The sequence below is a fragment of the Patella vulgata genome, chromosome 1 (genome assembly GCF_932274485.2).
Source record: "Patella vulgata chromosome 1, xgPatVulg1.2, whole genome shotgun sequence".
NCBI classification, from domain to species: domain Eukaryota; kingdom Metazoa; phylum Mollusca; class Gastropoda; family Patellidae; genus Patella; species Patella vulgata.
Window position 1 is genome coordinate 86471673 of NC_065879.2, and position 144179 is coordinate 86615851.

Genomic DNA, 144179 nt, shown 5'->3' on the forward strand with positions numbered 1-144179 from the left:
CCACGAGGTTGTACAGGCGACCTTACTCCTTGTCACGTACAACCGGGGATTCGAAACCACGCCAGTTGACTCAATGACAGACTTTATGATACAGCGCGCACGTGCTAAACATTAAGCCATCCACCCCCACCCCCCACCCCTGTCTCACAAGGGGGTGGATGGCCGAATGGTTAGCGCGGGCACGCTGTATCATAAGGTCTGTCAGTAGGTCAACTGGCGTGGTTTCGCTTCCCCGTTTTATACGTGACAATGAGTAGGGTTGCCTGTCCAACCTCGTGGGTTTTTTCGGGTCCTCCGATTTCCTCCCACTGCTAAAAATCCATACGCACAAGAGAATTATTAAAATAAAAATGAACCCTATGTTAGTCTCGAGAGAGAGAGAGAGAGAGACAGAGAGACAAAGAGAGGCTAACGTATATGGTTCAATGTTATTTCAAAAATTCGCTTGCGCGTGCGTAGTGGGAGGACGCCGGAGGACCCAGAGAAAACCTACGAGGTTGGACAGGGGACCCTACACCTTGTCACGCACAACCGGGGAATCGAAAAATAGACGAACCAATCAATTCGCAGAATTATAGCGTAAAGTAAAGACGCCGAGTTGCATAAAAAAAAAAGTGAAAGATTGATTAATTATGGTGTGCAGTAAAGAAATATGGATATTAATGGTCTAAAGGTAACTCCCATTACTGACTCAATTTTCTGGTAGTAAACGGGATCTATCAGAGGCTGGATCAATCACTTTATATATCGATCCCATTGATTTTTAATATCTTTAATTATCACTTATTTCATCTATCAGAGGCTGGATTATTCATTCTATACAGTAGAACTTGCTCCGGCGTGCACTCCTAATCAGCGAACACTTGCTTCAACGAGCACCAAAAAATCCCCCCTGAGCGATTTTTAAGTAATTTAACCTCTACTAAACACGCACCTGTTCAACGCGTGCAACGGGCATCACGATTAATTCCCCCCGTAAAAATTCTACTGTTTCAACGGTCACTCCTCTAACGCGGTCAGCGGTCACTATTTTACTAATAAATTCAACAAAACATCGCCAATTCAACGGCCATTGATTTTCAATATCTTTAATTATAACTTATCTCATCTTTTAAACCCAAATTTGCCAGTTACAAAACATATTGGTATACAATGTATGTTCCGTTTAACCCACCTCCTTTGGAATGACCTTAAATTATGGTAGCGATGTTTTGTGCGTAGGATAAAGCACGAGACTGAGGTTATGCTGGTGAAAGAAAGACTGAAAAAAATAACCCGAGAAAAAGAAAAACTGAGACCGGTAGGCCGAAAGTCTTCTGTCGAGGTTTTTTTTTCTGAATGGACAGTGAGCATAGACCCTTTGTTTTATTCCCTCCCCCTTTCTTTATTTCTTATCCATGGCAGTTATATCTATTAACACTTTGAAGATTAAACTAATCCGTACAAGCTATAGATGTAATCAAGCCCGTAACTAGAGGGGGGGGGTGCAAAAGTTTCGAACCAACCCCCCTCTCCTGTGAAAAATTTGTCCACCATTAAGAGAATAGATATACATTGTCCTCGATGTAATATGGCTTGCGAAATGAAATGAAATGAAATGAAATGGGGTTTAACGTCCTACTGTTCTGCTCCTATTGCTGGGCTAATGAAGACGGGCATACGCCATACAGTGTGCTATGAGGGAAATTTTGCCCGGGCAGCGGCACTATCGCCTACTCTTATATCGAATTCCAACTGCCAAGGGATCTTTTACGTGCATTCCAATGTATACACGGGACCTCGGTTTTTCGTCTCTTCCAAGGGACTAGACCGCTGTCCTTGTCAGGCCCTCTGTCCTGCATCACTGACAAGGGGGGAACCACGCCGGAAAATCTGGATGAACTTTCTCGGCCAATGCAGGGATCGAACACCTGAACTCCAGGTTAGCAAGCCAGCGCCTTACCAACTTAGACACCGTGATCCCCAACTCTAATATAAGTAGGGCAGTTATATTGGTATTTCCAAAAATAAACTATTAATATTACATTTGTTATGTATGTATTACTTAAGATAACAGATCCCCCCCTCACACTATATCATGTGATCATTGTAGCTATGTATCTTATTTCTATACCACACGAAGCAGCTTATCAATGAATGTACGTATGCACGACGTTATAATATACATTCGCATATACTAAACGTGTCACTTTACTGTTTCTTGGTACGCGCCATTCGGTTCAACCTGCACAGCATAGTTACGGTCTTTACTAGAGATTAAAGAACTTGATTGTCGAGACTACAATGTAAATAGTTACGGTTAGAACGAAAACGAAACTAGCCCTTGTTTTATTATGAAGTCCAGCAGGGCATATTTTACACGCTTACCGATTTCTTCGACGTACAAATTAATGTCACGCAGGTGTATATGACACTGGGGGTCCGTCTGCTTTAAAATAATCCAATATGAACGGGGGGTCGGGGTGGATGGCCGAGTGGATGGCCGAGTGGTTAGCACGTGCGCGTTGTATCACAAGGCCTGTCATTGAGTCAACTGGTATGGTTTCGAATCCCCGGTTTTACGTGACAAGGAGTAGGGTCCGCCTGTCCAACCTCGTGGGTTTTCTCCGGGTCCTGCGGTTTCCTCCCACTGCTAAAGACCCCTACGCGCAAGCGAATTATTGAAATAAAATTGAACCATGTGTTTCTCCCGAACTGTCGCTCTCGGGGTTAACTTGCTAGAGGTCTAGGGGCTAGATTGTAGAGACTACGCAGTAAATAGTTACGGCGTTGCTACATTACAATGAAAAAAAAAAGTAGCTTAGTCTTATTATGAAATCTATTATTTTCCAATAACTGAATCCACAGTCAATAATGTAGGCCTGCCTTACACCAATTATCTCCTTAAATAATGAGGTAAAAAAAGATATTAAATAATTTTTACAACCATTTACATACAAAATATACTTGGCGATACATATGACATACATGTATATTGCCCTCGAGCTTACGCGTATTTACACTATACACACTGTAGATATTATATAATACTCAGTATAACATTAGTTAATTATCAATTCATTTTACCTGGGCAAAGATCTCGATATTTGTTTTAAACGGCGTCATCAATCAATACTGCTGGATTCCTCTACGTACGTAACTAACGTACGAAAATTAAATGGTTCTTTGCAGGTAGGGTGATCTGTCGTTCAGATTGGATTCATCTATTATCTTGTTCCCGGTATAGTAGCTTGATTTCAATGTAATTTACAAACTGAAAGTAGACATAGCGCATGTCATTATTATAAGCTTGAAATAGAGACAATAGGGCATAAAAAAACATGAGGACCTGTAAAAATTGTACAAGCGGAGAAGTAGAAGATGAAACGCACGTTCTACTTCATTTCCCCGCCCACAATTTTGTAATCTTCGGGAAAAGTTTTTAAGTCACCACATTCAAGCGACTGTCTGTTCCAGGTAATGCTACGACTCGAAAATTGCTTGCCATTTCTTCAAATTTTAATTAAAATGACTAAAACTTCGTGAAATACCTCGAATGGTCACCCCATTGCTTTCTTGTGAGAACTAAGTTCAGGTCAAGTTTTATAGCCTTTCTCCTTTGTAAAATCGGGAGCCACGGTGGCTAGGTGGTTAAGACGCTGGCTCGCTAGCCTGGAGGTCGGGTGTTCGATCCCTGCATTGGCCGAGAAAGTTCATTTGGATTTTCCGACGTGGTTTCCCCTTGTCAGTGGTGCAGAACGGAGGGCCTGACAAGGACAGCTGTCTAGTCCTTCGGATGATACGAATGTATACATTGGAAGCACGTAAAAGATCCCTTGGCAGTTGGAATTCGATATAAGAGTAGGCGATAGTGCCGCTGCCCGGGCAAAATTTCCCTCATAGCACACTGTATGGCGTATGCCCGTCTTCATTAGCCCAGGTTATGAGCAGAACAGTATAGGAGTAGGACGTTAAACCCCATTTCATTTAATCTCTCTCTCTCTCTGTCTCTCTCTCTCTCCTCTCTAATAAGGGGAATTGTTGTGTTTTTCCTTTTTAAACACATGTGACTGTGTTTAACACCTGAGGATCCAAGTATTCGAATATTACATTACCATATTACACTTTCGCTCTCCAACATATCAAAGTGAGTGGCAATACATAAATATAAACAAAATGTCTACAAGAATCTAGATTAAACTGAATTCAAGAAGAATATTGAAATATCAGCTACGTCAATCTGGTATCAGGTGTTTGGAAAATGTTGGGCATACCCTGCTTTGTGCAAAAGACGTACATGCCACGAATTGTAATTATGAGGTCAAATACAGAAAGGAGTTTAAAAGGCCCACCCTGCAAAAGGTTTCGCCCCCACCCCCCTGTGAAAACATTTTCGACCATAAAGAAACAGATATACATTGTCTTTTTAATATAACAGCACGTCAGCATCCCTGAGAACACTTTCCGCCCCCCTTGTTGCTCTGAGCTAATTACGGCCCTGACGACATGAAGAAGAACAGTTCGTTAGTCATTCGGCCATTAAAGAACCTTGTTAATCGGAATTAGAAATCAAAGTGGGACGTAGCGCCGCTGTTCAGGCAAACGTTCACTCATAGCATACTACATAGTGTATGTTGGTCTTCATTATCCATATTGGTGCAGAACAGTTGGCCATTAAAATCCATTTGATTTTTGTTTTCTCTTCATTACAATTGCCACTCCCTTATAGTATTATTTAGGTTTTGTCATATATCTATTTTAGTGAGAAAATTACATATAGATGCTTTGTATCAATTCAAATATGTGTAAGGAATTTAGCCCCAAATCTAATCTGAACTAAAAGTTTACAGATATATTAGTAGAAATACTGTTTCAACGACTTTTGGGGGCTGTATGCAGTGGTGTGCACGTACTTAACTTTCGTCCTGCCAATATTAAACGTCTATTACTTCGGAGGGTATAAAAAAAGGATGTCCACCCGTGTACACATTGGTGTGCACGTAAAAGATCCACTGACAGTCGGAATACGGCGAAGAGTGGTCACAATATATGATTACAACATATTAAATTAGAATACTAATTAAAGGATATATTCGTGTAATTGGTGTATTAGATGACATTTCTTCTCGGATTAAAGGACATCCTCAAGTAAATACACACAGTAATAACATTTCTTACAAGTATTACCAAACCTTATTATATTATCTCTTAAAAGCAAATCGATCTAAAATGTTATCTGGCCATGAACAGGCTCAATATTATTATAAAACTATATGTTCTTAAAGGAGTCGTTCCAGAGATGTATTTTGTTGAATCGAGGGCAAACTCATTAATGGGTCGACAAATTTATAGAAATGCTGCCATGTTTCTTGGCCCTATATAACACAATGTATGGCTTAGCCCGTCTGCATTGGCCCAGTCAGAAAAAAAAAGTAGGACGTTAAATAGCTACGAGAACGTGGCTAAAAACGTTGAGATATACTGATGTGCTTGTTTTTAGCTAAGATTAGGGTCTTTAGTTCCAAGGGGCAAATTCAATGTCTTTATTAATGCATGTAACATCTTAAAAATAAGATAATCTTATACTATTATGTCTAATTAAACTTACAGAGGCCAATGTAGTGGCACAACTATCGCCTAACTCCAAATATTCGCGTTTTTATTAATAAAACATTGTTTTTATGCGACATACGCCGTCATACGTCTAACGTCTAAAAATGGCGTTCCTAGTAACTGCTTAAAGCTTCGATTTTAAATACGATGATTTATACCCGTTTCAGATAGGATTATATGCTTAATTGTAGTTGGATGTGGCAGAAATATTTTAAATAACAATAATCAATCGTTGTCTAGATGAAGAATATTGTCAATTTTGCTTACTGAGGTCCGATGTGATTTGCGTTGGACTATAAAGCACCATCTCTTATCTCGAAACACGGAGGGTTGAGAGATGAGGTTGTTATCTAGTTATGGTAGGGTTCAGTTCCCACAGGATTTAGACCACTGGCGAAAATAAGCCTAGAAACGATTACGATATCCTAATATAAATATGTGTAATTCAGAATAAAATAAAGTTAGAGTTTTGCTCAGCTAAAAAAATATACAATATTTATTTTACCAATCGTCTAAGTGCTGGTGTTGCTTTAACAAATACACCAGAGATAACTTTAATACCCCTGCTTCGCTGGTGCTCTATGCACGTGCTTAGAATGCATATTGGGTAATTCCCGGACTGACCGTACCTTTAAGACCGTGGTAAATGTATTAATGGTGGAGTGCTATCCTAACTGTGTTATATCCACGTTAAATATAACAATGATTAAATAAAGAGAGGAATGTGAACGTAATTCGTGTTGTGTCAAGACCGCTGTTCGCTTTATTGATCAGTTCAATTTTTCAACTTCTTTTTCCAATACCAATTATATTAAAGGGACTGTCTCACAAGAGAGAGAGAGGGGGGGGGGGTATCGTCCACTTGACACAAACCAGGTCATTTCGGAACTAACATATGGTTCAATTGTCACGTACAACCAGGGAATCGAAACCACGCCAGCTGAGTCAATGACAGACTTTATGATACAGCGCGCAAGTGCTAACCATTTAGCCATCCAATCCCCCCCCCGTCTCACAAGGGGGTGGATGGCCGAATGGTTAGCGCGTGCACGTTGTATCATAAGGTCTGTCATTGACTCAGCTGGCGTGGTTTCGATTCCCTGCTTGTATGTGAGAAGGAGTAGGGTTGCCAGTCCAACCTCGTGGGTTTTCTCCGGTTACTTCGGTTTCCTCCCACCACTGCTAAAGACCCCTACGCGCAAGCGAATTATTGAAATAAAATTAAACCATATGTTAGTCCCGAAATGACCTAGTTTGTGTCGAGTGGACGTTAAACCCTCCCCCCTCTCTCTCTCTCTCTCTCTCTCTCTTCCCCTTTCGATATAAGAGTAGGTCGTAGCGCCACTGTCCGGACAAAATTTCCCTCATAGAACACTGCAGAAAAGTAGGACGTAAAAAAAATCCATTTCATTTCATTTACAGATTTGTCTGTCCTATCGACATTTGTCTGTCGTATCAACATTTATCGATATAAATAAGATTGATGGAGAAAGAAATTTGTTATATAAATGGATGAATGAATGGCTGGTTACACACGAGAAAGTTGATAAATTACGGTTGATCAAAGGCATACAATGGTGTAGTCTAGACGATATTTCTCACTAGTCTTAATATTGTAACATGGTGTACGTACTGTCATTCATCACCAATCTGATTAAAACACAGATCCTATTTCGTTTCATTTTGTATAGTTCATAATTTCATTTTACTTGTCTTTACAGATGCTATTTCGTTTCATTTTGTATAGTTCATAATTTTATTTTACTTGTCTATACAGATGCTATTTCGTTTCGTTTTATATAGTTCATAATTTCATTTTACTTGTCTTTACAGATGCTATTTCGTTTCGTTTTTTTTTAGTTGTTATCATAGTTGTTATCACACTGAATAGTGTGAGGTATTGGCCAATGAAGCGGTCTATTACGGTGAGCTTTATGCGTGTTTTGCACGGAACTGTGGATAATCCACTAGTAACACTAATGGTGATTTGTTCATCAAATGTCTGACGTCATAGGGTCAAAAGCCGCTCGTATGACCTCTGACGTGACCTGTCAGATCTTTATGTAGTGTATACCATCGAAAGTATAAAAAATCGAAACGAAATATAGATCTGTATTTTAATCCGATTGATTCATCACATAAACTACCTCGGTAACGATTAGTGCACGTTGAGTCAACTGGCATGGTCAGGCGACCCTACTCCTTGTCACGTACAACCGGGGATTCGAAAGACCTGTCATTGAGTCAACTGGCGTGGTTTCGAATCCCCGGTTGTACGTGACAAGGATTAGGGTCGCCTGACCACGCCAGTTGACTCAATGACAGGTCTTATGATACAGCGCGCACGTGCTAACCATTCGACCCCCCCCCCCCCCCAGAACATAAGAGTGTTGAAGCGGATTGTAAAGGCCAAGAAATGTTATGGATTGATCACTTGTCTCAATCCATTCAACACTTGAAGCTATTTTTAATCAAGTAGAAGCGAACTATATCAACTGGGAACCGAAAATGACGTCATCGCAGCCATCTTGTAATTGTGAAGTTATTTCAAAATTCGACAACAAGTCAATCGATTGTGTATACAGTGTGCTATGAGGGAAATTTTACCCGGGCAGCGGCACTATTGCCTACTCTTATATCGAATTCCAACTGTCAAGGGCCCTTTCATTTCATCTCTCTCCCTCTCTCTCATTGGCGTGCACGTAAAAGATCCCTTGGCAGTTGGAATTCGATAATAGTAGGCCGTAGCGCCCCATAGTACACTATATTGTGTATGCCCGTCTTCATTAGCCCAATCGAAGCAGAACAGTAGGACGTTAAATCCCATATCATCTCCCTCTCTCTCTCTCTCTCCCTCTCTCTCTCTCTGGGTGTGATTTATTGTAAATGGCGGTGTTGTGGGTTAATGATCAAGTCAAATACAATTTATAATACCCTTTAAGCCATGTCTATATTGGAATCGCTTAATTGAACTTGTCTCACTGAATAACGATTAGAAAGAGTCTATGTGTGATTGTCGGCCATTTAATGGACGTAAATTGTCTACAGATAGACTCTGTGGGTTCAAAGGAAAATCTAAAAACGAAGAGCGAGAACCATTATAAAATAAACAGATTCGATCAACCAGAAACGAGCTTTGATTAACCAGCAAATGGCTTTCAAAGATAGTTTTTGTCTTCATAAGATGGCGATAAAATATGTCTAAAAGTGGACATTTGCAATTAAAAAATGTTAAAAGGAAAGAAAATGTTTCGATTAAAGCACTTTTGTTGTCAAGTAGGCTATATAAAGCTTCTAAAGGTCAGGGGCCGATCCAAAATAAGTGGCTGAGTCTGTCAGAATTTTCTATTTCCAGAACTGCCGAGAGAATTTTTATGTGCCAGGACAAGACCCCCCCCCCCCCCACGCCCCACACACACCCGTGCAAGGACATCCATACCAAAGAATCCGTTTCCCACACAGAGATCCAACTACTTCATACTTCGAGAATAAACCTCTGCCCTGAATGACCGCCATATCCAAAACTTAGTATACTGTTTTATAATGCGGTTCTACACCGTTTCACATCTGTCGTACACACAAGACTAAATATACCTTTTCAGAATTATCTAATGGAAGCAGAATAAATACTTAACAAAATGCACGGGGTATATTTAGTGTTTTCGACAAAAACATCGAATTAGGACTTAAAGTAGCCAAGTCTCTAACTCAATATCATCCAAAACCTTCGACAATGAAAACACGAATTATTTGTCAATTTTAATCAACATTAGTGTTGTGATCTTACCGGAAAAAGATGGGCTTCTGATATCCAATATTTAAGACAAAATAAACATTTTACCATTGGTACACGAATCGTGTACCATAATGCGTTTTAGTACAATTTGTAACAAGCTACTCGAAGAACGAGGTTAGACATATTCCACAAGTCATGTCAAACGGGGACCCCATATTCTTATCTGGAGAACATGCGCAATAAATACTATCGGTGTAGACTGGAATAACCAGACGCTAGAGATTGCCATTGGATTGAAACTTCTAGTGTATTTCGCCGAACATAACTGCTTTGAAATTAGAGTAAAAACGGAAACGATTGAACGTAAATCAGTTTATATATATTCCTATTACATTATTATATACGTTGCGACCCATTTGTGTCAATTTGTAGGTCCCAAATATTAGCGATTTGGCTCCTTTAAAATGTCGGTCATTTAGCTTAGTGTCTGTTCTCAAGCGGAACTAATTGTAGGCAGACAGTCTAAGTTTAATATTCATACAGTCCACTGTATGTCTGAATAATTGAAATATGTCAACTCGAATTGAACTATAATACATCGCACTCAGTTCATCGTTTGTGGCATAAATATCGGTCATACCAACTTAAAAATAATGAAATAGATATTTATGGGATCAACGTAGGCTCCATAGGAACCGGAGCGATGTACTGCATGCACCCCATCTCAATTCATCGTTTGTGGCACAAATACCGGTCATACCAACTTAAAAAATAATGGAAAAGACATCCATTTATTCATGGGCCTCTCCATATCATAAGAAAAAAAAGAGCAATTAGTGCAGTGATTCTCAACCAGTGTGCCGAGGCACACAGGTGTGCCGCGAGATCTTCCTAAGTGTGTCGCGAAATTTTGAACAACACACTAAGATTATGCGAAAAACTACGTGATCCCAATTGAGTATTCACTGGTGTCTGCTGATAAGTTCATAGCTGTGTTTTTCTTTATTTAGTTCGAGTCATTCTATGTGTCTATGACTAGCCCCTGTCTACGGGTGTATGCCTTCTTACTTGCTTGCCATGTTTTATTTTGCAAAATTCAAATATTTTTCATACATATTTAGCCAGGTGTGCCGCTATTTTTCCATGTGTTCCAAAGTGTGTCGTTAGCAAAAAAGGTTGATAACCACTGAGTTAGAGAATTGTGCGAAAGTTCCGCGTTTCAATCCTGGAGTATGTCCAAAGGAGAGTTCGGGATTTTTCAAACAATGGTCCTGCCGAGAAGAGGTGATAACTGATGCCTTGGCATTTATGGGACGGTCACGGGGGTTTAATCAAGAACACATTGCGTGCACGTAAAATAATTTAGAATAAAAGTACATTTCTGTTACAGTTTTATGTACTCTGTCCTTCGCTCCATTTTTTCCAACCTCGTGGGTTTCCTTTCACCACTGCTAAAGACCCCTACGCGCAAGCGGATTATTGAAATAAAATTAAACCATATGTTAGTCCCGAAATGACCTACTTTGTGTCGAGTGGACGTTAAACCCCATCTCTCTCTCTCTCGCTCTCTCTCACTCTCTCTCTCTCTCTAGTAAGTAAAAATTCGACCATTGCTGAGAAACTGAAAATAGATAATACTAATAATAATTAAGAATTTCAATTCGGGAATTGATTTTATAGTCCCACATCCTTCTCTTTTCTCGTTGCCTTATTTTCGAAATACAGTGTAAATTGTTCCAGACATCCATGACTCTTATCCTTCGTATATTACAATATAATCATATCCGTGATCATTACCCACACATAAATGTCTTTAATATACACAGTTATTTTGAAAATGTTGATGCAATATCCATGTGCAATATTTCCTATCTGTTTTGCAATGAACGTTATGTTGATCAATGGCGAGTCGGCGACTTGTGGGCGCTGTGTATTTGAGACCATATTGAAAAATAAGGGTTTCTATGGTGATTTGTGGGAAACATTCAATTTCACCAGCTGTCAACTATAAAACCCCGACTAATATAACAAAAAGCTCAAATTTACACGTTTCATATTAAAACATAATAATAAGTCAATTTGTCACTGTTATTGTCTTTACAAGATCCGTCAAGGCTTTTGATAGTGCGCGATCTTAAATATGGTTTATATAAGAGCTATATCTACATTTTCTTGCAGGGGGTGGTGGGGGGGATGGGGTGAAGAGGTTGGGGGTGGCTTTATTATTTTTGTCCGAAAAATGAGCCTATATACATAACTTTACCACAGAGTAACTGTATCAGTACTGTATGTTTGTATATATATTCATATTTTTCTCATTTTTTATCTATTTGTGTATATGCTTGATAACGACTTGTGAAACCTTGTTGAAACGTCGCAGTGAAATAAACCATAGTAATTGTTATCCATAAAAGTGTGTTTTTGATTTTGAGAACTGTATCAGTAAATTCTCGAAAAGTATAGTTAAGTAGCGCCTAGCGAAGCAATATTTCTGGAAGCAATTTTAGTTTGTGAACTAGACACAATCAGAATTTCTTCTTTCTTCTTTGATTGGCATTTAGTAATTGAACATATTAACACAAGGTATAATTTTATGGATACACAATTACTGAGTTTAATACTAAACTTGATGAAGATGAGGGTTTCCTCGTCGAAACGTCGCTTAGTATTAAACTCAGTGATTGTGTATCCATAAAATTGTACCTTGTTACGATCAGAATTGTGTGATTTCCTGAAGCTCTTAACCCCGGTCGAGGATTGCATCGCCCCACCCAACGGTCAGTAAAAAGTTCCGGATTGCGGGCACTTCATTTTGCGGATGGGATAATTTTAACATTTCTCCTTTAATATCCACTAAAATTTATCTTTTTTCGTCATTAAGCCAGTGCCCGAAAAATTTGATAATCGCCCAAAAAATTTATTCCCCCCACCCCCCCGACTCGTACGCCTAGGTAAAATATCTACCTATTGCAGGTCTCCCTTTTGGCTGCAAATGATATATAGAATATTATTTAGACATTTATTCACATGACAAGTCTATAACAAACTCTCTAGACCATCATATGGCCGAGATTTAAATGGATTAGATTGGCCGCGAGATTTTAAAATATAACGATAAAATGGATAATCGACACAAGCTAGGTCATTTCGAGACTAACACATGGTTCAATTTTATTTCAATAATTCGCTTGCACGTAGGGGTTTTTAGCAGTGGGAGGACCCGGAGAAAACACACGAGGTTGGACAGACGACCTTTACTTCTTGTCACGTACAACTGTGAAATCGAAATCACGCCAGTTGACAGCAATGACAGACCTTATGATACAGCGCGCACGTGCTAACCATTCGGCCATCCAACCTCCGTCTTTAATATAACCATTATAGCAAGAACATCCAGCTCTTTATCTAAATCTTAGATAATGCATCTTTAATATAACTATTATAGCAAGAACGTCCAGCTCTTTATCGAATTCTTACATAATGAACCTTTAAGCTCTATATTTAAATTGTATTCTGACTTTCTGTGACTCTAACAGTTCACAGCTCTAATCTCCTTTGTCCAAACCAGACCGTGGAATCCGCGACAATCCGGTTCTTTAATCATCGGAATCGACTTCCATGCAGCTTTAATGCTCTTGCAAAACGACTTGTCTGAATTTTAATTCCTTAGGTTTATTGGCTCTGTGAACGTGCTCGCATAGTTTACAATTCCCAATAAGACTTTCTGCAGAAACTTTATATTCCATTTATCAAATCATGTGAAGTGTATTAGAAAATTTGGTAGGAATTTAGTATCAGATTGGCGAGATTGGCTTCTTCACACATTAAAGTAGGCTACATTTACCGTCAAAGATTTTACAGACAAGTTCAAACATTCAGGGATTATGGAGCTGTTTGGTTTTAACGTCCACTCGACACAAACTAGGTCATTTCGGCACTAACATTGCGCGTAGGTGTCTTTATCAGTGGGAGAAAACCCACGAGGTTGGACAGTTGATCCTACTCCTCGGTCACGTACAAGCAATAAATCGAACCTACAAAACATGATCCAATGACAGGCCCAAACCCCTGTATACCCCCCCCCCACTCCCTCGATGTAAGCCATTGCAAACTAATCTTAGACAACTTTGCATATTTGTTAACCTTTTTGGTCTTGAGGCGACGCTCGTCAGATTCCTGACATTCTTTTTCCATGGACAATTGCGCTTCGATTAACGAACGTTTTTATATGACATCACAGTTCCAATATCTCTGCGATGACGTCATGCTAGGTTCCGAGTTCGGGAGGTTGGATGGCTGAATGGTTAGCGTGCGCGCGCTGTATCATAAAGTCTGTCATTGAGTCGACTGGCGTGGTTTCGAATCCCAGGTTGTACGTGACAAGGAGTAGGGTCGCCTGTCCAACGTCGTGGGTTTTCTCCGGGTCCTCCGGTTTCCTCCCACTGCTAAAGACCTCTACGCGCAAGCGAATTATTGAAATAAAATTAAAACCATATGTTAGTCCCGAAATGACCTAGTTTGTGTCGAGTGGACGTTAAACCCCATTTCTCTCTCTCTCTCTAGGTTCCTAGTTCATGCAGTACACCAACACTTGTCCTTATTCAAGGCGTTTCGATCCCTGCATTGGCCGAAAAAACTTCATCGGGGTTTTTCCGACGCGGTGTCACCTTGTCAGTGGCGCCGGACGGAGTGACTGACAAGTTTAACTGTCTAGTCGTTCTAATGGGACGATAAACCGGGGTCCCGTTTATAAATTGACGTGCTCGTAAAAGATCCCTTGTCAGTTGGAATTTGATATAAGAGTGGGCCATAGTGCAGCTGCTCAGACACGATTTCGTTTATAGCACACTGTATGGCGTATGCCCGTCTTCATTATCCCAGTCGGAGCGGAACAGTAGGACGTTAAACCCCATTTCATCTCTTTTTCGGGCGGTTGGAATGCCGAATGGTTAGCATGTGTGCGTTGTATCATAAGGTCTGTTGATTCCCTGGTTGTACGTGAAAAGGAGTAGGGTCCAACCTCGTGGGTTTTCTCCGGGTCCTCCGGTTTCCTCCCACTGCTAAAGACCTCTACGCGCAAGCGAATTATTGAAATAAAATTAAACGATATGTTAGTTCCGAAATGACCTAGGTTGTGTCGAGTGGACGTTAAACTCTCTCTCTCTCTCTCTCTCTCTCTATCTCTCCTATTTCATGCGGTACACCCGCACTTATCCTTAATCAAAGCATATTTTCACGAGAATATAAACAAATTTTAACCACTTTAGCTATATTTAGAAATATTTCAAGCATTTTTGTTGAATAAAACAAATTATCACGTTGCTTATACAGACAAAATCAGCATTCGATAAACAGACCTTCCGTTTTTTTCCGCTCGATAGTTGACGATATCATCAATCGCAAACGGAAATTGAGATACTCCACAAGAACTCTTTGCATCCAGTTCGACATTAAGCGCTCTGTGATGTACAAAGAAAGAAGTTCGACACTGTCACAATATGTGATAAAAGCTGATGAAACGAGGATTTAGGTTCAAAAGCTTTTAGAGGAGGAGATAACTCTAACTTGAAATGTTCTTAATCCAGCTATAAAAGACAGATTGTATGTTGCAAATGTGAACTATAACGATGTGTCTCGTGGTAGACAACTTAATGATCATTGTCAAGAAGAACAGTTGACGGTTTCCTTCACAAGAGAAATGAGAATTATATGTGGTGGAATGCACTGACTAGAAATAAAAACAAGTAATAAGAGTCGTGAATACTGCCTTTATGGTCAGTGCCGGATATTGATGCAAAGAGGCCCTAGGCTTTTCGGTTAGGTGTTAATATTAAGGCCACCTGCAGATTTCGTCAAGGTCACGTGATGTAATCATGGCTAGCGCTAACCATAGCCCTAACTTTAACCTTAACCCTTCGTTGTTTTAAAGAAAAAAGGGTCATTTTTGCTTATTTGAGTCCCGATGGGATTAGCGTTGGGGGTTTGTCAGTTGAAACTATATAGCACCATCTCTTATCTCGAAACACGGAGGGTTGAGAGAGTAGGTTTCTTATCTAGAGATCCCCTAGATCTTAAGGCACTAGGCGTTAGCCTGCTAAACCTATAGATAAATCCTGCACTTTTTATGGTCGATTATTATTAAAGGAGTAGTTCAAGATTTCACGGGACATCATAAAGTTCGAAAGCGTTCAGAACAACATCGTGGGTTTCCATCCAGTTTGTAGAGACAAGTGTTTCCGGCAACACGACACCCTGTCTGTATTTGCGTGAAACAATCTCCAAGATCTGACGGCAACCTTTGCGATCTAAGAAGACATTCACCAGCTTTACAACGCAGTCGCGTTAGGTCGTACTTTGGGCTGATGGGGGGCTTAAGCCAGCACTGGTTTACCGGCTGGTTTTAGGCTAAGCCTGTTCTCCACTCCCATTCAGAAAACCTGAATAAAATATTGTTTAAAAAACACATCTATTCTTTTAAAGGCATTTAGTAAATGGAACAAATAAAAGACAATTCTAGATAAGTGTTTTATTTGATAGAGTAAAGTGGTTGTCACTATATCGGCGCTTTCAGCCACCATATATCTCCGATCCTTGGCGATAGCAGCTCATTTTTTTTCTTGATTAATGACCAGCCCGCCGTTTAGTTCAGTAGAAGAAGATATTTTTTTCATTTTTCAAGAAAAACCTTTTTGTTCCATTGATTTTGTTTAACGGTAGACACATCTATAAATTTTCTTTAAAAAAGCTCTTATGGAATTAACATTGTTTTTTTGTAACTTTTCGTCTTTACAGCAATTTCCTTTTAAATTGTCATGGTTGGTTATTCATTAGGGTGCTACGAAAAGGTTATATCCAGTAGTACACACATCAACTCAGTTCGACACAGTCGTAATTAGGAGGTCACGGTGTTTTAGGGACTTTCCAGCGGAGGGCCTGGCGTAGTTATATGGATGGCGGGTATTTGTGCTAAAGAACACAATATGTAAAATCATATTATGGTCTTGATTAATTGTTCTCAATTGTCAAAATATTTGCTATGGTATAAGTTTATTTGAAACGCAAATTAAATTGTTTACGAAATATTGTGACAATAACAGGACATGGGAGCTAAAGACTAGGAATGGAGAAATATGATGGCTGAAACAATATCGTTATCTTTACAAATTATTGATTCTACGTTCATATAACCAAAAATATAGAAAGTATGCTGTTATTTAGATACGTTAACGCTGCTATAGTTTAGTAAACGTGTTGGTAATTTGCATTCTTCAAGGATAATTGTTATTGCTTGAAATACACGTGAGTGGAAAATTACTAATTAGCCTACGCCATTTGGCACCTATAAGAGAGAGCGGGGCTAGAATAATTTCTTAGACTCGCATTGGATTCTTTAGAGATCAGTCATGCGTTGGGTTCTTTAGACGACCATTTCATGATGTAGTGGTTTCCTGATTCTAGCCAACTGGTTAGACTTTTACAGGAGTTGGGTTGAGAGAAGGAGATGTTAATTTTAAATATTGTAATGCAGACTATTGTGTAATTGCTGTGACATAAAAATGTATAGAAAAAAATATCGTTGTTCCTGTTACTTATTTGATTTCGGTAAGGTAAGAAAACACAATGGTGAAGTCCTTGAAAAAAGAGATACAACAGTAGCAGCTCAGTCAAACAAACCATTAGACGATTAGAGAGATATGTGGCAGCGGTAGTGCTACACTGGCCGAATTGTTAGCACGTGCGCGCTGTATCATAAGGTCTCTCATTGAGTCAACTGGTGTGGTTTCGATTCCTCGGTTGTACTTGACAGGGAGTAGGGTCGCCTGTTCAACCCCTTGGGTTTTCTGCCGGTCCTCCGGTTTCCTCCCTTTACATTATCTAGTTTTTAACTATTATAGTGAGAACGGCCAGATCTTTATCTAATCTCCCATAATGAATCTTTAAGTTTATACGCAAAGAACATAGAGGTCTTATCGTAATGGCGGAAGAGGATAACAAAACATCTCAAAGATTACGAGTCGCCGTACTATTATCGTTATCAAACAAGAATTAAATGACGTTTTCTCTATAAACCGGTTCTGATAACCATTGATTTTTTTTCCTCCACTTTCAAAACAACTCGTGATTACCGATTGATATTCGGACCCCGTTACGATTAATAGCTAATCAATACAACAGGATTCGGCTTTTATCGTAGATGTGTTTTGTGGTAATGATGATGGCCATAGAATCTGGCTATATCAATTTCTGATCAGTATATCAAGTACCTTAATGTTTTCACGCCCATGTAATCCATTTCCTATAGAGTAATCCGTTATCTAGCCTGTGATCGAATGATTCGGATATCTTCGTTGTTATTAGAGCTCGGTTAGTCTTTGCTAAAGTCGCTTAATCTGACATGAATGCGCTTAGTCATTCTTTATATCCAGTGAAATGAAATGGAATGAAATGAAATGGGGTTTGACGGCCTACTGTTCTGGCTATAAGGGAAATTTTGCCCGGACAGCAACGCTATGGCCTACTCTTATATCGAATTCCAACTGCCAAGGGATCTTTACGTGCACGCCAATGTATACACGGCATCTCGGTTTTTCGTCCCATCCGAACGACTATAAAGCGGTCCTCGCCAGGCCTTCTATCCTGCACCACTGGCGAGGGGAAACCACTTCGGAAATAACCAATGAACTTTCTCGGCTTATATCCAATGAATGTTCCCCGAGTTTCGTTATTCTAAGAGGTGTAGTGGAAATTAAACAATAGCGCTACAGAACCAGAAAATTTCTCTCGTAAATATTGGAGTACCGATATAAACTGCACCCCCTAGTACAGGGATGTTGGGTGGCCAAAATGGTTAACGCCTGCGCGTTAGACCAGAAGGTCTGATATTGAGTCACGTGTCTTGGTTTCGATTCCCCGCTTGTATGTGACAAGGAGTAGGGTCGCATGTCCACCCTCGTGTTGGTTTTCTCAAGGTCTTTCGGTTTCCTCCCATTGTAAAAGACCCCTTTGCGCAAGCGAATTATTGAAATAAAATTGAACCATGTGTTGATCCCGAAATGACCTAGTTTGTGTCGAGTGGACGTTAAACCCAATCTCTCCCCCCCCCCTCTCTCTCTCTCTCTCTCTCTCTAGACTTGGTGAATTTTCTCGCCAGTTCAGCAGCATTCTAGCCCGATTAACAAAAACATTACACATGAAAATTGATTCCAAAGATCGCGAAGATAGTGGGAACATGTCCCAAGTCGATGATATGATTTTTATCTATTCCACGAGTAATGTTCCTGATTTTTGTGGGCACATCTTGATATCAAAAACACAAGATTTATGGATTCCGCCGAAAAAGAATTAGATTTTATTTTCCGATCTATTAAAACCAAAGATTTTATCCGAGTCAATTTTAATGAAATGAAACATTTGAGCCGAATTTTGTTACGATGAGATGGAAACAAAATCGAAATTGAAATTGATAGAAGACATCGACATCATATTGAGCTTAACATCCGCTTTCTCCCAGGGTGTCATCGCAGACAAGTGTTTCCTTGGAAACTTGCGAGAAGAGCCCGTTTAGCGTAGGTTGGTGATAGATGAGCGATTAAGAAATTTTACCGCTTCCATTTCCTCATACTGCACACAGCGATGCATCTACTTCATACTCTCAGGCGGAGCTAACTGTAGACTAGCTACAATTAAATGTATCGTTAAATTGTGTTTAACGCTACAAATGATACAGTCTAAGATTCAATACGCAAGTTCAAATAGGTTCAAACAAATATCATTACAGTTTGTATTGAAATAAGTAATTCTATCACAAATAGTGAAGACTGGACCACTAAAATAGTTACCGAACAGTTTGTTCGTTGTGGTAATGCGTTCTTCATTTTTAAATCCATGTTTCTTATAATTTGAAAGCCGCCATGACACCGGCCAGTTGAAATAAGTTCGGTAGGCGAGAAATACGCGTAGCAGTTGGGTTTCATATCATTATGCGGTAAGGCGTCACCTTAATTTCAATGAGAATTGGTTTATTATTATGTTAAGCTATGTGCAGTACAGTTTTGGGTCAGTTTATGTGTAAATTAAGGGAGCTATAGGCCAGTAACCTTTTTGTAGTCATTTGACTAAAAAACTTACGCAAAGGAACTCCGTAGAACGAGTCACTGCTGTGGCTGGAGTAAGGTGGAAGACATCAGTAGTGGAACCATTTTTAACTGTAGACAGGCAGCCTAAGTTTGGGATGTCATTTCCTTGGTTAAAGGGGGATCACGGTGGCTAAGTGGGTAAGACGCTGGCTCGCTAGCCTGGAGGTCGGGTGTTCGATGCCTGCATTGGCCGAGAAAGTTCATTCAGATGGAGGGCTTGACAAGGACAGCTGTCTAGTCGTTCGGATGGGACGAAAACCGAGGTCCCGTGTACTCATTGGCATGCACGTAAAAGATCCCTTGGCAGTTGGAATTCGATATAAGAGTAGGCCGTAGCGCCGCTGCCCGGGCAAAATTTCCCTCATAGCACACTGTATGGCGTATACCCGTCTTCATTAGCCCAGGTTAGGAGCAGAACAGTAGAACGATAAACCCCATTTCGTTTCATTTTATTTCCTTGTGGATTACAGTAGCCAAGTGTTAAAGGCACAGTCGTACCTTGTGGATTATACAGAACTAGTTACACACGTTGGTGTCACTCATTATCACATATGAGATAGAACTGGTTAAACACGTTCCAAATCTAATTCTAACACAAAGATCATTGCTGCGATAGATGCGTAATGAAGATTTCAAGAAACGGAAGTGACGTAAGCAAAAGAAAAACACGAGTTATCCTTCTATATAACTGACTGAATCGGCGAGTAATAACAGATACTCGGGCGAATTTCTGCACACTAATAATTCCTTATGAAGAGCAAACGTTGTTATATGAGACTATGAGGGGATATCTGACAATTAAAAAAATTACCTGAATGTCACTAGAGAAAACGAGAAAAATGGAAATAGTCCGTACATTCCGTTTCTTGAAATCTTCATTACGCATCTATCGTAGCAATCATCTCTGGAACGTGTTTAACCAGTTCTATCACATAGGTGAAAATGACTGACACCAATATTGTCCTTTAATAACCATTCATAGGCCTCAACCAAAGGCGTTGCACCTGGGTACCGGCAGCATAAGGGTAGCACCTAATCTGGGTCGTTCATGAGATGACGTGTGTGCGATCTATAGAGGGCTGGATTCATGTTGGGGTTTTGTCCGGCTAAGAAGACATTGGACGTCTCTGATCTTTGTATAGTTTAGTCGGCAACAATCAACAGAGCTGCATTTATTCTCATATTTGACATTACTCAATCAATTACCTGTGCTAGGAATAAAATTGTCTTTAAACAGATTCCTTCATCACGTGGTTAGCACACTGGACTACCGATAAGAATGTTCCTGGTTCCGATATTATACGTTAGTCGGCAACCATCAGTTGCTCAGTCAATTGCAGGTGCTCGGAAAAAAATCTCCTTTAAAAAGATTAATAGTTTCCTGTGGTTAATTAGACAAGAATATTCATAACAAAACACAAGGGGGATATAACCACTTCTCTGTTATTTAATAACGACGTTTCGCAATATTCCTGGGAGAGGGGGGGGGGGGTTGGGTTAACGTCCACTCGACATAATCTAGATCATTTCAGGACTAACATATGGTTCAATTCTATTTTAAAAATTCGCTTGCGCGTAGGGTCTTTAGAAGTGGGAGGAAACTAGGGAACCCGGAAAAAACCCTACAAGGTTGGACAGGCAACCCTACTCCTTGTCACGTACAAACAGGGAATCGAAACCATGCCACTTGATTTAATAACAAAACTTATGATGCAACGCGCACGCGTTAACCATTCGGCCACCCACACCCTTGTTGAAAAGGAATCAGTTACATATTATGTTTATCTTTATAAAACCGGGTGCCGGTGAAAGAGAGCCGCGGCCGCTCCCGGTGTTGGTTAGTGAAATGCCCCCCCCCCCCGACTTCCCAGTGTGGTTTCCACGTGTCAGTGATGCAGGACGGAGGGCCTGCCAGGGGCAGCTGTTTAATCATTAGGATGGGACGAAAAACCGAGGTCCCGTGTACATATTAGCATGACAATTTGAATTAGATATAAGAATAGGCCGTAGCGCCGATGTTCGGGCCAAATTTACCTAATAACACACAGAATGGCATATTCCCGTCTTCATTACTATAGTCCAGTCGCTGTATAAAAGTAGGACGTTAAACCCCATTTTATTTCCTTTCTGTGCCGGAGAACCTTTCAGCAATCCAACTGTGTATTACTAGTATACTGATTAGGTCGTGGAATAGGTTAGGTGTAATCACAGCATCAGTATAATTAAAATACAAATCTATATTTCGTTTCGTTTTTTATACTTTCGAAAGCCTACACTACACGTGTAGTAAAGACATGTAAAACGAAATTTTGAACTATAGAAACGAAACGAAATAGGATCTGTGTTTTAATCAGATGGTCACAGCATGTATGGTTGGGAAGAGAGAGAGAGAGAGAGAGAGAGAGAAATGGGGTTTAACGTCCACTCGACACAAACTAGGTCATTTCGGGACTAACATATGGTTTAATTTTATTTCAATAATTCGCTTGCTCGTAGGGGTCTTTAGCAGTGGGAGGAAACCGGAGAACCCGGAGAAAACCCACGAGGTTGGACAGGCGACCCTACTCCTTGTCACGTACAACCGGGGATTCGAAACCACGCCAGTCAACTCAATGACAGACTTTATGATACAGCGCGCGCACGCTAACCATTCAGCCATCCAACCCCCCGTATGGTTGGGAAAACTTTATATCAAATGAAATAAAATAAAATGGGTTTAACGTGTGTGCGTTAGTTGTATTTTACGTCCGCTTCCACCGAGGTGATATCGCAGACAAGGGTTTAACGTCCTCTTACTGACTTTTTATAGGGACAATGTAAAGAGAGAGAATTATTGAAATAAAATTAATCCATATGTTAGTCAGGAAATGACCTAGTTTTTGTCAAGTGGACGTTAAACCCCATTTCCCTCTCTCGTCTTCCACATGTTCGAATTAAGAGTGGGCCGTAGCGCCGCGTGCAGGCAACAATTCCCCCATAGCAAACTCCATAGCGTATCCGGTTTCATATTCCCATAAAATTTTAATTTATATTCTAAAATAAGTAGGGGGGTTGGATGGCCGAATGGTTAGTACGTGCGCGCTGCATCATAAGGTCTGGCATTGAGTCAACTGGCGTGGTTGCGATTCTCCGGTTGTACGTGACAAGGAGTAGGGACGCCTATCCAACCTCGTGGGTTTTCTCTGGGTCCTCTGGTTTGCTCCACTGCTAAACACCGCTACCTAGCGAATTATTGAAGTAAAACTGTACCATATGTTAGTCCTGAAATGACCTAGTTGTTGAGTGGACGTTATAACCCCTCCCTCTCTCTCTCTCTATCTCTCTCTCTCTCTAAAATAAGTAATTGTGTGAACATATTGACCAGTGGCGAAAAAAAAGATTTGTTTTTTTTCACTTAGATTTTAGGTTTTTAGTCGCAGTTACTATAAAAAAAAATTCTGATGATTGCAATTTACGTAAACAAAAAAAAAAAAATTTCAAGTAAATATTTGCTAGAACATTATATAGAAAATGACACGCAGGCACCATTCCTGGTTTTTATTTTGAAAGCAATTCTTGCCGCGGTTCAGCACACTTGATTAGGTCTGCAATTCTTCACGCATTTTACGAGCGCGCTCTCGATACCCACACCAAAATATTGAACCATTCTGTCTTAGACTTTCTATGATCTTTAGTTGTAGGCTATTATCCTACATAAATACGTGCCTGGATTCTGTATCCGGTTCTAAATGTGAATAATAACATCAGATGTAAGAGTTAGACATTGTACAAATAAATCATAATCCTTTATAAAAGACGCTCGTGTACCAAATGGCGTGACGTCATTAGCCGTCTGCAACTTTAAGCGGGAACTAGCAGACGATATCTTGGTGTGAACTCCGAAGGTTTGGCAGAAGTGGCGAAACCGTCAGCGATGCAGGAACTGTAGGATTCCAGTCGCCCTCGGCTATCTTTTCTATCCATTCTTCTGTTCGTTCAAGTAATGCTAGACAAAATCGAAGGCAATCAGCGAAATATATTGAATTTAAAATGGAAAACGTGTTGATTTAAGGGATTAAGTTATTGATACGACAAAGAATACAGGCGTTAAATATGAACAACTGTCAGATCGAATTTGTCTGGGGTAAGTAGAAACAGATAATTCCATGCTAGTTATTTCTATTCTGTATAATAGTTCGTTAGGTTCGAGGAATATTTGAGGAGCTTAACAGACCAAACCAACCAGGGGTGTATGTATAGATGCGTAACAGACCGAAGCAACCAGGGGTGTATCAATAGTCTATCGTTCGTATGAATAATATGACACTCTAAGAGAAATAATACAGTGCGAGGTTTTAAAAGTTTTTACTTTTATGATAGCCTAGATGAAGAATGAATGACTGTGCGCAAGATAAGCGACATTTTATTGAATGATTTTGGTTGATTTGTGAATTCTATTTTTTACGGTATTCCAAATCATAATAACATGAAATGATGAAAGTATGTTTTGTTTTAAGAATGTATTTTATATTTTAAGTATGGGTTTTATATTTTATTTTTTTTTATTTTAAAGGCTTAATACGTAATACCACTCTTGTTGTAACTGAATAATATGTCCCAATCTTTATTCTGGTCAACAAATTGCACTATTTTAGAATACTCCAATTCATTGATGATACAAATTTCATCTTAACACACCTAATTTGAAAAATTGGAAAAATTCAACTAAATGATTTGAAAAGCCTGACGTAAAGATTTTCAAATGTGACTTGGATTTAAAAATATTTTTGAACCCTCTGGACAAGTAAAATAGGATTTAATGGATTATTTACACAACAGGTAGGACACTAACACATCTAGTACTTAGAATAAGGCTATTTTTTATTTTCTGGAGCTGTCAAGCCAGCAAGAGTGTTATTGTCCTTTTAAGAATGTTCACTAGAAAATAAGCCTGTTTTAGATACAAATGCTTTTATATGATTCAATTCAACTGAGTAAATTTATTGTTACTGCATCACAAATCATGTGGAAGAGATGTAATGATAAAGGTTTTTACTCCCTGGGGTAAGGAACTAGTGAAGTGGGGGCTGGGGGGTCAAAGGGAGTAGGGATGTATGTAATACCTGGTAATTAAGGTTTTTATGTCCCAGGGGTAAGGAACTAGTAAAGTGGGGGTTGGAGGGTCAAAGGGAGTAGGAATGTATGTAATACCCGGTAATTAAGGTTTTTACTCCCAGGGGTAAGGAACTAGTGAAGTGGGGGCTGGAGGGTCAAAGGGAGTAGGGATGTATGTAATACCCGGTAATTAAGGTTTTTATGTCCCTGGGGTAAGGAACTAGTAAAGTTGGGAGAAGGGGGGTCTAAGGGAGTAGGGATGTAATGATTAAGGTTTTTACGTCCCAGGGGTAAGGAACTAGTAAGGTGGGGAGAAGGAGGGTCGAAGAGAGTAGGGATATAACAATTAAAGGTTTTTACATGCCTGGAGTAAAGAACTAGTGAAGTGGGGGTTGAAGGGAGTAGGGATAATAATTAAGGTTTTTACGCCCTCATTGAGAGGGAACTGATTGGTTGAGGGGAGGGTGATGCATACCAATATATTAACTGTGCAATGGGCTATGGACTTCTCATGGCAGCTCGACATTTTTGTTTTATTTATTTTACCTAACGATTTGGCGTGTTTCATCAAATTATTGGCACATCCCAGCACTAAATACACTGTACAAATATTATTATAATATCAGAAGAACATCACAACATGAATTAATAAACAATATTGTTATATTTATCTGCGAATATTTATATCGAGGCCAACAAATGAGCGACAACCAAGATGAGGATGGCATAAAAAAGGCAAAAAAATCTCTGAAAATAACAAGGTTTGATTTATGTATCAAACATTAATTATACATTTCCTATCTCCTGATTGAGGTATGGGTAGGCCTACTTGTTTATTAGCAGTGTCATCATTTTTATTATCTGCCAAGTTTTGGGAACTCATTAGATGCTTACGGCTGACACCCCTCCATGCCAATCCATTTATTTGATGCAGGGCTAGATTAACCATGAGCATGCCGCAAAATAAGCATGTGCTTAGGGCATCATGGTAATGGGGGAACCACTAAAAGTCTGCTTTGTTAGATCATAGTTAAATATTTGATTTAAAAATTAATTACGAATTCTTGATTAGTTTTTCATCTGTATCTGTTTTGTCGCAATTACAAATGACGTGTATAAAATCCCAGAAAAACTCTAATCAGGTGCTTGGTGGTTGTTTGTGCTTTATTATTATTTATATTTTGAACTGTCTGCTTTCTTAGATCATATTTAAATATTTGATTTGAAAATTAATTAAGAATTTTTCACTGTTACCTGTTGTGTATAAAATCCAAGAAAAACTCTAATCACATGCTTGGTGGTTGTTTGTGGTTTATTATATTCGGCATTCATGTTTGATGTGACTCCCAGTTTTGTGTCTCAATATTTCATTGTTGTTGAAGATTTTGTCTTACTCATTGGTTTTAATCTTAACCTGCTAACCCTGAATTTATAGGTTTTAATCTTAAATACCTGACGCTTACCCTAACCCTGATCCTAAAATGTGATGGAATGTAAAAGTGATGGAAACTGAAAAAAGAGTCGAATCAAACATGATCGCCTATTATTGTCAATATTTTGAACTACATATAGGGGGGCACCAAATTTTTTTATATGCTTATATATAGGGCCTCTGTGGGTCTTAATCCTGCCCTGACTTGATGTGATAATATTTGTGTCTTGTGAGGACATTTGATTTAATCTCTCTCTTTTTTCCTGATATTTTTGCGAACTTCGGAATTACAATTTTGATCATCAAATGCAGCCATTTAAACCAGAAAATAAGTTGAGGCTTTTGGATTTGTTCAAAATTATTATAAAATTCAAATTTCATCAAATCAAATGACTGAATGCATCAAACATGGTCAATTGGATGTTTCTATAGCCTACTGTCCATGATGGACGAGGCATCCTGTAAATTTGTCAGGTCTGATTTGAAATGACTGATGCAGCCAGAAATAAAATGTTTGATTACCTGCCAGTATCATTTGTATTCTTGTGATAGGCCTAGGGTCTCTTAATGCAGTACAGTATGGAATGGGCTCACTACCAGTAGGTCTGGTGTTCGATCCTAGTGTAGGCCGAGAAAGTTCCACAGAATTTTCCAGCATGGTTACCCCTTTTCTGTTCATTCAATGGGACAAAAAACAAGGACTTAAAGGTCCTGTGTACATGTTGGCATACACATTAAAAATATCTTGATTGTTAGAATTCAAAATTAGAATCGGCTGTATGGCGTATGCCCTTCTTCATTAAACCTAGTCGGGCTAAATATGCAAAATTGTAAGGTGTTCCTATTTTTATTACGTGCAGATTTGAATATTTTGTTTGCATTTTATAAAGAAAAAAATGATTCTTATTCAGGAAGTTCTGCATTCATTTGCTGCCGTATAAACGAAGACACATAATTTTGCAGGAATATTAGGCCTACTACATGTATTGCGAATTTGATGCTGAAGCAGGATCGGCAAGCTTTCATTCAATGTATTACGAAAATGAGTTATTTTGTAGGATTGTTACTGACATAAATTTGAATACCGTACGGGAATTAAATATAAAAATTAGAGAGGTTCACCTATTTTTATTACGTACAGGATTTGAATATTTTGTTGACACATGATTTTTAATTGGGGTATGAATCCGTCTGCTTAAATAATGATAAGAGTTATGCCCCTTTATTTTCGGTAAAATGTCTGACAAGAAATATTTTGAAATCCCATCACTGGTCAAACCCCATTTCATTTCTTTGCAGTACATTAACGCTAGGTTTTAAATGTTTAATGTTGACTCCAACATCAAATTTGTTTGTCAGCATCTAAAAGTATTGGAGAGAGAGAGAGAGAGAGAGAGAAATGGGGTTTAACCTCCACTCGACACAAACTAGGTCATTTCGGGACTAACATATGGTTTAATTTTATTTACATAATTCGCTTGCGCGTAGGGGTCTTTAGCAGTGGGAGGAAACCGGAGGACCCAGGGAAAACCCACGAGGTTGGACAGGCAAAAGAATTGGAATCAATCCAAATTAGTAAATCTGTTATGTAAGTAGCTAAATGTTTCGAAAGATTAGTTAATCTAACATGTGACAGTAATTCTTGGCATAACGTTATTTTTGTACTAGACCTTGCTATTGTCAGCATGTGATCAGGGGCCTTTTTCACAAAATTTTAACTACCGGTAAGATAAAAGAGATGGGGTTTAACGTGCACTCGACACAATGTAGGTCATTTCGGGACTAACATATGGTTCAATTTTATTTCAATAATTTGCTTGTGCATAGGGGTCTTTTAACAGTGGGAGGAAACCGGAGGACCCAGAGAAAACCCACGAGGTTGGACAGGCAACCCTACTCCTTGTCACGTACAACTGACGAATAGAAACCACGTAAATTAACTCAATGAGAGACCTTACGATGTAGCACGCACACGCTTTCATTCGGCCATCCAACCCCTCTCTATTCAAAAAAACCTAATTGTCTTGACAAGCTGGCAACCTACTCATTGTCACGTACAACTGGGTAGGCTAATTGAAACCACACAATTTATCTCAATGAGAGACCTTATGATGCAGGCACACATGCTTCCATTTGACCATCCAACCCCTCTTTCTTGATTCAAAAAAAGTACATGTAATTGTCCAGCAATTGTCTTGACATGCTGGCAAAGAAATCTGGATACAGCAGGTGTATTCTAAATTACTAATTTTAATATCAGTGAAATTATTAATTTGTTTTTAATTAGTTATTCTTGTTGAAATAATGGAAATTGATTTATATATTAACTCACTGATTTATTTTATTTGAAAGAGTGTCATTTTCCAACAATTTTTAGATATTGTCAATGAATTATGCTTTCAGTGAAATTATTAATTTGTTTTTAATTAGTTATTCTTGTTGAAATAATGGAAATTGATTTATATATTAACTCACTAATTTATTTTATTTGAAAGAGTGTCATTTTCCAACAATTTTTAGATATTGGCAATGAATTATGCTTTCTGCACACAGAGATCCGTTTATTTCATTCCTCATGAATAGATTTCTGCCCTAAATGGCCGCCATATCCCTAAATTAGTAAACTGTCTTGTAATGCGGTTCTACTCCATTTCACATCTCTTATATACACAAAGGGGATCACGTGGCTAAGTGGGTAAGACACTGGCTCGCTAGCCTGGAGGTCGAGTGTTCGATGCCTGCATTGGCCGAGAAAGTTCATTCAGATTTTCCGGCGTGGTTTCCCCTTGTCAGTGATGCAGGATGGAGGGCCTGACAAGGACAGCTGTCTAGTCGTTCGGATGGGACGAAAAACCGAGGTCCCCTGTACACATTGGCGTGCACGTAAAAGATCCCTTGGCAGTTGGAATTCGATATAAGAGTAGGCTGAAGCGCCGCTACCCGGGCAAAATTTCCCTCATAGCACACTGTATGGCGTATGCCTGTCTTCATTAGCCCAGGTTAGGAGCAGAACAGTAGGACGTTAAACCCCATTTCATTTCATTTCATTTTTATATACACACAGGGACTAAATAAACATTTTTTATTTTACTAAATGGAAGCAGAATAAATACTTCTCAAAATTCTAAAAGTCTATACTTAGTGTTTTCGATTAATATTGTTGATGTAGGAATTGAAATGTCTTGTCAACTAGCTAATAGCCTGTTCAGACACTTATTTTTAAACCAGTTCATAATCGCTGGTTTTTTTTTAAAGACAGCATTGTGTTGCGTTCACACGTACTATAAGCCAAACCAGTTTAACTATTCTGACCTCTTCGGTCGGAGGTTAGAGTTAACTACACATGGGTAGCTTCATATTCTTTATTCAGTTCTCTCACGCTTCCGATAACATTGGCACTGTCTAACCTCGATATTTTCACAGGAATGTAACTTACTGCGTACTGCGCATGCTCAAAGCATGCTGGAGCCGGGGTTTTAAAGCCAACCCGTTCAGACGGCTAAGATGAACCAGTTCAAAATAAAATGCCTTCTTGAAGACAGTTCACTAGCTGTTTTTTTTTAACTGGTTTATTTGCCCCACATTTGCGTTCAGACGCTTAAGTTAAACTGGTTTAACGATCCCCAGGGTTTTAAAACCAGTTGAACTTGAGCGTCTGAACAGGCTACTAGTGTCTGTTATCAAGTGGAGCTAGTTGTAGACAGACAGGGTTCAGTCTAATATAGGAATTACTATATGGTTACAGGGTCTATTGTATTCTAGTACATATAAAGATCAAGTTGTTTTGTGATGAAATTAGATTTTAGTATAATCAGATAAAGTTAAATCACCTATTATGCGTGTGTATTTATCAATTTTAAAGGATTATATACTGCCCCTGGTAGCTTTCTCATATTGTCTTCTATTCCAGTACAAACAAATGAGTCGTTTTGTGATGAAATCAGAATTAATAATAATAATGTATTATCTATTATCCAGTAAACTGCTTAATGGTGCTGAGTTGTCTGTCACAGAAAATGATGTTATATTGAAGTATAAAGAGACAAGTCTTGTTTTTCTTTTTGAATTCTAGAATAGTTTCTTGTACGGTAATCAGTTGGCCAAATGGTTAGCATGTGTGCGTTGTATCATAAGGTCTGTCATTGAGTAAACTGGTGTGGTTTCAATTCCCCGGGTGTACGTGACAAGGAGTATCGTGGCCTGTCCAACCTCGTGGGTTTTCTCTGGGTCCATTGGTCTGATGGCCAATTATTGAAATAAAATTGAACCATGTTTTTGTCCCGAAATGAGCTAGTTTTGTCGAATGGACTTAAAACCTCTCTCTCTCTCTCTCTCCCTCGCTCTCTCACTCTCTCTAATCAGTTATGTATTACAATTAATATGTGTGTATTTTTGTCATTTTAGTCTTGACGCCAGGGAAATAAAGCTTTTTCGATTTATCTGCAGGTGGTCCTTTAAATACCTTGCTAATACTGCCCCTGGCAGCGTTTTCGTCTTGTCTTTTGTGTTTTTCCCATTGAAAAATTATCAAAACAATCATGCAGTGCAACTTTTTCCATCTTTTGTCACCTGACACATACTGGGACGGACAGCAGACGCCAGATGACAAATGATGATCAATATACATGTGAAAAACATTAAAAAGTCAAGCATTAAGAACGACATGCCGACATGCCATAAAAATAGCTATTCAATATACAGCTGTTTGCTAATGGCCGTTGAAGATGGAGCCTTTTATTAACAGGCAATTCAAATGGTAAATTGACTCAATGGCATTTATATTTTATCATTGCTTGATAATGACTAGTAGGGAAGCCTAGTCGAAATGTCGTTCATTAATAAGCAGTAATTGTATTCTATAGATTTGTGACCTGTATCATTGCAATGGTTTAGCTTTTCAAACGTCATTATGTTTAGTTGCCTGTTTATGAATTCTTTTCGACTCATTATTGGAAAATGAAAAGCTGTTTTTAATGGGTGGGGAGGAGACGACCCTGAATACAATCTTGACACTGAAAGCTATTTTTATCATTTTTTTTATGTAAATATTGCTAGGGAGGTCTTGTAGTTGTCAAGCAAGATATTATTTTAACTGGTTTTAGCAGAAGCTATAAAGAGCTGCATACTCTAATATTTATGAATTCTTTTTGACTCATTAGTTTTTAATAGAATCTGAACACACTGAAATGAGTTTTGTAAAAAAAAAATATGTGAATGTTGCTAGGGAGGTCTTGTAGTTGTCAAGCAAGATGAGATGTTATTTTAACTGTTCTTTAGCAGCAGCTAGAGACCTCTCCTACCCTAATATTTGTGGGGTTGGATGACCGAATGGTTCGCACGTGCGCGCTGTATCATAAGGTCTGTCATTGAGTCAACTGACGGGGTTTCGATTCCCCGGTTGTACGTGACAAGGAGTAGGGTCACCTGTCCAACCTCGTGGGTTTTCTCCGGGTCCTCCGCTTTCCTTCCACTGGTAAAGACTTCTATGCGCAAGCGATTTATTAAAACATAAAACTGAACCATGTGTTAGTCCTGAAATAACCTAGTTTGTGTCGAGTGGACGTTAAACCCCATTTCTCTCTCTCTCTCCCTAATATTTATGAATTCCCTAATATCTATAACTCATTAGGAGTTGTCAAGCAGGATATTTTTTCAACTGGTTTTCGAGGAAGCAAGAAAGAGCCTCATAAGTAATATTTGGGAATTCTTTTTGTCTTGTTGATTTTTAATTGGTAGGGGGGATACAAACAGAATTGAATCTTCTTAACGCTGAAAATTTCATTCAAATTACTCTATTCTGAGTGACATAATCACTGTTTGAAGTTTTTACATGGATTATTTATTATCATAGCAATGTTATTTGTTAATGGAGACTCAGTCTGGCTTCTCCATCTTTAAATTAAATCTTTAAATGGTGATTGTATTTTAATCTGTTTACATCAGGTCTAGAGAGTTGATTATAAATCTAGAAATCCTGTAATAGGCAGAATTAGCTCTTATATAATGCATCTTTAATAAAACTAAAGCAGTGGACACATTAGCCGAATCTTTCGGCCGCATCAATCGGCGCCAAATTTTATTCGGCCGAATGGTTGGACACACTAGCCGAATGCTTCGCGCATATCAGAACGTAACTTCCTGAATTATGGCCCCTGATTGTACGAAAAATCGCGTTTTTAGCTTGTGGACCCTATAGAGGTCATAATTTTTATCCGATTTAAAAAACCGAATTCTTATATCACCGTTACACCCCAAGGACGACTGAGTTCGAATTTCGTGAAAATCGGACCAAAACTGACAGACAAAATGGCTGCCCTTCGTTCTCAAATAGTGTAAAAATATGGTATATCAAGGTTGTGGACACTATTTTGTTGAAACTTGAAATGTAAGTTTATAACCCAAAGATCTCGGTTCCTTTCGATATTGCGTATATCGGAGAGTAACGGCTGAGTTCGTATTTCGTGAAAATCGGCCCAAAACTGACAGACAAAATGGCCACCCCTCGTTCTCAAATAGCGTAAAAATATGGTATATCAAGGTTGTGGTCCCTATAGAGGTCACAATTTTTATCCGATTTTGTTGAAACTTGAAATGTAAGTTTATAACCCAAAGATCTCGGCTCCTTTCGATATTTGCGCATATTGAATTGTAATTTCCTGAATTATGGCCCTTGATTGTAGAAAAAATCACTTTCTTTTTAGCTTATTCTCTATCCATCTCTCGAAAATGTGGGCGTATCCTGTCTGGCAGCCGCTGGTTTTAAACCCCATTGCTTTCTCTCTCGCTTTCCAAAATTGGCAAATATATTTCATTAATAAGATGATTATTGTTTAACTCCATTGATTAATTCCTTTGTATTTCACAATTTCACAAGTGAATTACAAAACTTGGATGAGTGGAATCTGATACTACTAGAAGTCAATATGTCTAAATTTTATTGATGGTCTCAGAAAACAATTTTGCTTCTCAATTACTTGAGGACTGAATGCCCGTTTTTAAAATGTCTGCTTGGCATTTAGGAATAGTAAAATGTGTTAAAACTGTCTTTAGCATTAAAGTGAGATCGACCAGAAGTCCTGAAAAAAAAAAGTTTAAAGTGTTAGAACTTTTTGGAAAGGTTAGGATGATTCAGAAAATGACAATTTAATTTTTATTGGATGAGAATTGTAGTTGAGGAGACAGGAAGGTTTTTTACTTTTAGGACTTTTAGGATTTATTAAACAAGAATTTTTTAAGATTTGAACGTTTTGAAAAGGTTAGGATAATTCAGAAACTGACATTTTAATTTTTATTGGACGAGAATTAAAGTTAAAGAGAGGGGCATTTTGTTTTTACTCTTTTAAAGGTTAGGATAAGTTAGATGTTTATTTTTATTTTAAATCAAGAATTTAATTTTTATTTTAAATCAAGAATTTAATTTTTATTTTAAATCAAGAATTTAAAGATGTGTTATGTAAGATTTTAGATAAAAGCTGGCCTTTCTTGCTATAGTTTGAAAATAGATAATGCAAAATGAAATGAAATGGGGTTTAACGTCCTTCTGTTCTGCTCCGAACTGGGCTAATGCAAAATGAATAAATATATTGAAAATTTCAGTCAAATTACTTTATTCTGTTCAAAGTTATGAATATTTGAAGTTTTGACGAAAAATGAATTTTGTTCTCTGTCCATCTCTTGCAAAATGTGGGCGTATCTTGCATGGCAAACGCTTGGTTTTTTTTTTTATCTGATAGATGGTTAGGGCTTAGATCTATTTGATAAGGTTAACTTCAAGTTAGCTCAAAGGTCACAAGATGTAAACAGGGCTAGCGCTAATCCCAACCCTAACCCTAACCCTGGACCTAGCCCAAATTCTTAAACCTAACCTACAATCCTGCCAACAATCACGTGCCTTAACCCTATTTACATCTCAGCGACTTTGAGCTGGCCTTAACAAATAGATTTAGCCACGATAAATTCAAATTCTTTTTTTTTCAATTATGTTTCTTATGCCATGGACATGAAACGTCTAGTAACAGGCCGACACTCTTCCATATAAACCACTCATGTTGACAGGAAATCAGTGACACAGTGATTTCCAAAAGCTATTAATTTTATACCCTTGAGTTTTTCGCCAGACAAATTCAATAAACATTCTTAAAATGTACTGGAAAAATAACAATTTTTGTAGTAGACTTGTTCATCATGTATAGCTGTTGATAGAGCAAATTATACACAGAACCCTTAAAGTGGCATTAGGTAAGATTAGATAAAGAGCTGGCAGTTGTTGCTTTAATAGTTAAAAATTAACACTAGGTACAATTTTATGGATACATAATTACTGAGTTTAAAGGGACAATAACACTCTTGCTGGCTTGACAGCTCCAGAAAATAAATAATAGCCTTATTATAAGTACTAGATGTTTAAGTGTCCTACCTGTTGTGTAAATTATCCATTACATCCTATTTTACTTGTCCAGAGGGTTCGAAAATATTTTTTAATCCAAGTCACATTTGAAAAGGTTTATGTTAGATTTTTCAAATCATTTAGTTGAATTTTTCCAATTTTTTAAATTAGGTGTATTAAGATGAAATTTCTATCATCATTTAATTGGAATACTGTAAAATAGTACAATTTGTTGACCAGAATAAAGATTGGGACATAAATATTCAGTTACAACAAGAGTGGTATTGAGCCTTTAATACTAAGCGACGTTTCGACAAGGATACTCTCTCTCTCTGGTTTACATGAAGAGTGATTCTTCTGATCATGACTTATGAAGGTCACTCAGAGAACTCTGTCATGTTATCTGAAAGGAATTGTTTTGTGCTGCCAGTGTCTGTCAAACGTGTCAATTTCTTGTTTGGTGGTTTGACTCCAGTTTACCATATTTATTGATATGACCACATGAAGAATAGATTATATTTAAGGACAGAGAAAAACGTTTCTTTGATTCATTTCTTAAAGCCTGGTTGGTTTGAAAATCTCTCAAACTAAGAGTTTTAGGGCCGGGTTAAAGTTACAATTTCATATTTTGTAAGAAAGTCAAAACATAATTATTTCTATGTCTTTTGCTCAATAGGTTGTCAACTCACTATTATACGATCATAGGTTATCTTTCTCACACCGGAAATAATAACACAATTACCTCCCAATTACATCCCTTGTTTTCCTATTCCCCTCCATGGAATAGCTGTCTTCAAACATTTGAATTTGAAGTTGAAAATGATATTTTTGCCAATTTTTCAACTGGCAATTAGTGAATTATAGGATTAATAGGATTATTCTTTAACAAGGTAGGACTGTTTATAGATACCATCTATTTTAGGGCTTTATTTTAATACATTTTAAAAATATAACTTAAAAACATGAAATTGTAACTTTAAAGGCTCAATACCACTCTTGTTGTAACTGAATAATATATCCCAATCTTTATTCTGATCAACAAATTGTACTATTTTACAATATTCCAATTAATTGATGATATAAATTTCATCTTAACACACCTAATTTAAAAAATTGGAAAAATTCAACTAAATGATTTGAAAGCCCAACGTAAACCTATTCAAATGTGACTTGGATTTAAAATTTTTTTTAACCCTCTGCTCAAGTAAAATAGGATTTAATGGAAAATTTACACAACAGGTAAGACACTAACACATCTAGTACTTAGAATAAGGCTATTTTTTTATTTTCTGGGGCTGTCAAGCCAGCAAGAGTGTTATTGTCCCTTTAAAGGAGGCAAGTATTTAACTCAGTATCATCCACGGTCTTCGAAATTGCAAACATGACTTTAGGTCAATGGTCAATTTAAATCAACATTGATGTTGTGATCTTGCCGTGAAAAGATGGACTTCTGATATCCACTATTTAAGACATTATGAAAATTTTAAAATTGGCACACGAATCACGTGCCAGAATGCTTTTGAGCGCCATTTGTAATAATGTGACTAGATGAATGAGGCTAAACCAATCCCACAGGAGAATACTACCTGTGTAGACTGGAATAACCAGATGCCAAAGATGGCCATTCAATTTGGACTCTTCATTGATTTGCTGAAGATAACTGATTAGAAATTGCAGTAAAAACAGAAACGATAGAATGTAAATCAGTTTATATACATTTATATTACATTATTATATATGTGTTTCGACCCATGTGTGTCCATTTCTAGTTGCCAAAGAATAGAGAATTAGCTCCTTTAAGCTTGCGCTTGGCCCCTGGCTGAAAATGTCACTGGGTCAGTGAGGCCCTTGTATCAACAGTGAAAAGCGGGCATAGATAGATATTTATTCTAATTATTTTTAGAACTAATTTGGGGGACCCTTTAATATTGTGCAGAGCATATTTTTTTTCTCCAACACAAACATGTGAAGCATTGCCCCATTTGGCCTCACTACACTCTATAATCCAATATACCAAAATAAACAGAAATCTTGCTTTGAGTTAACAAAGCATTGAAATGAAATGAAATGGAGTTTAACGTCCTACTGTTCTGCTCCTAACCTGGGCTAATGAAGACGGGCATACGCCATACAGTGTGCTATGAGGGAAATTTTGCCCGGACAGCGGCACTACGGCCTACTCTTATATCGAATTCCAACTGCCAAGGGATCTTTTACGTGCACACCAATGTGTACAGGGGACCTCGGTTTTTCGTCCCATCCAAACGACTAGACAGCTTTCCTTGTCAGCCCCTCCGTCCTGCATCACTGACAAGGGAGAACCACGCCGGAAAATCTGGATGAACTTTCTCGGCCAATGCAGGGATCGAACACCCGACCTCCAGGCTAGCGAGCTAGCGTCTTACCCACTTAGCCACGTGATCCCCGAGTTAACAAAGCATTCTCAGACTAAGAAATTACTCAACTTTCAATCACTGTTTATGAGAAATATCTTTGATACAGCAACACAAAGCTTTGCACAAAGGACTATAATTTTAGTTAAAATAAGGCAAACAATTTTGAGTAAATTCTTAACTTAAGTCTAAGAATGCTTTGTGAACTCGGTGTCAGGCTTAGGTCCTTCGTTAAAAGGCATACCTTATTTTTAGTTCGTCAGGTTATCGATAAATAATTGAAAATAGATAAAATTAATTTTTTATTAACAAAATATCACGATTGTATAAAATTAACGGCGATATGGTATTATCTGATTTCTGAAATAGATATTATAGGTAAAATTAATTATATTTATGATATGTTCGTTAAAAAAGTATTAACATTAGTGTTACTTTGCTCTTATTTTTTTAACAAATTTTCACAATTTGATTTCCTTTATTTTGTTAATGTAGAATGGTAATGAACTGCTCTTTTCATTTTCTTTGTTTTATTTGTTTCGTTTGAATTTGATTTATCAGTTTAGTTTTTGATTGTTTAATTTTTGTTAATGAAGTTGATTCTTTTAAACTTCGTTTTTATTTTTGAACTCTACTTGGTGTAGGTGTTCATCAGGTAATACCTCGACTGAGTTCAATATAGAGATTAGCCGGTTGATTTGTTGGATATAAACCTTTGAATAATAGCGCCTAACAGGCAGCTGTGTTTAATTATGTTCTCCTGATTTTGATTGTTTTTGTGTGTTTGAAGTATATGTTTGTGATATGCGCTTAGAAACACTTCACGTGTAATGAAGCGCTTTATAAATCGAACAATAATAATAATAATAATAATATATTTTTCTACTTTTCATAAAAAGTAAACTCGGGACCTGGTCTCAAAGCTTCTGATTTTATAAAGTGGGGGCGCCACGGTGGCTGGGTAGGTAAGACGCTGGCTCGCTAGCATGAAGGTCGCGAGTTCGATTCCTGCATTGGCCGACAAAGTTCATCAAGATTTTTTCCGGTGTGGTTCCCCCTTGTCAGTGATGCAGGACGAAGGGCCTGACAAGGACAGCTGTCTAGTCGTTCAGATGGGATGAAAAAACGAGGTCCCATGTACACATTGGCGTGTACATAAAAGATACCTTGACAGTTGGAATTCACTATAAGAGTATGCCGTAGTGCCGCTGTCCAGGCAAAATTTCCCTCGTAGCACACTGTATGGCGTATGCCCGTCTTCATAAGCTCACTTTGGAGCAGTAGGACGTTAAACTCCATTTCATTTCATTTCATTTAAAACATTCTCGGGTAATACCCCCAGACCTCATTGACAAATTTCACATTGTCTTTACCTTGGAACAAACAACACTGCTCAAATTCCTAAATAGGGGGGTGGATGGCTGAATGGTTAGCGTGTGCGCGCTGTATCATAAAGTCTGTCATTGAGTCGACTGGCGTGGTTTCGAATCCCCGGTTGTACGTGACAAGGAGTAGGGTCGCCAGTCCAACCTCCTGGGTTCCCACCGCTAAACACCCCTACACCCAAGCGAATTATTGAAATAAAATTGAACCATATGTTAGTCCCGAAATGACCTAGTTTGTGTCGAGTGAACGTTAAACCCCATTTCTCTCTCTCTCTCTCTCTCTCAAATTCCTAAACACACCTTTGCATTTCATTCCTCAATATTATATTTAAAACTCCGAATGATTTGTTTTTTTCCCTGTTATGTGAGTCTGTTATGGTTTTACTTTGAATATCAGATGACAAATTGAAAAGCAGAAATGTGTTCATGCAATTGGACAATAATCAAATGTTTTCTAGAAGCTCAAGAAAAACAAGCTGTTTTAACCAGACATCGTTTCTTGAATGGCTGTTTTGTTTTACTCTGTGTTAAAATCGTTATTTTGAAATATTATCCACTTAAAGCATTCAGGTCTAGGATACATTAACACGCCAATGCTTTTTCACGTATCAATTACCAATATTTTTACTGTTTTGTCTCTGAAGTAGATGGATATTGTTCAAGATTGTTTTAAAATTGATGGATGGATACCAAAAAATAAAGTCAGACCAAGTTAAAAGAGGATGATCAATGGTTTCTATCACTTCTATTTTGTCTTCTTCTGTGATGCATTTGATTTGAATAAAAGCAACAACGAAACAAAGCCCAAGAGACCAAGAAAAAGACAACTCATTTTTCGTTTATATCACTTACAAAGCCTCTGTTCATCATTTGCATTTTTCAGACAATATCTCATTTTTCACAGCTTAACCACACAATGTATGTAAATTGATTACACGTATTTAACATATAGTTAAAGATACATTCTGGGAGATTAGATAAAAACTAGATAATGTAAAGAGAATTTGATGAAAATTTCAGTCAAATTGATCCACTATGAGCGGAGATTTTAACAAGTGAATTTTTGGCCTAGCCTCGATCATCATTACTAAAGTCAGTAGGATAAAAAACATAGTCTTGATTATCCATTTCATGATTAAATTATGAATGGAAGACGAAGAGCAAATCAGAACCTAATCCTATAAACATCTCAGGCTAGCGATGCCATCGAGAGTTGATTATGGTCTGGATAGGTTAATTAATATCTAATTAATAATTTACATAACATTTCAGGCCTAATGAAAGACCTGCAATAGACAGATTTAGCTCTTGCATAATGTATGTTTAAGTTATTTTTCCAGCCATTCAAGTAATTCTCCTATTGTCCCTTCCAAAAAGGAAATATTACGTATAATTAAACAGCGATTGCCTGGGCTACAAAACAATTCCTCTGATTGTTCGGAAATTTGAGGTCTGACAGTACATTCATTGTAAAGATAGGTTGCCAGGCAACGAAACAATATCAACGTATACCAATCAATTATATAATTCAGGCATTGTTTTTTAAGCTCAAGAACCATCGAGCACATGAATTTGTATTTTACGATTCCCATTGTGGGGTTAGAAGGCTGGTGGAATGGTTTAATATAAGGTCTGTCATTGAATGAAATGACCAGGTTTAGATTCCCTTCGTGACAAGGAGTAGTGTCGCCTGTCCAACCATGTGTTATCTCTGTGTTATCTCTGTGTTATCTCTGTGTCCTCCAGTTTCCTACTCTTTTCTCAATTGGGGGGTTGGATGGCTGAATGGTTAGCGTGCGCGCACTGTATCATAAAGTCTGTCATTGAGTCGACTGGCGTGGTTTCGAATCCCTGGTTGTACGTGACAAGGAGTAGGGTCGCCTGTCCAACCTCGTGAGTTTTCTCCGGGTCCTCCGGTTTCCTCCCACAGCTAAAGACCCCTACGCGCAAGCGAATTATGTATATAAAATTAAACCATATGTTAGTCCCGAAATGACCTAGTTTGTGTCGAGTGGACGTTAAACCCCATTTCTCTCTCTCTCTTCTCAAATTCCAGATAACAAGGGTCCTTAAGCGGGAGGTTGGATGGCCAAATGGTTAGCATCTTAAAATCTGTCATGGTTTCGATCCCCAGGTTGTACGTGACAAGGAGTAGTGTCGCCTGTCTAACCTTGTGTTATCTCAGGGTCCTCCAGTTTCCTTACACAACTAAAGACCCCTATGCACAAGTGAATTGTTGAAAATGTCGAAATAAAATGAAACCAAAAGACCTAATTTGTCTCGAATGGACGTTAAACCCCATCTCTCTCTCTCTCTCTCTCTCTCTCTCTCTCCATCTCTCTCCCTTATTTACACATGTACCAAACCCCTTACTTTGCCCTAAACTGATGGGAGCTTTTACACAATTAAGAGAGTGAATTTTGACATTTGCAAATTAAGATGTCTGTTTAGCTCAATACAGAAAACAATGACTAATAGCCTCATTGCATCTGCCAGTTGCAATATAGTTCGAAAATTGGGTCCTCACACCATTTTTATTGCCAATAACTGGGAATCATTGCTTGAGTAAAACCATTTTTTCCGCTCATTGGAAGTTATTTGCAAGGATAATAAAAGATGTCTGTCATTCGGTATTGTATTATGATAAAGCATCCGACGGCTTGTTTTCAGAAACGCAAGAATTTCTGCCACATTACCTGAAAGCGTAATCAATCGTGAAGTCATTATCCAGCAAGTTTTTTGTCCAAACAGCAGACTTGTGGAACCTAAACGGCGTCAATAACTAAGTATTTACGTGATATAGATAATTTACGTATTGATTGAACTGGAAAAGAATGTTGGAAGAAAATTAGTTAAATTGATAATAACATATTTTTGGATTTAAAGGAGCTAAATATCTATTCTTTGGCACCTAGAAACAATCTGAATTTTTACAGATCCTATTTTATTTCATTTTTTATAGTTCAAAATGTCGTTTTCTCTGTGGTACACTAGGAACTGGAAGAGTTGTTATATAACAGGTGTTCTGGATGACGTGAGGGATTAGCCAATGAAACCGTCTGTTACGGCGACTTCTTGGCGTGCCATGCATGGAACTGTGGGTAAACCACTAGTAACGTCAACACTGATTGATTAATCAATGTCTGATGTCATAGGGTCAAAAACTGCTCATACAACCCCTGACACGACCTTCCAGTACAACTGGTCAGATCTTCATGTAGTGTAGGCCATCAAAAGTATAGAAAACGAAACGAAATATAGATCTGGGTTTTAATCGGATTGAGAAATGAACACAAATATTGCCTTATTTATACCCTATGCCTAACTGAATTCCAAACAGACTGTTACACCATACAGCAAATATTTCACTTCTCAAAAAATTAATGACATAAATAATGATGGTGCCCTATGTTGGGCATAAAGCAGATTATTACTGTTTATTACAATGATTTAAAGGAGCTAAATCCCTATTCTAGAAGTGGAGAGAGGGGGAGGGTTTAACTCTGCTTGACACAAACTAGGTCATTTCGAGACTAACACATGGGTTCAATTATATTTCAATAATTCGCTTGTGCGTAGGGGTCTTTAGCAGTGTTAGGAAACCGGAGGACCCGGAGAAAACTCACAAGGTTGGACAGGCAACCCTACTCCTTGTTACCTACAACCGGGGATGGAAACTACGCCAGCTGACTCAATGACTTATGATACAGTGCACACATGCTAACCATTTGGCATCTCCCCCCACACCCCTCTAGAATTGGACACAAATGGGTCGCAACGCATATAATAATGTAATAATATGAATGTATATAAACTGATTTACATTCAATCGTTTCTGTTTTTACTGTAATTTGTAATCAGTTATGTTTGTCGAACTACGCACACAAAGAGTCCAGATTGATTGGCAGTCTTTGTCATCTGGTAATTCCAGTCTACACCGGTAGTATTCTCGTTATCTTTAGTCTCGTTCATCAAGTCGCTTCCTTGCAAATATCACAAGTATTCTGAAATACAAATTGTTGTTTTTTCTTAAATATTGGATATCAGAAGCCCTTTAGTCTCGTTCTTTAGTCTCGTTCATCAAGTCGCTTCCTTGCAAATAGCAAAAGTATTCTGAAATACAAATTGTTGTTTTGTCTTAAATATTGGATATCAGAAGCCCATCTTTTCGCAGTAAGATAACAATATCAATGTTGATTGAAATTGACCAATAAGTCGTGTTTGCAGTGTTGAAGATTGTGAATGATATTAAGTTAGAGACTGGCCTTCTTTAATAGAATTTAACATAGTGTCATGATCTAGCCCGCTCGATCAGCAGACTGGTTGTTATCAATAATAATAACAGAAATACTTCTTACCGTGTTGAAATCTATAGGGATACTGTTGTATATGTATGTTGTGAAACAGTTCCAGCTGGTTAATCTGAGCTAAAGAATGTTACATTTAGTACGATATCTAACAAGCAGCAGCAGACGAAAGAAAGTAATGCAAATATGATACATGTTCTTTTTCTTACTACAATAGCATACTTATAAATAATTTTCTATCAGCTGCCACTGGCACATGAAATCAGGCTGGGTATTTGATATATTTTCTATTATTTGGTATTATTTTCTTAACGACAGAACTGATAAAGAATGTTCATAGAAAATTAGTTAAATTGGTAATTTTTTCATAACATATTTTGATTTAATAGAATTTCCCAGTATTGGCCAAAAAAGTTCCCAAGGATTTTCCAGTGTGGTTTCACCTTGTCATTGGTGCAGTATGGAGAGCCCCGCAAAGACAACATCTATTTGTTTGAATGGACAAGAAATCAATTTTCTGTGTACACATTGGTATACATGTAAAAGAAAACTTGACAGTTCGAATTAAAATAGTGGCACTGTCTGGGCAAAATTTCCCTCATAGTCATAGCACACTGAATGATGTATACCTGTCGTCATTAGCCAAGTGCCACTGTCTGGGCAAAATTCAGCTATTAGTCATAGCACACTGAATGATGTACACCTGTCTTCATTAGCCAAGTGCCACTGTCTGGGCAAAATTCTGCTCTTAGCCTGCAAAAATATAAGACGTTAAAACACGCATTTCACTTCCATCTGCTGGGTTTTTTTCTGCTCTTTAAACGGGAGGAATTGATCATGTGTTAATAAGTGAATCATGGAGGGTTAGTCATGCACATGGCTGATTACCTATCTCTGTGATAATATTTCAGCTTGAGACAATCGATTCCCTTAGCGAATCTATAGTTTCTGCATTGTCAGATACTTAAAAAATCATAGAAAATTACAATTTAATCAACTTGCATAGCCAGAAATAGAGAAGACTTGTATTAAAGATACATTATGGGAGATTAGATAAAGAGCTAGCAGTTCTCACTATAATAGTTAAAAACTAGATGATGTAAAAGGTATTTGCTGAAAATTTCAGTCAAATTGATCCACTCTGAACCGAGATTTTAGCGATTGAATTTTCGGCCCAGCCCTCGATCATCATTACAAAAGTCGGTACGATAATAAAAACATAGTCTTGATTATCCATTTCATGATTGAATTATGATTGGAAGTCAAATAGGAAATCAGAACCTAATCCAATAAACATCGCTGACTAGCGATGACATGGAGAGTTGATATGGTCTGGATAAGTTAATTAATGTCTAATTAATAATTTAGATAACATTTCAGGCCTAAAGAAAGACCGGCAATAGGCAGATTTAGCTCTTGCATAATGTATGTTTAAAGGAATGAACTTACAATAGTGGGAGATAGAAGAGACTTGTACCGTATTAAAGAATTTTTTTCTGGTGTTTTACAGTGGAATTTGATGACATTTCAGCTCGAGACAACTAATTCCCATAGCGGATCTATATTCTCTGCATTGTCAAACGCAAAAAAATCTTAGAAAATTACAATTTAATCAACTTGCAATAGACGGAAATATCAGAGACTTGTACCGGTCGTATTAAAGAAGCAATTTTTTCTGGTGCTTTATAGTGGAATTTGATGACAGACATGGAAATTAAAAAGGAACTTAAGTGTCATCCCAACTTAATTCTGTGACTATAAAACTGAATCAATTTACAATTAAAATTTGGATTTTTTTCTCATTTTATTTTTGGATTAATTTATTTTGACTAGAACTAACAATAGTCATAGATACCATATTAAAAGAGTGTTCATTTTTTTCCAGTGCTTTATTTCATTGCAAACATGGAAAATAAAAAGGAACTGACCTAATTTGTGTCGAGTGGACATTAAACCCCATTTCTCTCTCTCTCCCCTTTCATTGGTTGCTTCCAGGGGTGGATCCCAGATTTTCAGAAAGGGGGGGGCGTGCTGCCCCCACTTGGGAGTGCGAAGCCCGTCCCTTGATGGGCGGACTGACGGGCAATCAACCAAGTCACCAACTGACTCGTTTCGGATTAAATTACAACGGGGATCACTACCTTTTTTAAGTATTTTTGTTCTCCTTAACCGCGAGAATATATGGGGCAAAATATTGTTCGCGTCCACAAAAAATAGGGGGCGTGCAACAGGTGGGCCCCCCACCCCTACCTGGATCCGCATCTGGCTTCAAATTTTAAATAATTCTTTTTCCAAAAGAAATAAGAAGAAATATTTGTACAGGTGTTCCCAAAGAACAGAAAATCAAAGTAGTTTGGCCTTACTCGTACCTTTTATTGGTTGCTTGAAATAGACGAGACTCAAAGTCCCATTCATTTCCTCTTGTGTTGTTTATTAGTAGAATATCCCCAGCTTCCATGCTTGGACATATTATCTAGCGGAGACAATTAGATTAGTTGAATTAGACATATAAGGAGTTGGCATATCGCTCCTTTACAAAGGTCAACTGTGTCCTTTTCAATATCTCATAGAATATTCCATCTACATTGAGAACATCCTAATCTGGAACACATCCGTTCGTAGTCTTAATATGTCTCCTTCATTAGGCCATACAAAAAAAAATATTCTGTTTCTCTAATACTCCCATGTCTCTTGGAAAGGGCTGCATGGCCTGTTTTTATTTTAAAGGAACATCATGTAAATATTTTTATTCAGTTACATGTAGGAAGCAAAAATATGTGTACGCAACCCTACTAAATGTTACTGGCAATCATGAATGACCGCAATCTAATTAAAACACAGATCTTATATTGTTTCTTATAAAATTTCGTTTTACTTGTCTTTACTACACTAGGATCTGGAAGAGTTGTTATATAACGGGTGTTCTAGTTGATGTGAGGAATTAGCCAATAAAATGGTCTGTTGCGGCGAGTTCTTGGCTTGCTCTGCACGGAACTGTGGGTAAACCTCTAGAAACATTCTCACTGATTGATTAATCAATGTCTGACATCATAGGGTCAAAAGTCGCTTGTATGATCCCTGACACAACCTCCCAGTACAGGGCTTGCCACGAGACGCGAGTAATTACTCGCGCGCACGCTCCGCTCGCGTAAAACCAAATTTACGTGAGTGATTAAGTACTCGCGCAAATATAAAAAATAATTAAATCAGAAATAATGGAATATCGTAATAAAAAAAGCCGTAAACAATTTGTATGCCTTCATATTGATGCACTATTGCGCACGCGGCGTGTCTTTCCAGTGCTACCTGTTGTTATTAAAAATACATTGAGACGCGTATTGCCAGGCGGTTTTTAAGCAGATGTCCTTTGCCGTGTCTGGATAATCAAAAATTGAGCGGATGTTGTCGTTTCTATAGCAGTTCTTTCGATCCTACATCTTTTCTGCAAATTGATGGGATTGAAATTGTGTTGCCTGTTCTTTTACCTTTCTAAGCTTTACCCGAATCCCCTCAGCACGGCAACGATGGCAAAGGGAAACCCAGTTTCCCTTGCAACGTTCTTGTCATGGGAAGACGATTTACAGAATTCGTTTAGATAAATAAAAGAGTATGCATTGCCATTGTGTGTGAAATAGCTTTATTCAATGTCCGCTTCCACCGAAGTGACAAGAGCATTGCCATTAGGCACATGAAATTTAAATGGCTACTCACGCACATCATTCTGCGTGAGTAAATACATGTACTCGCCTCACTCGCGCAAGTCTATATTTGTGTGAGTAGTCATCTACTCGCCTCCAATTTGCTCGTGGCAAGCCCTGCAGTACATCTGGTCAGATCTTCATGTAGTGTAAGCCATCGAAAGTATAAAAAACCGAAGCGAAATATAAAACTGTATTTTAATCCGATTGGAATGACACTAGGGGGATGCTCAATTGAACGTTTCAGAATTTAATTCTGTCAAACCCCAAAATAGTGACAATCCAGTGAAAATGGGGATTTGGGGCTAGAACGCATGCGTGGACTGCATATGAAAATATCTCAAACAACCATGACAGCTGAAACATATTCTTTGTACTTAATTATGTCACGATGCTACTCACACCAACTCAGTTGTCGGGACTGACAGAACTGTGACGGGACTGAATTCTACGCCACACAATTGTAATCCCCGATATAATTATACACCACCTCAGTTGTTGGGACTGACAGAATTGTGACAGGACTGAATTCTACGTCACACGATTACAATCCCCAATATAATCATACATTCCTAGAAAAGAAATGAAATGAAATGGGGTTTAACATCCTAAGACCTACACTTATATCGAATTCGAACTGTCAAGGCATCTTTTACGTACACATCAATGTGTACATGGGACCTTGGTTTTTCGTCCCATCCAAATGACTAGACAACTTTCCTTGTCAGGTCCTCCTTCCATCATCACTGACAAGAGGAACCACGTCTGAAAATCTGGATGAACTTTCTCGGCCAATGCAGGGATCGAACAGCCGAACTCCAGACTAGCGAGCTAGCGTCTTACCCACTTAGCCACTGTGATCCCCCTTTCCTATAAAAGACTTTGGATGGATTGTCGAAGAACCAGAATATTTTTTTGTACGGCCTGGAAATAACGGTTTTAGATGTATACCTGACAAAGTGTCAGGCACTATTGAAAGATTACCTGCCATTTTCAACTTAGTGTCGCACAATATCAATAAAAAAGACAGATCGTCGGTGCTGGACATATTGACAGGCACCAGAGATTTAGTGCCTGACAAAGCCTGACATTGTCTGTGACAGGTGCCTTATTTCCAGGCTTGACAGTATGGCCTTATTGAACTGTTCTTCATTAACAACTGTGTTGAAACACCAGATTGGAGGAGGATTGATATGGGATTATAGAAGCCAAGTCATTTCTGTGTCCAAACGAGTTAAAATAATTCTATTACCTTTTTAGGTTGTGTTTCTAAATCTGGGCTAATCTAGTATTTGTTTATAGAAATGGAAATCTAATCTGGTGTGCAGGATACATTATTACAGATTTTCTCGGATCAATGGGGAAATCCCAATTAGATTTCAAGTCTGAATATTGTTGCACTATGTTTTTTGAAGAGACCTTTGTAATTCCTGTGATTTGTTCCTACCCCTAAAGACTCCTGCGCCTAGTCATATATACTTGACTCATTTTTTCACATACTGATTTTTCTTATGTACCGGTATTATAAACCTGTAACGGTAAATCTCTTTGATCTTTAGGGTATATTCTATGCCCGGAATAACTTGAGGTCTGAAAGTCGGGGGGGCTGTTTTGGTTATATTTGGGGTTATTCTTCTGAAAGTCTTTCTTTAAACCTGTAACGGGTTATTCTTACAGGGTAAGTTTTTTTTTTTTCCATAAGAAAACATGATATAAGGTTTTTCTTGCGGGAATTCTGAGATATTCTCATCTTGCGTACATGTAAACATAGACGGTTTATAAGCAAGATAAAGTTCTTGACTTCGGTTATGCTGGGGAAGAAAGATTTCAGAAAAAACCCTTGACAGAAAAACATCGGCCTACCGGCCTCGGTTTTTCTTTTTCTCAGGTTATTTTCTTCAGTCTTTCTTTCCCCAGCATAACCTCAGTCTCGTGCTTTATCCTAAACATATCCTTAAAAAAATTCCTTTTAAGATAAAGTCGAGTACACAATAAATGAATTTGGTATTAGTTGTTAAAGATACATTATGGAAGATTAGATAAAGAGCTAGCAGTTCTCACTATAATAGTTAAAAACTAGATAATGTAAAGGGTATTTGCAGAAAATTTCAAATTGATCCACTCTGAACCAAGAATTTAGTGATTGAATTTTTGGCCTTGTAGGATAAAAAAAAAAATAGTCTCGATTATCCGTTTCATAATTTAATCATGAATGAAAGTTGAGCAGCAAATCAGATCCTAATCCAGTAAATATCACAGGCTGGCGATGACATCGAGAGTTGATTATGGTCTGGATAAGTTAATTGCTGTCTAATTAATAATTTAGATAACATTTCAGGCCTAAAGAAAGATCTGAAATAGGCAGATTTAGCTCTTGCATAATATACGTTTAAGGTTTTTACGTCCCAGGGGTAAGGAACTAGTAAAGTGTGGGGGAGGGAGGGCAGTAGCGGATTATCAGTGAGGCTGATGAGGCTGCCGCCTCAGGCCCAAAGATTTTGTAAAAAAAAATTTTTTAGACTTGTCTGATACGATTAAAAACGCATAGACAATGAATGTTAGGGGGGTGGGGTTTAGGCCCAACGGGAATCAACATAGGCCCTGACCCGAAATTAATTTGGCCCACGCCATTTTAAATAGGCCCTATTGTTTGGAGATCTGATCTTATTTTTTAAACGTAGGCCAACAATGTACGTTAAATCCTTGTAAGTTTTCGGTTATGTCTTGCTTAATATATTGTATCCACGTGCCGTCATTTATGGGCATATAAAGTTACATTACGTTTTTAATGTTAGCAACTACCTTGGCCCTAACTTTAAAAACTAAATAGGCCCTCCAGCAACTGCTGCCTCAGGCCTTGGTGGGGCTTAATCCGCCACTGAGGGAGGGTCATAGAAAGATCTATAATATAATAGGCAGTTTTAACTCTTGCATAATGCCTGTTTAAAAATTTATCTTCAAGATTAGATAAGCTCGAGCACACAATAAATGAATTAGGCATTAGTCATTGTGTTGTTAAGTCACCTTATCTAAAGTGGGTTTTTTTAAAGACAAAAAAAAAGATAGAGTACATGCAATATTTAAACCTCCACATAAATGATAACCCAATAAATAAAGATGGTCACTGAACATTGATAAGACATTTGGGTCATATAGAGAGGTATTAAAGATACATTATGTATGATTTAGATAAAGAACAAGCCGTTCTTGCTATAATAGTTCGAAAGTAGATGATGTAAAATGAATAATTTGAAAATTTCATTCAAATTACTCTATTGCAAGCGAAGATATTAGCCTTTGACGGTTTGACAGATGTGTGCAATAATTTCAACCACCTTACTGGTTGATCGAAGCTAAGTCTCGGTCCTCCATATTTGATTAAATCAAAGTATCACTGAAACATTCTAATCTATTTAATATCGGAGAAATCTGATGCCATCGAGAGTTGATTAGGGCTGGATCAATTAATTAATGTCTAATTAATACTTTAGAAAACATTTCAGGCCTAAAGAAAGACCTGCAATAGGCAGATTTAGCTCTTGCATAATGTATGTTTAGGTATTTAGTAATTGAAGATATTAACACAAGGTACAATTTTATGGATATACAATTACTGAGTTTAATACTAACCGACGTTTCGACGAGGATACTCTCTTCTTTATCAAGAGAGAGAGAAATGGGCTTTAATGTGCACTCAACACAAATTAGGTCATTTTGGGACTAACTTCTTTGATAGGGATTTAGCACTAGGGACCAGGTATCATTCAGATTTGATGAAAAAAGGAAAAAAACTGAGCTTACCATCTATAATCTAATACACATATTCAGTTAATAGATTGCCATGCAGAAAGTGTTAAAATACCATCAAGATTCATCAAAAACCACCCAGTTTGTGCTTCCGTTTAGTTTGACATTGGTTGTCTAGTTTATGAAACTAAATGGTCATAAACTGGATGACCAATATCAAAACTAAACTAAATAGTCATAAACTAGATGACCGATGTCAAAACTAAATGGTGTTTCTTAAACTAAACGGTAGCACAAACTCGGCGTTATTTGATGAATCTTGATGGTATTTTAACACTTTCTGCATGGGAATCTATTAACTGAATACATGTATTAGATTATAGATGGTAAGCTCAGTTTCTTTCCTTTTTTCATCAAATCTGAATGATACCCGGTCCCTAGTGTAGAAATTGAACATATTATGGATACACAATTTTATGAAATGAAATGGGGATTAACGTCCTACTGTTTTGCTCCGAACTGGGCTAATGAAGACGGGCATACGCCATACAGTGTGCTATGAGGGAAATTTTGCCCGGACAGCGGCACTACGGCCTACTCTTATATCGAATTCCAACTGGAAGGGAATATTTAACGTGCACGCCAATATGGACACAGGACCTCGCTTTTTCGTCCCATCCCAACGACTAGACAGCTTTCCTTGTCAGCCCCTCCGTCCTGCATCACCAGCAAGGGAGAACCACGCCGGAAAATGCAGGGATCGAACACCCGACCTCCAGGCTAGCGAGACACAATTTTATGGATACACAATTATAATGAGTTAAATACTGTGTGAAATGAAATAATTGATTAACAATTATTGGATGTTTAAGAAAAAAAATTGATTAGCAGTTTCTCTTGATTGAAAATCAAATAAGTAAATTTTTACTGTGTTGTATTGAATCATCTATAAAAGCCATAATATCTACCGGTATATAATTAAAGACTTGTTATTTATTTTTATGCTTTGTAAATGTGGTTTCTGCTAATCAAATAAATATTTTTGTTTAGCAATGGCAATGATGCGATACCCATTAACATATTCCCCGCTTAAAGATACATTATTGGAGATTAAATAAAGATTTGGCAGTTCTCACCATAATAGTTACAAACTAGATAATGTAAAGGGAATTTGCTGAAAATTTTAGTCAAATTGATCTACTCTGAACCGAGAATTTAGCGATTGAATTTTGGGCCTAACCTCGATAATCATTACTGAAGTCGGTAAGATAAAAAACATAGACTTGATTATCCATTTTGTTTTATTTAATCATCAATGATATGATCGTTGAGTAGCAGATCGGATCCTAATCCAGTAAATATCGCAGGCTAGCGATGACATCAAGAGTTGATTATGGTCTGGATAAGTTAATTAATGTCTAATTAATAATTTAGATAACATTTCAGGCCTAAACAAAGACCTGCAATTGGCAGATTTAGTTCTTGCATAATGTATGTTTGACGTTAGCTAAGAAAGCATGGTTTCCCCCCTTGTCAGTGATGCAGGATGCATTTTAAGACTTCATTTTAATATATTTTAAACGTATGACTTAAATAAATGCAACAATCACTTTAAAGATTTTCTAGTATGTGTAGACTGCCGAGGAGAATAAAGATGAAATTGATGAATTTGGAGTTCAGAGAATCAATTAGATCTCAATCATTCCAATAAAGATATTATCACTTAACTTTATTTACCATCTTTTTTTCGATTATTGGTGAACGAGAAATATACCTTGAAGTCATGGAATTATTTGTGTGCTTCGCTCCTTGATTAGTATGTGGTACTGATAGTTGGAAAAATTTCACTGATCCACTTATTGAATGTGACAACAGTCAGGTACTCTTGAGAATTGAAAGATTTTCTCATGGCTGAAAATAGTCCTGGAGTTTCTAGCATTTGTTTGCCTCTATATTACAATGTATTATTTTTTCATGCTCGACATTTAGTTGCCATTACATATTGTATTATTATTATACAGGGTGTGGGTTGGGTGACCAAATGGTATAATGCATGTACTTTAGCTCATAAGGTCTGTCATTGAGTCAAGTGGCGTGGTTTCAAATCTTCACTTGTATGTGACAAGGAGTCGGGTTGCCTGTCCAACCTCATGTGTTTCTCCGGGTCCTTTTGGTTGTCTCCCATTGCTAAAGACTCCTACATTCAACAATATGTAGGAGGGCTTGGATGGCCAAATGGTTAGCACGTGCGTGCTGTATCATAAGGCCTGTCATTGAGTCAACTGGCATGGTTTCGAATCTCCTGTTGTACATGACATGGAGTAGGGTCGCTGTCCTACCACGTTGGTTTTCTCCAGATCCTCCGGCTTCCTCCCACTGCTAAAGACCCCTACGCACAAGCGAATTATTGAAATAAAATTAAACCATATGTTAGTCCCGAAATGAGCTAGTTTATGTCAAGTGGACGTTAAACCCCATTTCTCTCTCTCTCTCTATCTCTCAACAATTTGTTAGTCCCAAAATGACCTAGTATTTGTTGACCAATTTCTCTCTCTCTCATTCTCCTCCACCAAGACATGCATGTATTCATATTTCAGCACCTAATTTTGGCATGTACAGTTATATAGACAAATTGGCTATTATTTCCTTCAATAGAGAAGACCAGCCATCAAAGTTTGTTTTATATTTCTGGAGATCATCTTGACAAAATACCTTTTTTAAAAAAACTAAATCTTGATTGATTATCAATGTGCCTGCATTGTTTTATAACAAATGGCTTATTTCAATCAGGATTTATATGTTACTTTCGGTAAATTATATTTTAAATTCTTTTTTTCCAGAATGTGCTAGAAAATGAAAGACTCCTGAGAATTCAGAATTTTTCAAAGTTTCTACAAGAAAAGTTGACATTAATTAAGGCAAATCTTGTAGTCAAGGATCTAAAAAGGGTAACATTGAGTGCATTAAAGGAAATGTTCAAGAGTGACAAGGTGGCGTTAAGCTTTATAAATACGGAAGGAGATAAGGATTCAGGGAGAATGTATAACAGTTGCAAGAAAAGGATTATATGATAATTGATGGCTGAGCAACACAAGCATTAAAAGGATTTTATGTACATGTATAAAGCATATCATTATTCTAAGCTACTTGTGTTCAGTTCAGATAAGAGAGTCTGTGGCGTTACTCAAAGACATTTGACGTTAAAAAATTGTGACACGTCAATTTGAACACATTCTATATGGGAAGAAATTGGACGTTAAAAAAATTGTGACACGTCAATTTGAACACATAGTATATTGAATTTAAGAGATGTTTCGTAATTCAACGTTGGCTCCTAATAGAAAAATTATCCAGTGACAGTTTTTATTTGATCAAATTGGATGTTTTGATATTGTGCTTATTACCAGCAATTGAATATTGGATCTGTGTAACTGTAAGTGGCTTTTGTTAATACGGCCAAACCATTTTAATTTTTTTAGTTCTTAGTTCTTCGAGCTCTTTTTCAATGAATAACCCACTCCTTTGTTGCATATGATGTGTAATTTAAAATTTCAAAACTTAAAGGGGGGTTGGATGGCCGAATGGTTAGCACGTGCGTGCTGTATCATAAGGTCTGTCATTGCGTCAACTGGCGTGGTTTCGATTCCCCGCCTGTACGTGGCAAGGAGTAGGGTCGCCTATCCAACCTCGTGGGTTTTCTCCTGGTCCTCCGGTTTCCTCCCAATGCTAAAGACCCCTACGCGCAAGTGAATTATTGAAATAAAATTAAAAACTATATGTTAGTCCCGAAATGACCTAGTTTGTGTCGAGTGGATGTTAAACTCCCATTTCTCTCTCTGTCTCTCTCTCTCTCTCTCAAAACTTAAATATTCGGAATTAAAAGGCTCTGAATTAGTCTTTTTCCTGAAGAACAGAAAATCAGTAAATGTAGTAAATTTATTTCTGTGTAAACAAGGAGGAACTGTATAGTTATTAGATCTTATGATTTAAAGGCTCAATACCACTCGTGTTGTAACTGAATAATATGTCCCAATCTTTATTCTAGTCAACAAATTGTACTAGTTTACAATATTCCAATTAAATGATGATACAAATTTTATCTTAACACACCTAATTTAAAAAATTGGAAAAATTCAAGTAAATGATTTGAAAAGCCTAACGTAAACCTTTTCAAATATGACTTGGATTTAAAAATATTTTCGAACCCTCTGGACAAGTAAAATAGGATGTAATGGATAATTTACACAACAGGTAGGACACTTAAACATCTAATACTTTGAATAAGGCTATTATTTATTTTCTGGAGCTGTCAAGCCAGCAAGAGTGTTATTGTCCCTTTAATATGAATGTGAGAGTTTAGATAATATTTCCAGCTCTTTAAAGTGGCTTTTATTAAAGGGGATTTATGGGAGATTAGATAAAGAGTTGATTGTTTTTGCTATAATAGTAAAAGATAGAATCTGATAAAAAATTCCAGTCAAATTGATCCACTCTGAACCGAGATATTAGATTTTGAATTGTATGCTACACTCGATCATCATTACTAAAGTCGGTACAATAAAAAAAAAAGTCTCGATTATCCATTTTTACTTTAAATTATTTTTCAAAAAATGTATTCCAATCCGCTAAATATCGCAGACTAGCGATGCCATCTAGAGCAAATCGGAACCTAATCCTATAAACATCGCAGGCTAGCGATGACATCGAGAGTTGATTATGGTCTGGATAATAATTTAGATAACATATTCCAGGCCTAAAGAAAGACCTGCAATAGGCAGATTTAGCTCTTGCATAATGTATGTTTAATAATGTAATAAATGTATTTCAATGTGTAGGTAGTCCCTTCATAAACAAGAAAAAACTACATACATAGAACTTTGAATTTGAAATGAAATGAAATGGGGTTTAACATCCTACTTTTCAGCATCAACTGGGCTAATGAAGACGGGCATACATTACGATATGAGGAAAGTTTTCCCCAAATTCCAACTGTCACAGGTTCTTTTATGTAAACACCAGTGTATATACAGGATTTTAGTTTTTCATAAGTGAAAATGAATAGGCCAAAGTTAGCAGGTTCTTCACGTAAAATGAATTTAACCCTTTTTGGACTGATATTCCTATTCGAGATTCACCATAATATTGTAGTTTGTGAGAGATTCCCGTATCGCTTAAAGGGACCCGATTTTAACCGTCTCAGAAATAAAAGCCTGTGTACGTATGAAATTTAAGTGCCAATATATAAAAGAATGGTGTATTTACCTTGTTTAAAGATTTCAGCTTAAAATAATGAGTCGTTTCGACGTGAACCTCAATACAACTTATCCGGACATGTAACCCATTTAAGATTCACGGTCAATTTTTTCGTAGGGTGACTCTATTGCCGTTCCTTTAGAGGTCTATACAGTGCATGACCCATGTACTGTACTTCATAACGAAAGGTTAATTTCACCTACACATTATTTTATAAAATAAAAGTCTGGTTTTATCTAGACACCGTATAATACAGCTTGTCACACCGCTCTCCGTTTCCAGATGAAGACTGACGGGTTGAAGTTGTTTGAAAACGTATCACGTATATTGAGTTAGTTCCTTGCCCCTAAGGTGGAGGATTTTAAGAGTTTTTAACACAAAATTAAGCAGTTTTATTCTCCAAAGTATAATCAAAATTGGCCCTTTAATAATGCCTCCGTACTTTAAGGACTGCCCTAAAAACTGCCCAATATATCAAAAACTCCTGAATGATAACATTGGACATCCTGATCAAGTGAATAAGATGCTGGCTCGCTAAAACGGGAGGTCCCATGTTCGATTCTGGTGTTGGTCGAGAAAGTATGAGATGTGGTTCCCTCGATATGCAGAACGGAAGGCCTAGCAGTATTGTAGTTTGCAAGTTCTTCTGTAGCAATCAAACGATGCATAAGGACAAGATATTTTTATAATGACATTCAATAAATCCTGTTCAGTTGCTTTTCTTGATGTCTCGTGCGCACTGTATCATAAGGTCTGTCATTGAGTCAACTGGTGTGGTTTCGATTCCCCAGTTGTACCTGACAAGGAGTAGTGTCTTCTGTCCAACCTCGTGGGTTTTCTCTGGGTCCTCTGGTTTCCTCCAACTGCTAAAGACCCCAACGCGCAAGCGAATTATTGAAATAAAATTGAACCATATGTTAGTCCCAAAATGACCTAGTTTGTGTCAGTGGACTTAAGCCCTCTCTCTCTCCCTCTCCCCCCTCTCTCTCTCACTCTCCTTGATGTCTGAAATTATACATTGCTATTAAGTTGGCATGAAGAAAAAGTCTAAACATATTTTGCTGTAATACTTTACTGATGATTTAAAAACTTAAGCAACAAATTGCACATAATAGCAAATTACTTGAAATTGCCCATAGTTTGCAATAACTTGATACAAGAATTATTAAAGATGCATTATGTAAGAGCTACATCTGCCTATTGCAGGTTAGCGCGTGCATGTTACATCATAAGGTCTGTCATTGAGTCAACTGGCGTGGTTTCCATTCCCAAGTTGTACGTGACAAGGAGTAGGGTCGCCTGTCCAACCTCGTGGGTTTTCACTGGGTCCTCCGGTCTCCTCCTCTACAGCTAAAGACCTACTGAAATGAAATTGAACCATGTGTTAGTCCCGAAATGACATAGTTTGTGTCAAGTGGATGTTAAACCCCATTTCTCCCTCTATCTCTCTCTCTCTCTCTCTCTCTCTCTCTCTGAAATGTTATGTAAATTATTAATTAGACATTGGTTCACATGACAACCCCATAATCAAATCTCTAGGTCATGGGATCATTTAGATATTAATGGATTAATAGAACCCTCTTGTCATTTAAAATTTAACAATTAAATTTATAATCGAGACTTGGTTTATTATGGTAGCACTGGTACTTGACAATCAGGACTATATTGTTTAAAACTTCAAACACTCATGGGGGGTTGGGTGGCCGAATGGTTAGCACGTTCGCGCTGTATTATAATGCCTGTCATTGAGTCAACTGGCGTGGTTTCGAATCCCCGGTTGTACGTGACAAGGAGAAGGGTCGCCTGTCCAACCTAGTGGGTTTTCTCCGGGTCCTCCGGTTTCCTCCCACTGCTAAAGACCCATACGCGCAAGTGAATTATTGAAATAAAATTAAACCATATGTTAGACCCGAAATGACCTAGTTTGTGTCGAGTGGACGTTAAACCCGATTTCTCTCTCTCTCTCTCTCTCTCTTTCTCTCTCTATTTATTTATCATTATCTATTTTGGAACTATTATAGCAAGATCGGCCAGTTCTTTTTCTAAATCTTACATAATGCATCTTTAAGTGTTTTGTGAAACTTTCGTTTTTATCAGGAGCTTAATGCGCTCTCTCTATTATGATATCAGGAACTTCTGTGGGAATGAATAAAATAAACAAGAGTTTTAACCGAAAACATAAAGCATCTTAAAGTATTTTGTGAAACCTTTTTTTTTCTCTATCAGAGGCTTAATATTCTCTCTATTATTTTAACAGGAACTTCCGTGGGAATGAATGGAAAAACAAAGAGTTTTATCCGAAGACATCTGATTTTAAGACGATTGTGAGCTGATCGAGTTGTTTTGAGTCTCAGTAGTGTCAGCAGTATTGTTTTGTCAGTAAATTGTGTGGTGAAAAGGAAGATGTGAGAATCAAATAGAGATTCTTTGAACTCCAGGATCAATATAGAGACAGTGGGAAAGATGTGGAACGCTACATTCTTGCTTTAAGACAGAGTTGTTTAAAAATATATTACTCTTTTAAACTTCTGTCATTTGAATCAAGTTTGAATATCCAGTTTCCACAGAGTTATTTTTGTGTTGGAAGAAGTTGAATTGTTACTAAAAGATAGTTTGTTCTTTTTGTAGCATGTTAACCCCTGTCTGAGAATATCTGAATTAATCTCACAGACTATCAGATTTACGTGTTACCGGATACACACAATATTAAGGATTATATGGCGTAGAGAAAGAATTAATTCCAAAAAAAATGTAGTGTTTGGAATTATTTAAAGTAAACACATTCTATCAGAATTACACGTTACTGGACATACATCATATTAAGGATTGAAATAATATGATATATACGGAAAGATATAATTCTAGAAAAGGTGTGAAGGTGTGAAATCCCTTTATAATAGATATCACAAAGACAAATTATTATATGCATCCTGTTAGGAATATTTAAATTAATCACATAAACTATTGAATTGCGTTTTACTGGACATACACAATAATTAGCATCATATAGTCTTTGGAAATTTAATCCCAGAAAGGTGTGAAGGTGTGAAATGTGAAATCTCTCCTTGATAATAGATATAACAAAAAAATTTTATTATATAAATTCTGCTGGGAAAATTTAAATTAATCACAGAATATCAGAATTACGCAGTACAGAAAGAATTTAATTCCAAGAAGATGTGAAGGTTTGAAATCTCTCCTTTATAATAAATATCACAAAAACCATTTATTATATGAATCCTGCTGGGAAAATTTAAATTGATCACAGAATATCAGAATTACGCATTGCCTGACATACACATAATATTAAAGATTAAATGGTATACAGAATGTTTTAATTCAAGAAAGAATGTGAATTAATGGTGACCTCGCATCCACAATATTATGGATTTAAGTTATATGGTGTATGGAAATATTTAATTATAGAAAAGGGGTGAAGGTGCGAAATCCCTTTATAACAAATATTACAAAAGCAGTTTAATTATATACAACCTGCTCATTGTTAGCTGTTTAACTGCGGTTAGAATGGAATATGGATTCAGTAATTGAACCCTGCTGTTGATCAAAAACAGGACTGAAATGTTCTGTATTTGAAGAATATTAATTAGCCATTCACTCAAATTAAGCAGTTGAGAATCATGTATTAAGTAAAAGAAATAACGTGGAATACATTGAAAAGGGATGATTCGTTGCAGTCAGCATAGAAATATTAAATACAGTGGAAATTATTGGAGCAACAACTGACAGTCTGATATGTCAGAGTGTTGCATATCCATAACATTGTCATTTGCTTAGACAGTTTGCAATTTCCTGAGAAAAAAAATCCTCAGAAATTATTTTAAAGATAATTGTGTGTCTAATATCCATAACATTGTCATTTGCTTAGACGACAGTTTCCTGAGAAAAAAAACCCTCAGAAATTATTGACAGTGTGATATGTCAGAGTGTTGTGTCGCATATCCATAATATTGGCAGTATCTTCGACGACAGTTTGCGATTTCCTGAGAAAAAAAAATCAAATTTTCTAATATTTGTGTAGTGTTGTGTATAACAAACAGGGTCAATTGTGTAGAATTGCTCTTCATGTCCCAGGTTCCCCTTACCCTGGACGCCGATGACAACGAATACAACTCAACATATGAACTACGAACCAAGATGGCGTATTATTCTCAAGTAAATAATAGTCAACTTCCTCCTAGAAACTATCGCAAACTGGGTTTGTGCGAAGTTGCTCACATGGTTATGCGGGTGGAAATCCGCACCATAGAGTTCTGGCGTGCCGTGATTTCCGAATGTCTTGGAACAATGCTTTATGTGTTTTTGGGATGTAGTTCCACCCTGACTTGTGGTAGAAGCATTGACCCTAGCAATCAAGTCGTACTTGTTGCTCTGTGCTTTGGATTTACGCTCGCTACGTTGGTCCAGTGTTTTGGACACATTTCTGGCGCTCACTTCAATCCAGTGGTGAGTCTTGTGATGGCGTTAACATGTAAAGTGACTCCGTTAAGAGGAATTATGTATTCTATAGCTCAGTGTGGAGGGAGTATAGCAGGTGCTGCATTGTTATATGGGTAAGTATTGAAGAGGGGGGGGGGATCACGGTGGCTAAGTGGGTAAGATGCTGGCTCGCTAGCCTGGAGGTCGGGTGTTCGATCCCTGCATTGGCCGAGAAAGTTCATCCAGATTTTCCGGCGTTCTTCCCACTTGTCAGTGATGCAGGACGGAGGGCCTGACAATTACAGCTGTCTAGTCCTTATGATTATATGAAAAACCGAGGTCCCGTGTATACATTGGAATGCACGTAAAAGATCCCTTGGCAGTTGGAATTCGATATAAGAGTAGGCGATAGTGCCACTGCCCGGGCAAAATTTCTCTCATAGCACACTGTATGGCGTATGCCCGTCTTCATTAGCCCAGTATAGGAGCAGAACAGTAGGACGTTAAACCCCATTTCATTTCATTTCATTGAAGAGGGGTTCACTAGTCCGCGGGTTCACTAGTCCGCCACTATAAGAAATACTATAAATATGGGTATCAAAAAAAACTAATCCGAACCCTAACCCTAATAATACATGTAGATATCGGTGGACTAATGAACCCGCAGACTAGTGAGCATTCCTCAAGTATTGCTTCAAGATAGGGTGTTACACCATAAAAAAGAAGGGTTGCACCATAAAAAAGGGGTTGGGTGCGCCAACACCATAAAAAAAAGGGTTGCAATATGTGGGCGAATGGTAGGTTGCCCCACCATAAAAAAGGGGTTGGGTGTACTTGATAACGATAAGAGAATACTTTTTTTGGTAATTAACAAGTTAGAAGAATTATGTATTCTATAGCTTAGTGTCGTGGGAGTATAGCTGCTGCTGCATTGTTATACATGTATAGTGGAGTCAGAAGGACTTACGACTTAGCACTTAGGACATACATCGGTCCTTATATATTATTACTACAGGTACTTTAAAGTTTGAGTAAGTGCTCCTTATATGTTAACAGTACAATATTGTAGACAGCATGCTCCTGATGAGATGTTATACTATTGACAGGTAATTACTGCCACCACCAGTAACCAGCTAATATATTTCCTACTGTTATAGAAAATCTAACAATTTCATTTCCGTCACATATGTGTCTCCAACCTTATTAACCGTAATCATCATTATCTATCTATGAAGAGGAAGGATGTATATTTTCAAAATACAGATGTTATGTTCTGATGTTTTGTTCCTTTGAGATGCTCAGAGGAGCCAAAAAGGGTTTTGTCAACATGTTATTGATGTCACACATTGACGAGATCATTATAAACAAGCATGTGTGTCAATTGCAACAGTTGATTAATGACTTTGTCCTTCAATTGTACAGCACATGTTTTCCAGATACAGATGTTAGGTTTAAAGGACGTAAGTCCGTAACTCAAAATCGTGTACCATAATGCGCTTCAGCCCCAGTTGTATTGAGAGACTCGAGGGACGAGGCTAGACACATTGCACCAAATCAAATGGAGTTATGTAGACTAGAATAACTAGACGCTAGAAATTTGCACTCGATTGAGATTGCTGACTTATTTCGCGGGACATAACTGATTTGAAATTGGAGTAAAAACGGAAACCATTAAATGTAAATCAGTTTATATACATTCATATTACAGTATTATATGCGTTGCGACCCACTTTTGTGAATTTCTAGGTCCCAAATGTTAGCGATTTAGCTCCTTTAACTGTTTTTTTTCCTTAGGGATGCTCCAAGTTGATTAATGACTTTGCCCTTTAATTGTATAGCATATGTTTTCCAGATACAAATGTTAGGAGGGGAGAGGGGGTGGATAGCCGACTGGTTAGCATGTGCACGCAGTATCATAAGGTCTGTCATTGAGTCAACTGGCATTGTTTCGATTCAATGGTTGTACATGACAAAGGGTAGGGTTACCTGTCCAACCTTGTGGGTTTTCTCCGGATTCTCCGGTTTCCTCCCACTGCTAAAGGCCCCTACAAGCAAACGAATTATTGAAATAAAATTGAACCATGTGTTAGTCCCGAAATGACCTAGTTTGTGTCGAGTGGACGTTAAACCCCATTTCTGTCTCTGTCACCAATGTTAGGTCCAATTATTATTTTTTTATTTTTTTATTTTTATCCTTTGAGATGCTCAAATAATGCAAACAGGATTTCATCAATGTATGAGTCTCCTGTTCTCTATTGATATCATATGTACGCATTCAAGAGATCATTATAATTTCGTACAATACATTAATGACTGTGTCCTTCAATTGTTTAGGGAATCACGGTGGCTAAGTGGGTAAGACGCTGGCTCGCTAGCCTGGAGGTCAGGTGTTCAATCTCTGCAAATTTTCCGGTGTGGTTCCCCCTTGTCAGTAATGCAGGAAGGAGGGCCTGACAAGGACAGCTGTCTAGTCATTCGGATGGGTCAAAAAACCTAGGTCCTGTGTACACATTGGCGTGCACGTAAAAGATCCCCTGACTTTTTGGAATTCAATATAAGAGTAGGCCGTAGTTCCGCTGTCCGGGCATAATTTCCCTCATAGCACACTTTGTATGCCTGTCTTCTTTAGCCCAGTTCGGAGCAGAACAGTAGGAAGTTATAACCCCTTTTCATTTCATTTCCATCAATTGTTTACAAATACATAGAAAAAAATGATCAGAATATTCATGGTATATTTTGAATTGGTGATCTCCAGTGCCAACCTCCGAATCAGCAAACTTCTTGCATGTAATTAGACTCCATTCAGTTGAATAAATCATTATTAAATAAATACACAGTTTTTCAATAGTTAATCTTGAGTAGCAATCTGAAAAATAGCACTGATGTCAACCAAAGCACTTAAACATAATCAAAAGTTCATTCAGTATTATTGAATAAAATATTCAGTTATTCAGTGGGTCATCTTGAGTACCAATCACAAAATCAGCAGTGGAATTCAGTGAACTACTTACATGTACATTGTACATGTGATCAGAGATTCATTCAGAAATGTAAAAACTGACAGATTCACAGCAAAATAAATGGTATTTATAACATCCTACTGTTCTGGGACAAAGCAAAAACAAGCTCCTGTGTACATACTGGCGTGAACATAAAAGAGTCCTTCACAGTTGAAATTCGATGAAGAAATGCCACAGCCCATTGAAAACTTCCAACATAGCTCGATTGGCGTAGAAAAGTAGGAAAATTGAATGAAATTAAATGGTGTTTAACGTCCTACTGTTCTGCTCTGACTGGGTTAATGAAGACGGGCATACTCCATACAGCTAATGCATGCCATTACCTCAATCTGGTTAAAACACAGATCCTATTTCATTTCGCTTTTGATAGTTCAAAATTTTGAAGGATCTGGAAGAGTTTTTCATTGTTACATAACAGGTGTGCTGGATGGCGTGAGGGATTGTTGCATAATGGACCAATTTTGAAAGCGAATTCATGTTTTTTATTTTCAATATTGTGAAAGATATTGAGTTGGAGGTTTAGCTCCTTTAACATGGGGAGGGGGGGGGGCGAATGGTTAGCATGTGCACGCTGTATCATAAGATCTGTCATTGAGTCAACTGGCGTGGTTTCGATTCCTCGGTTGTACGGACAAGGAGTTGGGTCACCTCTCCAACCTTGTGGGTTTTCTCTGGGTCCTCCGGTTTCCTCCCACTGCTAAAGACCCCTACGCGCATGCGAATTATTGAGATAAAATTAAACCATATGTTAGTCCCGAAATGACTTAGTTTGTGTTGAATAGACGTTAAACCCCATTTCTCTCTCTCTTTAACATCTGTTCTGGTATCTTTTTGTTAATGATTTCATTATTCGTAAAGCTCATTGCTCTTGATGATTCAATTGGAAGCTTTAGGAAAGAAATAAAAAGTATGGAACAATTAAATTGTCAGTGATGATGAAAGATTTGAGAACAGCTGCTATCATCAGTAGTTTCTTGTTGTTGTAATTAAAGAACTGTTTCAATCAATGGACTTCTATTCTTAATGAGAGAGAGAGAGAGAGAGAGAGAGAGAGAGTGTGTTTTACATCCACTCACAAACTAGAGAGAAAGAGGGAGAGAGCGAGAGAGAGTGTTTAAGGTCCACCCTACACAAACTAGGTCATTTTGGGACTAACATGGTTCAATTTTATTTCAATAATTCGCTTGCACATAGGGGTCTTTAGCAGTGGGAGGAGATTGGAGGACCCAGAGAGAGAGAGAGAAAGTGTTTAAGATCCACCCCACACAAACTAGGTCATTTCGGGACTAACATGGTTCAATTTTTATTTAAATAATTTGATTGCACGTAGGAGTCTTTAGCAGTGGAGGAAACCGGAGAAAACGCACTAGGTTGAACTGGGGAATCGAAAATTCTGGGCAGAATTAGAAAGTGTAGAAAGAATAAAAATGAGAGAATGTACGAACTATTTCCATTTTCGTTTTCTCTTATCAAGTGACATTCAATTACTTTTTTGAATTGTCAGATATCCTATCATAGTATCACATAACAACTTTTGGTCTTCAAAGGAATTGCTAGTGAGCAGAAATATGCCTGTGAATCTGCTATCACTCATTACTTTTGCTTTCATCCCTTCGGTTTCTTGAAAGCTTCATTACGCATCTATCGTAAAAATGATCTCTGTGTTAAAAGTTTAACCAGCTCTATCACATATGTGATAATGATTGACACCAATATTGTCCTATAATCTCTGTGTTAAAATTATATTTGGAACCTTTTGAACCAGTTCTATCACATATGTAATAATGATTGACATCAATATTGTCCTTTAATCTCTGTGTTAAAATTATATTTGGAACGTGTTTAACCAGTTCTATCACATATGTAATAATGATTGACATCAATATTGTCCTTTAATCTCTGTGTTAAAATTATATTTGGAACCTTTTGAACCAGTTCTATCTTATATGTAATAATGATTGACATCAATATTGTCCTTTAATCTCTGTGTTAAAATTATATTTGGAACGTGTTTAACCAGTTCTATCACATATGTAATAATGATTGACATCAATATTGTCCTTTAATATATCATTGATTCAAATCTATTCCGTTGTCATTAGTTACGTTAAGATACAGATGTATATTTCGCTTTGTTTTTTTTATACTTTCGATGGCCTACACTACATGAAGATATGACTGTTTGTAGTGGAAGGTCTCGTCAGAGGAATTACGAGCGGCTTTTGACCCTATACCCTATGACGTCAGACATTTCATGTTTCTGTTTACCCACAGTTCTGTGCACCTTTAATGTGAAAAACTCGTCGTAACAGACCGTTTCATTGGCTAAACCCTCACATCATCCACCACAAAGTGAGTTATATAACTCTTCCAGATCCTAGTGTAGTAAAGACAAGTAAAACAAAATTTTGAACTATAAAAGACGAAACGAAATAGGATCTTTATTGTATTCAGATTGGTTAAACCCCATTTCATTTCATTTTCGATTGCTTGTTTCTTTATTTTAGCAGGATTACTGCACCGTATTAATAGCCTTATGCCACCCATCAGATGATGTTTGAAGTATTGCACCCAATGGTATGTTCAAATTCACAATGATCTGAAAAATGTGAAAAAAACGCATTAATAGGATATTTTATTACCTCATTCAAACAATCTCGTTAATTTTGTTGCGTTCAGATAAACGTGATTCACTGAATTGAGTTTATGGTAATGTTAATGTAGTCATAGAATTTATTGATGGAACAACCAGAGATTTCTTTCATTCTCCTATTTTTTATGATTTAAGATGGGAAAATGAACGAACACTGTAGTTGAGTTGGTGGAATTGGGAATTTCTTTCATTCTCTTATTTTTTTATGATTTAAGATGAAAAAATGAACATTGTTAATGACAGTTCCTGTATTCTATAGCAGCGGAATGAACAAAATAAAATTACAATAAATATTGGATTGCTTGCAAGCAACAAAAATAAACACAAGTTTACAACGCCACAGAGGTTTGCCGAGTGCTTTCAGCCATATAATTAACAATTGTGATCAATGGCCTTAGCTTTTAAATTGAGTTCAAAGTTCATCTGTGATTTATACACTGCAGCTTGGTTTATTACAAGCAATTCAATGGATACAAGTGCAATGGTTTGGATATTGTAAAAGAGCAAATAATGCTGAACCTTTAGAGGAAATTGCTGTTAGAACAAATTTCATTTCTACATTATTCATTTCTTCAACTGGTTTTCAGAATTTCAATTAAGCTTAGCAAAATGTGATATAGGCCCAAGAAATGAAATGAAATGGGGCTTAACATCCTAGTGTTCGGCTCCGACTGGGCTAATGAAGACGTGTATATACCATACAGTCTGCTATAAGGGAAATTTTGTCCGGACAGTGGCACTACGGCCTGCTTTTATTTAAAATTCCAACTGTCAAGGACTCTTTTATGTGCAGACCTGTGTGTGCATGGACCTTGCTTTTTCCGAATGGGGTATGATAATAACTTTTGGGCAGTGGTGTAATTTGGGGCAGTGTGTGTGTGTGTGGGGGGGGAGGGGCACCATTTGCTATTTTGAGAGTATTTAACAAAAAAGTGTCTACTGGATATACCTCCCTTGCCCTTTTGAAAATTTTGCATACATGACTGCTTTTGGGATTCCTGAACGCAGGACCTCGGTTTTTCGAGTAAGTTTAAAAAACAATTACAAGTGTATTTTATTCCCAATTTCTTCAGCAATTGATAACATACCGGTACATTATAATTTCAAATTGTCACACCCATGCATACTTGTCTATCATCGGATAACTCGAGTCTGTATAATTGAAACCAATACCATAAAATAACCACCTATGAGATAAAAAAACTTCATCAAAAGAACCAGCCATTTAAATCAAATCAGACAGAAAATTATAAGGTTTTACAATCATAGTGTTTAGAGGTGATACAGCGTTCAGATATTTCCCATCAATTTAACCGTATTCAGACTTTATGATTACCCTTATCTTCCCGAAAAAAAAAGCTTAAATTCCATCCTGAATTTGAATATTTCAGACTTCTGCCTCCTGGCGTGCTTTGTTTCCTGTGGTTCTTTATCTTCTACAGACAGTCAACATTATCAATTTACACTCTTACATATATAAAAGATGTGAATTTATCCTTGGAGATGTGGATCATTTATCAACATGATCTGTCTCTAATAGCTGGCCTTTCAGAATAAATCATTCTCAGGATAAGGTGGTAATATTACAGCAGAGAGAGAGAGTCAACTTGACACACACCAGGTCATTTCGGGACTAACATGTGGTTCAATTTTATTTCAATAATTTGCTTGAGTGTAGGGGTGGGAGGAAACCAGAGGCCCTGAAGAGAGAGAGGGAGATAAATGGGGTTTAACGTCCACTCGACACAAACCACGTCATTTCAGGACTGACATATGGTTCAATTTTATTTCACTAATTTGCTTGCGCGTAGGGGTCTTTATTAGTAGAAGGAAACCTGATGACCAGAAGAATAACACACGAGGTTGGACAGGAGATCCTACTTCTTGCAGCATACAACCGGGGATTCGAAACCACGCCAGTTGACTTAATGACAGACGTTACAATACAACGTGCGCATGCTAATCATTTGTCCCCCCCCCCCCCTTTGTTCACGCACCTGCAATCATAGTCTTGGGTGATAGCCTTCAGTAGAATCATTATGAGTTTGAACTTTATTCGTGATATTGTTGTATTGATTCCAAATTTTGATCAAAAAACTTTCAACAGAAGAAAATTTCTAATTGCAATCAAAAGTACAATAGAAGTCGATAAATAAATCTGAATTTACATAATAAACTTGTATTTAATGAGTTAGTATGAAAATCAATCTAATACCAAGGCATTAAATAATCATTAACAGCACAATATCTGATTATATTAGACTTAATTCAATAATCTGTTGTGTTTTTCTGCTAATAACAAAATAAATAGAGAGAGAGAGAAATGGGGTTTAACATCCACTCGACACAAACTAGGTCATTTCGGGACTAACACATGGTTCAATTTTATTTCTATAATTCGCTTGCGCGTAGGGGTCTTTATCAGTGGGAGGAAACCAGGAACCTGTAGAAAACCAAAGAGGTTGGACAGGTGACCCTACTCCTTGCCACGTACAACTGGGCATTCGAAACCACACCTTATGACAGACCTTATGATACAACACGCAGAGATCATGAAATATGTTCTGTGATTATTTTTAGAAGAAATGATTTCTTTGAAGAGGATGTCTATGATAGTGTTATTATACAGGGGCTCTTAAAAATGTTTTATGTACAGCGGTGGACACAACTAGCCGAGTCGTTCAGCCTGAATCAATCAGCACCAAATTGCAGCCAAATTCATTCGGCCAAGTGAGTAGACACACCAGTCGATTGCGTATCCATTCATGTCACATGATTAAACATGGCTGTGACCTTGTCTTCAAACTATCAAGTGACTTTTCATTATCAGTGGTGATCTAATGAATTCTAAAAATCGGTTGAATGGTTTGGCGAAGCGGACACACTAGCGAATATATCAAACATGTTTGATTCAGGCGAATGACATTAGACACACTAGGCGAATTTCGGTGCCGATAGTTTCGGTCAAATCATTCTGCTGGTCTGTCCACCAATTAAGAGCAAAATCTGCCTATTGCAGGTCAGTAGGGGTTGGATGGCGGACTGGTTAGCATGTGTGCACTGTATCAAAAGGTCTGTCATTAAGTCAATTGGCGTGTTTTCGATTCCCTGGTTGTACGTGACAACCTCGGGGGTTTTCTCCGCGTCCTCCGGTTTCCTCCCACTACTAAAGACTCCTACGCGCAAATGAATTATTGAAATAAAATTGAACCATACGTTAGTTCCGAAATGACCTGGTTTGTGTCGAGTGGATGTTAAACCCCATTTCTCGCTCTCTGTTGCAGGTCAATTTTCTGGCTTCAAATCTTATATAAATTAGACATTTATTCACATGACAAGTCTATTATCAACTCTCTAGATTATCTGATTGCCGTGATATACATGGATTAAAATACCTGCAAGATTTAAAAATTTACAATCTTTTGGTGCACGATCTTTTAAATACACTGCTGCAATATACTGGAACAATCTTCCTATCCACCTCAAAAAATGCTCATCCTTATCGGCATTCAAAACCTTATTGAATACATATCTATTTGGACTCTATGTTTATTGATGCTTTGAACTTTTATTGTACAGAACTGAATCACAAGCGCTATGAGCATACTCTGTGTGGACTATACTATATAAATGACATTATAATTATTATTATTTACAATAAAATGGATAATTGAGACTTACATTAATCAAAGCTACATCTTCGAACAATAGGTGGCTTACTGAGTCCTAATTAGAAACCCAATGTCAATGAAAACAAATTATTTTTATTTTTTTAACACTTGACAAAAATGGCTGCTGCCTTGACAAAATTTTCCTCCTAGCACACTGCATGAAACATATGTCTGCCCAGTTGATGCCAAACAAGAGTGGGTTAAATTAAACTCCATTTCACTTTTATACATTTGTCACATTTTAAAGGGGGGGGGGGGTGCGCATTGTATCAAAAGGTCTGTCATTGAGTCAACTGACGTGGTTTCGATTCTCCAGTTGTACGTGAGTAGGGTCGCCTGACCAACCTCGTGGTTGGACACTTACGCGCAAGCGATTTATTGAAATAAAATTGAAGCATGTGTTAGTCTCAAAATGACCTAGTCTGTGTCGAGTGGAAGTTAAACCTCTCTCTCTCTCTCTCTTTCTCTCTCACATTTTAATGGTATCCTAATTTACAGTCCTCAAACCCGGAAACATTGTATTTACGAATTTAACTATGGAAAAATAACATTACATGAAATTCCCCATAGACATTTCAAACAAAATACCAAAAGTTAGAATTGAATGTTGTATGATAATGTTAGAGTTCAGCATATTCCTATACACAATCAATAACATATTAATATGCATGGATATTGCATTTCACTGTGGAAATGTTGGTCCATGAAATACACAGCTCAGAGTAATTAAATTGATGCATGTGTCATTAATCATTAATTTTCATGGCTTTGATCGCTTGTATGATTCCTGTTAAATTTAGAGAGAGAGAGAGAGAGAGGGGGAGGGAGGGTTTAACCTCCACTGACACAAACTAAGTCATTTCTGGACTAACATATGTTTCAATTTTATTTCAAAAATTCGCTTATGCATAGGGATCTTTAGCAGTGGGAGGAAACTGGAGGACCAGGAGAAAATCCATGAGGTTGGACAGGCGACCATACTCCTTTTCACGTACAACCAGGAAATCGAAACCACACCAGTTGACTATTGAATGACACCATAAAAATATCTTAAAGAGAGAGGGAGAGGTTTACATGTAGCTCTACTCAACAGAAACCAGAGTTGGGGTATGGGAGAGAGAGACACACACACACCCACACACAGAGTCAGGGCTCACACTGGCTTTCAATTTTTTCCACACCAAAATTGATGTTTATTTTTATATAAAAAAAAAAATTCCTATTTTTTTCCGCCAACTGGAATATTTTACCTGCAAAAAATGTGTGATAAAAAAGACAACATCTAACAATGTTATGTCTCAGCTAGGCGGATTATAAAAAAATTACCGATATATATATACAATACAATATACAACAACTTTAAAAATCTGTCTTTACATAATAGATTAGCAAAGTTTGGATTTAATAAGATCAGATTTTATTTTTGGTGACTTTAGTTTATTTTAGCACCCTACTGCACAATATATTTTCAGTATTTACACATCAAATCTCATCCAGGGATTGCCAATTAATTTTCTATAAATTTATGTGTTGCGTTTACAATGGGACAAATTGTTATTTTCAGGTACCGTAGGGGTATTAGAATCTGAATCCCTGATAGAATGATATAAATTTCAATTATATTTGTAAGAGATACTTACAATTATACCCGTCATTAACTTTTAGAGCCTTTTGGCGATGGTAATATGATACAAATGGTGAACTCTTTTCTCGCTCAAGAATGGTCACTATTCAATTCGTTCTTACGTTTTCAACCAGTGGTAATAATATAATTTGAAATAATATCCAATATGCATGCTTGTATATTTTACATGCCGTATATGAAACCAATGTAAACAGAATTGAGCTATCAAATAATTAATTCTCTTCAAAAGGAACTTCAGCCATTTTGATTACATGTATTACCATTCTTTTTAAGACGAAACAAAACATCAAATAATCACCGCTTGGATTAATCATTAGGAGCAAATAATGACTTGAGATAGGCCTTATATACATCATTGGCAGTTATCAATCAACTAAGCATTAATTTAAGACAACTAATTAGTATTACTCATTGACGCGATCCGGATTATCAGCCAGTTGATTAATTTATAGTATCCCGCCATGTGATTGACAATTAATAATGGTTAATCCAGGATATACGATTAGAATTTGAAGATTTTTTTCGCCAGTTCTCAAAAAGAATAGCCAGTCCTGCAAAACATTATCACCAAAATCAAATTTTAATCGCCACTTACATATTTTTGGCGACGGACAGTGTGAGCCCTGCACACAGTCATTTCGGGACTAACATATGGTTCAATTTTATTTCAATAAACCTGAGTGTGTGTGTGTGTAAGAGAGAGAGAGGTCATTTCGAGACTAACATATGGTTCAATTTTATTTCAATAATTCGCTTACTCCTTGGACCCTACTCCTTGTCACGTACAATCGGTGAATCAAAACCATGGTAGTTAACTCAATTACAGACCTTATGATACAGCGTGCACATGCTTACCAATCCGTGCTAACCATTCGGCCATTCAACCCCGCTAGAGAGAGAGAGAGTTAACTCCACTCAACCCTGCTAGAGAGAGAGAGAGTTAACTCCACTCAACACTAACTAGAGAGAGAGAGAGTTAACTCCACTCAACACTAACTAGAGAGAGAGAGAGAGTTAACTCCACTCAACACTAACTAGAGAGAGAGAGAGTTAACTCCACTCAACACTAACTAGAGAGAGAGAGAGTTAACTCCACTCAACACTAACTAGAGAGAGAGAGAGTTAACTCCACTCAACACTAACTAGAGAGAGAGAGAGTTAACTCCACTCAACACTAACTAGAGAGAGAGAGAGTTAACTCCACTCAACACTAACTAGAGAGAGAGAGAGTTAACTCCACTCAACACTAACTAGAGAGAGAGAGAGTTAACTCCACTCAACACTAACTAGAGAGAGAGAGAGTTAACTCCACTCAACACTAACTAGAGAGAGAGAGAGTTAACTCCACTCAACACTAACTAGAGAGAGAGAGAGTTAACTCCACTCAACACTAACTAGAGAGAGAGAGAGTTAACTCCACTCAACACTAACTAGAGAGAGAGAGAGTTAACTCCACTCAACACTAACTAGAGAGAGAGAGAGTTAACTCCACTCAACACTAACTAGAGAGAGAGAGAGAGGGGGGAGCGGGGGTAGGTTTGGATCGAATCCATGACATTTCCATCAGTCACTACTTTTATGATCTAAAGTGAGAAAGAAAGATGAGGCTTAAAATCCTCTCAATACAAACCATCATTCGGAGACAGGATGTTAAGAGTCGGAAATCGAAACCACAACCCCAGGTATGGAATCAACTTCTACCAAGTAAATCAGTAAGAAGCAGGAGTAGGTTCACGTGGACCTTAGCCACAGTGCTTCAAGATAGATTTTGAAAGAGCTAAATCTGCCCATTGCAGGTCTTTATTTTGATGTCACTTGTTATATAAATTATTATCTAGACATTTATTCACTTGCCAAACCAATAATCAGCCCTCTAGGACATCAGATGGCTTAAAGAAAGAGAAACAGGGTTTAACGTTTGTTGGGGTTTTTTTTTACCAGTAATGTGCATTTAACTCACTTTACCAAAAAGAATGAAATTTTGTAAGTATTTAACAAACAAAAAAAGGTCTATTTACCGGCTATGGTGACCCCTAATTATTATTTGATGTAAAATATATTTTTTAAAATTTGGAAATTTGTGATTCCTACTATGATTTAAACTGTTCTTCCTATATATGCTTCTAAAACAAAACATTGGGTTTGTGTCCAGTTAAACCCTCTCTCTCTCTCTCTCTCTCTCTCTCTCTCTCTCTCATTGTTGCAACATTGCATCATTATACCCATTGCCCTCAAACAATTTTCTCAGAACTCTAATTAAATTTGTATGAGTTCTTGAAAGAAATAATTGAATGAACAATGTACGTCTACACCTACACGGAAGAAAAATGACAGTTTCTTTATACCATTTAATTATCTGTAAATGTCATTTCTAAGCAGGAAGACGCAGTGACTCAGTGAATAATACACTGGCTCGCTAACCAGGAAGTCTCTGGTTTAGCTCTCAGTGTTGTCGAGAAATTTCCCCAGGATTTTCTGGCCTCACATTGTCTAGTCATTTGGATGGGACAAAGAAAAAGGAGATCCTGTGTACACATTGGGGGAGGGGGGCGTTTGGATGGCTGTATGGTTAGCACATGCGCGCTGTATCATAAGGTCTGTCATTGAGTCAACTGGCATGGTTTCGAATCCCCGGTTGTACGTGACAAGGAGTAGGGTCGGATGTCCAACCTTGTGGGTTTTCTCTGGGTCCCCCCACTGCTAAAGACCCCTACGCGCAAGCAAATTATAGAAATAAAATTGAACCATGTGTTAGTCCCGAAATGACCTAGTTTGTGTCGAGTGGATGTTAAACCCCATTTCCCTCTCTCTCTATTTATTTTGTTATTAGCAGAAAAACACAACAGATTATTGAATTAAGTCTAATATAATCAGATATTGTGCTGTTAATGATTATTTAATGCCTTGGTATTAGATTGATTTTCATACTAACTCATTAAATACAAGTTTATTATGTAAACTCAGATTTATTTATTGACTTCCTTTGTACTTTTGATTGCAATTAGAAATAAAATTAAACCATATGTTAGACCTGAAATGACCTAGTTTGTGTCGAGTGGACATTAAACCCCATTTCTCTCTCTCTTTGTATACATTGGCATACACGTAAAACAACTATTGAAAATTTGTATTCGAAAACATTATTGTACCATATGTTAGTCCCAAAATGACCTAAGTTGTGTCTAGTGGATATTCAACCTCATTTCTCTTTCACTCTCTCCCCCTATAGGTAAAATTTCTATTCAAAACCACATGCACCAGATACGAGTTATTCATATAATAGAACTAAGTTAGATTTGTTTTCTTTTCCCCCCCCCCTTAAAAAAACATTAAAAGGAATCTCTCTCTCTCTCTCTCTCTCTCTCTCTCTCTCTCTGTCTCTCTCTCACACTCTCTTTTTTTCTCTCTCCTTCTATGTTTTCTGTTCACCTATTTTTTTTTAAGTCAACTTTTACATGCACCAGCTAAGAATTATACATAGTGTGATTCATTTCCATTTCTCTCCTAAAAAACACCTTAAAAGGAAACATTTTATGGTTGACTGTTCCACATCTAGGATCTGACTGACCTATAAAAGACAGTAAAAATCTGATTTATGATGAAAATAAAGGAAAATCTGTTGATCAAGCTGAGTAGAATCTTGTCCTGAGACCAAACCAATTTTATTTTCAGTTCTTTGGGGACATGATAAATAAATAACCCACTTGAATCGTGTGAAAAATGATGTGTTGTTAATGCTAGGTTCTATGGAAGCCTATACGACCTGGAAAATTGAGACTACAACAACTTCCGAGGCAAAAATCGAAAAGACGCCAGTACGACAGCAAGCCAAAATGATAGGTCGCTAATAGCGTGTGTGTTTATTTCCTAATTTCTACTTTTCGAGTTGCATTACTGACATCAATAAATACAAAAATATGACGGCGAAAGTCGACAAGACGGTACACTTGTGCCAAAATGCAAGTCGAAAATAAGAAATTAGGAAAAACGAGGGGCGCTATTATCGCAGTGTATTATTTCTTAATTCCTATTTTCGAGTCAATTTTGGCTTGTATAGCGTGCTGTCGCCTCACATTTTGTCTTAACTTCTACTTTTCGACTTTTCGACTTTAATGTTTTGAAGGAAATTATGAATGGTAGTTATAGGCTTCCATAAGGTTCCCACTGTCGTGCGATGCCTTACGATAGGATTGTCCCTATTGAGTCCATGATACGTTTCGATACGATTGCTACAACTGACCTCAATATATGTTAGGATCACCACGCTTACTCCAGGATTAAAACCACAATTTTAGTCGTAGTACTAATCGTGATAGTAGGAGCCTAGCATTAAGATTTTAAAACTTTGAAAATTGTTAATGCAAGGTTCCCACTGTCGTGCGATGCCTTACGATACGATTGTCCCTATTGAGTCCATGATACATTGTTTCGATACGATTGCTACAGAGAGAGAGAGAGAGAGAATTGGGGTTTACGTCCACTCGACACAAACTAGGTCATTTCAGGACTAACACCTGGTTCAATTTTATTTCAATAATTCGCTTGCGCGTAGGGGTCTTTAGCAGTGGGAGGAAACCGGAGGACCCGGAGAAAACCCACGAGGTTGGACAAGCGACCCTACTCCTTGTCACATACAACCGGGGATTCGAAACCCCGCCAGTTGACTCAATGACAGACCGTATGATACAGTGCATGATTGCTACAACTGACCTCAATATATGTTAAGACCTGATAGGATCACCACGATTACTCCACAATTAAAACCACGATTCCAGTCGTAGTGCTAATTGTCATAGTGGGAACCTATCATTAAGATTTTAAAACTTTGAAAATTTCGAACTATTGTTCATCAAGCTAAACCTGTTTAATTTTCAGGACTTGATTTGATTTGAATCATGTGAAAGATTTTTTTTGGAACTAAAAGCTTTTGAACAGAGCAACCAAGCACTTTTGGTTTTTAAATTAGTCTTTCCCAAAGAAATTAGAAACAAAATTTTAATGTCCCAAAGAAAATAACATTAAATTGGTATGTCCTGGGTTAACAGGTGCCCCAATATTACCATTTGTGTAGCACCAACATTGTGATGAAATGTGTAAGGCCAAACCAATATGATTTTCAGTTCATCTGGGTCTCGCTAAATAAATAGCCCTTGAACCATGTGAAAAATGTTTTGATTAAAAGCTTTTGAACAGTGCAACCAAGTAGTTTTGATTTTTAGATTAATCTTTTTCCCAAAGAAATAAGAAGCAAATGAAGAGTCCAGTCACATTTTTGTCTTTTCGCATAAAAGGCAAAACAAACTTTTGGACAAGAATGCTTGACGCAAACAGAACAATGAATGGGTTTAATTACAACTTCAAAATGATGTTTAATACGAATCATAATTACCAGTACAACAACTGACTTCTACTTTTTAGCCAAATTAAGGTGAAATAAAGGGTACGATGGACGTATTTGTCCGGGAGGCCATTTCAGAAGAGCCTTGGTTCAATGTGACTCCGATCGTTTATACCTAAAACAATTTGCTACCAGAAGGCCAGGCCTGGAAATAACGGTTTTACATGTACCTGACAAAATGTGAGGCACTAATGAAATAATACCTGACATTTTCAAATCAGAGCCAGACAAAATGACAGGCACCAGAGGTTTAGTGCCTGACAAAGCCTGAATCTGTGCCTGACATTGTCAGTGACAGGTGCCTTATTTCCTGGCATGCAGAGGGCACCATTACCCGGGGTTCGTTGAAAAAGTGACTTAGATCGTTCTTCCCCGGGGCTCTTCAAATAATTTTAACTTGTGTTCCCAAAGAACAGAAAATAAAATTGATGTGGCCTATGTTTGGAGGTCTCAGGAAATACACCTTGAAAGATTCATATGTCGTTAGTGATAACTCACTCATCAGTGATGGGAGATCACATACTATCTCTATTCTCTCTCAAATTATAAGAGAAGCAACACCTTCAAATGGACAAATTGTGTCGTTTCATGGTATCCCCCTCATTTGGAAATAATGAGGCTTGTTATAATCACCTTGGATGAATAATAGATCGCCAGTAGAATTAGACCAAACGCTTCCAATTTTGAGAGAAACAACCGCCGAAATGGAAAAATTGTGTTGTTTCATCGTATACTTGATTTTTACTCCTCGTTTGGATATAATGAGACTTGTTATAAATCACCTTAGAGAAATAATAGATCCATTTAGAACTTGGAAGTTTGCTTAAAGATAATAGGTTAGATCGATGTCAGTAGAATTCAAGAGAGAGACAGAAATGGGCTTTAATGTCCACTCGACACAAACTATGTCATTTCGGGACTAACATATGGTTTAATTTTATTTCAATAATTCGCTTGCGCATAGGGGTCTTTAGTAGTGGGAGGAAACCGGAGGACCCAGAGAAAACCCACAAGGTTGGACAGGCGATCCTAATCCTTGTCACGTACAGCCGGGGATTCGAAACCACGCCAGATGACTCAATGATAGGACTTATGATACAGCGTGCATGTGCTAACCATTCGGCCATCACCCCCCCCCCCCCTCCAGTAGAATTCAAGTTCTCTTAAAAATTAGAATTACACAGGGATGCTACTTTAATCCGGTGTTCATGACATTGTGTTAAATTTTTGTCACAACTGAAGAGTCCAGGTGAAGAGCGATCTAAGTCACATTTTTGTCTTTTCAAAAAAAAACGCAAAACAAACGTTGAAACCTTACAGACGAGAATGCTTGACACAACTGGCAGGCCATTACAGAAGGGCCTTGGTTCGATGTGACTCCGATCCTTTTTACCTGAAATTGATTGTTCCACAGAAAGCTTATACAATTTGCTACTAGGTGGCACATTAACTGGGGTTTATGGAAAAAATGACTTAGATTACTTTCCCCTGGGCTCTTCAACTGCAATGGCAATAGAATTCAATAGTAAGTTACAGTTAAATAAAACGGTAATGTAAAAGACACACAAAAACATTGAATGGTTTAAGTTATAAAAATTCTTCTTTAAAACATCCATTATAATTGAAAATTTTGTCAACATTTGGAAATAAAATGGAATAGGGTTTAACGTCTTACTGTTCTGCATACACCATACAGTACGTGTGCTATGGCCTACCTTTTTATCAAATTCCAACTGCCAAGGGATCTGTAACGTGCACACCAATGTGTACACGGCACCTCAGTTTTTCGTGCCGTCTGAACGACTATACGCTGTCCCTTGAAAGTAGGAACCACATCGGAGAATCTTAATTAACTTTCTCGGCCAACATGCAGGGATCAAACACGAGACCTGGACTAAGCTACCAGTAGCCTACCACCGAAGACAACATTATAATAAAAAATTTGGTCAACATTCGTGGGTAAGACGCTGGCTCGCTAGCCTGGAGAAAGGGTGTTCGATCCCTGCTTTAGCCGAGAAAGTTCATCCAGATTTTCTGGTGTGGTTCCCCCTTGTCAGTGATGCAGGACGCAGGGCCTGACAAGGATAGCTGTCTAGTCATTCGGATGAGACAAAAAAGCGAGGTCTCGTGTACACATTGACGTGCACGTAAAAGATCCCTTGACATTTGGAATTCAATATAAGAGTAGGCCGTAGTGCCGCTGTCCGGGCAAAATTTCCCTCATAGCACACTGTATGGCATATGCCCGTCTTCATTAGCCCAGTTCGGAGCAAAACAGTAGGACGTTAAACTTCATTTCATTTCATTTCGGAACACAATAGAGACGAGACATGGTCAAAACAAGCCAGCATCACCTATAATCTGGCAGTTCTCGCTATAATACTTCAAAAATAGATAATGAAAGGAGAATATGCTAAAAATTTCAGTCGGATTACTTCTCTCTGCGCTAAGGCATCGGCAATATGATAATAGGTTGTCCTCGATTGTCATTATTATCGTTCTTATGATAATAAACGAAATCTCGATTATTCATTTTTATGGTAACTGCATGCTCTCCAGAATATGCGGTCACCATTTAACATGACTTGTGGAATATGTGTAACCTCTGTCGTCGATTCCCTTGTTACAAATGGCGCCAAAACGCATTATGGTACACGTTGATTTAAATTGACATATAATTTGTGTTTTCAATGTCAAAGACTTTTGCTGATATTGAGTTAGAGACTTAGCTACTTTAAATGGGACTCTTTTTGATCCAATTGTATCTAAAGCAATAAGATTATCTACCATTCGTTTTTTTTAATTGAATGTTCAAAATCAATTTGGAGTACATAAAAGCGTGGATAAAGCTGTGTAAAATTTAATATTTTCCGAAAAATACAAATGATGCAAAAAAATTTGAATAATTTGATCAAGCTATAAAAAATTCTGCTTGTATACCCGTTGTAATTCTATATAACTAATAATTGACATTTATAATTCCATTATTCATAGTGATAAAAAAAAAACCAACAAATAACGAAAACATTTTTGTCATTTCCTTAATTCAAAATCAGGATGTAGAATTGATAAATTACATGATCCGAATCATACATCACTTTCAATCGGATAAATAACTCTATTTACTCTTTCAGTTCTATTGTTGTATACCATACAAATTATAATTAATTGTCTACTGAAACACAATTTCCTCTTGTGTTGAATTGAATCGGTATCGGACATTGGTTTTTTTTAATTATCGGTAGTATATTTTGGTTCTTAAGTAATTAATCTTAATTGATTAATGTGAATTTTATTAAAATTATTGGTCATTTCTAAGATTCAAATTATTTCTGATTGAGTCAGTAATCTGACATTGTTGGTATATTTTCATTCTTAAGTAATTAATCTTAATTGATTAATGTGAATTTTATTAAAATTATTGGTCATATGTAAGATTCAAATTATTTCTAATTGAATCGGTAATCTGACATTGTTTTGTTAACATTATCGGTAGAATATTTTGGTTCTTAATCTTATATAATTAATCTTTATTGATTAATGTGAATTTTATTAAAATTATTGGTCATATGTAAGATTCATATGGTTTTTTTTTATTATCGGTAGAATATTTTGGTTCTTAAGTAATTAATCTTAATTGATAAATGTGAATTTTATTAAAACTCTTCGTCATTTCTAAGATTCAAATTATTTCGGATTGAGTCGGTAATCCGAAATTTGTTTGACATTGTTGGTTTTTTTTATTATCGGTAGAATATTTTTATTCTTCAGTAATTAATCTTATTGATGAATGTGAATTTTATTAAAACTCTTGGTCGTTTCTAAGATTCAAATTATTTCGGATTGAGTCGGTAATCCGAAATTTGTTTGACACTGTTTTTTTTTTTTATTATCGGTAGAATATTTTGGTTCTTAAAGATACATCATGGGAGATAAGATAAAGAGGTGGCAGTTCTCGCTATAATAGTTAAAAATTAGATAGTGTAAAGGTAATTTGCTGAAAATTTCAGTCAAATTGATCCACTATGAGCCGAGAACGAAGCGGGTGAAATTTTCGCATAGTCTCGGTCATCATTACTAAAATCATTAATATAAACAGCATAGTCTCGATTATCCACTGTTTTGATTTAATTAACAATGGCCGTTAAGCGGCATATAGGAATCTAATCCAGTCAACATCGAAGGCTAGCATTGACATCGATGGTTTATTATGGTCTGGATAAGTTAATTAATGTCTAATTGATAATTTAGATAACATTTCAGGCCTAAAGAAAGACTTGTAATAAGCAGATTTTGCTCTTGCATAATGCATGTTTAAGTAATTAATCTTAATTGATAAATGTGGATTTTATTAAAATTATTGGTCGTTTCTCATATTCTGATTACTTCTGGATTGTCTTCCTGTTGTCTCTGATTGAATGTGGGTGGTCTTTATAGCGATCTGGTCTGCTGTACTAACCCAACGGCGTTAAAGCCAGTTATATAAAGAGTTATTATTAAAGAAATAAATTGTGCGCAATTAACACAGTAATAGACTTGCCGAGTCCAGAGGCTGGAAGCCATATATTCATTGATGAAAGCGGAAATGGACAGAAATGAATGTGTTTAACTGCAGGTCTTTTCAAAATGATGTTTCCTGGACATGAAATGGTCCATGATCAAAAACACGAATTTGACTGCAGACTATATTTTTACTAAAAATCTGATGGCAGGGAAAATTATGAGTAAACAAATTTTTTTTCCCAGTTTGTCTCCCATCCAATTATTCCTGTCCCCGAGTTCACAAAACATTCTCAGACCTAATTGTTTACTCAAAATTAAGTAGTTGACAGAAAGAGTTCATCAGGATTTTACGGCGTAGTTTCCCCATTGTCAGTGGTACAGGACAGAGGACCTGACAAGGACAACTGTCTAGTCGTTCAGAGAGAGAGAAAGAGAAATGGGGTTTAACGTCCACTCGACACAAACTAGGTCATTTCGGGACTAACATATGGTTTAATTTTATTTACATAATTTGCTTGCGCGTAGGGGTCTTTAGCAGTGGGAGGAAACCGGAGGATCCGGAGAAAACCCATGAGGTTGGACAGGCGACCCTACTTCTTGCCACGTACAACCGGGGATTCGAAACCACGCCAGTCGACTCAATGACAGACTTTATGATACAGCGCGCGCACGCTAACCATTCAGCCATCCAACCCCCCGTCTAGTTGTTCAGATGGGATGAATGACCAATGTCCTGTGTACACATTGGCAAGAAGTAAAAAATCCTTTGGCAGTTGGAATTCAGTGTAAGAGTAGGTCGTAGTGACGCTGTCCGGGCACAATTTCCCTAATAGGGAGCTGCCTTCATTAGCATAGTCGCAGCAGAAACGTAGGGCCCGTGAAACACAGACATTTTACACTGCAGCTGCCTGTCTAACCTCTTGCACTGTTTCTGGGTCCTAAAGACTCCTACACGCAAGCGAATTATTGAAATAAAATTAAAACCATATGTTAGTCCTGAAATGACCTAGTTTGTGACAAGTGGACGTTAAACCCCATTTCTCTGTCTGCTAACAGCACCATCAGTTTAAATGTATATACTGATATGGAACCAATCATGTACAGCCATTTTTAGCCTTCAAGATTACTTGATGTATATTATTTATCAGGTCTCTTGCAATGAAATGAAATGGTTTTTATATGCCCACATTTTCATTTGGACGTATATTGTCGTCGCCCCTGTCCGGTCATCCGTCCGTCTGTCCACAATTGTTTGTGGACACTCTACAGGTCACAATTCTTATCTATTTTGACGAAACTTGACATATAGGTTTATCTCCAAAAGATCTCGGCTGCTTTCGATATTGGCATGTATCGGTTCGAAACTTCATGGATTATGGCCCCTGTTTGTACGAAAAATCACGTTTTTAGCTTGTGGACCCTATAGAGGTCACAATTTTTATCCGATTTTGTTGAAACTTGAAATGTAAGTTTATAACCCAAAGATCTTGGTTCCTTTCGATATTTGCGCATATCGAATTGTAATTTCCTGAATTATGGCTCTTGATTGTAGGAAAAATCACTTTCTTTTTAACTTGTTCTCTATCCATCTCTCGAAAATGTGGGCGTATTCTACCTGGCAGCCGCTGGTTAACATCCTGCTGTTCTGCTCCTATACTGGGCTAATGAAAACGGGCATATGCCATACAGTATGCTATGAGGGAAATTCCAACTGTCAAGGGATCTTTTACGTGCACACCAATGTGTACACGGGACCTCGGTTTTTCATACCATCCGAACGACTAGACAGCTGTTCTTGTCAGGCCCTCCGTCCTGCATCACTGACAAGGAGGAACTTCGCCGGAAAATCTGGATGAATTTTCTCGGCCAATGCAGGGATCGAACACACGACCTCCAGGCTAGCGAGCCAGCGTCTTACCCACTTAGCCACCGTGATCCCCAGGTCTCTTGTAACCTAGTAGATTACTTCCATAAAATCATTAACAACTACTGTATATAATCTGGATATGAATTTATTTGACCAGCAACAACATTCAAATCAATTTACAGCTGAAAGGGGAATGAACAAGACGATGTGCATTCTTTATGATAAAATAATATATCTCTTCTATATGTAATTTATATGACTTGGTTGTTAAGACACTAATCTCCAATAGTTTAAAGGAGCTAAATCGCTAATATTTGGGACCTAGAAATTGACCCAAATGGGTCGCAACGCATATGATAATGTAATCTGATTGATAAACTAATTTACATTCAATCGTTTCCGTTTTGACTCTAATTTCAAATCAGTTATGTCCAGCGAAATACGGCATGTGTCTCAACCGAATAGCAAATTCTAGTGCTGGTTATTCCAGTCTATTGCGCATGCTCTCCTGATAAGATATGACATCACCATTTGACATGAGTTGTGGAATATGTGTCTAGCCTCGTTCTTTCTGGTCACTTGATACAAATGACGCTGAAATGCACTATGGTACTCGATTCGTGTACCAATGGTAAAATGTTTATTTTTTCTTAAATATTAGATATCAGAAGACTGTCTTTTCCTGGTAAGATCAAATGTTGATTTGAATTGACAAAAAATTTGTATTTTCAACGTGTAAGACTTTGGATGATATTGAGTTAGAGACTTAGCTACTTTAAGTTTAGTTAGTAACCCAATAAAAGATTATTAAAATGTTGCCACTAGTGACTTGAACTAAACAGTTAATTAAAATGGTAAATAATGCTAGATTTATAAAGACAATGGATATTGGTGTAGAAGGAGTTTAGTTACATACTATATCATGAAAACGACCAGAAAATCAATACATTTAATTATATTGAAACAAGTATAGGAGATTAGTGTCTGAATGTAGTCGTTACTTTTATGGTCCACATTTAATTTAGAATATAGATGACAATATTCAATAGGTAATAAAATGATTAAATTTTATGAATGAAAATTATGAAAATATATTCTACAAGCATTGCTTTGAAATGATTGGTTATACTCTTTTCCCCGGGGTTGTACATGACAAGGAGTAGGGTCGCCTGTCCAACCTTGTGGGTTTTCTCCAGGTCCTCCGGTTTCCTCCCACTACTAAAGACCCCTACGCACAAGCGAATTATTGAAATAAAATTAAACCATATGTTAGTCCTGAAATGACCTAGTTTGTGTTGAGTGGATGTTAAACCCCATTTCTCTCTCTTTCTCTCTCTCCTCTTTTTAGCCTTCAAGGCTACTTTCCGTATATCATTTATCAGGTTTCCTTTTAGCAAGAAACCTTAAAGCATAGAAAAAGTATTTTATTTCTTATAAAAACCACAGATATATATACTGATTCCATCCTTATTTGTCAGTCTTCTGCTAATCTGTTGGACCTGATGCCATGAAATTCCTCCATTAACTCTTAACTTAACAATGAATACCATTGACAGCTTGTGGCAGTATTTGTGATAGTTAACATCGTTAGCTCTCTGTTCGGTGCTGCCTTCAAGAGGTGATATCAGTTTAGCAACTGATAAAAATTACCATTTTTATAGATTAATGAGGTTTATTCTCCTACTGTGACAACTGCCACAGAATTGATAAAAAAATAGAAATCGTTTTCATAGATTAATGAATGGTGTTACTTTGACATCTGCCACAGAACTGATAAAAAAATAGCAATTTTTTTCATAGATTAGTGATGGAACATGTGGTCAGCAGAGGTCGCAGTCACGCAAAAATCTGCGTATTTCACACATTTTTTTCAAAATAAACGCAAATATTGACGGACGCTGCGTAATTTACAAGCAGAAAATTTCCCTGACGTGAGAATAATTAGATTATTCTATGTCGTAGTTTGTACAATTTATGTGCTTCACCCGGCATTTACACACCTCTACTGCACGTAGTCTCCGTAGATTTTTTATATTCCCTCTTATTTCATTCATAAGTTCATGGCAGTAAGCCTACGTAGCTATCCTATTGGAAGCAATAAAGCGCATTTTATACAAGACTTGGGATTGGCTAGAACACGATATACTGTTTACATTCAGTCAATCAAATATTGGCTTTCATAGCGATAGTTTTCTCTTTACGTCCTGTCGAAGTGAAAGATTGAAATGACTGTGCCGTCAACCACAGACATGCCGTTCACAACTTTACATGCTTCTATATTGAGTATTTTGAGAGGCTCTAAGTCACGCAGATGTAGAGGGCAAAAACGCAAAATTTTGGAATGTCTGCGTATTTTTACGCAACTCGAAATCGATCCACTGCGACCTCTGGTGGTCAGAAATAAAATAAAATGACGTTTAATAATAGTGGAAATTTGGCCTAGGCAGTGTCACTTCCATTGTCTTTTTATCCAATTCCAATTGTCAAACGTGACAAGGAGTAGGATCGCCTGTCCAACCTCATGGGTTATCTCCAGGTCCTCTGGTTTCCTCCCACTGCCATAGACCCCTACGAGCAAGTGTATTATTGAAATAAAATTGAGCCAGTTTGTGTCGAGTGGACGTGGACGTTAAACCCCACCCCTCTCTCTCTCTTTCTCTCTCTCTCTCTCTCTCTCTCTCCAATTGTCAAGATCTTAAGATGTTAGATACAAATACTGTGGTGGAAAGGGTTACATGGCCAAGAAAACGTTTCTACTGAGGAGAAACGGTTTCTCGTTTTTTCTTTTTATTTTATCGCTAGCCTGGAGGTTGGGTGTTCGATCCCTGCATTGGCCGAGAAAGTTCAGATTTTCCGGCATGGTTCCCCTTTGTCAGTGATGCAGAACGGAGGGCCTGACAAGTACAGCTGTCTAGTTGTTCAGATGGGATGAGAAGCCAAGGTCCCATGTACACATTGGCGTGCACGTAAAAGATCCTTTGGCAGTTGGAATTCGATATAAGAGAAGGCCGTAGTGCCGCTGGCTGGGGAAAATTTCTCTCATACCACACTGTATGGCGTATATACCTGTCTTCATTAGCCCAGTCGGAGCAGAACAGCAGAACATTAAACCCCATTCCATTTCATGTTTGTAAAGATGTTATTTATTTCCTTGGTTAAAGTATTCATGCTGAAGCCAATTCTTTAACTTAATTTGGCATCCATTATAAAGGTAACAGAGGACGTAGATAATTATTGATTAGTATAGCTATTTATGGAATTAGTCGGAAAGCCTTTATGTATCATAGAAATCTTATAGAAATACCCATTGCTCCTCCTAAATTTTATGTTTAAAGGGCGTGCATGACGCTATTCTTTGGAATCTTCAAATGGACCAATATTAAATTCTAATTCGTGGGGTTTTTTTTCAAATTTGATGGAAAATATTGAGTTCGAGGGTTAGATTCTTTCAGTTTAAGAAAAATAATTGCTTCAATAACTTGCACTTAGGGGTCTTTAGCAGTGGGAGGAATTCGGAGGACCCAGAGAAAACCCACAAGGTTGGACGGGCAACCTTACTCCCTGTCACTTACAAGCAGGGAATCGAAACCATACCAGTTGACTCAATAGCAGACATAAAAACCACTAGGCCACAAAACTCCCCATGATTGGCAACCTTACTCCCTGTCACTTACAAGCAGGGAATCGAAACCATACCAGTTGACTCAATAGCAGACATAAAAACCACTAGGCCACAAAACTCCCCATGATTTAAAATTGCGAAATTTATCTAGTACTGTTTTTGCATAACCAAAGAAATTGCAGAAGGCTAAATATATAGAATTCTTATAAATATATCGGTTAATTGTCCTTAATATTATGTTTTAAGTATGTACATTTACTCTTTGCACTTATTGTTACTGGAGAAATATATGTTAAAATTGCTTCTATAATGTAAGATGGCAGTGATTATCTGTAGACAGAACGCTAAATAAATAGAAATCTTGTAAGTTATAGATGTCAAACAGTACATTTTTTGCACTTATTTTACAGACGGAAATGTCTTAAAATTGCATAAGGAAGAAAGTCTAAATCTTATAAAGACATTAAATGAAATGAAAGGAAATGGAGTTTAACGTCCTACTGTTCTGCTATGAAACTAGGCTAAAGAAGACGGGCGTCGGGCATACATCATACTGTGTGCTATGAGGGAAATTTTGCCCGGGCAGCGGCACTACAGACTATTCTTATAGTCAAGGGATCTTTAATGTGCACGCCAATATGTACACAGGACCTCGGTCCTTTTCAGGCCATCTGTCCTGCATCACTGACAAGAGGAAACCATGCCAGAAAATCTGGATGAACTTTCTCGGCCACCTTGATCCCCCTTATAAAGACACTAATTAATCCGCAAAATATCTAGAAATCTTATAAAAATATTTACTAATCCTTCGAAATGAAATGTTTTAAGTTCTCACTTAAAATTCCTTTACTAATTTAAGATGCCAGTGATATTAAAGATACATTCCCGTGTACAAACTGGGTGATTTGATGGTGTATATTTGAACTAAAAACATATTCAAACTAATTAATTTATCATAATTTTGCTTCAAATCCTTCTCAAAACATTATAATTGTCAGGGAATACCCCTGCTATAAAAAAATTGGCCACAATAGGTCATGTTTGTGTCATGTGACTTACCTCTCTTTGTACATGTACCTAGCAACGTTTTTTAATTGTTTTGTTGTGAATGCGCTTAGAAACACTTATGGTTGTTTGTTAGTCTAAAATAAAAGTAGAGAAACAGCATTAAATATAAATCATCACCATAGCAACATAAAAATTATTTAAATGCAAGGAAAGAGAATACGGTTGAATCTGTAAATCACTCACACCTCATTAATAGATTAACAAAATAAAAAGTATGGTAATTTGATTGCTGCACCCTGAGGAGTCTGATGTAGTGCTTTAAATATCATTGAGAGGTAATGGACCGTGTTCCTTCACTGCTGGAATTCTATTCTCTTCAATAAATAAAGAATGGTATCAGATTCTATCATATGTATAAATAACACATGAAGAAGTTAAAGAGAGAGAGAGAGAGAGAGAGAGAGAGAGAGAGGGTCAATTAACAAAGATTGGTAGGTATCAGATTCTGTCATAGACAACAAATGGAGAGAGAGAGAGAGAGAGAGAGAGAGGGAGGTAAAGGTCCACTCAACACTAACTGGACAGAGAGAGAGAAAGAGGGAGTGAGAGAGAGAAAAAAGGAGAGAGAGAGAGAGATTCTATCATATGTATAAATAACACAAAAAGGAGTTAAAGGGAAATATCAATCTTTTTCACAGAGGTATTGTGAAGGCCTTTTTGGATGATTGACCCTTATAAGTTCAAGTATGTGTTGGATGCAACTAAGATCAATATTCCCATGCGTGGTAAAGTGACACTAGAACTTAACTGGGTATCACCAAAATTGTGATGAAATGTGTAATTATTAGCAAGGCCACAGAAATTTAATTTTCTGTTCTAATATTAAGTGCAGGGGGACCGCACTACACGTAAAACAAAAATCTACAAGATAAACCTGCAGACAAGACAAAAAATAGAGATTGCACCAAATAAACAAATATCAAATTAAGTGAATGGATCCAGGGGCCAGCCGTAAGCGTCCACTGCGCTTTACATGAAAGCCGTTCTGTTTAAAAACTTCTCAGTAGTGCAACTAAGTACTTTTGGTTTTTAGATTGGTCTTTTTCCTGGTGAAATAAGAAGCAACAGCTGTATAATTCAAGTAGTGTAAATGGTATTTCTGAAGGGTGGTTAAAGGCCTGTAGGGTGCTGGGGAATGGAAAAGGGGGTCCGAACCCAGTTCATGGCCGCTCCCCACTGATTGTGTTAAATCTAAAGACACTTGTTTTATTTTCAACCTGATGTGAATTTGATATCATCTATATTTTCGTGAAGCCCATAAAAACCCTGAGGATTTGAGAGAGAGAGAGAGAGAGAGAGAGAGAGAGAGAAATGGGGTTTAACGTCCACTCGACACAAACTAGGTCATTTTGGGACTAACATATGGTTCAATTTTTATTTCAATAATTTGCTTGCGTGTAGGGGTCTTTAGCAGTGGAAGGAAACCAGAGGACCCGGAGAAAACCGACGAAGTTGGACAGGCGAACCTACTCCTTGCCTAGTACAACCGGGGAATCGAAACCACGCCAGTTGACTCAATGACAGACGTTATGATACAGCACGCACATGCTAAACATTCAGTCATCCAACCCCCCTCAGTGAGTAAAGTGATGGGTCACTAACTGGTCCAGGCTTCGATCAATGAGTTGGCCATGTGAGGAAAGTAACTCAGGCTTTTCCAGTGTGATTTCCCTTGTAGGAATTAGTGTAGAATGACAAGTAACAGTGGGTGAATTCAAGTCCAGGGTTACACTTGCGTTAATGTTGTGTTTATCAACTTATTATTATCTAACAAGTTTTTATGCAATTAGGAATAATATTGCACCAAATTCCTTGTCTTTATATTTTTTTCATGTACAGTAGAATCTGTATGAGCAGCCATTCCTATTCAGCGACATCTCCGTGTAAGCGGTCACGATAAATTCCCCCCGTAAAAATTCTGTTGTTTCATCTTTTTATTCAATGGTCACTCCTCTAACGTGGCCAGCGGTCACTCCCATTAAGCAATCAGTTGTGAAAATTCCTCCCATTAAGCAATCAGTTGTGAAAATTCCCTTGGGTGGCTGCTTAATGCAGATTCTACTGTAAATTTGTTTCTTAAATCGAGAAATTGATATTGAAAATATAGACAAAATGAGGGGCTCAGGTATGAGTTAGTGTTTGGGTTAACACAACCTCAACACCACAGACCTTAACTCGGACTGATTTCAAATACAGAGGGGGTCTGAGGTTGAGTTAGCACAGCGTTACACCAGTGCTACACTGATCTAACTGGTGTTAAACACTACATCACCTTAACCCAGGACTTGAATTGACCCACTGATCCTACTGGTGTTAAACTCTACACAACCTTAACCCAGGACTTGAATTCACCCACTGTTCTAACTGGTGTGAGACACTACACCACCTTAACCCAGGACTTGAATTGACCCAGTGTCTGGTCATGGAGAGGTCAGGTGTACACATTGGCGTCAGGGCTGTAACTAGCTCAGAGCAACGAGGGGGCGGGAAGTGTTCTCGGGGGTGCTGTAATATTGAGGGACAATGTATATCTATTTTTTTTATGATCGAAAATTTTTTCACAGGGGGGGCCAAACTTTTACGGGCCCAAGTTACGGGCCTGATTGGCGTGCACGTAAAAGAACCCTTGCCAGTTGGAATTAAAAAAAAAGAATAGGCTGTATCACCACTGTAAAGACTAAATTCTCCTCACAGCACATTGTCTGACTTATAATGCTGGTATTCATTAGCTGGTGGGGGGTTGGATGGCCGAATGGTTAGCATACGGCCTGTCATTGAGTAAACTGACATGGTTTCGAATCCCCAGTTGTACGTGACAAGGAGTAGGGTCGCCTGTCCAACCTCAAGGGTTTTCTCCGGGTCCTCCGGTTTCCTCCCACTGCTAAAGACCCCTATGTGCAAGCGAATTAATGAAATAAAATTAACCATATGTTAGTCCCGAAATGATTTAGTTTGTATCGAGTGGACGTTAAACCCCATTTCTCTCTCTCATTAGCTGGTTGATGCAGTACTTCATTTCTAAGTCTCATGGAGGTTGGGTGGTCTAGTGGTTTAACACATGCGATTGAAATCACAAGTGGCATTAATTGAGTCAAGTGGCATGGTTTTGATTCCCCGCTTATACGTGACAAGGAGTAGTCCCAAAATAACTTGGTTGCTGTTGAGTGGACGTTTAATTCCTTTCTCTCTTTCATTTTCAAAGTGGCATTAGTTTACAAGGTTTTCTCAGCAGTTTAACATCAACATTAATTTGGCGTTACTCACTCACAAATGTGTCAAACGAATTCCGACATTTTTAACAAAAAATCTGAGAAAACAAAACTTTCTGTATTTTGTTTCAAAGAGAATGTTTTCATGAAATAACATCTGACATAGCATCTGTTGGACTGCTGTTCACAATCCATTTTACAGATTACTTACATTCAAAGAATTGAAGTCGGCACATTATTCCCATATTACTTTTAACTTAAAGATGTTTGCACACGTGTGTGTTACATGTGCATCTGCCATTTTTTTGTGGTATCCAGCATGCTATTGGTGAGAGATATGGTAAAGTCAGAAACGATGTGTTGAAAGGCCTGTCTGTCATTAGTGGTGTTTTATATTTGTTTGGATGTACATGAGCTGAGCCGGTTGAGGCAGTCTAGAAAGAGAGAGAGAGAGAGAGAGAGAGAGATATGGTAAAGGCATTAGTGGTGTTTTCTGTTTGTTGGGATGTACTTGATGAACATGTTAATACTACAAACACAGGGCTTCAATATCTTCTTTGAGGGGTATTTAGCAGTAATAAATAGAAAGCGTGAGAGAGAGGGTTTAACGTCCACTCGACACAAACTAGGTCATTTTGGGACTAACACATGGTTCAATTTTATTTCAATAATTCGCTTGTGCGTAGGGGTCTTTAGAAGTGGGAGGAACCCTGGTGGACCCATAGATGACCCACGAGGTTGGACAGGTGACCCTACTCCTTGTCACATACAACCGGGGAATCCAAACCCTGCCAGTTGACTCAATGACAGACCTTATGATACAGCGTGGACGTGCTAACCATTCGGCCATCCAACTCCCCTCCGTAATAAACACAGAAACATTATATGGAACACAATTAATATTTTAATTAAAGCTACGTTTTGTTGAGGGTACTCTAAATGGTTTCTCTATTAAAACATTAGTTTAATAAAGAATTGGCCATTCTTTTGCTATAACAATTCACTGAAATTTACAATATATTCCATTTTCAGTATCTATTTCTAAACTATAATATTAAATCTGTCTATTGTAGGTCTTTCTTTAGGCCTGAAATGTTATCTAAATTATTAATTAGACATTAATTAACTGATCCAGACCATAATCAACTCTCGATGGCATCGCTAGCATGCGGTCGTAAGTAGATTGTGAGCCGATTTACTGAATAACTTTCCTTCTCGATTTAACGATTAAATGGATAATCGATACTATGCTGTTTATCGTACTGACTTTAGTAATGATGACCAGGGCTAGGCAGAAGTTTCATTCGCTTAGTTCTCGGTTCATAGTGGATCAATTTGAATGAAATTTTCAGCAAATTGCCTTTACGTTATCTAGTTTTTAACTATTATAGTGAGAACTGCCAACTCGTTATCGATTCTCCCATAATGTATCTTTAAAGATACATTAGTTAAGAGTTTAATAAAGAGTTGGCCATTCTTGCAATAACAATTATTTAAAAAACAATTCAGTCAAATTACTTTATTCTGAACGAAATTGCCACTGTTGGAAGTTTGGACTAGAAAAAAAGGATCAACTGTCTCTGCACTGTCTCTGAGAACTGCCGATTGTTTGATTGACAGACGATATCCTAGATTATAAGTAACATTCTCAATGGCTATGGTAGCCTCAATTGGCAGGCCTTTTCATCGGCAGTCTCTGATAGTGATGTCAGTGATGTTAGCTTGATCAGCCATTTAATGATTTAATTATTAAAAGGACGACTGTTTAAATCCAAGCCGTCCGAGCCTCTACGGAGTTGATTTTGAGCTTTTTATGTAAATAAAGGTCTAATTAATAATTTCTATAACATCTGAAGCCTGAAGCAAGACTTGCAATGGGCATAAATGAGTTTAACGTCCTACTGTTCTGCTCCTAACCTGGGCTAATGAAGACGGGCATACGCCATACAGTGTGCTATGAGGGAAATTTTGCCCGGACAGCGGCACTACGGCCTACTCTTATATCGAATTCCAACTGCTAAGGGATCTTTTACGTGCACGCCAATGTGTACACGGGACCTCGGTTTTTCGTCCCATCCGAACGACTAGACAGCTTTCCTTGTCAGCCCCTCCGTCCTGCATCACTATCAAGGGAGAACCACGCCTGAAAATCTGGATGAACTTTCTCGGTGCAATGGGCAGATTGAGCTCTTAACTAATGTATCTTTAATTGGATGAAACGTCGCTTTAATTAAAATAGTAAATTTCTTCCTTATTATGGGTTTGCGTGTTGATAATATGAACACACGACCGCTGCAGTGATGTCCACCATTTCTTAAAGATACTTAGACGTCTTTCTTGTAACCATATTATTTTTCTCTTGAGTGAAGCCTGTATCATTACAGGCGCGGGTCTGTACAGAGCAGTAGACGCTTATCCCCCATGCCCCTCCAGCCCTGATCTATTCACCTGATCTATCCAACCTCATGGGTTTTCTACAGGTCCACCGGCTTCTTCTCACTGCTAAAGACCTGTGTCCTATCGATTTATTATAATAAAATTGAACCATATGTTAGTCTCAAAATAACCTAGTTTGTGTTGCGTGGACGTTAAACCTTCCCTCCTTTCTTTCTCTCTCTCTCTCTCTCTCTCTCTCTCTCTCTACATGTTCAGGGTCCTGTTTCACGAAATTTTAACTAAGATAAAATCCAAATTTTAGTAGATACTTCAATTTTGATTGTCTAAGCACTACAATCAGTCTAATATTATCCAATCAAATTACTAAAATTTGGATTTTATCTTAGTTAAATTTCCTGAAACAGGCCCCAGTATTCTTGTATATATATTATATTAGATTAATTCTAATTCTAAAACTCTTGCCACAATTTACCCGGAGTCTGGAAGTCAATAGACAGCAATCAGTATTGCCGCCATAAACATTATCCTCATTCACAGAATTGGTAAATTAAGTAAACTCATTTGACTTTCCACAGTTTGTATAAATAAATCTAATTAAAGCAGTATTCCCACATTCATTTGGGGTAAATTAAGTCAACTCATTTGACTTTTTGTGTTAAGTAATAAATCTAATTAAAGCTGTATTCCCAAGTTCATCTGGATTAAATTAAGTAAACTCATTTGACTGTCTGTGTTAAATAATACATCAAATTAATGCTGTATTCCCACATTCATCTAGGGTAAATTAAGTAAACTCGTTTAACTTTATGTGTTAAGTTATAAATCAAATTAAAGCTGTATGCCCAAGTTCATCTGGTGTATAATTATTCTATTTGGGAAATTGCCACAGTAAACTATTTTATTCAACCCTTTTGTTACTGGCTACTACTCTGACAAAATACTCCCTTATATTATATGTAACATTGCCTTCATATGAAATTTATATGCATAATTTTTATTAGTGAAACAAAAACTCCAGCTGAAGATCAGCAATTTCTGTTAATTAATTCTAGAGTTGAGGCCCTTGTTCCACTTTGTAGAACCTTGTGAATGCTCCTTCAACCAAAGTTATCTGAACTTTATGAAATTGATATCAAATGCTCCCATTATCTACAAAATAATAAATATGAGCCAACGCATGTTGACGACTCGGATGATTTACCCACTGTGGACATATGTGTCGTTGCCTAGCAACCTATCTTTGTTATTTGAATTTTTTTTTTCCCCATAGAAATAGAAAGCTAACTTAGTGATCTATCAGTCTCAACATAACGGGGGCGGGATGCATCATCTAGTGGTTTAATGCATGCACCTGAAATCAGAAGATCTGTCATTGAGTCAGGTGGTGTGTTTCCGATTCATCAGTTGTACGTGACAAGGAGTTGGGTCTCCTGTCCAACCTCGTGGGATTTCTCCCACTGCTAAAGAAGCCTATGCGCAAGCAAATTATTGAAATTAAATTGAACTGTATGTTAGTCCCAAAATGACCTAATTTGTGTCAAGTGGGCTTAAACCCCATCCATCTCTCTCTTTGATCAGAATAATCTGTCTCTCGTTTTATTCCACTGAACATACATAATCAATTCTGGCTTCAACATGTCCAGTCTATAGTAACAACCTAACAAGTTTCATCACATTCTTAGCACGTGCTTGTTATAACTTGGATATTTATTCATTAACTTGTGGTAATTAGGTACCAGCGTGGTACAAGAAGGCCATACCAATTTGATTTCTGTTTTTCGGGGTCTTGGTAAAAACTTAACCCACTCAATTCGTTAGACTTAGAGTGGGAGAGAGGGACTAACATATGGTTTAATTTTATTTAAATTTTTCTCTTGCACGTAGGGGTGTTTAACAGTCGGAGGACTTGGAGGAAACTCACAAGGTTGGACAGGCGACCCTACTCATTGTCAAGTATAAGCAGGGAATCGAAACCATGCCACTTCACTCAATGACAGACCTTTTGATCCAACGTGCACGCATTATCCATTCGGCCACATACACACCCAATCCCCTCCCCCCCCTTTTTTTAGAGTCTTGATAAATGAATAACTACTTGAATCATGTTAAAGATATTTTGTTTAAAATTTCATAACTTCCATATTTGAAATTAAAAGCTTTTGAATTGTACAAGGAAGTACTTTTGGTTTTTAAATTAGGCTTTTTTCGATCTTAACAAATGAGAAACTTTTGAGAGAGAGAGAGGGGGGGGGGTAAGCCCACTTGACACAAATTGGGTCATTTCGGGACTAACATACAGTTTAATTTAATTTCAGTAATTCACTTGCGCGTAGGGGTCTTTAGCAGTGGGAGGAAACCGGAGGACCTGGAGAAAACCCACGAGATTGGACAAGTGACCCAACTCCTTGTCACGTACACGGGGAAGCGAAACCCCGCCGGCTGACTCAATGACAGATCTTGTGCTCCAACGTGCATGCATTACCCATTTGGCCACTCACCTTGAATCACGTGAAAGATGTTTTGTTTAAAATTTCAAAACTTAAAAATTTGAAACTTAAAGCTTTTAAACTGTATATCCAAGTACTTTTGGTTTTTTAATTAGTCTTTTTTCCTGAACAAATGAGAAACTTTTGAATTTTGCAAGCAAGTACTTTTGTTTTTAGATACGTCTTTTATCTCAAACAAATAAGAAGGAAAATTTTTACATTTATTCCATAATAAAACAGAAAATCGGATTGATGTGGCCTTTGTAGGATATAATAAGCTGCATGGGTTAAACACAGGCCATGGCGATATTGTTACACAGTACCTCGCAAATTGATCACATCTTCCTTACTACAAAAACAAAGAGTCCCTGGGTCTTGAAATCAGAATCCAGAAAGTCCAATTAATTAGTTGATCTGTATAACGTTTTGATGAACCATTGGGTTAGATTGCTGAATCGGTCAGTACCCAATACTACCCAATACCACCCCAATATCACCTCAATATCAACACATGCTGCCCAATACTACAACATTAATGATGCAAAATGGACATATCATTGGGTTAGATCGCTGGATCTGTCAGGAAAAAAACCAGAGATTACGTGTAGGCTGTACATATACCATGTATATATCTTTTCCATGACTTAATTCACTCTCTAATGTACTCAATTGATAAATTTTAAACATTTAAAGGAGGCAATATCATTCTTACAGCAGTAAGGATAATGGTGCATTAAAGACACAGTATGTAAGAGTTAAAGTAGCTAAGTTCTTAACTCAATATCATCCATAGTCTTCGACATTGCAATTTAAATCAATTGAAAGGCTCAATACCACTCTTGTTGTAACTGAATAATATGTCCCAATCTTTATTCTGGTCAACAAATTGTACTATTTTAGAATATTTCAATTAATTGATGATACAAATTTCATCTTAACACACCTTATTTAGAAATTTTGAAAAATTCAACATAATGGTTTGAAACGTCTAACGTAAACCTTTTCAAATGAAACTTTGATTTAAAAATATTTTCGAACCCTCTGGACAAGTAAAATAGGATGTAATGGATAATTTAGGACACTTAAACATCTAGTACTTAGATAGAGATATTATTTATTTTCTGGAGCTTTCAAGCCAGCAAGAGTGTTATTGTCCCTTTAAAGTGGCTAAGTCTCTAACTCAATATCATCCGAAGTCATTGACATTGAAAACACGATTTATTTGTCGGTTTAAGTCAACATTGACGTTATGATCTTACCAGGAAAAGATGGGCTTCAGATCCAGTATTTCAGACAAAATGAAAATTTTAAAATTGGCAGACAAATCGCGTGCCAGAATGCTTTCAGGTTCCATTTGTAATGAAGCAACTTGATGAATGAGGCTAAACATATTCCACAAGAGAATACTACCTGTATAGACTGGAATAATCAGATGCCAAAGACTGCCATTCAATTTGGACTCTAAGCGTATTTGGCCAAACATATGTGATTACAAATTACAGTAAATAAAAAACGTTTTGTACTACTGTTGCGCGGGGGTTCTTAAATATCTTCCAAACCATAAAGTCTATTATTGAGTCAAATAGGAAGATGTGGGGTTGGGTCGGGGGCAGTTTGTACGCAAGTCGAAGTAGGATTGTCTGTCCAACAAGGGTTTTCGCTGGATTCTCCAGTTTCCTCCCACTGCTAAAGACCCCTACATGCAGGCGATGTATTCAAAAAAAAGGTGAACCATGCGTAAGTCCCAAAATGACCCCATTTATCTCTCGATAATTAACATATTATATTTTTGCACTTTGCACAGATTAGAAATGATTCTAAACATATCGATAACGATATATTTCTACATCGATCTTGTCGACTACAACTGTTCTGGGGGAGGGGTTGGATGGTTAGCGTGTGCGTGCGTGCTATATCATAAAGTCTGTCATTGAGTCAACTGGCGGGTTTCGATTCCTTGGTTGTACATGACAAGGAGTAGGGTCGCCTGTCCAACCTTGTGGGTTTTCTCCAGATCCAGTTTCCATATGTTAGTCCCGAAATGACCTAGTTTGTGTCAAGTGGACATTAAACTCTCTCTCTCTCTATCTCTCTCTATCTCTATCTCTCTCTCTCTCTCTCTCTAACTGAACTGTTCTGTGGCCAGATTACGAACATGATATAGCACAATATGTGACAATAAATCAGAGCCAGGAATCTCATATCAGAATAAACCCAGTTTCATTGTATAATGATGGATAGACTAGCCGATTGTGCTAGAACACAACAGAAAACAACAAAGGGCAAAACATGCTTTTCCGTCAGGACATTTACATGATCAAAAGACTTCAAAAAAATTTCCACAAGCAATTCATTAGATTTGTATGATATTGGAGGCCAAATATGATTAATTTGATCGTTATCAATATTGGAATGAAAGAGAAAAATGTATGATTAAAAGGCCAGAGGAATATTGATGTTATAATATGTGAGTTGTTATTCAATGCTACCTTGCTTCTGATTGATGTATATTTAATGACATCACTGAAAATGTATGAACAAACAGCCAAAAAACAATATAATTTATAGAGAAGTTGTGGCAAAAAACAGTATAATTTAAAGAGAAGTTGTGGCAAAAAACAGTATAATTTAAAGGCTCAATACCACTCTTGTTGTAACTGAATAATATGCCCCAATCTTTATTCTGGTCAACAAATTGTACTATTTTACAATATTCCAATTAATTGATGATACAAATTTCATCTTAACACACCTGATTTAAAAAATTGGAAAAATTCAGCTAAATGATTTGAAAAGCCTGACGTAAAGCTTTTCAAATGTTACTTGGATTTAAAAATATTTTTGAACCCTCTGGACAAGTAAAATAGGATTTAGTGGATAATTTACAAAACAGGTAGGACACTAATATATCTAGTACTTAGAATAAGGCTATTTTTTATTTTCTGGAGCAGTCAAGCCACCAAGAGTGTAATTGTCCCTTTAAAGAGAAGTTCTGGCAAAAAATGCATGATTATAAAACAACAAAAAAATCCTCTATAATGCTTTTAAAGAGAAACGAAATCAAATGAAATGAAATGAAGGTTTAACGTCCTACTGTTCTGCTCCTATACTGGACTAATGAAGACGGGCATACGCCATATAGTGTGCTATGAGGGAAATTTTACCCGGGCAGCGGCACTATCACCTACTCTTATATTGAATTCCAACTGCCAAGGGATCTTTTACGTGCATTCTAATGTATACACGGGACCTTGGTTTTTCGTATCGTTCGAAGGACTAGACAGCTGTTCTTGTCAGGCCCTCCATTCTGCACCACTGACAAGAGGAAACCACGTCAGAAAATCAGGATGAACTTTCTCGGCCACATTACTAGAAAGAACCAGGGCCCTGTTTCTCAAAATCTTAACTTAAAGATACATTATGGGAGATAAGATAACGAGATGGCAGTTCTCGCTATAATAGTTAAAAACTAGATAGTGTAAAGGTAATTTGCTGAAAATTTCAGTCAAATTGATCCACTATGAACCGAGAAAGAAGCGGGTGAAATTTTGGCATAGTCTCAGTCATCATTACTAAAATCATTAATATGAACAGCTTAGTCTCGATTATCCACTTTTATTGATTTAATTATCAACGGCCGTTAGCGGCATATAGGAATCTAATCCAGCCAACATCGAAGGCTAGCCTTGACATCGAGAGTTTATTATGATCTGGATAAGTTAATTAATGTCTAATTGATAATTTAGATAACATTTCAGGCCTATAGAAAGACTTGTAATAAGCAGATTTTGCTCTTGCATAATGTATATTTAAGTTAAAATCCAAATATTAGTAGATAGTTCAATTTTGATTGCCTAAGCACTAAAATTAATCTAATATTATCCAATCAAATTACTAAAATTTGGATTTTATCTTAGTAAAAATTGCGTGAAACAGCCCCAAGGCCCTTTAATACGAATGTCTGAAATTTAATTCCGAGAATAAGAAATACTGACACTAATGTAAAACAGAACTTATTTATCTATGGTTTTTACGATTTGTTTCATCGTGGATATGTCTATCTATCTTGCTTCAAGTCCATGTTTAACATTGTCTAGGGTTTTTGCGATTTGTTTCATCGTCTATATCGTCTATCTATCTCGGTTCAAGTCTGTATTTAACATTGTTTTGTCTTTACATGAGATCTCGAAGGAATACTATATTACTTGTTTTGAAAGTTTATTTAAATCTTACTTCCCAGGAGATCTGTTTCTAAAAGCACAAATTTCACTTAAAGATACATTATGTAAGTGAAATGAAATGTAAGGTTGTTTTTCATTATTGATCATTGCTTGATAAAGATACCTGTAAGAGTATTGAAATGTTGGATGTAATAAAACAAGAAGTAGTAAATCTATAAAGTTGTGTTATTATGAATATGACTAAATAATAGTTTATATAACATTTGAAGCCAAAATAAAAACCTATAGATTTAGCTCATTTATTAATGAATGTAACTGCATCAGACAATATCCATTTACAATAACAAGAATTAATCTAAAACTAACTGACACGAGTGTGGGTGTGATAATTTGTTTGTAATAACATAATCTTTTGTCTCATGGAAGGTGAGAGAGAGAGAAATGGGGTTTAACCTCCACTTGACACAAACTAGGTCATTTCGGGACTAACATATGGTTAATTTTATTTCAATAATTCGCTTGTGCGTAGGGGTCTTTAGCAGTGGGAGGAAACAGGAGGACCTGGAGAAAACCCACAAGGTTAAACAGGCGACCCTACTCCTTGTCACCTACTACCGGGGAATCAAAACTACGCCAGTTGACTCAATGACAGACCTTATGATACAGCACGCACATGCTAACCATTGGGCCCTCCCCCCTCCCCCCACGGAAGGAAAACAATTTTTAAACATACATTATACAAGAGCTAAATCCGCCTATTGAAGGTCTTTCTTTAGGCCTGAAATGTTATCTAAATTATTAATTAGACATTAATTAACCTATCCAGACCATAATCAACTCTAGATGTTATGTGTCAAATTTTCACTGGATTTGAATCCGATTTGTTGCTCATCGCTCATTGATGATTTAATAAAAAAAATGGATAATCGAGACTATGTTTTTTATCGTACCAACTTTAGTAATGATGATCGAGGTTAGGCCTAAAATTCAAATGATAATGTATTAGTTCAGAGTTGAGCAATTTTACTTAAATTTTTAGCAAATTCCCTTTACATTATCTAGTTTTTAACTATTATAGTGAGAACTGCCAGTTCTTTATCTAATCTCCCATAACGAATCTTTAAGTTTATACGCAAAGAACATAGAGGTCTTATCGTAATGGCGGAAGAGGATAACAAAACATCTCAAAGATTACGAGTCGCCGTACTATTATCGTTATCAAACAAGAATTAAATGACGTTTTCTCTATAAATCTCCCATAATGCCCCTTTAAGGAAGAGGAACTAATGAAGGCGATCAGCATCGAAGACCCTCTACTAACATCACAGCTCATGGGTGACAACTTCTTTAATTCCTTATTCATCTTTTGGCTCGTAAATGATTTTAAAATACTCTGGATCCCCTTGCTTCATGGGGGTTGGATGGCTGAATGGTTAGCAGGCGCGAGCTGTATCATAAAGTCTGTCATTGAGCCGACTGGCGTGGTTTCGAATCCCCGGTTGTACGTGGCAAGGAGTAGGGTCGCCTGTCCAACCTCGTGGGTTTTCTCCGAGTCCTCCGGTTTCCTCCCACTGCTAAAGACCCCTACGCGCAAGCGAATTATGTAAATAAAATTTAAAAAAACCATATGTTAGTCCCGAAATGACCTGGTTTGTGTCGAGTGGACGTTAAACCCCATTTCTCTCTCTCTCTCCCTTGCTTCATTTACTTTTCTTCTTTATCTGACTACAAACCCCTTCCCCCCTTAGGAGGCAATCAACGGCAAAAACCCTCTACTAACATCACAGTTCATGGGTGACAACCTCTTTAATTCCTTATTCATCTTTCAGCTCGTAAATGATTTAAAAATACTCTGGATCCCCTTGCTTCATTTACTATTCTTCTTTATCTGACTACAAACCCCTTCCCCCCTTAGGAGGCAATCAACGGCAAAAACCCTCTACTAACATCACAGTTCATGGGTGACAACCTCTTTAATTCCTTATTCATCTTTCGGCTCGTAAATGATTTAAAAATACTCTGGATCCCCTTGCTTCATTTACTTTTCTTCTTTATCTGCTTACACACCCTTATTTATAACCGCCATTATTATAACCTAAACCTTGGTAAAAATCCACTTTAACATGGTTATGGCAAACTCTCTCTAACTCATTTAGTTTTATCATCTGTATAAATTATTCTAAATATTATTAGTCATATTTTCATATTATATTCCGATATTATTACATGTGGTACTTTTCATATTAAAGGAGCTAAATCGCTAATATTTTGGACCTAGTAATTGGCACAAATGACTCGCAACACATATAGTAATGTAATATGAATTTATATAAGCTGTTTTACATTCAATCATGTCCGTTTTACTGTGAATTGTCATCAGTTATGTTCGGTGAAATACGCCAGAAGTCTTATTCCATTCAACACCTATATTATTTATTGCGCATGCTCTCCAAATTAGAATATGATATCACCGTTTGACCTGACTTGTGGGATATGTCTAGCTCATTATTTGAGCACCTTGTTACAAATGGCGCTGAAACGCATTATGGTACACGATTCGTGTACCAATGGTAAAAATGTTTATTTTGTCTTAAATATTGGATATCAGAAGCCCATTTTTTCCAGGTAAGATCACAACACCAATGCTGATTTAAATTGCTTAAAAATTTGTGTTTTCAATGTCGAAGATTTTGGATGATATTGAGTTACGGACTTAGCTACTTTAAATAATAATATCAGTTTCATACAGAATCATATTATTGCAGGTTCATACAGAAAAAAAAATAAATAAATCCATCGATAAAATGATCTGAAGTGTACTGTAAACCCGTGATTCATCACCAGTCAGAAATACGATAACACGTTAAAAAATGATCAATGAGACAAAAACTGGTCACAAGTTTTTGCGATAAAAGTTTAGATAATGATTGATCTATTGAATTATGAATAATTAAAGATACATTATGGGAGATTCGATAACGAGTTGGCAGTTTTCACTATAAGAGTTAAAAACTACATAATGTAAAAGGCAATTTGCTGAAAATTTCATTCAAATTGATCCACTATGAACTGAGAACAAAGCGATTGAATTTCCGTCTAGCCTTGATCATCATTACGATAAACAGCATAGTCTTAATTATTCATTTAATCTTTAAATCGTGAAGGAAAGTTATGCAGTAAATCGGCTCACAATCCACAAAAGATCGCAGGCTAGCGATGCCATCTAGAGTTGATTATGGTCTAGATAGGTTAATTAATGTCTAATTAATAATTTAGATAACATTTCAGACCTAAAGAAAGACCTGCAATAGACAGCTTTAGCCCCAATATTACAATATAATAGAATGTGTACCAGTAGCCACTTCTATTCAGAAACATCTCCTTGTAAGCGGCCAGAATAAATTCCCTCTGAAGTAATTCTTTGGTGTTATCCGTTTAATAAATGAAATGAAAATGGGGTTTAACATCCTACTGTTCTGCTCCCACTGGACTAATGAATGGACTACAGTGTGCTATGAGGGAAATTCTGCTTGGTCCGTGGCACTATCGCCTACTCTTATATCGAATTCCAATCAAGGGATCTTCTATGTGCACGCCAATGTGTACATTTCCAACTGTACACAATGTATGTATAGGTTCATTATTAAAGCGGGAAACCATGGTGGCTAAGTGGGTAGGACGCTGGCTCGCTAGCCTGGAGGTCGCATGTTCGATCCCTGCATAGACGAGAAAGTTCATAAGGATTTTCCGATTTGGTTCCCCCGTGTCAGTGGTGCATTATGCATGGTAGGAAAAACTAGCCACAGTGGCTCAATCTCTTCAATAAACGGTCACCCCTCTAGCTTATAAATTTGACATATTTTGATGGGTTATAATAACAAGATTTTAATTGTATATTTTCAGAATAACTCCTGGTGTTTGTCAGAATGAAATGGGAATTACCCGTGTTATGACCGGATTAAATCATTGGAAAGCTTTTGGTATAGAGGCTATATTAACCTATATTTTAGTTTTCTCGGTATTTGCGACGATAGATCCGAACAGACGTGAACTAGGAAGTAAACCACTAGCTATTGGTATCGCAGCAGCCTTGTGTCATTTAGCAGGGGTAAGTTGATCTGTTGTCAAATGTTTTAGAGAGAGAGAGAGAGAGATGGCCTAACATATCTTCAATTTTATTTCAATAATTCGCTTGCGCGTAGGGATCTTTAGCAGTGGGAGGAAACCAGAGAAAACCCATTAGGTTGGACAGGCCACCCTACTCATTGTCACTACAACCGGGGAATCGAAACCATGCCAGTTGACTCAATGACAGACCTTATGGTACAACGCGCACACGCTTACCATTCGGCCATCCACCATCCCCTCTCCCCCAGAGAGAAAGAGAGAGATATGATGTTTAAGATCCTCTCACACAAACTAGGTAATTTTGGGACTAACATATGGTTCAATTTTATCTCAATAATTCGCCAGTGCGTTGGGGTCTTAGGGGAGGAAACCATTGGAGTTGGCGAAAACCACGAAGTTGGACAAGCGACTCTACTCTTTGTCAGGTACAGGCTGGGAATAACACAGGACACTGGAGGACCCAGAGACAACCCACAAGGCTGGCCCTACTCCTTGAGATCGAAACCATGCCACTTGGCTCAATAACAGACCTTATGATCTAATTCTAAATTGCATGTGTTAAACCACTTGACCACCCAACTCCTCCATATCCTGGAGTAAGTACGTGCTTTCCAAGATTTCAATGAAATGAAGGTTATGAAATGAAATGAAATGAAATGGGATTTAACGTCCTACTGTTCTGCTCCTAAACTGGGCTAATGAAGATGGGCATACACCATACAGTGTGCTATGAGGGAAATTTTGCCCGGGCAGCGGCACTACGGCCTACTCTTATATCGAATTCCAACTGCCAAGGGATCTTTTACGTGCACGCCAATGTGTACACAGGAGCTCGGTTTTTCGTCCCATCCGAACGACAAGACAGTTGTCCTTGTCAGGCCCTCTTCAGGCCCTCTGTCCTGCATCACTGACAAGGGGAAACCACGTTGGAAAATCTGGATGAACTTTCTCGGCCAATGCAGGGAAATGGAGGTTAACGTCTTACTTTTTTATCAGCAGGGTTGATTGTCATGGTTACCATCATTACAATAATAAAAATATTGGCATGCTAGTTTTCTACTATTTATTAATGGACATGTATTATTTTATAATTTCAGTTTCGTTTTACTGGTAGTGCTATTAATCCTGCCAGATCTCTTGGGCCAGCATTTGTCATGAGTCATTGGGACAATATATGGGTAAGCTTTCAAGAGTTATCTCCCATTATACAAAATGTTACAAGCTGAGTGCTGCAATGAAATGAAATGAAATGGGGTTGAACCTCCTACTGTTCTGCTCCTAAACTGGGCTAATGAAGTCGGGCATACGCCATACAGTGTGCTATGAGGGAAATTTTGGCCTACGGCCTACTCTTATATCGAATTCCAACTGCCAAGGGATCTTTTACGTGCACGCCAATGTGTACACGGGACCTCGGTTTTTCGTCCCATCCGAATGACTAGACAGCTGTCCTTGTCAGGCCCTCCGTCCTGCATCATTGACAAGGTGAAACCATGGCGGAAAATCTGGATGTACTTTCTCGGCCAATGCAGGGATCGAACACCCGACCTCCAGGCTAGCCTAGTGATCCCCCTGAGTACTGAAACATAACAAGAAGACAATTGTGAAATAATAATTCATAAAGGAAACAAATTCCAGATTTTTATACTCCCATGTCTTCGTCCGTCACTTCCATAATTCTGATAAACAATGGGATTATTTACACACCAGTTTAGTGTGAGAAAGGTCTATATGCATTTATTTGCACATCAGCCTAGTTCTTCAGATGGGACGAAAAACCAAGGTCCTGTGTACACATTATCGTTGGAATTCGATATAAGAGTAGGCCGTAGTTTCGCTGTCCTGGTAAAATATCCCCCCCCTCATAGCACACTGTATGCCTGTCTTCATTAGCCCCATTTCATTTCATTTCATTTCATTTATTCTGTTATTTGGGAGCCACGGTGGCTAAGTGGTTAAGACGCTGGCTCGCTAGCCTGGAGTTCGGGTGTTCGATCCCTGCATTGGCCGAGAAAGTTCATCTGGATTTTCCGACGTGGTTTCCCCTTGTCAGTGGTGCAGAACGGAGGGCCTGACAAGGACAGCTGTCTAGTCCTTTGGATGATATAAAAAACCGAATGCACGTAACACATCCCTTGGCAGTTGTAATTTGATATAAGAGTAGGCGATAGTGCCGCTGCCCGTGCAAAATTTCCCTCATAGCACACTGCATGGCGTATGCCCGTCTTCATTAGCCCAGTATAGGAGCAGAACAGTAGGACGTTAAACCCCATTTCATTTCATTTATTCTGTTATTTTATATTGTGTTATTTTAGATATATTGTGTTTGTTATTTTAGATATATTGTGCTGGACCATTAACTGGTGGTGTTATATCAGGGTTGTTATATGAGTATATATTTGATCCGAGGAGAAGTCGAAGGAAACCAAATATCGCTGCTGATACTGCATCAAATTATCCTGATTTTGAGGACAGTAAGTGATGGAAAATAATTTTATTTTTTAATTTGATTAATGAGGAGAGTTGGCCATAAATTTGGACTTGGTCTTTTAGGAAATATAGTATTTAAACAATAAGATTGTTAAAGAGAGAGAGAGAGAGAAAAATGGGGTTTAATGTCCACTCGACACAAACTAGGTCATTTCAGGACCACCATATGGTTTAATTTTATTTCAATAATTCGCTTGCGCATAGGGGTCTTTAGCAGTGGGAGGAAACCGGAGGACCCGGAGAAAACCCACGAGGTTGGACAGGCGACCCTACTCCTTGTCACGTACAACCGGGGATTCAAAACCACGCCAGTCGACTCAATGACAGACTTTATGATACAGCGCGCGCACGCTAACCATTCAGCCATCCAACCCCCCCACCCCAGATTGTTAAATGAATTTGAGTTCGGTCAAACCTTAGGGCAGCACATTTATGTAAAACTTGAGTTGCAGAAATCTGTCTTAAATAAGAAGTGTGTGTGTGTGTGAGGGGGGGGGGCAAGTGGTTTACGGTGTGCGTTTTAGATCATGTGGTGGAGTGGTTTCAATCCTGCATGACAAATAGTGGACATGGATTGTGAGGACTAACTCTGATGATAGAAGGGAGATAACTCCAGTATTGTCAATTTCTCATTTATTTAAAAATAAAACGTTGATTTATTTTTCTGATTTTGTAGATGACGATATCACAAGCATTCCACAACACATGCCAACCACACCGAATCACGCGTCACATTATAATACCAGTACAGATCACTATAGCAACGGTCTAGCAGAAACACAGTGTGGTGGTAGCGGCCATTGTAGCGAAAATCACTACACAGCACATTTACGTAGTCCAGAAAGACATTCCCATCCAGACGGAAATTACGAACCAGTAGGTAGGCGGAGTTACGTTGGATATAATCCTGTTAACCACTCAGGACTTGAAAACGAGGCTTATCAAGCCTTCGATACGAACCCCCGTCGAATTCCCCCGCCACCTCCACGAAACAAGCGTACGCTTCAACAAACAAATGAAGAGATTTCATTGGATGATGTTAGTGCATATCAGGGACGACATGGTTGATTTATATATTTTCTGACTTTTGAACTTTGCTGAAAGCAGACGGATGGTTAATTTGTATATTTTCTGACCTTTGAACTTTGCTGAAAGCAGACGGATGGTTAATTTATATATTTTATGACCTTTGAACTTTGCTGAAAGCAGACGGACTGAAGAACGGGCAGTAACAAACATTGGATTTATAGTATTTTTTTGTTTTAGATACTGGTTGGTGCCGTGTGTCATCGGGATCTCTAGGTGCCTCTGCTGTCCGTGATTACAATCCAGTCAGAAAGACAACGAGGATACTCGATTGAACGTTCCAGAATTAAATTCTCTCAATTCCAAAAATAGTGTCTATCGAGTGGAAAGGAAAATTTCGGAGTACAATGCATGTGCCGACTGCATAAAAAATATCTCAACCAATCATGACAACTGAAACATATTTTTTACTTAAAATATGTCACGATTCTACTCACACCACCTCAGCTGTCGGAACTGGCAGAACAGTGACAGGGCTTGATTCCGTATCACTTGATTGCAATTCTGTCAATTCGGGACGTTCCGGACTGACAATCGAGCACACCCAAAGTGATACATATTGGCCAAATAATAAATTTTTGACATGTATATATATTACAATAACTTACCTGGATTCTCCTAATGGTTGTCTATAAGAATCCTTTGAATCCAAAAATGTTTTAAAAACAACAAGATTAATCTGCTTAATTCTAAGTGGACAAAAGATTATCTTGCATTTTTGAAAATTTGTCATATATTATGTGAAAATCATCAAGTATTTAGTCGTTAAGGCCTGCAAGAATCTGCATGTGAATCAGATTCTGAGATATATCAATCTGATTAAACACCCTAAGTGAATAATGAACTCTTCTAATCAACATATTGTTATCTAACAAATGGATTAGTTCATAATTGACAAAAGGGATGTTTTTCAATCTGATTAAAATACAGATCTATATTTCGTTTCGTTTTTTTATACTTTCGATGGCCTACACTACATGAAGATCTGACAAGTTATAGCGATAGGTCACATCAGGGGTCAAAAGACCGACTTATGACCCTATGATGTCAGACATTTGATTAACCAATCATCATTGATGTTACTAGTGGATTACCCACAGTTCCGTGCCCTGACACCATTCAGAACACGAGTTAAATAACAACTCTTCCAGATCCAAGTGTAGTAAAGACAAGTAAAACGAAATTTTGAACTATAAAAACGAAATAGGATCTGTGTTTTAAACAGATTGGAGATATTTAAAACTTTCTAGGCTTTCTGATTGTTCAACAGAGATTTCATCTATTACATGATGCAGACAGTTTTGATAATATATCACATCTTTATCAATCGTCCATTTTGTGATTATTTCCTAGTCTGGTTTATAAAATAACTGTGTCTAAAAACTTGTCAACCAACCCCTCCAGAACAAGAATTATAGATCTTCTTTGATTTGGCATTTAGTAATTGAATATATTAACTCAAGGTACAATTTTATTGATACACAATTACATGTGTAATACTAAGTGACGTTTCCGCGAGGATACTCTTTGATCTTTATCGATCATTTGCTTGACAAAGAGGAGAGTATCCTCTACTCTCATTCATAATCAAATCAAGAAATGGATAATCAAGACTATGTATTTTATCGTACCGACCTTAGTAATGATCGAGGCTAGGCCCAAAATTCAATCGCTAAATTTTTGGTTCATAGTGGATCAATTTGACTGAAATTTTCCACAAATTCCCTTTACAGTATCTAGTTTTTAACTATTATAGTGAGAACTGCCAGCTCTTTATCTAATCTCCCATAATGTAGCTTTAAAGCTTTAGCAAATTGTAATTAATATCATTTGTTTTATAAAGGCTAGCTTGTTGCAATATTAATTATAAAGGCTCATCTTTGCCTGAATTGTTTTTTTTGGTTTTTTAATGAATAGAGCAGGCACGTGTTCAGAGAAGGGGTCCCTCACCTCAGAGGCGTAGCCGCGAAATATATATTGGGGGGGGGGTCCGCAAATGAAATTATATAAAATGTTGACAATCTGTGACGCCGGAGGCACGAGGCTGCGCAGCAGCCGATGTAGCGCGATAGGGAGAGTGTGGGAGGGTCATCCACCCTCTGGGGTTGGGAGGAGGCCACCACCATAAAATATTTTTAAAGTTTCAGTCTTCTGTAAACACTGTTTTGGCATATTTTACTAGGTTAAACTAAAACATTACACCAACATATTGGGATATGTACAGGTTTTATACAGATAGAATCTTAACTAATCCTAATAATTGTTGTAAATAAATAGGAGGAAGGGCCTACTATGTAAATTTTGTGGTGGTCCAAGTATATTCAGACAACCCCACCCCCCCCCTCTCCCAGAAAAACATGCCTTGCCTAGCTTGCCTCATCTTTGCTACAATGGGTTTTTTTAATGAATAGAGCAGGCACATGTTCAGAGGACGGGTCCCTCTCCTATATTCATTGAAATAATGTGGAATAGACAGTAGACAAACGGGGGCCAGAGTCGCAAAGTTAGTAAGCCGCTGGCTCGCAAACCTGGAGATCACATGTTGGCTGAGACAATTCATCAGGATTTTTCGACGTGGTTCCCCCTTGTCAGTGGTGCAGGACAGCTGTCTAGTCATTCGGATGGGATTAAAAACAGGTCCTGTGTATACATTGGCATGCATGTAAAATTTCCCTCATAGCACACTGTATAGAACAGTAGGACGTTAAACACATTTTCATTTCCAATAGACAAACATTCAAAGTAGGGCCGCCATTTTGACCCCACTCCACTCTTCCTATGTGTGTACCCACCTAAATGATTTTATTTATTTTGAAAAAAAATATGTCAGGTTTTTTTTCCAATGTTGGACCATCGGACCACATCCAATGGTCTGAGGCCCCTGCTATGAACTATATGTAATTATCATTTTAAAAACTTACATTGTATATTCAACTCTTGACTAAATTTAGTAACTGAATGAGAATAATACATGACACAATTATATGGAATACCAGTTACTTAAAAAGTTTATTTCTGGCGACGATTCCATGAGTGTTCTCTCTTCTTTATCAAGTGATTTTCCGGCATGGTTTCCCCTTGTCAGTGGTATAGGATGGAGGTCCTGAGAAGGACAGCGGTCTAGTCTTTCGGATGGGGAAATAAAATGAGGTCCAGTGTACACATTGGAATGCACGTAAAAGATCCCTAGGCAGTTGGAATTTGATATTATAAGAGTAGACCGTAGTGCTCAGGCAAAATTTCCCTCATAGCTCACTGTAGGCTATGGCATATACCCGTCTTCATTAGCCCAGTCGGAGCAGAAAAATAGGACGTTAAACCCCATTTCATTTCTTCAAGATATCCAACAAAACTATTATAAAAACTGTAACAATCATACTTCATCAGAGAGAGAGAGAGAAAGAGAGAGAGAGATGGGGTTTAAGGTCCACTCGACACAAACTAGGTCATTTCGGGACTAACATATGGTTATAATTTTATTTACTTAATTTGTTTGTGCGTAGCAGTGGGAGGAAACCGGTGGACCCGGAGAAAACCCACGAGGTTGGACAGGCGACCCTACTCCTTGCCACGTACAACCGGGGATTCGAAACCACGTCAGTCGACTCAATGACAGACTTTATGATACAGCGCGCGCACGCTAACCATTCAGCCATCCAACACCCCCCCCCCCCATACTTCATTAATCTTACATCATAATCTTACAGAACAGTATACCACGTTAAACCCCATTTCATTTGTAACTTTAATTCTATATAATTGTGTCATGTGCTACTCCTGACTGCTGTATGTATTATTTCTTTTATTGATGAATATTTTCTGGGAATTATGTAAAATATTAATATAAGAAATAAAATGTGGAAAATTATAGATAAAGAGAGTTTCCTTGGCATATGATATAATTATACCAAAACAATCACTTGCAATTGATTGTTTGATGGTGGACCGATGTACTATACCACGTACCAGACACAGGTGAACCACAACCATGTCATTAGACTCAATGACAGTCTAGGGTCTGACAAGAAATGGAAAAAAAAAACTAGAGTTCGATAAAAAAAAAACTAAGCGGAAATACCACTCACTGCCCAGACAAAATACCCCACAATGCACATTACACACCTGTCTTCATTAGACTGGGCTACGTTAAGCCCCAACTTCGTTTCATCCAGTGTCCAAACCACACGACTACCGCGGGGACCCAAATGTTTCCAAAGTTAAGCCACAGACACACAGTTGTTCTTGGCTCTTCAAAACATGGACGTGGAGAAAGACAGAGAGGACAGCTGTCTACTCATTCGGATGGGGCGAAAAACCGAGATCCTGTGTATACATTGGTGTGCACATAAATGATCCATTGACAGTTGGAATTTGATAAGAGTAGGCCATGGTGTCGCTGCTAAGTCAAAATTTCCCTCATAGCATATACCCGTCTTCATTAGCCCAGCCAGAACAGAACAATAGAACGTAAATCCCCATTTCTTCAAGACTTTCGACCACCTAAACTAAAATTGCTAAAACAACCATAAAAAGAGTAAAAAGAAGTTAATCAATCTTTCATCAATTTATTAAATAAATAATGGTTAGAATAGAATAAATAAACAATTATTTACATAATAAATAATGTTATTTTTAACAATATATTTACAGAGATCAATAATATATATGAATACGAAAAGCACTTTTACATCAAACATTAGTTATAAATAGCTACAATAAAAATATTAGCACATGGACATCTGTTTCCTGTAATCATTTTAGCACAATACAATAATAATTAAAAATAATTAGCACATATGACAATTTTGTTTTATTAAATTAATTTCATAAAATAACTTTTTATATGATTTTTAAGTTAATTTTTTCATAAAACAATGCATCACATTTTTAAATTATCCATTTTCATAAAAGAAGGTAGCACATTTTAATGGATTCAGCACATCTTTTGGAGTCATTTTTCGTAAAATAATATCCCATCAATGGATATATTTTTTTTATGTTTTTTTAGTTATTTTTCGTAAAATAATATAGCTCGTTTTGATCACAATTAAAATCACAACGAAGCACGTTTTTATCACAGAAGTCTATTCGGATCACTCACATTTAGCCTTGATACCACTGAACTGGTTGGTAGGAGTTGGTAGCAGCATTGAACGTATACACTTGGTTCGGAATCGCCGTCGTTGCTGCCTGGCTGAAGTTGTATTGGGGATACGTAGTATAGGAAAAGGGTTGGTATTGTCCATTGGAGTTGGTGATGATAGCACTATTTGATGCGTTAGTCTGTGGGATCACATTCGGGTGGAGATGTTGGGTTCCCACGACGTGTGTCGGAAACGAAGTTGTCTCTTGGATGTTTCTTTGGCTGGGTTGCACATGAGCATAGCTGCTCAAATCTATTTCTGGGAAAATTTGCTTTGTGTCTCCAGATGCGGTCTCGTATAGTGGGATCAGGTCTTGGATGGACTCTTGGAAGGACTCGAGGTCGGAGCAAGATAGCTCGATACCACTGTCCTTGGTGAAGCTACCGCTGGTGATTTCAGGACTCTGTTGATTCCATAGCTGGCTGACATCGGTGTGAGGGGTGCTCTGCATGCAGGAACTCGATGGTGGTGGACTAACAGGTTGGTAGCAGGAGGTACCGATGTCGTAAGGAAGACTGATCGGACTGGACAAATTAGAACTGAGTCGACTACAATCGTTTAGAACTGGAGAAGAATAGGAACCATTTGAAGAAAGGACGTGTTCGCTCTCAGTACTGGTGTTGCCGTCAGTCGCTGAAGAGTTGAAGACAATCGGTGTGGAACTGGAGTAAACAATTGGTGTGGAATTGGAATATCCTGCAGGCGTAGCACTGGTGTATATGGTACCATTTGGTTGGCATACAACATTTGGTGGTGGCGTGGACTGGGTGCTGACTGGTGTTGCATAGATGGTACCATTGGGTTGACATACAACATTTGGTGGTGGCGTTGATTGGACTTTGGCTTGTTGCTGAGTTATTACCTGTTTAGGCTGATAAACAGGCGATGCTTCTGTAGACTGGGTCATGATGGCACTCTGTGGAATATTCGTGGACGATTCAACACTTTGGTTTGGTAGGTTGCAGATCTGTTGTTGGAAGACTTTGACAGGTGTAGGACAAATCGCAGCTGTAGCTTTGAAGAATTCTATCTTATTCTCAAGGACAACAGCTATCTGATCCCAGAAGTTTCCGGCGTTGGTATGATAGTAGCCCCATCTCAATGTATTGGTACCACTGTCTCTATCTACGTTGGGTCTATAATCACCTCGAGCAAAGTTGATGATACTGGCAGGAGAGATGGACCACAGGAAGCAACTTCTGTTTGATGATCCGCTGGAACCGCGGCCTAGGTTGATTTTGGTAAAGCACTTGGTCTTGGATAAACTGTGACGAATGGCATTTCTCCAATGTAGCCGAGTGTTGTTTCTGAAGAAGACGAATCTGTTCTGGACGTACTTGTAAATCTCGCCTATGGGTAGACAAAAATTTGGAGAGCGTAAGATAGCTAAATAAACTAACTCTGTGTAAGAATAGTTCGGTTTCTCCAAAAGTTCATCACTAGCGTCAAGCTTCTCATAAATGTTTACAAAGTTCATCATAACATTATGAAGATCTACATCTGTGGGCATAGGCTGTGCTGAAGCCGACGGTTGGGGTAATGCTGGCACGAGTCTCTCTGATTTGAACTGCTCAAGGCGGGGCGCTTTCTGTTCTTCTCTGTCGAAGGCGTCTATCAGCTTACGCTTCATTCTGTTATTGAAGAAGTTTACTGTTACTATGGAAATGTTCACAACTAATAATCCAAATACAAACACAGTTTTTGTAAGCTAAGCACGTTTAACTATTACAGTATTGGTAAGCCAAATAAACAAACACAGGTTTTAAAGCACAAGAGAATGTAGAACTGTTTAACAACTCAAAACTGAGTGTTGAATGAAGTTTCAAGAATTCGCCTTAGTTTTATACATAAACTTTCAAAACTCGAGTTAATCATCTCACTCATCACCTGTCATACTAATTAACCAATGAAATCGCCGGATTTCATTCGTTCCTAATTAAGTGATTCGATTTCCCGCCAGTTTGATTTTTTGAATGGTGTTATAGGGACTGACAGTTCAACTCACTTAATCCTTGATCAGTTGTTTTAACTGCCATGTTTGATTGAGTTAAAGTTGATCTGATCGCGGATTAATCCTATTGTTACTAACGACATTTGTGATTAGATTTCTGATCGCGGATTGAATTCTGTTGTAACTAAAGGCTCAAGTGATTAGATTTTATTATTTTGTTATCGGTGAACTATTGTCCAGCAATGATCACTTGATGTACGTTTGATTGAACAGTTAACTGTCAAATAAATTGTTTTATTTTCTTGTAAAAAAACAATTGATAAATGACACTTTCCTTAACATTTTCATCCGTATCTTTGTTCAATAATTTTAGCAAGCATTGTTTTTATTTTCTTGTAAATAAACAATTGATAAATGACACTCTTCTTAACATTTTCATTCATAATTATTTTTAAACATCTTTATTCAATAAATGTGTCAAGAATTGTTTTTATTTTAATTATTTATAAACAATCAAGGGAATTTCAATCGAACTGATACATTCCTCAAAATTCATAATTATTTATTTTGTAAAACTCTTATTTCGACTTGTTTTTGTTCTTAATTTTTGGTAAACAAACAATTGAATTTCAGTCTAAATGACGCGGTTTTTATTCAGTACGGAAGCGTATAGGGGTAGTTGTTTGTTTAATATCAAAAATTTTTTTAGGAAACAAACAATTGCATTTCAGTTCAATCTAAACACATATTTGAGTGAGCATTTTCGGGATGTAATAAACGTAAGCTCTTTTTCTACAGTTAGCCCCGAGAACAGATACTAAGCTAATTGACCGATATTTTAATTCCTTAATCGACGAATCGATTTTAATCGAAACACTAAACATTTCGAGAATTTTGAGATAAAAATGTAATAAATGTAAGATTTAGATAAAAAGCTAGCCGTTCTTGATATAATAGGTCAAAAATAGATAATGAAAAATGAATATTGACAATATCATTCAAATTACTTTTATTTTGGGCGAAGTTATAACGGTATCTGAATTGTTGTTATTTCTTGTCTATATATAATTGCTCTACACATTTGTTACTGTACTTGCTTGAAAACGTTGAGAGAATACTCTTCGAAACGTCGCCCAAATAAATCAGTAATTGTTCTTCCATAAGTATGTGTTATAGTTTATGGTTCAAAAATGAAAAGGTTTAATTAGTCGTTTTGTGTATAACAGAGAGAGAAATGGGATTTAACGTCGATTCGACACAGACTAGGTCATTTGGGTACTAACACATGGTTCAATTTCATTACAATAATTCGCTTGCACGTAGGGTCTTTAGCAGTGGGAGGAAACCGGGGGACAGGCGAAACTACTCCTTGTCACGTACAACCCGGGAATCGAAACCCGACCAGTTGACTCAATGACAGGCCTCATGATACAGCGCGCACGTGCTACCCATTTGGCCATCAAACCCCCCTTGTGCGTAACAGATGTGAACCTGAGTAAAACCGCATTACAAAACGGTATATTAATTGTTGGATAATATGGCGCACGTTTTGGACAGAGATCTATTCTCGAAGTGGATAGAGTAGAAATAATAGAAATGAAATGAAATGGGGTTTAACGTCCTACTGTTCTGCTCCTATACTGGGCTAATGAAGACGGGCATACGCCATACAGTGTGTTATGAGGGAAATTTTGCCCGGGCAGCGGCACCATCGCCTACTCTTATATCGAATTCCAATTGCCAAGGGATCTTTTACGTGCATTCTAATGTATACACGGAACCTGGATAGAGCTAAATCTGTCTGGTGAGTTGGATGGCCGAATGGTTAGCGCGTGCGCGCTGTATCATCATATCTGTCATTGAGTCAACTGAAGTGGTTTCGATTCCTTTGGTTGTACGTGACAAGGAGTAGTGTCTCCTGTCCTCCCACTGCTAAAGAAATGAAATTAAACCAACTGTTCTGCTCTGATTGGGCTAATGAAGAGGGACCCACTGCTAAAGACCCCTAGGCACAAGCGAATTATTGAAATAAAACTGAACCATATATGTTAGTCCCGGAATAACTTTGTGTTAAACCCCATTTCATTTCAGGTTCCTCCCACAGCTAAAGACCCCTACCCGCAAACGAATTATTAATATAAAACTGAAACATAAGTCCCAAAATGACCTAGTTTGTGTCAATTGGACGTTAAACCCAATTTCTATCTTTCGCTCTTCCCGTTCGTTCATTCCTGGAGTTTAACGTCCACTTCCACCTAGGGTGATATCGCAGACAAGTTCGCTCTTCCGACGCTGTTGGAAACAATATTTGAGAACAGGCAGGGAATTCGTGTCAATAAATGTAGTTGTCTCCCTTGACTCGATTCACCCAACAACCAAGTCGAAATAAATTAACCTAGGAACTCAATTATAATGAATAGGTGGTTTGTTGAACTGTCAGTGACCTTATCCACATGTACGTAGTATTTTAATACGCTTTTCATTGATTACTCCAGAACGTGACGTTAACAGTTTATGCGTAGTTGGGATGACCGAGTATATATAGTCGGGCAATGTAAAATGACTCCGCGAAGCTAATTCTAAAATTATTGCTTAAATCATACTACTGTTTGATACCAAATACCTGGAATATTTTACATATCCAGATAAAGGGCTTGGCTGATTAGCTGATGAGAATATGGTGATTATTAATCTACGCGTTTATGTGGAACTAGTCATCCGGTGCAAAAAGCGAGATCATGTTTTTTTGTGTGTTTATTTTTTTTTAAGGATCGTCTAGAATTCAAGACTTTGTTGCGTGAAGAAAAACAAGAATTTCGATAACACGCTTAGAACGAGACAAACATTGTTATTGAATAGATATGAGTATATCGGTGAATGGACTCGTGGCATGTACTATAGCGCTTTCCAAACTGCATTTCATAATGTTTAATATAAATTAGGTCATTTCGGGATTAACATATGGTTCAGTGTTATTATTTCATTAATTGGCTTGCAAACGAGCGAGAGAGAAATGGGGTTTTTGAAGTCCACTCGACACAAACTAGTTCATTTCGAGACTAACAAGTTTAATTTTAATTCAAAAATTCGCTTGCGTGTAGGGGTCTTTAGGCAGTGCGAGGAAACCGGAGGACACGGAGTAAAACCCACGAGGTTGGACAGGCGACCCTACTCCTATTCACGTACAACCGGGGAATGGAAACCATGCCAGTTGACTCAATGACAGGCCCCCCCCCACCCCGTTTAGGAAATTTGACTTTACCCCTACAATTCTCATGAGTGTTTTTACAATTTCTTTCCTGTAACTTGAAGTGGATGGGGGACTCCCATGTTACACCTATTCGGTCTAGGAATCATTTATACTGAAATATAAATTATGTGGTCCCTGTGCAGTGTCGGAAGGAGACAAGTGGGGGACCTCCGACACACCCGAATAAACCGCCCCCCCCCCACCAACACATGTTGGGGTCTATATTTACAAGTTTCAACATAACCTATGTGATGTCTTCCACAGTTGGTTTGTTTACCAAAAATTTACGCTTTCGCATAATATTCAATTTTTATTTTCTGGCGACTTTTACGACTGTTAACTTAAAGCATTGTTCAAGACTCATTCAATGAATCTTTTTATATGGCGGAGAGATGGAAGTCATGCATCTGCGTTCCATATATTTGATCTAGGTGACCTACACTGCAATTACAAATTAGCCAAATACCGGATTCTTCATATGACAACGAATTGCTACGCTGGCTGCCAACGAGTATATTGCACAAGTCTCTCCCCAATCTGTTGCACAGAGAATTACGAGTCTCGTATAATATCTCTGTCATAGATGACTGCCTTAACACGTGCTGTCACAGCACGCGGTGTGAATCATTGGCTGAATGGCGCGTGCATTGTTTACATAAGACATAACTGCTTCGGAGAGAATGCTGCATTTTAGTCATTTTAATACCCATTTACACTAAATCGGAAATAATTTTTTACCTACAAATACGTCAAACGCCTTTATTTTTCCAATATATACAAAAAATGTTTTAGAATTTAATTTGTGGCAGGAAAAAAGTTAATATTTCTAGCTCATTAAGCCGCATCAATGTCATCCTTATCAGTGATTGTCGCGGCCAAGCAAATATTCACTGCGGATCAGTGTGGTCTCTCCCCAGCTATTACAGGAGGATTTCGAGTGTAAAATTCCACTAAAATGGGTTAAATATACATTTTCTGACCAGGTTTTGGCGATTGAGATAGGGGCGGCGGAGGAGTAATAAGACAGTTCCAGTGGAAAAAGGTGAACAGTTTAGCCATTTCAAGATTTACTGTTCTGCTCCGACTAGGCTAATGAAGACGGGCATACGCCATACAGTGTGCTATGAGGGACATTGTGCCCGGGCAGCGGCACTACTCATATCGAATTCCAAATGTCAAGGTATCTTTTACGTGCACGCCAATGTGAACACGGGACCTCGGTTTTTCGGGCCATCCGAACGACTAGACAGCTGTCCTCGACAGTCCCTCCGTCCTGCACCACTGACAAGGGCGAAGGTAAACAAAAACAATATTATCGAAGTATTTATTTAAATGGATTGTGAGGGGGGCATAACATAAATTTATAGAGCCTCCTGTAACAAAGATAATACATTTAACAGTTCTCGTTTTTCGTAAGAATTCAGATTGTTACGTTTAGCTGGTGACACTGTAGTAGTAGTCGTCTTAAATTTTCTGGATCTAGACTTATATGTGGGTCGTCTAGTCGGTCGTGCCTTCTTTTCTTCATCTAAAACGAGAAACGAGATATAAGAAATCTAACATTTAATGATTTGTGAACGAAAGCCATCAAATTAATTTAACATGGAGAATGCTGTATTGAATGCTTTCCGTGTCAAAACTTCCAAAACCCTTTACTGCACGGACTGGGTTAGGCGGGCAAACGGCAACAAGTTCTGTTAGGTGTATTTTGCCATTTTGCCCGGGCAGCTGGACTAACGAACTATTTCGATATCTATCCACAATGGCTCTTTACGTGCACGCCAATGAGGTATCTGATTTTCGTGCCATGGAGAGACTATGGACCTCCCTCCCGCCTCCCGCCCCGGTCATGCATCACTGAGTGCTCTGGAAAATCAGGATGAATTTTCTCGGCCAACAAAAATCGAACACGAGAAGATCTAATTTTTAAGGCCACCTGCAGTTTTCTTCAAGGACGTTGAAAAGGTACCGACAGTTGCTTAGCTCTGACGTTCAACAAGAATGTGTAGGTGGCATTATGACATGATCTAACACGGGATCTCTACACTAGGGATAGATTCGCCGATGAAGTATGAAAATTTATTTGAACGCAAATTACCTGGTAAACGCCCAATACCATTTCCAATTACACATTGTAATCTAATTAAAAATAGAGATCTATTTCGTTTCATTCTTTCGATGGCCTACACGACAAGTTGTACTGATAGGTCGTGACAGGGGTCATTGAGCAGCTTTTGACCCTATGACGTCAATCAGCGTTGAGGTTTTCCCACATTTCCGTGCGTCGGACGCCATGAACTCACCGTACCATACCCCGTCTCATTTGCTAATTCCTCAAAAAACCAAAACGCCGGTTATATAAACTCTTTAGATCATTGTGTAGTGAAGACCAGTAACACGAAATTTTGAACCATAAAACAAAACAGGATCCGTGTTTAATCAAGATTGAAATGGGGTTTAACATTCTACCGTTTTGCTCCGAACTGGGCTAATGAAGACGGGCATACGCCATACAGTGTGCTATGAGGGAAATTTTGCCCGGACAGCGGCACTACGGCCTACTCTTATATCGAATTCAAACTGTCAAGGGGATCTTTTACGTGGACGCCAATGTGTACACGGGACCTCGGTTTTTCATCTCGTGTATCACTTAAGGGGGAAGCACCGTGCCCCCCCCCCCTTAATCTCGAGTCTCAAGGGTTAAAACAGAATTTATCATTGTCCAATATTCTACCCCGATTTTACAAATAGTATCTAACTAGAACCTACATAAATAATCTTGAAATTCCTCACACGAAAGTTTAAGAGAGTCTCTTAAATCGCTATATTTTTCAAAGTCTATTTTGGGACCAGCACGTCGTCCTTTTTTGGCATCGGCGTCTTTGTCGGCTTCATTTGCCGTCGTTTTCAATGCTCGACATACGTAACTTAAACAAAGCTTCACAAATCCCTGCTTGGGTCCTCTTCCTCGACCTGAAACAATTTTAAGATGCAGACTGATAAGGTTTAAAAATATTGAATAGCCTAGCTGATTACCCATCAAGATAGTAAACATCTTTAATAGAGATTACAAGACGCAATTATACATGTAATAATTGTTGAAGATTCGTGGCGGTTACAAATCAAAATCTTGCCTGTAGGAGTTAAGGAACAGCCGATACAGGCCAAGGAAAGGAAACAAGTTTAACGTCCCCTAGTCCTGCCCCGACCGAGCTAATGAAGACAGGAATAGACCATCCAGTGTATTATGGACAGCGGTGAAATGACATTACCGAATTCCAACTGCTAAGGATTCTTTCATGTGAACCCCCATGTGTACGGGGCACCTCGGTTTTTGGTCACATCTTAAAAGACTATACTGCACCACTGAAGGGAACGGAGGGGTTGGGGGGGGGGGGGGTCACGCCAGAATAAAGATACTCTCTCGGCCATCTCCTGAATTGAACAGCGGACCAACAGGTTAGCTGAAATGGGGTTTAACATCCTACTGTTCCGCTGCGACTAGACAGCTAGACGAGTTACAGATCACTGGGTTATCCCACCCCCACCCCTCACATTTAGCGCCCGAACAAGAATATTACCTCTATATCCCCGAATTTCCATATTAGACAGATGTCGCTTTAGTTGATGTAGGATATCTGCGTGGTTCTCTGCATCTTCAGACATTAAACTGTCAAGCCAACTGGCCTCAGATGCCAAAACCAACGCTGGTAGCAAGACTACGAATAGTTGTAAAGATAACATGATGGACTGAAAAGAAAACGGGTACACATGAAAAAAATGTAAATGAAATTTGTCAACCTCTTACAAAATGCAATGGACTGAACCGTTTCGGAATGAAATGCATACTGCGAGTTTTTTACAACATCTGGATGTTGCTGTGTGAAGCTTTTTATTTAACGTCCGCTTCCAACGAAGTGATAATCTACGTGTAGATTACTTTTACAATTCTTGAATTTATAGCTACGGTATCTGCAGACAGTGGCGTTCAACCAGGTGAGAAAACGACCGCCATGGAAACCTTGAACTGTCCTACTCGATTATCACAGGTAGACATTTTAGCTGGAAACCGCGAGACTTGGTATTCGCGATGATTGAAGAATCCGGTAGGCCCCTAGATGGGTCGAGAACACAGCCGAAATATGCAGGGTTATGTACGGAGTTAAAAGCGAGATCAAGCCTTCTATTGAAGAATGAAATGGGGTTTTTAATATCTATCGTTATGCATCACCTGGTGTTAATGACGGACAAGTGCCATGCAGTGTACTATGTCTGAGCTTTGCCCGGAAATCGTTCGTCCCGTGTCGCTGAGCACAAGAAATACCTCCGGACAAAATCCCGGGACACCCTAGTTTATAAGCTATGCTACCTCTTTGTCTACGATATCGTATTTATTTATAATTCCATACAAAGTACTCCTTGTCAAAATCATCCAAACAAATTGTTTGGGACAAATTAATGGTCACCTTGTAAATAATCTTTACGAACTATCCAACCAGCGAACGAAATGTCTATGTTACCACGAGAGACCTTGTTTGTCATATTTATAGCAGAGATGACACGCACAAGCACGCACAATTCACGTGCATGACTGAGGCGTGTGAGTTTGGACGATAAGAATTAAACTATTTGATTGAAATAGACAATTATGCGTTTGGGTGATAGGCGCAGAATTTGTCCTCTCACAATAAATGAAATGAAATGAAATGAAATGGGGTTTAACGTCCTACTGTTCTGCTCCTATGCTGGGCTAATGAAGACGGGCATACGCCATACAATGTGCTATGAGGGAAATTTTGCCCGGGCAGCGGCACTATCGCCTACTCTTATATCGAATTCCAACTGCCAAGGGATCTTTTACGTGCATTCCAATGTATACACGGAACCTCGGTTTTTCGTCTCATCCGAAGGACTAGACAGCTGTCCTTGTCAGGCTTTCCGTCCTGCATCCCTGACAAGGGGGAACCACGCCGGAAAATCAGGATGAACTTTCTCGGCCAATGCAGGGATCGAACACCCGACCTCCAGGCTAGCACCGTCACAAAAATCAGAAATCTTGTCTGTTCTGAATACTGCATGTACCAATGTCATATAAGTACCAATGCCGTGATTCACTGAGTAAGATGTTTGCTCGCCAACCAGGATGTTCCTTGTCTGATCCGGATAATGTTAATCGAGATTTTCCGGAGTTGTTTCCCCCTTGTCAGTGGTGCAGGACAGAGGGTCTGACAAGAGAAATGAAATGGAGTTTAACGTCCTACTGTTCTGCTCCTAACCTGGGCTAATGAAGACGGGCATACGCCATACAGTGTGCTATGAGTTAAATTTTGCCCGGGCAGCGGCACTACGGCCCTGACAAGAGAAACGTATTGTCGTTCGGGTGGGACTAAAAATCATTGCCGTGCACGTAAAAGATCTTTGAGTGTTGGAATTTGATATAAGCGTGACCGTTGAGCCGCTGTCCGGGCAAAATTTCACCTATACCACATTGCGTGGCGTATGTCCATCTTCATTAGGACGTTAAACACCATTTTATTTCATTTCATTTCTTCAAGACATTCGACAAGCTATACCAAAATAACATAATCGCCTGACAAGGGAAAACATATAGTCTTTCCGATGGGACGAAAAACCGAGGTCCCGTGTACACATAGGCGTGCACGTAAAAGAACCCTTGACAGATGGAATTCGATCCAAGAGTACGCCGTAGTGCCGCTGCCCGGGCAAAATTTTCCTAATAGGACACTGGATGGCGTATGCTCGTCTTCAGTAGAGCATTTGAAGGCATCGAGAGTTGATTATGGTTTCTAATTAATAGTTTATATAACATTTAAGGCCTAAAGAAAGACCTGCAATAGGCAGATTTAGCTCTTGCATAATGCATGTTTAAAGCTAAAATGGTATAAATATCCTTTCCTTTTAAAATGTAATCCGGTGTAATTAAAATAAAAATCGTTAATTGCGTCTAAACTTAAAATAGCTGAAAATAAAACAGTTACAAACAAGTGCTGTTATATATAAATTTCTTTATTTACTGATCAGTTCTGTAAATAGGTTTATATATATATATATATATATATATATATATATATATATATAGCTATTATGAAACAGTCTTATCTACAGGCAGGTGGGGTGGATGACCGAATGGTTGTTGTATCATAAGGTATGTCATTGAGTCAACCACCAGGGTCACCTATCCAACCTCGCGGGTTTTCTCCGGGTCCTCTGTTTTCCTCCCACTGCTAAAGACCCCTCCGCGCATGCGAATTATTGAATGAAAAGAAATTGAACCATATGTTAGTCCCGAAATGACCGAGTTTGTGTTGAGTGGACGTTAAACCCTCCCTCTCTCTCTCTCTCTCTCTCTCTCTCTCTTTGTTGTACTGACAAGGAGTAGGGTTGTCTGTCCAACCTCGTAGAGTTTCAATAAGCGAATTATTGAAATAAATTTGAACTATATGATAGTTCCGAAATTACCTAGACTGTGTCGAGTGGACGTTACCCCCCCCCCCCCCACCTCTCTCTCTCTCTCTCTCTCTCTCTCTCTCCAAAATCCCCAAATATCATTCTAATGCTTAACCCGAGTCTATACACAATTGATTTCAGAGAATTTATTAACAACCATGACGTTATTAAAACATTGCTGATTCATCGTTACCGAGCGACTGGGATAAGTTTTACTCTCCTTCGGGGCGTTGGGTAAGATTAGATAAAGAGCTGACAGTATGATACTTAAAAAATAAATAATAAAAACAGAATTATGCTGAACATTTCAGTCAAATTGCTTCACTCTGAACCGAGATATTAGCGATTCAATTTTAGGCTAGCCTCGATCGTCATTACTACTGTTGGTACGATAATAAACAAATTCTCGATTATCCATTTTTTCGTTTCCACTAAATATCGCAGGCTAACGATTGGCATCCATAGGCGTAGGAGCTCAAAGTAATTCAGGGGGGCATAAGAGAAAATTGCCCGAAATCAATACCGTTTTTTCGGGCATACATATCATAAGAGAGCTTCGGGCACATTTTCGGGCATGCAGTGGACAAGAAAAAGACGAGAAAATACTTTTCGGGCAGTGTGGATCTCATAGAAATAAGTTAGTTAATAGAAAAAAAAGGTCGTCGAATTTTTCATTGCCCGAAAATAAATTTTTTGGGGGGCAAATGTCCCCCCCCCCCCTCTGCCCCCCGGCTCCTACGCCTATGTTGGCATCCATGTTGTACAGCCAGTCTGATTAAAATTTGATCTTCTGACGTAACTGATCGCACAGTCTCAAGCTGGGTTTGGAACTGGAAACTGGTGCAGGACAGAGGGCTTCACAAGGACAGCTGTCTAGTTGTTCGGATGGATGAAAAACCGAGGTCACGGGTATACTTTGGAGTGCACGTAAAAGATACCTTGGCAGAATTCGACACAAGAGTAGACCAAAGCACACTGTATGACATATGCCCGTCTTCATTAGCACAGTAGAAGCAGAAGAGTAGGACGTTAAACCCTATTTTATTTCATTTTGTCAATGCTGCAACATGGAGGGCGTGATAAAGGAAAATGTCTAGTCATGCTGATGTGACGAGAAGCTAAGTTCCACCCGTACTTGTTGATAGGGACGTGTGTGAGAGAGAGAGAGGGGGGGGGGTTAACGTCCACTCGACACAAACTAGGTCATTTCGGGACTAACACATGGACCAGTTTTATTTCAATAATTCGCTTGCGCGTAGTAGTCTTTAGCAGTGGGAGGAAACCGGAGGACCCGGAGAAAACCCACGAGATTGGACAGGCGACCCTATAACAAAGAAAGGTTATATAAAAATAGGAAAGTTAAACTGCTGACTTAAATAAATTTTATTATTTCATTTCATCTTGCAATAATCTAAAAATTTACATCATGTGCGTGTCTTATCAATACGGCCATTTTGAGATTTTCCTAATACTTTAGCTGACGTCATACTGTATTGAAATCTTGGTCAGTCGTTTACATTTGCCCGAAAATAAAAAAACCCAAAACAAACTACGACATTTATTTTGATATAAAAAGAAAAATATGAACTGAAATTAATCCTTGAGGGGGGCATTAAAAAACACAGCACAATTTCTTTGGAAAACAATTACTGGTTGATACACATATAGTACGACGTTTCGACAGGTATTCTCTTATTCTTTTTATTATTTGTACTTGAAAACGATAAGAGAATACTTGTGGAAACCCGTCGTGCTATATGTGTATGAATCAATGATTGTTTTCCATATAAATTGTACCGGCTGTAGTGGAAGGTCGCGTCTGAGGTCATACGAGCGGCTTTTGAACCTACGACGTTAGACATTTGATTAAACAATGAGCGTTGATATTTCTAGTGGGTTACTCACAGTTCCTTAAACCTCACACTACAAACTCGACGTAACAGATCGTTTCATTGGCTAATCCCTCACATCAACTCTATAAATATAACACCTCTTCCAGATCATAGTGTAGTAAAGACAAGTAAAACCAAATTTTGAACTATAAAAAACGAAACGAAATAGGATCTGTGTTTTAATCAGATTGACGAAGACAGACATATTTCCTGCAGTGTGCTTTGGGGAAACGTTTGCCCAGAAAGCAATTACATTCCAACTGTCCCCTGCCTCAACCCCAAAATAAATTGCTAACACATAATGATTAATGGGTTCTACAAGGTGTTGCGCGGGTGCTAAGGGGGGGGGGGGGGTATGCCGATCAACATCATAAACGATTATCAACATTTATATTTCTATAAAGCATCGAGCAGTAATACTTAGTTTGAGAGACAGAGAGAGAAATGGGGTTTAACGTCCACTCGACACGAACTAGGTCATACGGTTCAAGTAAAAGAAATTTTGAACTATAAAAAACGAAATGACATAGGATTACTGTATTAAAATAATTTTATTTCATCTTGTAATAATCTAATAGATTACATTATTTAGCGTTAGTTATTTCAATAATATGCGGGTCTTATCAATCCGGCCATTTTTAGATTTACGTAATACATTATGCTGACGTCATACTGTATTGAACTTTTAAATCTGTCTGCGTCATTTGCATTTTGGGGGGAAAAAATTCACGCCGTAATCCACGCTATAGTTTACACAAATTGATCGTCAATATGATTCAAGTCTAGATTTCATTATGAGATATATAGAAGTAGATTTAACAAATTAAAGACACTTATATGGGTATAAAACTTCTGAATTTTATTAACATGCTACGTTTCAATACACATACAGGTATCGTTATCCTATGGAGCTTGATAACGATACCTGTATGTGTATCGAAACGTAGCATGTTAATAAAATTCAGAAGTAGTATACCCATATAAGTGTCTTTAATTTACATCCGAAAAGTTTTTTTTTCTTCTTCTATAAGCTTATCTCTTATGATATGTGTTTTGTGTATCTCCATATTATAAGCATGTACATATTGTATATTTTTTAATACATGTTATATATCGATGTATTCAAACTTTATGTTATATGACCCGCATATTTTAAATTAATCTTTTAACTGATTTTTTATATATTTTTTTTCCTTCTATTGTGAATTATTGTGGTGTGTTATTTCATTTTTTGTGTTATATTTTCTATGAAGGACAAGAGGTTAGAAAGGCTACTATAATCTTAAACCCTTCTTTTAAAAAAGTCATTATCATCTATTATTATTATTAAATAAGATTTGCGTATTAATCAGTTTGATTGGTCATATAGCATTTAATTAAGAAAACAAAAAAAAACTTTAGCTTAAAGCGGCATTATGGAGAGAGAGAAATGGGGTTTAACGTCCACTCGACACAAACTAGGTCATTTCGAGACTAACCCATGGTTCAATTTTATTTCAATAATTCGCTTGTGCGTAGGGGTCTTTAGTAGTGGGGGGAAACCGGAGGACCCGGAGAAAACCCACGAGGTAGGTTGGACAGGCGACCCTACTCCTTGCCACGTACAACCAGGGAATCGAAACCCCGCCAGTTGACTCAATGACAGACCGTATGATATAGCGCGCGCGTGCTAACCATTCGGCCACCCCCCCCCCCCCCCGGCATTATGGAAGATTAAATAAAGAGCTGTCAGTTCTCGCTGTAATAATTTAAAAAATAGATATTATGCTGAAAATTTCAGTCACATTACATCACCCTGAGCTAAAAAAAAATACTCATTTTAGTAACATTCTAGCCTCGATTTTCATTGTTAGCGCTGTAACGATAGTTAACAAATTCTCGGTTATCCATTTTTACGGTTAATCATTACGGCCATTGAACGTCAGATCGGATTAAAATCTAATGAAAATCGGACCCATCACATGGCTTCGAGAGGTAATAAATGTCTAATTAATATAACAAATGAAATGAAAGGGATTCCTTTGCAATTGCCCGGGCAAAATGTTCCTCATGACACACTGCATGGTGTATGCCTGTCTTCATTATCCCAGTCGGAGGAGAACAATAGGACGTTAACCCCCATTTCATTTCATTTTATTCGGCAATAAAAGTTTACATATCATACAATGTACATGATTATTTGGGCCTGACAAGAGACAGTGTTCCGTCAATCGGATGGGACAAAAAACGAGGTCCCGTGTATACATTGGAATGTATGTAAAAGATCCCTTGGCAGTTGGAATTCGATATAAGAGTAGGCGATAGTGCCGTTGCCCGGGCAAAGTTTCCCTCATAGCACACTGTATGGCGTATGCCCGTCTTCATTAGCCCAGTATAGGAGCAGAACAGTAGGACGTCAAACCCCATTTCATTTGATTTCTAGTCATGGTACGACAAACCGAGGTCTCACTTACACTCTGGTGTGCACGTAAAAGAAACTATGACACTTAGAATTCGAAATAAGAATAAGACATGGAACATTGTACGGTGCATGCGCGTACATTAATTATTAAGGCCACCTGCAGATTTCGTTATGGCCGCCGAGATGTAAATAGGGTTAGGGCCCGTGATTGTTGGCGAGATTGTGGGTTAGGTTTAAGAATTTGGGGGAGAGGTTGCACTGACCTAATTTGATGAAAATTTGGTTCGTGATATTTCCTAGTTTTATTTAAAATACATGCAATACATTAAATTTATATACAAAGTTGGTTTCGCTGTTTTTTGGTGTTGGTGTCGCTTGTGGTATTCCCATGGCCTGTAACCAGAGCTGGGGAGGGGGGGGGGAGAGGGGGGCAGAGAAGTTTTGCAACTCGTGTGAAAAAAATGACGACAATATAAAAACAATAGATATACATTGTCCATCAATTTTACAGCACCCCTGAGAACACCCCCCCCCCCCCCTCGTTGCTCTGAGCTAGTTACGGTCCAGGGTATTCTGGTATTTCTGTTTCTGAAGAAAAAAGAATAAATTTGAGGCTCTCGGGAGGTAGCCACATTAGTGTGTTTCCTACTAAGGATTGGATTTTCTAAAAATGAATTTTTGACACTATCCCGCTGGGTTAGTGTTAGCGCTAGCCCTGTTTACATCTCGTGACCTTTGATCAAACCTGTAGGTGGCCTTATGAGATAGATCTCACCAGTTCAGAAAAGTAGGACGATTTAAAGATGGGTTCCCGCGTACAAACTGGGTGATTTAATGGTATATATGGACCAAAAACATATTCAAACTAATTAATTAGTTCAAATCCGTCTCAAACATTGTAATTGCGAAGGAATGCCCTGCTATTAAAATTCGATCAAACCAGGTCATGTTTACGTCACGTCTTAGGAGTCAGCGGAGAAATCATTGCATAAATAAAACGATGTTGTCTTTAATCGCTTACTATTTATTACAAATATCGAATCCTAATTAATTTCTCGGATTATCCACTACCCGCGTATTTTTCCGTCATTTTATCTCAGAAAGTATTGTACGTCTAACTCTTCATAAAGTTTATCAACTTGTACATCAAGCGCTCAATAGTCGCTTGTGACCTTTGACATCGTGCGTGCAGAAGGTCATAATCGTCGGGCTGTTGATTAGGGGAACCCTTACATTTTTGTCCTGTATACGCTCCATGAATGTTTTTCGGGGAATCCAGTATTTTTCTAGTAAGATTGGATATCTCTACTTTCCATATATACCAAAATTGCCATACTTTTATTGGAAATAACCACCCAATAAATACTTTTCTGGGAACCCATCTTTAAGACATCCTGTTTTATTTCATGAGCGTATTAATTTCATAATGAAATAACCTTATATACTCTTCAAAAAGAAGTAGGGAATATTGAAATACAAATACCTATGCAGGTTGTGATATGATAAATAGTCACGGACACTTGACATGCTTTGAGAGTATGTTCACAGATGAAGAACTTATCGCCCCAACAGAACCACTGAGCTGCATGTGCGACACGCAATAACGCCATACATGTGGGAGGGGTTCATTTTCAAATTTGACACTTCAAGGAAGGGTTTTTATCCTATCCATGTTTGCTTTCCTATCGGTTCTTAGATAAGATTTACTGTTTAGCATATCTTTGCTTTAGTGTGTTACGTTTAATTTGACCGAGAGACGTGTTCGTCGACGTCAACATCAACCGACAGCACTGCAAGAATTGGCCGTGGCACCGCAAGAGGAGTGGGTCAGATTGCCCAAAATCGTCATTGGACGGTTGATTAGGAGCATGCCACGACGAATTGCTGAATGTCTGAGGATTGGTGGAGCAATTACTCATTATTAAGACAAAAAACAAAAACGTCCATTTTCACTTTTGACGTTGTATCTCTTTGCGAGTGAAATGGGGCCGTGAGATAAGCCGCCCATATGAACTGTTTATGTGCATGTGTAGGCAATTGGCCTATTATTAATATACACTAATTACCTCTAATAAAAACAGCAGTTCATTTCCGCAGTTTTGTATTGTTTCTGAATATCCACTACTTTTTTTTGACGAGTATATAATGAAAATAGCAAGTAATGATTTCTCAGCAGTTTGTAATTCTGTAAAGTCATAAATATGTCAAATCTTACATATATATATGTATACTTAAGTTTATTATCATTTTTCGCAGGCCAAAATAATATCAGTGTGTGTTTCACGGGCATTCACGGAGAGAGAGTTTAACATGGACAAAAACTTGGTCATTTCGGGACTAACACGTGGTTCAATTCTACTTCAATAATTCGCTAGAGCGCGAGGGTCTTTTAGAAGTGGGTAGAACCCGGGGGACCCTTAAAAACTCCATAAGGATGGACAGGCGAATCTAATCCTCGTCCGGTAAAAATGAGAGAGAGAGAGAGAGAGAGAGGGAGAGAGAGAGGTGGGGAGTAATGGGGTTTAACGTCCACTCGTTACACAAACTAGGTCATTTCCGGATTAACATTTGGTTCAATTTTATTTCAATAATACGCTTGCTCTTAGGGGTCTTTAGCAGTGGGGGGGGGGCGGAGGACCCAGAGAAGACCCACGAGGTTGGATAGGTGACCCTACTCCTTGTCATGATAGACCTTATGGAACAGCGCGCACGTGCTAACCATTCAGCCACCCAACCCCCTGGCCTGGCAAGAGAGGGAGAGAGAGCGAGAGAGACAGAGAGAGAGAGAGAGAGAGGGGGATGGGTTTTAACGTCCACTCGACACAAACTAGGTTATTTCGGGACAAACATATGGTTTAATTTTTTATTTTAATAATTCGCTTGCGCGTAGGGGTCTTTAGCAGTGGGAGGAAACCGGAGGACCCGGAAAAAACCCACGAGATTGGACAGGCGACCCTACTCCTTGTCATGTACAACCGGGGAATCGAAACCACGCCAGTTGACTCAATGACAGACCTTATGATACAGGGCGCACACGATAACCATTCGGTCATCCAATTCCCCTCCGGTATAAGTGGGGATTAAGTCCTTGAAACACAAAGAGCCACAGTGGCTTAGTGAGTAAAACGCTGGTACGCTAGCTTGGTGGTCGCGATGTCGATCCCGATGTTGGCCACGATTTTGCCGCGTGGTTCCCCTTGTCAGTGGTTCAGGATAGAGGGTCGGAAAAGGACAGCTGTCTAGTCGTTTGGATGGGACGAAAACACCTTGGCACGCACATAAAAGATCCCTTGACAGTTGGAATTCGATATAAGAGTAGGCCGTAATACCGCTGTCCGGGTAAAATTTATCTCATAGCACACTGTATGGCGTATGCCCGTCTTCATTAGCCTAGTCGGAGCACAACAGTAGGACATTAAACCACATTTCATTTGAAGTACAAAATTAAATTAACAATTTTTTTATCTATATATTTTATAATAAACTGGAGCAGGAAATGTATTAATAACCTACTATTGTTTAATAAATCTGTTGTCGTACATCATGTACGCACTCATTATTTAAAAATAAACATTCATAAATACATAAATAAATAAACAATACGCCTTGTTAAAAAAAAAAACCTCAACCACTTTTACATGAAATCATTAGGTAGTTGTTTCTCGAGATTCATAATAAACATTAACTGTACAGTTTTAAACATACATTATGCTACAGGTAAATCTGCCTATTGCGGGTCTTTCTTTAGACCTGAAATTTTATCTAAATTATTAATTAGACATTAATTAACTTATCCAGACCATAATCAACTCCGGATGTCAACGCTAGCCTTCGATATTGACTGGATTAGAATCCTATATGCTGCTTAACGCTCATTGATAATTAAATCAAAAAATGAATAATCGAGACTATGCTGTTTATCGTACTGACTTTAGTAATGATGACAGAGGCTAGGCAGAAATTTCAATCTCTTAATTCTCGGTTCATAGTGGATCAATTTGAATGAAATTTTCAGCAAATTGCCTTTACATTATCTTGTTTTTAATTATAGTGAGAACTACTAGCTCTTTATCTAATCTTCCATAATGTATCTTTAAGCCTACGTGCAATACTAGATTACCATGACAAATCATTAGGTAGCTGTTTCTCGAGTGTCTTAATGAACATTAACTATAAAGTTTTATGTCTACGTGCAATACTGGATTACCATGACAAATAAATTTATTATATATTATATAGGTAAAATATAATTAGGCTGAGTCATGTTAGACTCAGCAAAACAAAACAAAACATATTTACATTATCTAGTTTTTAACTATTATAGTGAGAACTGCCAACTCGTTACCGAATCTCCCATAATGTATCTTTAAGTATATTATGTAATCTTCCAATCTGATTAAAACACAGATCCTATTTTCGTTTCGTTTTTATAGTTCAAAATTTCGTTTTACTTGTCTTTACTACACTAGGATCTGGAAGAGTTGTTATGTAACAGGCGTTCTACTTGGTGTGAGGAATTAGCCAATGAAAGGGTCTGTTACGGCGAGTTCTTGGCCTTTCTATGCACGGAACTGTGGGTAAATCACTAGAAACGTCAACGCCGATTGATTAATCAGTGTCTAACGTCATAGGGTCAAAAGCCGCTCTGTTGGCCCCTAACGTGAACCCCCACTATAACTTGTCAGATCTTCATGTAATGTAGGCCATCGAAAGTATATAAAAAAAACGAAATATAGATCTGTATTTTAATCCGATTGGTAATCTTCGTCACACGACTGAAATATAATTAGTTTTATCTGGCTTATAAATTAATAATGTAGCGAAAAGGACACATGTTGTTTTGTTTTTTTTTGTTGTTTTTTTAAAAAAAATAAATAATAATCCCCCATTGATTAAATTCCCGTGCCATAGTTGATGTATAGTGGATTAACTTTTAATATACATATTTACACGATAACCTGAGAACATTGAGTCAACTGGCGTGGTTGTGAATCTCCGGTTGTACGTGACAAGGAGTAGGGTCGCCTGTCCAACCTCGTGGGTTTTTCCGGGTCCTCCGGTTTTCTCCCACTGCTAAAGACCCCTACGCGCAAGCGAATTATTGAAATAAAATTAAACCATACGTTAGTACCGAAATGACCTAGTTTGTGTCGAGTGGACGTTAAACCCCATTTCTCTCTCTCTCTCTCTCTCTCTCTCTCTCATAACCTGAGAATAATTGGCCACAGATCACTAATGATTTCCCCATTGACTTTAATGTTAATTCTCGTCTCTAACTTTTTCTCAAATTTTCGTTGGGTAGAACGCTTTCTGCCACAGATGGAGCAACATGCGGCAAACTTTTGTACGAAAGCGTGTATGAGGTTCACCATGAAAAACTTGAGATACACAAACTGGAAGTAGAGACGAATAAACATGCACTTTTCGGCCCTACATTTCAACTTAACCAACCTCTCAACTCTTGTATCCTTCCGTATCATGAATATTCACCAAAACCTGGCAGAAGATGTATTTTCAAACCCTTTTCTTCGATTCTACACCAAAAAGTCAACAAAAATCGCCACGCAAAACGGGGAAAAGGGAAGGGGAGAGAAAGACTAAAAATTACGGGTGACGGCGTAGAAATATTTGGTGATCTGTCTCCAATTAGTCATTAACCAAGGGAGCTAAGACAGCAGTATGACGTAACGGTTCCTAACTCTGGGCGTGAGAAAATGTATGAAAAACTGACTGTAAATGACGCTTTCTAGATATTCCGATGTTTCTAGCTGATACACAAATTTAGGCGTGGAAATCTTACCAATTCCTCAAAAGCGACGCCAATTCCAGGCTGTAAAACCGTCCGAAAACTAATCAAGAACATTAACTTGTTTAGGGGCCCCGATTCCACTCTTGGTATCATGTGCCCTTTAAAGGGATCATCCCAATTTTAACAGTCTTAGAAATAAAAGCCTGTGTACGTATGAAATGTAAGTGCCAATATATAAAAGAATGGTGTATTTACCTTGTTTAAAGATTTCAGCTCAAAATATTGAGTCGTTTGGACGTGAATGTCAAAACCGCTTATCTGGACACGTAACTCTTTTAAGATCTCGGGTCAATTATTTCTTTGGGTGACCTGATAATCTATTGTCGTTCCTTTAGGGGTCTGTACAGTGCACAACCCACCTACTGTACTTGATAACGAAATGTAAATTTCACCTACATGTTATTATTTTAAAATAAAAGTCTGGTTTTCTCCAGACACCCCCGGTTGTACGTGACAAGGAGTAGGGTCGCCTGTCCAACTTCGTGGGTTTTCTCCGCGTCCTCCGGTTTCCTCCCACTGCTAAAGAACCCTACGCGCATGCGAATTATGGAAATAAAATTAAACCATATGTTAGTTCCGAAATGACCTAGTTTGTGTCGAGTGGGCGTTAAACCCCATCTCTCTCTCTCTCTCTCTCTCTCTCTCTCTCTCCAGAAACCCTATAATACAGCTTGGGACACCAGTCTCCATTTCCAGATGAAGACTGACGGATTTAAAGGACACAATTGGTGTCAGTCATTATCACATATGTGATAGAACTGGTTAAACACGTTCCAAATATAATTTTAACACAGAGATCATTGCTACGATAGATGCGTAATGAAGAATTCAAAAATCGGAAGTGACGAAAGCAAAAGGAAAACACGAGTAATCCTTCTATATAACTGACTGAAGTGACGAGTGATAACAGATACATGCGCGAATTTCTGCTCACTTATAATTCCTTCCAAGACCAAAAGTTGCTATATGGGACTGTAAGAGGATACCTGACAATTCAATAAAGTAATTGAATGTCATTAGATAAGAGAACACGAGAAAAATAGAAATCGTCCGTACATTCCCTTGCTTTTATTCATTGTAGGGGGGTGGGGGGTGGTTGGCCGAATGGTTAGCACGTGCGCGCTGTATCATAAGGCCTGTCATTGAGTCAACTGGCTCGTGGTTTTGAATCCCCGGTTGTACGTGACAAGGAGTAGGGTCGCCTGTCCAACCTCGTGGGTTTTCTTCGGGTCCTCCGGTTTCCTCCCACTGCTAAAGACCCCTACGCGCAAGCAAATTATTGAAATAAAATTAAACCATATGTTAGTCCCGAAATGACCTAGTTTGTGTCGAGAGGACGTTAAACGCCATTTCTCTCTCTCTCTCTCTCTCTCTCTCTCTCTTATTCATTCTGTACTTAATAAAAACATGGTAATGCACGGACTTTTTCTATTTTTCTTTCGCGTTCTCTTATATAGTGACAGTCAATTCTTTTTATGAATTGTCAGATATCCTCTCACAGTTTCACACAACAACTTTTGGTCTTCGAATAAATTATTAGTGAGCAGAAATTCGCCGATGTATCTGTTATCACTCGTCACTTCAGTCAGTTATATAGAGGGATAACTTGTGTTTTCCTTTTGCGTTCGTCAGTTCCCTTTCTTGAAATCTTCATTACGCATCTATCATAGCAATAATCACTGTGATAAAATAATATTTGGAACGTGTTTAACCAGTTCTATCACATATGTGATAATGACTGACACCAATATTGTCTTTTAAGTTGTTTGAAAACGTATCACGTATATTGAGTTAGTTGCTCGCCTTTAAGGTAGAGGATTTTAAGGGTTTTTAACACAAAATTAACCAGTTTTATTCTCCAAAATATAATCGAGATTGACCCTTTAATGTTCGTTACAAATAACTTACTCGAAGTAGGTCATCAGTGCTTTTATTTTTTGATAGTTGGGTTATTCTTAATTTTTCGCTTCGTCAAATTTGAAATGAATTGGGGTTTAACGTCCTACTGTTGTGCTCCAACTGGGCTAATGAAGAACGGGCATACACTATACAGTGTGCTATGAATTCCAACTGCCAAGGGATCTTTTACGTGCACGCCAATGTGTACATGGGTTCTCGGTTTTTTCGTCCCATACGAACGACTAGACAGCTGTTCTTGTCAGGCCCTCCATCCTGTGTTAAATTTGAAGAAATTATTGCTATAAAATATACTTTAGTCAAATGTAAAGACTAAGTTTGAAGAAGTTATTGCTATAAACGTATTTAATCAAACTAAGACAGTCGTTTTCGGCTAATTCTATTTGTTAAGATGAAAATAAGGTTAGAGTTAGGGTAAGCTAGAGCCAGGGTTAGGTTTAAGAATTTGGGGAAGAGGTTGTGTCCCCACATAAACACTGACCTAGGATGATGAAAATTCAGTTCGTGTTATTTCCTGTTTTTACATCTCGTGACCGGTGACTAAATATTGAGCTGGCCTTATCATTTAGCACTAACCAGTCATTGTCATAGAATGCATTTTATTCAAATTTCAACTTTGATTGTAATCGGTAGTGTGAAGTAAAATGAATGTGGGCGGAGCCTGACCTGATTGATTGACAGCTGACCCTCTGTGATAACATAATAAACCTATTAAATTCGTTGTTTATGCGTCAATGGTAGTTTCAAGGTCCCTCGAACTAAACGTGTCATGGTTTCACATAAAAACAACTTCTGTGGGGCCACAAGGTGACGTAATTATATGCTACTAAGGACCCACGGTGGCTCAGTGAGTACGACGCTGGCTCGCTAGCTTGGAGGTCCCGTGTTCGATCCCTGCGTTAGCTAAGAAAGTTCATCCGGATTTCCCGGCGTGGTTCCCCTTGTCGGTGGTGCAGGAAGGAGGTCTTGACGAAAAACAGAGGTCCCGTGTACACATTGGCGTTCACGTAAAAGATCCCTTGGCAAGTTGATATTCGATATAAGAGTAGGTCATAGCGCTGCTGTCCGGGCAATATTTCCTTCATAGCACACTGTATGGCGTATTCCCGTTTTCGTTAGCTCAGTAGGGGCAGAACAGTAGGACGTTAAACCTCATTTCATTCAAATCACAGGGGAGAGAGAGGGAGAGAGAAATGGGGTTTAATGTCCTCTCGACATATGGTTCAATTTTATTTCACAATTCGCTTGCGCCTAGGGGTCTTTAGCAGTGGGAAGAAACCGGAGGACCCGGAGAAAACCCACGAGGTTGGACAGGCGACCCTACTCCTTGTCACGTACGACCGGGAAATCGAAACCACGCTAGTTTACTCAATGACAGACTTTATGATACAGCGCGTACGTGCTACCGTTCAGCCATCCAACCCCCCTTTTATATTCATAGTCCCAGGCGCAGGTCTAGAGAGTACAGGGCATATTTTTTCTCTTTTCTACATTCATCAACATGACATCAAACAAACATTGCCGCAGTTTTTGGCTTAATCTGCACCTATATGAATGAGCAGAAATATTGCCTCAGAGCTTCTTTTTTATAAGTCTCGATTATCCATCTAACGGGGCATTATGGGAGATAAGGTAAAGAGTTGACAGTTTGGCTATAATAGTTAAAAAATAGATATCGTAAACAGCCTGAACATTCCAGTAAAATTGCTTTACTCTGGACCGAGATATTAACTTTTGAATTTAAGGATAGCCTCGATCATCATTACTAAAGTCGGTACGATAAAAAAACAAATTCTCGATTATCCATTTTAACGTTTAATTAATTTTCAAAAACTGTATTCCAATCCGCAAATTTCGCAGGCTAGTGGATCAACTTGACTGAAATTTTCAGCCAATTCCCGTTACATTATGTAGAGTTTAACTATTATAGTGAGAACTGCCAGCTCTTTATTTAATCTACCATAATGTATCTTTAAGTAACCACCCAGAGGGTAGGTATTTAGTATTTATTATGTCAAAATGTAAATTTACACATAGCCTAAAAACCGAATTCGGATTCTGTTGACAACAATCTTTCGTCACCTCTCCAATCACCCCATTGAAATAACATCAAAATACTCCAGCGGTTGTTGAATTCAATGTACATCAGTAATCAAGATTTTTTTTTAAAACAAATTGGGTAGGTATAAAGCTGTGAGGTCGAAAACAAAATTTCAGAAGTATTTTAATTTGGAGAGACTCGCTGTTAAAGTTGTGTCTGCCATCTCTTGTCGTGTTGTTATCTGAAGTAGCAAGGAATCAAAAAGTTGCAAAGGTAAGATTTCAATATTTTTTTATCACCCCGAGATTCTAGGCCAGGTGTGCCGCGAGATCTTCCTAAGTGTGCCGCGAAATTTTGAACGGCACACTAAGAAAATGCGAAAAGCCACTTGATCCCAATTGAGTATTCACTTGTGTCTACGGGTAAGTTTATATAGCTGTGTTTTTCTTCATTTAGTTTGAGTCAATCTATGTTTCTATGACTATCCCATGTCTACGGTTGTATGCCGTCTATGACTTGTCATGTTTTTATTTTGCAAAATTCAAATATTTTTCATATATATATTTAGCCAGGTGTGTCGCTATTTTTTCATGTGTTCCAAGGTGTGCCGTTGCCATGCAATAAAAGGTTGAAAACCACACTTGTTATCGTGGTTCATTGCGTACGGCCACGGGTCGCTCAGCCTCAGCCAGGACGCTCCGGACTCGTGGTGCTAGGCCCACACTTGTTCTCGTGGTTCAATGGGTTGTCAAGCTTTGTCACGGTGTATCCCAATCACCACGGTAGCGCTACGGTCTTCCGTGTCGCGCTACCTTTTTCTGTGTCGCGCTACGGTAAATGCTCCGTAATGCTTTTGTCATGATTCGTTCCGGTAGATTTAAACATTTTAAAATCATCGTAGCGCCGTATAACGACATGCGGTTCAAAACGGTCCGCCCGGGATCACCTCGTTTCACTTTGGTCTCACCACGGTTCGTCCCGGTTTTCTTACCGTAGCGCCTTACAGCGACCTACGATGCTCTGCTCCGGATCACATTGTTTCATTTTGGTCTTACCGCGGTTCCCCGGGGTTTACCCCGGTCTTCTCACGATAGCGACGTATAGCGACCTACGGCTTAACACGGTTCGCCCCGATTTTTTCACGGTAGCGACGTATAGCGACCTACGGCTTAACACGGTTCGCCCCGATTTTTTCACGGTAGCGACTTATAGCGACCCTTACGCTTAACACGGTTCGCCCCTATTTTTTCACGGTAGCGACGTATAACGACCTACGGCTTAACACGGTTCGCCCCTGATCACCTTGTTTTACTATGGTCTCACCAACGTACCCGGGGTTGGCCACTGTTTTCTTACCGTAGCGTCGTAAAGATAATGGCTCTACGTCGTTAAAGGGTGGGGGATGGCCGAATGGTTAGCGCATGTGCGCTGTATCATAAGATCTGTCATTGAGTTAACTAGCGTGGTTTCTACTCCCCGGTTGTACGTGACAAGGAGTAGGGTCGCCTGTCCAACCTCGTGGGTTTTCTCAGGGTGCTACGGTTGCCTCCCATTGCCTATATTATAAGTTGTTGTCTGTACGTCATCAAAACCAACATTCTCCCAGAAATCTTTTATATAATTAACCGTTCATTTTCTGGTGAACCAGCTATATGGGGTTTCTTTGTTAAGAGTCCTGCAATTAAAGATATAGAAATGAATCAAAGACCCCTACGCGCAAGCGGATTATTGAAATAAAATTAAACCATGCGTTAGTATCGAAATGACCTAGTTTGTGTCGAGTGGACGTTAAACTCTCTCTCTCTCTCTCTCTCTCTCTCTCTCTAGTCGAGACGTCTGTGGCCTACAAAATAGGCCCTGAAATCCAAGGCACCGTAGAGCCAGGGTGGCTAAGTGGGTAAGACGCTGGCTCGCTAGCCTATAGTTCGCCCCTGGTGTTGGCCATGTTCCTGAAGCAACGGCTGCGATAAGATTTACGTAGTTAAAGCGAGATCAAGCCTTCTATTGAAGATGGGTGTTGCCGAGAAAGTTCATACAGATTACCCGGTCCAGTGGAAGCAGAACAGTAGGGCGTTAAACCCCATTTCATTTCATTTCCGTGGCACCATAACATGTATAGTTTTTGTTTATTACTGATTGGTTAAAAAAAACTATTTTTATTTTTTTCAGATGTTGAATGCGAAAGTATGCCTTATTTTCCTCGTGTTATTCTGTGTTGCCATAGCGACCATTTCCGCCCAATGCAGTCCCGGTGTTGAAATTTGTCAAACCTGCCCAGAGAGCCAAATATGTGCATTCAGTATGGATTCCAGCTCCTGTTTTTTCTACTGTTCGAGTCCGGTAGCCTGACGCACACGCTTCACTCGTGTTGCTTTCATCACTGACAACGTCAACACGACGAATCGGCTAAATGAACCATGAACTTTGAACTAAGAACTCTATACCAATATAATCACGCAGCTGCATAGTTAAAAAAAAACCAAAAAAAAAACCAAATAAGTAGATGAATTAAATGAATAAAAAAAATGAATATCGGTTTGTTTGTCTTTTCAACCAACATTCAAATCTAGGTATATAGATCTACAAGGAAGGCAAAAACCTTCAATCTCACTCGGCACACCTCAACAGATTCCAGTAGCCTATGGTCCGCCATTGGAACTACTTTCAAGTTCCTGGATTATCAACGGTATTGCCCATGACGACGCCTTTGAAGAATGTTTTATCATACAAATATTTCAAAGTCTGAAGCTGTTTTTCTTTCAAGTTTATCCGATATTCTTCAAACAAGGACAACTTTGCACAAAAAAATTCTACACACGTTTGAACGACACAATTTTGATAATAAGTAAACCGGTGCCGCATCGCAATTGTATAGGCGTAGGTTCATATCACTAACCGTCATACAGACGAGGCTAGATGTAGAGTAACGGAATCTGCCGACGTTTGCCAGGTGCTTTAATCTGTTTCACAGAGGATTACGAAAGTCTTCTAATAACTCTGCAAAAGTATATTGCTTTCAACACGTGACGTCACATCACGCGGCGTCAATCATTGGCTCAATCAGTCAATGACGCGTGCATTGTTTACACAAGACGTTACTGATCCGAACAGAATGGGGCCTTTCATTCATTTTATATACCCATTTACACTAAATAGGAAATAATCTTTACCTACTTATACTTCAAACACCTTTATTTATTTTTCTAATACCTAAAAACAATTTACTAGAATTTAATTTCCAGCGGGAAAAAGTTAATATTGCGAGCTCATTATAAAGTCACACCGATTTCATCCCTATCTGTGATTGTAGAGGCCTATCGAATATTCACTGCTGATCAGTGTAGAACTGGGCCCTGTTTCTGGAAATCTTAACTAAAGATAAAATCCAAATTTTAGTAGATAGTTCAACTTTGATTGGCTAAACACTAAAATCAACCTAATATTGTCCAATCAAATTACTAAAATTTGGATTTTATCTTAGTTCAAATTTCGTGAAACAGGCCCCGGCTTGTCGCACATTTTAACGTGAGAAAGTTCGTCCGGATATTCCGCGAGGGTCCTCCTTATCAGTGAGTAGAAAGTTGGTTCGCTAACCAGGAGTTCCCGTGTTCGAAACCGTAATTTTCCGGAGTGGCTCCCCATTGTCAGTGGTGTAGAAGTAGGACGGATATCCTGGCAAGGAACAGCGTACAGTCGTTCGGGTGATATTAAATACCCATTGGCAGGTGGAATTCGATATAAGAGTAGACCGTAGCGCCACTGTCCGGACAAAATTTCACCCATAGCACACTGTATGACGTATGCCCGTCGTCATTAGCCTAGTCGGAGCAGAACAGTAGGACGTTAACCCCCATTTCATTTCATTTTCGTCTTCATTAACCCAGTGACAGCAGAACAGCATGACGTTAAAGTCCCTTTGATGTCCATTCTATTATGACATGAAATAACACAAGGCTAACTGTGACCCTATCTGACCTCGAATACAGTGACAGTGTTAAACACAAAGGGAGATAATTACAGATTCATTTATTTTTCATCAGGATTCAGACTAGTAATCACTCTCCCCCCCCCCCCTACCCTTTCCTATCGTCAATGTGGAATTTTTAACATTTCTATGGCCTTAATCTTTATAACCACAAAAAATCCAACATTGTACAATCATCTGATAAAAATATTGAAGAGAGTTTACCGTTGAGACTCTTGGCTGCCCCTTTTCAAAGGAATCTGTAGGCAGTGGCGTCATTTTAGTAGGCGATCCTTCCGACTCCATATAATGAGACATGAGACCTCGGTTTTTTCGTCCCATTCGAACGACTACACACTGTACCTTGCCAGGACGGAGAATCCGGATGATCGTTCTCACGCTAATAAAACAAAAATAAAATATAGATTTTATCCAATTTATAGAAGAGCCTTTAAATTTCCGATCCTTTCGCCTCAATATTCATCATATTCTTACAGAAAATAAAAATTCAAACACTCTTCTATAAATCCGTTGCAAACAACAAAAGTGGTCTAATTCTGTTCCGTATTCACAAAAATATGATAAACGAGCGGATGAACGAGCGCTCCATGGGTTGTGCCCGAAACCGTGAGTAGTGTAACTCCTAAAACCGGAAGCGGTAGTCCAACGCCACCAGGCCTGTGTTACTCTCCGATCCACGCTACAACTATATACCAAATTTCAGCCTCGGGACAGCCCTAGTAGCCGCCAACCCAGAACAAACAGACAAAAGACAGTCACAAATATTATTATAGATTTAACTTTGAAACATTTGGCATTGGATGGAATGAATCTGAGTACATGTTAGCTGGGATTTACCCATGGAGAAAATTGATAACCTCTGAGAAGGTGCAGGGGGTTGGGTGGTCAAATGATCTCCACGCGTGCGCTTGAAATCATAAGGTCTGTCATTAAGTCAAGTGGTGTGGTTTCGATTCCCAGTTCATACTACATGACAAAGAGTAGGGTCGCCTGTCCAATCTCGAGGGTTTTCTCCGGGTCCTAATGACCTCCACGCACTAGCGAATTACTGAAACAAAATGGAACGACATGTTAGTCCCGAAATGACATAGTTTGTGGACGTTAAACCAGAGAGAGAGAGCGAGAGAGAGAGAGAGAGAGAGCGAGAGAGAGAGAGAGAGAGAGAGAGAGATCCCCAGAGCTGTAATTATATGTACTGACATACAAATAGATATTTAATGAATAATAAACAAAGCTACTGTACCTGTCAATTTTTATAGCAAAAACAACAATACACCAGACTAATTATAAAATGTCAATTAATATGACAAAATATTCATTTAAACACACTCATCACGGCTAAATCTATTTGTTAAGGCCAGCTCAATTTTCAGCAACATCGCTGAGATGCAAATAGTTTGTGTAAAGTGGAGATCAAACGCCCCCCCCCCCCCCTCTCTCTCTCTCTTTAATCACGGTAAAAAAGCAGAACAATTGGGGATAATGTTATTATTATTTGATGTTGGGTTCGTATCCGGCTAGATCTATTTGTTAAGGCCACCTTCAGAATTCGTCAAGGTCGCTGAGATGTTGGGTTCGTATCCGGCTAGATCTATTTGTTAAGGCCAGCTCAATTTTCGTCAACGTCTCAACTGGCGTGGTTTCGAATCCCCGGTTGTACGTGGCAAGGAGTAGGGTCGTCTGTCCAACATCGTGGGTTTTCTCCGGGTCCTCCGGTTTCCTCCCACTGCTAATTATTGAAATAAAATTAAACCATATGTTAGTCCCGAAATGACCTAGTTTGTGTCGAGTGGACATTAAACCCTCTCTCTCTCTCTCTCTCTCTCTCTCTCTCACTCTCAAACAATTTAAAATTGCCTCTAAAATTGTTATTTCTTAGAGGGCCACAACCCACTCAGCTCTGGTATCCCAAGTGGCAAGTTGATTTGGTTATTTGGTTAGGGCACGTGATTGTTGGCGAGATTGTAGGTTAGGGTTACGGTAAGCATTGGGGCTAGGTCCAGGCTTGAGTTAGGGTTGGGATTAGCGCTAGCCCTGTTTACATATCGTGAGATTTGACCAAACCTGAAGTTGGCCTTATCAAATAGATGTAACCGATTGATTAGATGGCCATATTGAATTTACAACCCGGATGTTCAATGTGAGAATATCGTCGTGGTTTGTGAAGACGCATGTGTATCCTAAAGCGGGGTTGACTGGGGAGGTGCCAACACCGCTAACAAGCAAAAGGGTGTATAATTATTCGAATGGTACACAAAGCACGTATACAAATTGGTAGTTTTACATAAAAGATCACTTGAA

The 144179-nt window shown here is 38.2% G+C and overlaps 2 protein-coding genes and 1 long non-coding RNA gene across 6 annotated transcripts; 1 reads left to right on the forward strand and 2 right to left on the reverse strand.

Moving 5' to 3' along the window:
- Nucleotides 1-23368: 23368 nt before the first annotated feature.
- Nucleotides 23369-110884, forward strand: LOC126808858 (aquaporin AQPAe.a). Of its 2 annotated transcripts, XM_050533906.2 has the most exons (8): nt 23369-23587; nt 52747-53339; nt 57417-59730; nt 103220-103424; nt 104542-104622; nt 105783-105918; nt 106611-106814; nt 107201-110884. In XM_050533906.2, the coding sequence occupies exons 3-8, from the start codon at nt 59243-59245 to the stop codon at nt 107293-107295; spliced, it is 1209 nt and encodes a 402-aa protein (XP_050389863.1). In that variant the 5' UTR covers nt 23369-23587; nt 52747-53339; nt 57417-59242; the 3' UTR covers nt 107296-110884. The 2 variants fall into 2 exon arrangements, with proteins under 2 accessions (XP_050389863.1, XP_050389862.1); XM_050533905.2 differs by having other exon boundaries at nt 106611-110884.
- Nucleotides 110885-112070: 1186 nt separating this feature from the next.
- Nucleotides 112071-113809, reverse strand: LOC126808855 (uncharacterized). Its single transcript, XM_050533901.2, has one exon. The coding sequence runs from the start codon at nt 113792-113794 to the stop codon at nt 112124-112126; it is 1671 nt and encodes a 556-aa protein (XP_050389858.2). The 5' UTR covers nt 113795-113809; the 3' UTR covers nt 112071-112123.
- A 4866-nt stretch (nt 113810-118675) lies between these two features.
- On the reverse strand, nt 118676-121925 carry LOC126808870 (uncharacterized). Of its 3 annotated transcripts, none has more exons than XR_007674799.2 (4): nt 121832-121925; nt 120947-121115; nt 120135-120338; nt 118676-118893 (listed from the first exon to the last, which is right to left on the reverse strand). It is a non-coding gene; the product is annotated as an uncharacterized LOC126808870 (long non-coding RNA). The 3 variants fall into 3 exon arrangements; XR_007674798.2 differs by having other exon boundaries at nt 121775-121903; XR_007674800.2 differs by having other exon boundaries at nt 121735-121883.
- Between the last annotated feature and the right edge of the window lie 22254 nt (nt 121926-144179).

Excerpts from the sequence above, each read along its gene's own strand:
- LOC126808858 (XM_050533905.2), top strand. The coding sequence starts at position 59,243 with ATGTCCCAGGTTCCCCTTACCCTGGACGCCGATGACAACGAATACAAC. Across the intron at positions 59,731-103,219 it reads GGTGCTGCATTGTTATATGG|AATAACTCCTGGTGTTTGTC; the intron begins GTAAGTATTGAA and ends GTATATTTTCAG. Across the intron at positions 105,919-106,610 it reads TTATCCTGATTTTGAGGACA|ATGACGATATCACAAGCATT; the intron begins GTAAGTGATGGA and ends CTGATTTTGTAG.
- LOC126808855 (XM_050533901.2), bottom strand. The coding sequence starts at position 113,794 with ATGAAGCGTAAGCTGATAGACGCCTTCGACAGAGAAGAACAGAAAGCG.